The following is a 144,179-nucleotide window of genomic DNA, read 5'->3' as shown; positions in this document are numbered from 1 at the left end:
CACACACACACACACACACACACACACACTTAGTCACACACAGGCATATGACTTAAGTGTTTCGTGTATACATTCTTGCCTTTTCTTGCAAGGATGAAGGTGATCTGCCCACCTACAGCACATTGCCACCTTTGCAAGACTTTTTATTTGCAACAGCTCGACTGGAAGCTGCTCCGTGGGTGCTCGTGACTTTGCATGCGTGCAAACCCTCACATATCCAAAACTACCAGGGCGCAATCCTGCCTTTCCCCCACCTTCTATTGTACCATTTTACAACTAGCAATGTTCACAGAAAATATAAACAACAAACTAGCAATTGCAAATAGTCTAGTCATTGAGTTGCCTGTATTCACTTACTGGCAGCCATGTTCTGTCACCATTCAGTGACGTTGTGAGTGCAAAAGTGAATGGTTGGTTGTCTATACAGTGGAAACCCGGTATTCGTCACTGATCCAGGTCCAGAAGGTCAGACGAAAGCCGAAACATACTAACACTTAATCAATCTTCCCCCTAAGAAATAATGCACAGCCAATTAATCCATTCTAGACACCCAAAAATATTAACACAAAAAGGTTCCTACGGTTTTTTTTAGTAACTTTTATATTTTGTTCCAACTTTCTTGAATTCCAGTGTTTCCCACCATCTTTATCGAAGTTCTGGCACTTTTAACTTTTTTTACAGCCGTACTTAATTTTAAAAAAATCTTATACGCACAGATTTGTCTGAACACTCAAAAATACGCAATGCGCTTGAGCGCCTCTTCAGTGCAGGGCACAATGCTTGAAAGAAAGGAGACAGATTCGTGTTGTTCATTGTTCTCTGTGCATTCTATGAACAAATAAACCACCCACACACATATAATGAACATGATTAAAAAGCCCACCTGGCCGCAATCTGTCTATCGTGTCCCGACTCTAAAAGAACCACGATCCATTCTTCACAGAGACTGAGTGACCAATGCGTGGATGCATTGCTTGGGAACTCAACTAGTTTGTTAGAGTCTCTGTTTAGCCGTAGGATAAGCGAGCCATATTTTTACCAATCCTACGAAAAACAGGGAGTATGAAAACTGAGGTTCCACTACGTGCATTGTCAAAAAAATCCAAATGCCAAAAAAATGACTGGACTAGCATCTGATAAATACATCGAACATACCATGATAGCATGTGATCAGCAGTGGGGATGGCATCAGAGACTAAGTTGAGTATGTACAATCAGGTCTATGATTATCCAGGATACCATGCCCGACTTCACCATGCTCCACTGTTGTACATGGACAAGGTCTTCAGAGAGGCAAAGACTGCAGAGCAATACCCGTGTTCACCTGCATCTGTGTTTGACAGGGTATGAATTTTTGCTCCTGTGCACCTGACAGCCTCAAAAACGTTCAGGTGTCCATTAGTCAAGCCAAAATGAGTTAAAAGTTTCGAAGTGCCAGTGACAGACCCTGCAGGCTTCCTGTGTCCTCCCTATGAGCAATCCATCTTTCTCATTCCCCCATTAGAAGCTATTTTTAATCACTAGCCCTCTGACGCAACAGTGCTGCATCCATCTCATCAGACGCAACCATCAGAAGTTGCACATGAATTGAAATCGATGCACTCGAAATCCTTACTTTGATCTATTATTTCTCACCTTGTGCCTTTGCTGAAATTACTAATGATCATTTGCGGTTCTTCCGTGAGGAAAATCTTAAGTGAGGAGTCGTGGTCAGACAATATGGGCTCAAAGCTAGACAGACATAAGAGACTGGGATGTGTGGGTCCCACTGTTTGGGGTTTCCAAAGATTTGTGCATTAAGTTTGATCACATGATTGCATTTTTTCATGAGAGTAATCCTTCGTTTATCGCAGTCCCCCCGGCCAAGGCTACATTCACTTAAAGTGAATGGAAGAGAAGCATCTTCAGATGTAATTATAATCTAGTGCCAGATTCAGTAATAAGTGAATCTCCGCAAAGTAGGATTTCTTATTCATAAATCCAATATTTTTGTAGTTAAAGCATAGAAGACCTGTTTACGACCTTCTAAATACTTTTTTTACAGCTCTCTAGGAAGTGACGTCAGGGGTTCAGAGTTAGGTTTGAGCTTTGCGTGGGTATCGGCCGCAGCAGTAGCTGTGTTTTTGTTAGGGATTTTTCTGTTATTGCGCCTGTTGTGGGATACTTCAAAGATGTAATAAAAGTCTGTTGTTCCGGTGATTTGGTCCGGCATTTGTGTGTCTCATGGACCATTAAAGTAACATTACTGACACCTAGTGACCAGTGTAGAATACTACATATCATCACACTGTCTTTGAATGCCTTTTGTAGAGTATTTTTGTTCATTTAGCCATTTTTATCCTTAATTTAAAATATGTAGAATTTGCTTCAATATGCATATTTTGTTCTAATAATAGGCCGTATTAAAGCATGAAAAAGCATTATTTATTAATATATTTTTCAAAACCCATGATAGAGTACAGCCGCAAAAATTCTAATCGGTTGGAAGTGGTGCTTTTACTGAAATTTACTCCACCTCCAGCTTTTAAAGCCCAACAGTTGACACCCTGTGGCTTATTTAAAACAAATACACTGTCCCCATTTTACAATACAGTAGATCTTGGCAGTCTGGCATGTTGGCGACTTGGTGATTTCTGTACCTTTTTGACTTGTCTTTTCAAATACAATAACGTGAGGCCTGCTTGTATGTGTGTATTTGTGTTTTACTTTTGCATGTCTCTCCCTCCATCTCTGTGAGCGTGCAATCATAGCAAAACCTAGAAACCGTAGCGCCTCTCAGGCACAGTGGAAGCCATCTGACACGCTCCATTACATTGTGCTTGTTCCAATTAAAGCTGACACCATTTGCTGTCAAGTGCATGATGATAGCCCACAGAAAGGTAACCCACTGCTGTTGCACGCACTGCCCGAAGGGTTTAAGTGTTTCTGGATGCATACTATGTTGTTACAGAAAGATCTATAGTGTCAGATGTCCAGAGGTTGGTGCCCTGGAGTTATGTATGTGAGAAATAATGCACTTGATATTGGAGTAGATGTGGTTCGTTTTCAAAACAGGAGCAGAGAAAATTCAGAGATCAAAGTCGAAATATGCCAGATACCCATCCCTCATAACCAACATTTACCTTCAATAAACCGTGCGGACGGCAGTGGCTCAGAAGGTAGAGCAGGTCGTCCAGAAACTGGAAGATTGGCGGTCTGATCCTTGCTCCCTCCACCCAGTTGCTGTTGTCCCTGAGCAAGACGCTTCACCCACTGTCTATGAATGTGAATGAATGTGTGGTGGTGGCCGTAGAGTCGCGAATTGGCAGCCGCGTTTCCTTTGGTCTGGCGCTTTGGGTGCCTGGTAAAAAAAAGACTCAATATAAAATCAATACATTGTTATTATTATTATTAAAAAGTAACTTCACCATCACGATACTGTTAAAGGTGAATTAGTTCTTCAGTAAATAAACTAGAACGCAGTGAGCTGTAGACTAAGCCAGCAAAAATCCTTATAGATAAGTTCTCTATAATGACTGTTTACATAATTTACTTGAAGTGGACTCACAGAAACTTTCATGAAGGTCTCATCAAGTGGAATAAAATTAATCTTTAGAATCAAGAGGGCAGTTGAGCCCACATGAAAATCATCTTTTGGGCACTCCAACCAATGAGGCTGGCAGAAAGTTAATCCGAAGGACCCTCCTTTTGAGGAGATGACCCAAAGTAAAGTTCTAGAGAAGCTCAATGTGCTTCTTTTTTTCCAGCAGGCTGCTGGTCCACCAACCAACCAGAACCAATCTGAGACTTATGATGGCACAGGGAGAAGATACATCAGGCCTCCCTTCAGTGTGTAATGGATGGAACTAATGGAAATAGGCAAATTGCAGCCATACCACTAATATATGTAGAAAATTACTAGACGCATCCACTCGTGTTTATTCCTGCCCATGTATGTGTGCTGAGTTTTCCTTCTAATAAAATAATTTTGTTAATTAGGAAAGCAGAAATGGGTGTTTGGTCCTTGCAACTTACTACAAATGAAATGACTCTAATTGAGTTGCAATTATCGAGACTGTAAAAGATTGTGTTCACAAGGGAACTGTAATTACTTTGATAACGACCACACCCTCATCTCAGCTTATCCCATGTTGTGATACTATTGGTAATCGGGATTTGAGCACTATGATGGCCGCATTGTACTCCAAGGGACACCCTCATATTTTCTCTGATGCATATGCATATACAGTATGTACGATCAAGATTTGCTTTCTTCTTACAAATACACTGATGGAAACCTGTTAATAAACAAACTAAATAAAACACTCAGGTCTTAAATTTAATGAGAAATTAAGTCTTGTTCACGAGTGAGAGACGGATCGAGCGCAAGATCGACAGGTGGATTTGTACGGTATCTACAGTGATGAAGACTCTGCAAAAAAAGGGCTGAAAATTGTCGGCAAAGTGGCCTTTTATGCCATCCTGGTGTCCTGCCGGGACCCCCGATAAATGTGTGGTAGGTTTCCCCCACCTCCCGGACCAGAAAAGCGTAGTTTCAGCAACTTGAAAAACTGCGATTTCAACAGTCGCAGACCTGAAAAAAGGCAGAAAATTGACCTGTCGGAAAAGTGGTGTTTCTTTTTGTCATTTTTGGGTCCTGCCTGGACTCCCAATGAATGTGTGGTGGGTTTCCCCAACCTCCTGGACCAGAAGAGTGTATTTTTAACAACTTGAAAAAAATGAGATTTCGCGACAGCCTCTGACCTCAAAAAAGGTGGAAAATTGACTTGTCGGAAAAGTGGCGTTTTTTGCCATCTTTGTGTCCTGCCGGGACCTTCAATGAATGTGTGGTAGGTTCTGCCCACCTCCAGAAAAGTGTACTTTTAGCAATTCCACATTTTAAAGTAGACTGTAGATGTATAAAAGGAACAAGGTTGCATCTTATGCAACAATGAAGACTTCCATGAGAAGGTATAAGCCTGAAAAAAAAAACAATATTTTGCTCAAGAAATGTGATTAAATGTTGAACGTATGCCTTGAGCACATGATTGAGCCCCCTCGGATCATGAATAAGGGTCAATGTATGGCCCCAACTCTTGATCTTCCTGTCAGGGGAACATGAGATTGGGGAGTATAAATTACTTTCCCCAAAGTCATCAATAGAGTCTCACATTACGAGGACTTAATGGAGCCCATGGGAGATAACCTGCCCAGAAAAACAAATGGTTCAATCAAATGTGTACCTCTCCATTGTCTTGGAGTTTAAAATTCAGTATCTTGGAAAATGTTTCGATACTCCGAATACAATGAATTACCTGTGTGAAGTTGCCTCACCCTACGCAAGCTCTGGTAAAATAGTCTCAAAGGTTTGTGCTGTTTGTGCGCTGGTTTGTCGTGTTAAACTGGTCGTTTGTGCCTTTTTTGTTTTGGATTGATTAAAGATTATTTTATAGGTCAATCACAGGTCACCCCCATTTTCTCCAGATTCAAACAAAATAATAGTCACAATCGTTTGTGCCATTTAAATGGTGCAGTTTTCATTTTTGAATTAGTAAATATTTAAGTGTCGGCCGATTGCATAAGAGGCCCCTCCCACATGCTCTTTTCTGCATCGTTTGTGCTGTAAAAAATATCAGTCATGATATCAGTTATATAATTGTGTTCTTAATTTTTAGTTTTTAAGCTTATTACAAAAGGTCAGCCTGAGTTCCCGCGGCCCCCCATTTTGTCTGTTGTGTCTTTGCAAGTTAGCACTGTTCCAATGTGAAAGCATAAATTCGAAGACTAATTTGGCATAGCGCTCATTGCTTACATTTAAAGCTTCATTGAAAAAACGAAAACGGCACAAACAACCATTTTAGCTGCACAAACAATTGCGACTATTTTTGTGGAATTAGGAGACAATGGAGCGCTGGTTGACCTATGAAATAATCTTTAATAAGGCAGAAACACAAAAGTTACTGAAGTTACTTTCTAACACTAAAGGGGAATCTTAATAAACAAATGAATGATTTCAACTCGCTTTATTCTACTTGCTTGCTTCTATTTCGAAGTAGCCCAGTTTCTTTGAGAGTTTTATTACTACTACTTTGATTTAGCCATTTGGTTTCATTTGTGTTTGTCTGGGTCAGTTCTATCAATCCTCATTAGCCCTGCCTCATTTGCTCTCACAGCCAATTAGCACCCTGCATCTTCCCCGATGTTCTCCCACCTGTGTCGCTCTGTGTGATTAGTTGTTCTGTGTTATACAATGAGGCCCTTCAGCCTTCTGCAGATCCTTGTTTAGTCTGTGCACATCTGTGAGCAATCTTTGCCTGATCTCGTTCAGTTTTTGTATTTCTGCTACGTAATACATCTCATCCACTCGCTATTGTCTGCTAAGCATGTGTTATTTGAGTCCATTTTAGTTTCGACGTATACATATTGTATGCATTGTGATGACAATAGCCACCCGGTCCCTGCCTGCTGAACGGTTACTAAGCATTCAATCTCGGGTTTCCTTCCTACTCACTTCTATTCTTCTTCAAATAAACAGACTTACTTTCATAAAGTGCCTTTCTACAAAGAAATTTAAGTGACTGCCTCTCGTTTATACATTCACACACGCACTGATATACTTGGGAAACAGTGAGGCACCAAAGACAATGTATTTGATCTTCACATATGGCTAAGATAAGAATTGTACTGATCCCGCACAGCAGTAATTCACATTACATCAGCTACACAGTAGAGCGCAAAGTAGTGACGAAAAATCACACACAGTATATATACACATGTACATATACACATACATATATACACACGCACATATATATAGTAGTTTTAATGCAATACAGTAAGAATATAAAACAGCAACATGAAAGTTATCAATTAAAATAATAATCAATACACTCATGGAGCTTAAACAATACCCCTTTCACTAAAAATAAATGAAATCTTTCCAACAATAATAAATCAAGGCACAAGAAACACAAATGTATTGTTATATAAAAGATGTAATACATGAATGATCTACTCCGAGATGGGTGGAGTAGCCAACAGAACAACTGTACCCATTTAAGAGTACTGTTACTTTACAACAATTTTCCTCAAGAAAAAGATTTCGGCTGATATCGGAATCGGAAATTGAGAGTTGGACAATATCGGCGTATCGGTTATCGCAACCGGTTAGCACTTTAGTCTGAAAGTATTTGTACTAATGCTCAGTACTTGAGTATGTCTTGAATAAACAGTGACCCGCGTTCTGCACATAAAAAAAATCAAGCCACCATACAGCCCATGCATCCTGGTGGGATACAACTACATACATGGCCGTCGTAGCACACCAACGAAGCTGTAATGCAGAATTTTAGCAGAGACAATCACATTTGCTTCCATTTAGAATGACGTCGTTCTTTTTGCTGGCTGGTCTATAAAACTGAAGGCAGTCGGCTGAACTCTCAAAAGAAGAGCTTGTCAGTAAAACACAGATGACAGGCTTAAGGCCATTGTGTGTGTTCTGTATAACACAAGACCATAGTTTCCATCAAACTGCATTTTTCCCTGCTTTCTGCTGGTTCGTACTGGAGTATGTTCACTAAAAATAAAATAACTAAATTCCTTTAGAAGAAAAGTTTTAGGAACTGATTAATTTGGAGGCTTTTTGGCAAATTCCAGTCTGACCTTCCTATTCTTCTTGCTAATGAGTGGTTTGCATCTTCTGGTGTGGCCACTGTACTTTGGTTCATGAAGTCTTCTTGAGTGATGCCTTCACTCCTGCCCTCTGCAGGTTGTTGTCGATGTTTCTTCACAGCTCTCACAATGTTTCTGTCATCAGCTGCTGATGTTTTCCTTGGTTTTCCTTTGTTATCTGTTACTATTTGTACATCCGTGGTTTCTTTGTGCTTCACAACATTGCAAATGGTTATACTGGCTTGGGCCAATGGTTGTGCAATAATTCTGATTCATTTCCTATTTTCTCTCAGATTCACAATTGCTTGTTTTTCACCCCTAGACAGTTCTGCACAGGCAAAACCTAGCCTACCCTCTCGGAAATGAACAGACATTCAGTGCTATTTATAGATTGAACAAGCAGTGCAGTAGAATGTTCCAATACATTTGCTCCCATGAAAAATGGGTGGGCTCAAACAAAAAGGTGCCATCTCCTAAGCTGAATATTGGCTTTCGGCTATTGAATTTTGCAGCAGCAAGGTTTTTTTCACTGAGCTTAGACGCTTCGTCCCTAAGATTTCCAACGTAAGTCTCCACACACCACCCAGCCGGGAGAAAGTGCTCGCAAGCAGCGTCGAGAACGTAAACAAAGGCTAGAAAGTCACAGAGGAATAAGCGCTAACACCAAGCTAGCACACCGCACACACTCTCCTTTATGTTACGACTTAACATCACCCACATTGAGACTTTTAGAGTCATAATTTTCACCGAGACACGACGAAACAGCTGAAACCGGCAAGATCAAAGGCAGAAACCTGTACATCGATGTGAGCAGGTGTGCTACACCTGCCTTGTTTATTTGTTCATCTGAGTTTTTTTAACTTTTCCCTTTGAGGTGGAAAAAGTCGCAACTGAGATCTGTTTATTTGTAGGGATCGTCATTAGCGGTGTTCTTACAAAAAACAACAAAAAAAAACATTCGACCATTCGTCCATTATGGACATAATCTAACGAATCAGATTCGACTATGAAAATCCTTAGTTGATCATGTAAATGGGGCGTAGGTTTTAATTGCACCCATAGGTAGCACACAGCTACAGACTAGCATATTTGTAGGTACACAGGCATAGTTTTATGTGAAATGTTTGTTCTGAAAGGCAGATTTTTTAACTGGAGTAAAGCTGAGTGAGTCAGTGCTTTCATGTTTGTTTATAACAGTGCTTCTCAAATGGTGGGGCCCCACCCCCCCACCCCCGGGGGGGAGCTTGATGAAGGTGAACTGTCAGGGGGAGTGTGAGAGGCAGGGAGGACTTTCAGTATGAGTGCAGACCTGCCAACATGTATGAATATGTTGTACTCGGCATGCAATTTGACTCTTCAATACGCTTTTATGCTGCACTGCTCTCCATTTTGTTGCATTTCGCTGGTTTCAGTTTGGAGTTCAGTCTGTACAGTACTGATAAATAAACAGATGTCATCCGTTTCTCCATAGGATTTCAAATCGGGGGGGACGCAAAAACATTTCTGGGGGCATGACAGAAAATAATTGAGAAGCACTGGTTTATAATAATGTGTGCGCGCTTGTGTTTGTTTTTGCAAACTACCTGTGTGTATGCAAACACGTGTACACACACTTTAAAGGTGTGAGTAAGTACATCTGTTTTCGGAGGTATGTATGATGGTACTGGGCCAATCCATTGGTCTCCGGATAAGAGCTATTTATTCCGTCTTGCTGCTATCTGTCACCAGAGTGAAAGAACAGCTCGCTATCTGACAAAATGCCCCCCAACTACACCCCCCCGCCCTTTTTTTTCCCCCCCATATCAAAAAGCAATGCCACAAAGCAATCCCTCCACACGCTTTCTGCTGACTGGCTAATTCGCAGAGCAGCAATGGATAGAAAATAGAAGTTTTTAAAACAGTCTAAAAAGGGAGAGCGACAGGAAGAGAAATGGGTCATTTAAGAAGTTGGTGGCCTTCCCAGCTGACAAATGATGTTTTCTTCCAAAATTAGGACAACCAAACATTGTGTCTGAAATGCTGGTTTGTGACTATAAACAAACTTGAGAAACATTTTTTTTTATTCATTTGTGACACATAAATGACGCAAACGGAATGATACTAATTCATCATCTGTTTCTATGTCCTTGAAAACATACTTTAGGGTCCTATGATTTCCACGTTAATGGAATTTGCCATCCCCCAAAAAAATTGAAACTACTGGTAAACGCGGAATCTGGCGGAAATTGACATAATGTGAATGAAATGCTGTCATCTTGAGGAGAAGAAACGTTAATGTGGGAAGTGTTTCCCTGGCGGACCGCTCAATCGAGGCGGAATCTCATCACAAACATGAACCCGCCCCGCCGTCAAAATAAACGTCACAACGGAGACCTGAAACATCAGCAAAAGCTGGCGAAAAAACGTCAAAACTGCACTCTTACGGCGCGTGAACGGAAGCTAGCTCAGAGCATGCTAATGCGGCTGTGTGTGCGACTCGGGCTGTATGAGTGTGTTTACGCCGTGTTGTTTTACCGCTTCAATGCAACACAGCGTTTTACGATGACCTTGTGCAAGTTCTGTATGAAACAAGGACGGGAGTAGGCCTGTCACAATAACGAAGTCTGCTGGTCGATAATTGGGCTATAAATTATCGCCGCTAATTGATCATTTCAACCTTTTCGTACACCATATTATCATTAAGTCTATCATTCAGTGATCACTGTGTCATGTCACATTTGAGTGTGTTTAAAAGTGTCATGTACAGCACTTACGAATTGCGGGGCGTCACCACTTCACATACCCTGGGTATCACGAGCTTGTGCCGCCCGATCACTTCGCCGATCAAGCAGCCCAGCAAGCGCCAACCGCCGGGACAAATTCCCCACAGCACATCCACACTGGAGCTGTGGCATTCGGCTTAGAAACTATCGCTTTTGTGCTTTCATAGCTGCTAGCTAGCAGTACCTAGCTAGCCCCCGCCTCCACGTACTGTGACAAAGACGATGAATAGCTGACAGGAGGCTCACTCTTTCCCCTTAATTTGATATACAACCAATGCGCTCAGACACAAGCAGAGTGAACCCTCTTGTCATCCGGTCTGCGTGCTACAGCAAGACCAGGAAATGGAACATGTCGCACATGTCAATTTATCGAGGCGTCAAAATTACCGACCTTTTTTTTTCCTATCGTTTGATGAATCGTTTTATCGATTATCGTGACAGGCCTAGATGGGAGGCACATTTTTTCTTGCATCCAGCTCATCTTAACAGTCGAGACACTCAACACACACAACACACTTCCGGCCTTCAAAATAAGAGCGCTGTTCACCACATCCTGTCTAATTATGCAAACGAAATAAGGGTGCCATAAAAAAAATCTTACATTAATACCACAATTGGAATTGCACACGTCTTCCTTAAGCACAAGCACGGGCATTACAGTTTGTTGAGGATTTTGTAGCACTGTGTGCAGAGGCTGACATCCCATTAGAAAAAAGTTAGCCAAGCTACATCAGCTACTGAAACACTGGGCAAAATTGGCCATCTAAATGTCCTCCCCCAACACCACAAATAAGGAATGAAGGAAAATTTCAGTCCCTGCCGGAAATTAAAAATCTAAGCGAGACTCCCCGTATCTCGGCGTGTCTGTGAAGCCGTCATGTATGTGAATGTGTGAGCGAGCACATAAGAGCAGACGAGCGGCGCTTCTTGGCAGCCATTAGTCAGGCTGCTTCCAAGAAACGTGACTTACAGGAAAAAAAGTGAAATCAGCTACACTTGGCATGATGTGGCAAAAGCAGTCCAGTTACCCAACTAATGATGCAGGGAGGTACTGGATGTGTTTTCCTATTTTGACAAATGCAGGAATGTTTCGTGCCCATTTTACAAGTCAACAGCATGTCGACATTTGACCATAAACTTATCTGCATTTCAGTGTTTCCCATACATTCATTTTCTCATAAACACATTATAATGGGACTCTCTGCGAACGCGGCTTGTTGTTGCAACGCTGTACAGTAGGTGGCGCTTTATCCAAAAAAAAAACAAAAACAAATTTTGCAACTTTTTCTGGTCTTATTGGAGACGGACATGAAAGCACATATCGCTCTTCTCAACGAGCAGTGGGTGCTGCTGTGAGGCCGCTCCCCCATAGGCAGCTCAGTGTCTTTTATGACATTAAAAAACAAAAAAAACAAACAAGAAGCGACAGAAAAAAAGTTCATTTGCATTTCCAAATATCTGTTTTGCTTTTCATGTTTTTTATGCACAATGTTCCTTTCCCACAGCGTCCATTACAATTACATGCACATGCATCACGACCAATTATGCCAATTAGACAATGACTTAATATAGCCTCCCCCACTCCCTCAGCACAACGCCACAAATAGATAGATAGCATCATTAACTCTAACCGAAACATACTCTATCCAAATTAGTTTTTCCTATAAGAAATAATGCAAATCCAATGTATCCGTTTCAGAAAGCCAAAAGACGTTTTTATAGATCTACAAATGTTTGGCATTATAGGCCTGCCAACACCCCCATTTTCCCAGGGTAACTCCCATATTTTTTCCTTCTTTCCCAGAGCCCTTGCATTTCAATAGTTTTCCGCATTTTAACTTTCATGAAAAAAAAAGGAAGACGACAATTTCCCTTATTTTCTGAAAAATGACCCTTATTTTTTAAATGCAAATGTTGACAGGTAAGCGTCGAGGTTCTCTTATATTAAAATTGACCTTCACCCTCAAAGTTATCAGGCATTAATAAAGCCAAAAACACTTAAAAATTGGGGATTTTTTAAGTAAGTGATTTTCATTTTTGCTATGATTTAAAAGGGTTTGTGTTTGCTTGTTCTTTTTGCTTTTAAGACTCTATTCCACCTTTTGCGTCTAAAACCTGCAGCGCCATGTCAATGCAAACCTGATTTCCAATTTCCCTGCCACAATCTTAAGCTTGACTCATGAATTCCTTCAGCATCTGTGGTCAGCAGATAAAACAGTGCAGTTTTGTTTGCTTACATCCCTCCCGCAGGCTGTGTAAAAATCCCCCTGGTGGAAAATGCCTTGGTGTAGTGCCGGCTCTGATTATTCACAGTCACACTCGACTGGTTCCCCCACTACTAACTAAGAGTGATCGTATCAATAATGCATCCTCCAGACTGTCAATATGTTCGCCTTCTATATGATACCCGACGTGAAGATACTCGGACTGGAAAGATGGGGGAGGAATGAGATACTAGCTAAGCATGCACACGTGACATTTAACACATTTTAAATAGGATTAAAATACATCATTTGAGATCACTTGACAAACATTATAGTGTGTCCCAGCCTTCACATTGATGAAGTGCACTTTGCAGTACAGTTTCCTCCAAGACGCACCATCATTTAAGTCGGCAAAGTGACAACTTTTGGAAAGTGATCCCTGGCTGAACTGAGCCCAGTGAGGTACCTATAGCTGCGGATTATCCTCAGCTCCCTTTTCTACACCAGAGGCCCAAGACCCTTTTACTACAAAGATGTAGACCAAAGCGAAGAAAAAGAAGACGAAACCTGGAGGTGACATTACACACAAGGTTAAACGCTGACCTCGTATCTCAACTGCACAGGCAGCCATTGGCGACGTTGACTTTATGATGCTTCTTATCCCAGCGCCTCAAAGAACTCCCCACTGCCGTGGAATATAACACAGAATGTGACAGAGCTTCTTCTTTATAAGCCTTAAATATGAAGGGTCTCTCTACCAAAGTGAATACAAAGTTGGGGAACATTACGAACGAACATGCTTTCAAGGTCAAAACAAAAAAACAACCGCACGGTGCAACCAAAAACAACTTCCTGTTGGTGAAGTGTGTGCATGGGCTTTCCAGCATGGCTTGCGGGTTATAAATGAGTGTAAAATAATGTTTTGCATGTACCATATAGCAGCGTCTAATCATCTATTTCCATACCCGCCCAGTCTGTGTGGCACACTTACATTGTGTGTTACTTGTGCTGTTGTTGGTAGCACCGTCAGTGAGCATTTAGGTCGATATCGACCTGTTGGTGTGGGATTGTCAGGGTGTAAATTTGGGGTGTCCCGATACAGCTATTGCAGCCTTGAATACTGGTTGATATCGATATCCAATATCTGGCTCTTCTCTGTGATAGCTAATGATTTGTTGTCATCCACTGGGAGCTTTTCCGTGTGATACCGCGCGAGTTTGGTCGTATTAAACTTCCCCAGTTTTGAACTTCGCTGCGACGTCTTTTTTTCGGACTTTGATGAAAAATACACGCGGCTGGTATGACTCATACTCCTTGCTAGTCACTCTCTTAACACGTTAGCACACAGTATTGTTGTGATCACATGGGGCGTCAGGCGGCGTCTCTCTAATCGACTGCTTGTATCGGAGCGGCAATACCGCAGACTTTAGATGCAAGCCAATGTAATTTTTTTGCTGATATTGGCCCAATATCAATATCAGATTGGGACACCGCTAGTGTAAATATCAAGCTGATTCATTGTATATAAAGAACACCTCAAACAAGTTGCCTCGGACTACTTCCTGTGCAACTCAAGCTTTACCAAAGTAAAATAAGATCAGTGAGTGTTCTACCACTAAACAGCCCAATTATGGAGATCATAAACACAAAACCATGGATTTTCCCACAAATAAAAAATAATGTTTTCATCAAAAATCTGCAAATATGCAGGGTCGCAAATACAGTCATCCCTCATTTATTGCAGTTAATTGGTTGTAGACTTGACCGCGATAAGTATAATATTAATATAATATTTTCATAGTTAAAGCATAGAAAACCTGTTTATGACTTTCTAAATTCAGGTTTTAACATTATTAGAGTCCTGTAGACATGAAATAACACCCCAGCACCCACTTTTACGCTCCTTTTATTCTGTGTTTACATCACATTGTGCAGGCTACGGTATCATGACTGCAGGGACATAAGAGACGGCCGCCGCTAGCATAGCAAGCTACCGAACTAACTAGCCAGCCTCTCCAATTTACTTTTTCTAATTTCTAAAGTTAAAGTGTTTCAAACGGAGTGGGGAAGAAGGACAAAGAAGCCAAAAATGTACCACTTCCACACGGAATGAGAGGAGAACCTTTTTTCCCCCCCACTCGATCTCAGCCATGGCGTGTCGGCTCGGCTCTCTGCTGGCTCAGTAGCCAGTCTCCGTGCAGTGTGAAAAGTAATGTAACCCGTCATACCGTCATGTCTCATAACATTACTTATGTCTACTGACCAGAATACTACATATAACTTATACAAGTATTTTTTGACTAATAATAGGCCATGGTCAAACCACAAAACAGCGATTATTTTTTTATTTTTTTTTAAACGCAATTTGAGGGAGCGATATTCAAACCGCGATGTAGGGAGGGACGACTATGCTTAATTGCAAATATGCTGGGAGCCACTGTATTAGAGTTACGTCACGTAATCAGTTACGAAAGCTATTTAATGTCATACGACAGTCTTGTTTGCTAACCATTTTAAAAAAAGATATATATTATATCACTGATATTGAAAACATGATTTTTCCAAAAACGACCCTTGTAAAAAAGTGCTTCTGTTATATTCATGGTCGTCTTATACTTGGGTCAATACAGTGCCCCATTCAGGTAAACAGGCTTCTGTCTGGCCTCAGTGTAAACTGTGTGAACAGGCCATTAATTCCCTCTTCTGAAGTGGCAGAACCTCTCTGAGGTGGACCAAATGTGTGTTGACCTCGTTCTAGGCTCGGCTGCAGGTCCTGTTCTGTCAGTAAGGGGCGTCCAACCTGATCTAGTTGGAACCTCTACCTTTCCCAAAAGCTCAGGCGCCTTCCCTGCCAAAGTAGTGACGTTCCATGGCTCAAGAACCTGGTTTGGTATACAAAGATTGAGGAGTCAGATTAACAAACATTAACATGAACCTTACAACGCGTGCCGATTCATTTGATGTGAAATGAAAAATGCCAAATTCGCCAGACAGAATCGATTTAGGTTCCGTGCCTCAAAAATGGTCAGATGTTTGTTCTCTGGCTTCAACTTCAACCCTGCAAAGTGTTGTGGATGATCTCATTAGTGTCACGACAACTTTGTGGGACAAATTGTCCAGATAAGTCGATCCCCTAACGCCGAGGAAGCAGAGGAACCGTGAAGCATCAGCAGACATTTTAAAAGGCTCCTGTCTCATCTGGGTGAGAGCCTCTACAAATAGGGCGGATAGGGACGACAGGGGAAGGAGATGGAGGTGAAGTCAGAGGTGGTTGAGGAGAGATTCAGCCAGGCGGAATGGAAACCCTGTCGAAGGTTAATGAGCAGAAAGATAATGTTTTAGCTCCAAATACGACCCTGTCACTATCTGGAAAAGGGATTACGGCGGGAGTAGGATGTCAAGATAGTGTGTAAATGGTATGTGTGTGAGTGTACATGTGTGAATGTGTGTGTGTGTGTGTGTGTGTGTGTGTGTGCACGCGCATCTGTTGGTGGGATGTGTGACATTTATAGATTCCAGTCTCATACCCCCCCCCCCCCCCCCCCCCACACACACACACACAAGTTAAATTCAAAGATTAAAGAAAATAATCAAATTCGCATTTATAACGATTCTGTCCAGAACGTAATTTCCGATATAGGTCGCAGCTCTTCCCCCAAACTAATGTCAAGTCACATCTTGTGTCATGAATGAACACATTATGCTTTTTACTGTGATGCCACTGGATGCATTTAAACACTTTGTGCAAAATAAGACAAAGTGCCGTATATATTTTTGCCTAAACAAAATAGTCAGAAAAAAAAAAAATCATGAACATTCATCACCTAAAATAACCTGTTTCTCCCAAATAAGAATCCAATTCAATGAGGCTGGCTACTATACAATTTGGAGAGCTGCACATTTCTACGTGGCACAAACATCCGTCTAAGAACGAAATGTAAAGCTTAAAGCTCTGGACTCATACAATCAGTGAAACACAAAATTGGGCTCATTCGGCACTGCTCCGCTGGCTTGCTGCAGAAACGCTGCATGTGACTCAGTGATTCTTCCTGGGGGGTGATACTGTATTAAATTAGAATTATTAAAAGGAAGATGTCTTACTCCCCTCTCACATAACCTGCACTTTACAATCATTGCAAACTGCATATTTACAATCCAAAAGGCAAAACATGGAAATAATTCCAGACCGCGCCCATACTGAGCTAGTAGGCTTGTCGCGCTGTGGAGCATCGCGCAGTTTCGAGCGCTGATATCATCATTGGCAGAAAAAGCGATACTGATTCAAAATTTAAGATCCAAGATTCTTTATAGTAAATTTTCTAAAAAAAATACAGGACACACAGAGAATCCAGATACCGTAACTCCCTCACTCTACTTGGGGCTAATAAAGAAATAATTAACAGGACTAAAAATTAAACATTAAACTGACAAAAAAAATAACTGAAAAACTATGATCCAAAATTAAATTGTTATGCCAATATCGGCCAATAATATTGGTTGACCGATATAATCGTTCATCCCTAGGTAAGATCAATTCAATCATGTTAATTGCATAAATTGTTTAACTTGACCCAGGGATGGAATTTTACATTCATTTACCAGATGGAAAAACTGATCATCTGCTACCTGACAGGCAAACCTTTATTTGTATTCTACAAAATTCTACAAAACCTTGCGAGAATACATCCTTTCAACCAACATGTAAATATCCTCTGATTTCAGCCACTAAAATGTGAATATTTTTTATTTCCATAGTGACCCATCAAAGCAGACCTATTATCTTTGTGTTTTAGGCAAAACAAGATATTCACACACATCAGCTTTGACTTTGAAACCAGTGATCGACATTTTTGGCTCTTTTCTGGTATGTTGCAGACCAAACCAGTGTTTGCGTTTGGTTCATATTGATTTGGTCCGTCTAGGGCTTAACCGATTAATCGAAACAAGAAGCTTCAGATTAATCGACTAAGAAAATAATCATTAGTTGTAGGCGTACTAAAAGTGAAGAATCCTTACAAGAAAAAAAAAGTAGGTAAAATCTTGTCTTGTCTTAAAAGTCAGCAATTATCAACATCCTAGTTTTTGGTAAATAAAAGGTGCAGCAAACTGTGCATTCTGAAATTTCTCCCAATTGGACACATTATGTGTGTGTGTGTGTGTGTGTGTGTGTGTGTGTGTGTGTGTGTGTGTGTGTGTGTGTGTGTGTGTGAGTGTCCGTATGAGTGCACGTGTTATTTCAGAGGCCGGAGAAACAGCAATTTCAAGTTATTTTTGCCAAGCAATTTTGGCCCTCCACAGAGCAAAAAGCTTCCAAGTTCTTCATAAAATACTGATTCTCTGGGGACTCGGGAGGAGCGAGGCGGAAGGCATAGCGCGAGAACCAGAAGGGAGGAGGAGGAATAACAGAGAATTGATCATGTACTCGGGGTAAGCTGGCGCATTGGATGTATAGAAACACAACAGAAAATGAGAGGATGGAAAATTGGACAATCAAACAAACACACAAACAGCGCCCAGACAATTTCAGAGGGTTGTAGAGACGTCCAATCGATTTGCTTTCCTTCATTCTCAGCTTAGGCTGCCTCCACACTCACACTCAAAGTCACACACACACACACACACACACACACAGTGAGCTACATTATGAATACAATCATCCAAGGGAACATCTCAGACGGCGCCAGCATGTTAATATTGAATAATGACGCCCTAGTCTTGCTCACTCGCTTTCGTTCTCTCTGAATATGCAATTTATTGACAGAATGAGAATCAAGGCAGCAAAAACAACAAATTAGAGGTTTGGAGAGGCAACACTTCCCCTTCGAGTGACACAACTTCAATTACAGTGAAGAGCCATGTTTGGCAAACACAACATAAATAATCAGGATCATAATTCAAATGAAACAGGAAAAACTGTCTGGTAAATGTGCCGCGCGCTTCTCTGGGAGAATCAATTGGTAATGTTCATGAAGTTACATGAATGAGAAGCAATCTATTTCCTCCTGAAAGTTTTCCATTTCCCTTGTTGACAAGTCACATGTATGAATCTGATGCAGTATAGTTGGCAAAGACATACAGTGGTGTGAAAACGTGTTTGCCCCATTTCGGAGTTCTTGTGATTTTGCTTGTGTGTCACCATTAAATGTTTCAAAACATCAAACAAATATAAATATTAGTCAATGACAACACAACTGAACACAAAATGCAGTTTTTAAATGAAACTTTTTATCATTAAAAGGGAGAAAAAAAAAATCCAAACTTCCATGGCCACAATTTACACAATTAACACAATTGAATTGAGATTAATTGAGATCTATTAGTCTGGAAAAGGTAATAAAGGCATTTCTAAACTTTGGGACTCCAGCAAACCACAGTGAGAGCCACTATCCACTAATTGCAACAAACCTGGAACAGTGGTAAACCTTCCCAGGAGTGGCCGGCCAACCAAAATGACCCCAAGAGCGCAGCGACGACTCATCCAAGAGGTCACAAAAGACCCCACAACAACATCCAAAGAACTGCAGGTCTCACTTGCCTCAGTTAAGGTCAGTGTTGATGACTCCACCATAAGAAAGACACTGGGTAAACACGGCCTGCATGGCAGAGTTCCAAGACTGAAAGCCACTGCTGAAGAAAAACAACATTAAGGCTTGTCTCCATTTTGTCAGAAACCATTGTGATGATCCAAGACCTTTGGGAAAATAGTCTGGTCTAATGAGACAAAAGTTGAACTTTTTGGAAGTTGTGAGTCCCATTACATCTGGTGTAAAAGTAACGCAGAATTTCAGAAAAAGAACATCGTACCACCAGTAAAATATGGTGGCGGTAGTGTGATGGTCTCGAGATGTTTTGCTGCTTTTTTACCAGGCCTTACAGGTTTAGGTTGACTTCCAGGGATTATTGTTCTTTCCCTCAGGATGTTCCTCTTAACGGTGCAATGGGGCTGGGGTAGATGGAAGAAGGTAGACAGTTTCTCAGTTTCTCTCAAGGTCAGATCTGCTCAACCAGCTAAAAATGTAACGCATGCCTCCAAGTTTCAGGGACAACTGCTCCATAACAGTACGAGGATCCCAAAGATCTTGAGGGATATTTAACTCCAGATGGATGAGATAAAAGTTAAAGGTCATTTTGAGGATATTCAATATGAGTGCTCTGCAGGGAAACTTTCAGACCGTCTTTAAACTTGGACCGATTGTCTTTTTGAGCCAAGGACCATGTGTTTATGAACGATATCCGCCAGAAGGCAGAGGTAGCGGAGGTCAACGCTCAGTGTAACGGACTTACTTTACTGCGGATCAACTCTGAGGGCTATGCAGTGTCAACTGGTTTCCTTGGATTACGGACAGGGTGGATTGATACAGATATCTAGATTATACATAAGCAACCACAGACACTGCAGTTCCTTCTAGCATAGAAAATCTTCTACTGTACATCATTAATGGTTTTGATGCTGATAAGGGTTCTAAATTAATTCTAATCAGTCAAAAAGCCAACAAAAGGCCGCTGGTGGAATGAAAACACACTCAAACACACACACACACACAATCAATTAACTTGGCTGACTTTCTCTGACACTCCCTTCCTAATACTCTACATATTCTTATTCTCCTAAAATCCCTCTCTGTCCAACTGAGGTCAATTAATCATCAAAAACTATTTGCATATTTACAGTGGGGCTAAGCTAAGCTGATTACTGCCAGCCCAATAGTCGCTGCTTCAACAGGGCTTACGCTGTGACATAATGCAATGAGGATTTGAGGGGAAACGGCTTTGGACATGATGGGATCTCATCTCCAAAAGTCAAACAACAACAGATTGAGTAGCATAGTGACCTTTCTAAGAGCCTTCCGTTCTCATTCCCTGTGTTATCCCCTTGCTGATGTTTTTTGCTTGTCATTCTTTCTCGACATGCCCCCTGGGTCATCTGGTGAAGGGGTGTTCTCACCAATGAAGCCCATGACACAACATAATTAAAACTGAATTTACTGGTGGAGCAACTCCCAAAATACGGTGGAGCCTCTCGAGGCGTATGCAGTCTGTTCAGGGATGTCGGTCCATCTGCTCGGGTTTCATCATCTTAACATTCTAGCGTCATACAAGTGTAAAAATAAGGGTGACTATTAGAATGCAAAAACTAACATCCTTTGAACCCACTCGTTAATGAGGAATAACGAAGGCGCAATGCAAAAGTTAAAACTCTGCCTTTCGGTAAGTGGTGATGTGCAGCGGTGCAATTGGGTCCCGCTGGCCTGCGCTCACCCCAAGCATACATGCGCCAGCATTTTTGCCTATACTGTTTTATAACTGCAGTTTCTCTGAATTTGTGGATTATTTCTTGTCTTATTTCAAACGGTTCAGATAAAGTCTTTTGTGTAAGGCGGTTAATAAAAAAAAATCACGGATAATTTGCAGCCTTGGTAATTTATTTATACAGCTCTGGAAAAATCTAATAGAAAACTGTAACTGTAACTGTAACTGGTTTTTTTACTTGACAGTATGTTTGACAAGCAATGAAGTTTTTTTCTACATATAAACTGACAACATCACTCCGAAATTCCCAAAAAAAAGTATTACTTCAAGCATGTACTTGCAGAAAATAAAAAATGGTCAAAACACCACACAAAAAAAATCCAATATTAACGTTCTAACCTGAGTTCACATCGTAGAAACCACATGTACCCTTCATCTTTTCCTTCCTAAGCTCTCCCCTATTGTTTCTCAGCCCCAACACCTCCTCACCCTTTCAAAACCACCTCCTGCTTTTCAAACTTCTCTCAAGCTCCTCCGCTCCCTTTCCCAGCTTTGGAAAACGGGGCTGGAAGAAGACGGTGTATTACGCCGGGATTAGGTCTCAGCCGGCTTTAATTCCGCTTCCTGGAATGAGATCCACCAAAGTTCACATCTCAGAACTCAGACGTCACATCATCCGTGCCTAGAGACCAATTGTTATATAATGTTAATACTTAGTCAACCCATCCAGCAATCAAGAGGCTGAAGTATTAGGAAGGCAGTCATTTTGTCTCATAATATTGTCAACTTTCAATCCATACATCCATTTTCTACATAATGTCGACATTTGCATTATAAAAGAACGGAAATGTTCCCCCAAAAAATAATATAAAATAAAAGGAAATTCTGATCTTCCACAAAAATATACACAACCTGGCGTCCGCCGTCTCCGCAGGCGCAGCATGACACACAGTCGCACAGACACTTCCTTTCAGGTCACATGAAAACTTTAGACAAGACTAGTTTAAATGATGTAAATGAGTCATGAAAGCCAGATTTAATAGCAGTAATCACCAGGATTCTGTAACTGTGTCATCACACTTAATGGTCATTTGCATGCACTTTGATGAATGAAACATGACACCACTTTGCTTTTGCTAGAAGAAAAAAAAATCATTCAATCAAAGCATTTGCAGCCATTTGGTTGCACAAAGATACGCTAACACTACCGCAAGAGACACACATCATTGCCTTTGAAATATAAGAGGGGTTCAATTGACATGTTGACAAGTTTTTAAAAAGTCTCATGAGGTTTTAGGGTAATTTTAGGCCCAATGTATTAATATATTGTCAAAAGGGAAACCTAACTGTACATGTGAAACCAACCGAGGAATGATCTACAGTTTTTAATGGTAAAATATAACAAGGTAAACACAAAAGCATGTAAAACGGCAAACTCCTAGCCCGGCCTCCGGAGGGTTAAAGACAAGTAAGTTAATCTAGGTTCCCATGGTAACAACAGAGACATAATTATTACAGGTCAGTGTACAATGAAAATGATTTTGAACCTGTTTTACTTTATTTTGCAACACAAAGCCTCTGTGTGCATAAAGCCTTGCCATAAACGCTGTGTTGTTCCGCTGAAACACTGTCAAAAGTGCTCATTCCTCAGAACAACCGCTCCACTTCACGGCATCTCAAAATCCGTGCCGAGCAAAGTTGCCGTTTTTGAGTGAGTGGCAAACTGAAAGATGGCAAATTCAACGTGCAATTGCTTTGCATTTCTTACAACAATTCCAAGAAAACAATTTTGAGAGGAAATGCTGAGAGGGTGAGAAGGGGTGAGGGTGTGGAAGCATTGTCACCAGGCAAGTGATGTCATGAATGGACAAGTGGAGTTATACTGCCCCCTAGTGTCGACATGAAAAGCACATGGCAGGTTGGGCATTTACTGTATGAGGTGTTGCAAGGCAACTGACTGCATGACGGCTGAGGGGAAAAGAAACAACACAGATGCAGCAGCGATGCATGAACACTATTCACTTTCTTTACAACACATGTAACATACTACAGTGTATGTATTTTGCTGACAAACAGTCCTTTCAAGTCAACCTACTGCCTTTGGATAATATCTAAACCAAGATTGAGGTACAGTAGCTCGGGGCTAACAGGCTTAGTCAACCCAACACTCACTGGGGTTGTCCTCACAGAAACGGTTTCAGATCAGAACGGAAAAGTATTTGATCATTTCAGCCTTTCATCCACGCGGAAACGGCATTCTGGGTGACCTAAAACGGTATTTTTTGAAAACGGTTTCCAGAGTGGGTAAATCTGAAAACGCTGGCCGGTTGTTTTTGTATAGACGAGCCAAACCACCATTTTAGAAAATGATAACGTCACAGACCCGTCGCCGTCAGGTAAACAGACGTGAGCTTTGACGACAACCCAGCATAATTCCATCCATCCATCCATCCATCCATCCATCCATTCATCCATCCATTTTCTATGCTGCCGCTTCCCCTCATTAGGGTCGCGGGGGCATGCTGGAGCCTATCCCAGCTGACTTCGGGCGACAGGCGGGGTACACCTATTATTATTATTTCGAACGGCATGACTCACCCCAGTCGACATGCTGATATTTTGTTGTCTTTTTCTCCAAAATGAATCATAGTAGCAATTGACTTCGTCGTACGTCTAGATGAGCCTCGGAAACAGGAAGACGACCGACTTCTTTCTTCTTCTATAGTTTGGTTCCGTCTGCGTGTCCGTTTACAGCGCCACACAGTTGTTCCATGTGTACCGTTTTTAACCCACAGTCCGTTCCCGTCTGGATGCAACTATTTACTGATCCGCCACACTTTGGGTGTGATTTTTTTCTCAGCCCGCAAAAAAAAAAAAAAAAGATCCCAAGAACGTTCCTGTGTGGACAGGGCCAGAGTTAGGCACCTCATCATGTGACTGGCAGGAGTGGGGGCTACGTGGCTTCAGGTCAAATGTCTGAATCAGTACAGGACTGCGAAAAGGTTGACAGCCACTTTAGAGTTTTTGCAGTAAGTCCTTAAGGACAGAAGAGCACTCCTGCCAAGAAGCGTATATTTGACCAGTGTTTTTGCAGTAGGTCCTCAGTAAATAAGAGTGCTACTGGCACATAGAGGATCTTTGACTAGCGTTTTTGTCGTGGGTCCTTAAAAACAGCAGCGTGCTCCATGCACATTAAGTCAGTTGCACAATATCACAATCATACTGTATCATGAATTGCTCTGTGATTCTCACTCCTACCTTAAGTACATTAGATGGTGTGTAGGGACGCTGTGGTCTTACAGCTGTAGTTCATGGAGACACCGGAATTAAAGACTTAATAGACAGGGTCAAACTGACGTGTGTTTACTGACATGCGTAAATGGACACTGAGGACTTACAGTCACAGTTTACGGGCGCCACTGTGTACGTAACACACAGTATAAGAGAAATACGTGGGCTCACAACATAGATGTGTAAAGGATCACTGGGGGCTTGCAAAGGATGTCAAAGGACAACGTGTCCATGCAACAGTATACAAAAACCTTTACTAATTAGCGGTAGTACTTTGCATTGCAATTTGGACGTTATTCAGTGAGATCAGCGACCTTGTAGAGTAATGTTTCGACTGTAATTACAGTATGTTGCACATTGTTTTTGTTGTTTAGTTTTGCCTTTCATTCTATTTCTCAGTACAGAGTCCTGACTTGACTTAATAGCTTGCTAAAAAGAAAGCTAGAGTATGAAAATTCTTTTGTTCTTTCCTAAAGCAGGATTTGGAAGGTTTGGGGATGACATTTGCATGAAAGCATCCAAAATCCTGCCCAGTGGGGTGTTAAATAGCACGTTCATTAAAGCAGAAAGGAAGAATAATTAAGGGCATTTTGTTTTTGTTTTTTTTATAAACGTTTATTTAAAAGGTGTGAGGTTCAACGTCAGTGGTCATGTTTTGTCTATAATAATAAAAAATAATGATACAATCAGCAAAATCCTAATTTTAATATCATTACTTGTCATTTGGTAACTTTGACAGCTAAGTTGGTAACTTTGCTCTCTTGACTTACAGTATATCACAATGTTTTGGCCAATCACCAACCTTTAAAAAGCCTGACCTGCCGATTCCGATTTTGGCCGATACCTTTTTTTTTTTTTTTAAATAACTGAAAGCATACAACTTCAACGTTCCAATCTTATTTTGTTTAAAAACACTGAACAATCCCTGTGAAACAAAACAAACTTGCGTACAAACGATGCATGCATGTTTCGTATTGACAGCAGAGTTTGGACACAATTTGCAGAAATCGGGTGTTGAAATTTGCAAATATAAAACATTAAAAGGTTGTATGCTACAGTACGGATGGATGAGCAAAATGTATTCGTCGCAGCACCCACCTCCTAAGATGCCAAAACACAACAAAAATCAACAGCATCGCAGGCAAGCTAAAATAACAAGCTAAAATAAATGCAATGACCATTAAAAAGACCTTAAGCACAAGTCAACAGGTCTCCAAACAATGGCACAAAAGAAATACCAGATGAATACCAAATGAAAAAATACCAAAAATATCACAGATCTCAATGTCTGACTGTGCTTTTTCATCTATGCTGAAATTGAGATTAGATACGTTATGGTTTAGAACTGGCTCGCTGTGTTTTACATTAGCTTTGCATTAGTATTTCATTAAAAAATACTAATTTCCCAAAAATATTTTGCCATCCAAATAAAAAGCACATCACACAAATAGGTGAGTCGTCACTTTAACCACCATTTATTCTGAATTTGTGATACCATCACTGTTGACTCTAATGTGAGGCAGATTTCCTCAGACTTTGCAGCACAGAGTTGAAATGCCATCGAATAAAAGATGCTATAAAAAGACTGTACTGGAAACAACACAACCAAGGGCACCGCGCTTCTTTTGCATGCATTAACATGTTGGCCCTTTAGTGTTGGGTACTGTAAATGTGATTAAAGAAGCCTTGTCTTGCACACAGACATCAACACTTTCACTTCTTGGAGCAGCCTTTGAAGACGACCTGCAATGTCCCCTTCCACAGCTGGGAGGGACGAGCAGCCAATTATATTTTCTCCCCCCTCTCGAGTCCATCATTCACCTCCGCACAAAGGGCCTCCCTTCCCTTAAAGGAAACTTCTGTCCTGCCATCACACTTCATCAGATTAGTACTTAATTAAGAAATATGTCCTAGCTTTTCACTTTTAATTATCTGAATGCCCAGCTCCATTTGTGAAGGAACGTTGTGGCGGCATGCACTGTAGGGAGGGCACGGAACGAAAACAGACTGTGGCCTTTTATGGGAGTAATGAATTTGGCTTTAATGATGATGGAATGGAAGGAAGAGCTTCCAGGCAAGCGTGGCTGAACAGGAAGACACTTACAAAGGTAAGTGTGTGGGACATGTCACCTTACAAGAATAAAGTGTGACAATCTCTTGACACCAAGTACACTTTGATTTTATAAAAAAAAATATTACAATTAAAAATAAAACAAAAAAGCACCACAAATCACAACAGTCCTGCTCCTTGCTTGTACTCACATCATCATGTTTGGAGAAAATAAAACCATGCAAAGTATTTCAATCATTACCTCTGACCAAGCGCGGCACAGAGGTTAGGTTTTTGCCAGCGTTTGTGTTCAAAATAACTTGAAAAGTTATTGGATTTGGATTTGGATGAAATTTTCAGCAATTGTCGGAAATTGGATACACAAGAACTGACAAAATTTTGGGTGTGATCCGGGTCGCCGTCTGGATCCAGGTTTTTTTTTTTTTGTATTCTGTAACATTGCGAGATAGTACCAAACAGTCAGAGCACTTGTTTGGGATATTTAGCCTTCCTGGTACATTCCACTGTCATGCTAGGTGTTAACATACTAACGTTAGCATGTTAGCACTGCTAGCATGCTAAGGTTAACATACTATTATTTTTTGCTATTTTCATGGGTAGAAACATACCTGTAAACACCACCATCATGCTTGCTGTTAGCATGCTAACATTAGCATATTAGCATTTTTAGCCATTTTCATAGGTAGACACTATTATGCTGTTACCATGCTAACGACAGCATGTTAGCATTGCATGATTTTGCTATTTTCATGGGTAGACACATATATAAAACTTACCACTATCATGCTAGGTGTTAGCAAGTTCTAAATGGATTTGGGTGAAATTTTCAGCAATTGTCAGAAATGGGGTATGGAAGAACTGATGATTTTGGGGGTGATCTGGATCACCGTCTGGATCCAGGAAGTTTTTTAAGAATTCTTTAACATTGCGAGATAGGACCATTTTTGGCATTTGTGCATATAACTCCACAAAAAAAACAGTCAGAGCACTTGTTTGGGACATTTAGCCTTCTTGGTAAATTGCACTGTCATGCTAGGTGTTAACATACTAACGTCAGCATGTTAGCATACTACCATTTTTTTATATTTTCATGGGTAGAAGCATACTGTATCTTGCAGGCGTTGCACGTTAAAAAGCTTCAATTTATGACGGAATCTGAAGAACAAACACTTGACGGAGTATGGAGAGTTTTCACCACCACTCGCGCGTATGTGCGTGACAGTCAAAAGGCTAAGCTAATAACCCAAAAAATAGTTTAATTCATCGGCCGAGATGACCAGCCTTTGTCAGGGGTGGACGACACCGAGTTCGCAGAGTTTTGTCTCACGCACCTGGAAGTCCTGCTAGAGCTCCACCAATGTACTCTCACATCCAAAGGTTCCTTAAAGAAGCGTCTCATCCTCTGTGAGTTTCACCAGTGATAAACGTCCTCTTGAAAAGGGAAGTCAAATATGTTTTTTGTCTAAATTAAGGTGATTTTATGGTTCTTGTCTTCATATCACGCAGCCATTAGCAGGGGTGCAGCCAGGAATTCTGGGTCCCATGAAAAAAAAAAAATCACGTTGCCCCCTCCTTTCTTAATGACTAATTTTATTAGTAATTCTGTATTTTTGGGGCAGTGAAGGGAACACAATCATCTAAAAACGGCCGATACGGAAGAGGTTGTCTTCTGAAAACTGGCTGGGATCGAATGAGTTAATCAAGTCATACCTTCTGATCAGACATTCATCTACAGTCCAGTTGCGTTCTCCCGCTTTTGCATCAGCAGCTGTGGTAAGGAACAATTAATTTTGTTGTAAATCACTTCACACTGTAATAAAAAAAAAAAAAGTGAAATCAATAATGAAATCCATATTCTAAATGAATGTCGTAATGATTTATTGATTAACTGTTTCACAAGCCGATGGGGGTAACCTCGGGGTGAGGGTCGGAATTAAGATTTGCCTTCAGCTCCCGGAGACATCTTGATTGGATTGACTTACTGTGGTTGTTGGGAGACTTTTTGCCTGGAGTTCTACCACATATTAGAGTAATAAAGCCGGGTGGCAGCATGCATAAACCTCTCAGAACGCGCTTCAGCTGTGGGTTTGCTTCAAAAACATGCTTGCGAGGAAGGAGTTTGAAATTAAGCAAAAAGAAACAAATATATAACACAGCTCTAAATTGTATTTAGAATCAATTTCTCAATGAATTCATTTTAGAGTCCATCATTAAACCTGTATTAACTGCACAGGCATTGTGACATCCTCAACAAAAAGCGACTGTATGTTGTTGGTGTGGGTGATAATTACCAGAATTCATCTCTCCGGTTTGGATTTATATAACCAAACGTCTTTCACGATAGTCGGTGTCAACGTGAGACATGCGGCCGCAGTCGGCACACTGAAAACAAATCAAAACACATTTAGTATGCACATAGAAAATCGGCATTAGAGAAAAACAAACACACGTTGACAGCATGTATTCATTTCGACACAAATTGAGGATCATTTCCATGCAAATATGTATACATAAAAAACAGCACAGCTATAAGGCGTCTTTCCCACTCCCATCATCTTTCACCACCATGACTAAGCTCTTCTATGGGAACGCCATTTGCATTTGATAGCTGTAATGAATTTTGTGACTGTACGCCTTCAAAGACTGCGGTTCTGCATGCATAACATTTGTATCCAACACCACTGCTTATGCGGTGTAGACTAGTGGTAATATTCAGTATACTGTACAAATACAAAACCTTTCTTCTCTTCTCTGGTTTGCTACAACCATTCTAGTGGCGCTAAACCGTAGAGCTAAAGTATCAGTCAGGGTGATGTGAAGCCGAGCCATCCGTGAATAAGAGACACATTGCCCTCTATTGGTCTTTATATATGTATGCTTTTACTTTTGCTTTGATTCTCCATGACGGGACTGCAAATGCTAAATGATCAATACGCATCCCCGCAGTGCACTCTACTAGAAAATAGCTGTTGCCAATCAAAGATTGACTCACTTGGATGAATTCTGAATTAAAAAAAAAAAAAAAAGATGCTTAACTTTTAGGAGCGATAAACCCTTTGTAGACTGAACCAAGACGAGGCTGAGTCAAAGACCAGACTTGGATCGAGACGCGCTTTAGACCGAGCTAAAACGTTGCTAAAAAGCAAGCCCAGCCGAGGGTTACAACAACACGCGGCAACTTTGTCACCGCGTACTTTTAAAACTGTCGTCAGTCATCTGGGTCCACTGCACCTTAAAGTTCAGGGTAATTCATACAAAATCAGTCATGACTTGGTTTAGGTCAAGTACACGGAATGGGTCACTGGGTGAAAACCATGTGATATATACGGCACACCTGCATGTGGCGCTGTAAACGGACACATCGAAACGATAGAAAAAGAAAGAACACATGCGCATAAGGTCTGTCGCCTTCCGCATGTCCGGCTTGTGGTACCGACGACAAAGTGTAATTATTTCTGGGAGTCACTTTGGAGTACCTCACAGAAAACATCAGGAGAACGTCGACCGGGAGTCACGCGAGTCGAAATATTCCGATATGTTGGCTTTTCGGCAGCAGTGCACAACCGCTCACTTCTGGTCGCATAGGGGAGGGGGCCGACGTCATCGTTCTAAGGAAGGAGTGGTTTGCTTGTCCACATGGCAACAACAACAACACGGTGTTGCCAGATGTTCGCCACTCTGGAAGCAGTTTTCAACCACGAACTAGTTTAGACCAGGCTAAACATTTTGTATTATGAAACAGACAACATTTTGGCTAACTCAGGAATTTGTTTAAACCAACGCATGACTTGGTTTACGACCAAGATATCTACAGTACATTTGACTAGACAGACTTTTAAACTTAAACCAACCACTGAGTTTAAACTGAGATGAGCTGATGTGTAGATTAAACTAAAACCTTTTAGATCAAGTCGTGACTTGGTTTAGACCAACGTGAGTCTGGACCAAGTTTAGATCAACCAAGGGCTGCGTTTGGACCAGTCTGTCAGTGCCTTATTTCCTTGCCCTGGTCTTTCCTTGTACACTTTGTTCATCCCAAAGTACCCTAGAAACCATTGGGGTGTAACAGTTGGTTTAAATCAACTGAAATATGTGCTTTGAATAAGCCTTTACTGGACTTAGACCAAATCATGCCTTGGTTTAAAGCCAGATCTCGATTAGGTTTATATCCGCCAAGGACAATATTTAGACCAAGTGAAGGCGGACATCTCGATTGCAACCGCCGACTCTGAGAACCAATGGTTTAAAAGTGGTTAAACCGGGCTACAACTTTGGTACAACCAAGCCCAAGTAAAATTTTGTTTCAAACAAGCCACGACTACGTTTACACATCCAACTGCTTGGACCCATCCAAAACTAACAAAAGCTTGGTTTTAGGCTTAGGCACAGCCAAGACTTGGATCAGAACCAACCTAACTGGTGTCTGTATCTGTAGATACAGTACATAACTTTCTTTCTACTACCTTCATCGACAAACTTCATTGGCAGCTACAGAGGAGGTGCGGTACATTTCTGTTGCATCTCCCCTATGAAAGCAGACCTTCTGTGAATTTGAGTTGGATAAAGATAAATACAGATAAATATATAACTACATGAATAAATGCCACAGTCATGGCCAATCTAATAGTACTGAGCTTTCCTCTTAAAGCCTTCCTTCTAATGTAATTTTTTTTTTTTAACTTTTGGCAAAGGAATGAATAAAAGGCCCCCCCACAGCATTGATAACCCTGGCATAGCAACAAGCAAAGAGTTTAAGTCTCCTAATGGGCTTGCTAAAAGCCCCTTTAATTTGTTTTCTCGTATAAATGATCAAAACTCCTTTTCAGCGACCTCAATAATGATCGTTATCAGAGAACGGAAAAATGCTCACTAAAGGATGAAAGGGAGGGTGGGAGCACCGCAGGCGACGGCTCTCGGATGGGCTAAAGGCTAATTGTGTCTGAAATGAGATTTGAAGCGGCTGAGTTAGCAAACAGAAGGAACGGACTGGAGGGAAAACAGACTGGAAATAAGTGCAGGTCACATACACGTACGAATGAGTTGACTCACGGACATTATTAAACTCACTATTCATTATTTTGGCAACAATAGTGTGAAAATACAGGTGTGTAAAGTGCGTCAAAGTGCACATTGGGAGGGTGATCCAATATTGATGTTGTGATACATTGTAGCAGTATCTGGTATGATACAGTATGCCTAAACTAATGACCAACACTTAGACTGCCGAAAAATTCCCAATCCACATTTCTTTAACAGTCTTGCCTATCCGATCCAATCCCAATCCTTTTTTTTGAGGTATTAAATATGGTCATGAAAATAGTTCTTCAAAGCATTCAAAATAATGCAACCAAAGTATTGCTGAATTTACTTTTTTATTACACAGCATGACCAACAATATTTTTTGGCTTTTGTAATAAACCTCTGAGAGTCAGGTCCCTAATCCAATAAAAGTCCATCCAATAAAAGATAACATTGGGAAAAAATGGGACATGGTTATAGATCAATTTGTGATGTGATTTAGAAGATGACTTTTTTTGTTTTGTTTTTTTTTAAACAAACTCTTTTCAAACGGTCCCTAGTATAAACAACCAGCGGCTACAGCGGCCTTGGCTCATTGGGGTGGCCAAGGTGAGACCATTACTCACATACGGGTGGCAATAAATTGATACCTGAAATGTCTAGCAGGCCAGCCGGGTGGCCAGAGAGTAACCAAGGGTGGCCACGGCCACCACTGGCCACCACAGTGGGGGGAACTACCCCTTAGCTACAGAACCGAATATCCAACGTCCAACTGAAACTAACTTCACCACAGTACACCGTGGACATGTCTGCATGGTGGTGTGGCGTTTTCTTCTTCTTGCGCGTGACAGGAGGGGAGTGGCAACCACCTTTGAGGCTCATTTGAGACCACCTACCATGTTGGAGCGTGGTCCAGAGTTACAAACGTTACGTTACGATCAGCCCGATCTCGTGGCAAAAGCCGATATTATCTGATCTTCAAAATACAGCGGATCGGCAGCCGATCCCTATCCCGAAGATCGGATCTGGACATCCTTAGAACAAAGTAATAATTACAAGAAGAAAGTTGAAATAGTTTAAAAAATTCTTAAAAACCCAGCAAAAATGGAAAAAACAACTGTAATTTTAGAATAAAGTCAAAATATTTAAGAAAAAAATGCGTATTATAAACACACAAAAAATACGAGAGTAAAATCTTACTATTTTGAGGAAAAATGTCAATTTAGTAGCATATAGTTAAAATATTAAAGAAATAAAAATATTTTTTTATAAAAAAAAAATATTTAATACTTTTTTTACAAATTTTAATTTTTGGAAAATTAGGTTGGGGGAAATTATATGACGGGAATAAAGTCCAAATATTATGGGAATAAAGTCGTGTTATTACAAGAAGAGAATTAACGAAGATTAAGAAAGTTGACATTTTTGGAAAATTAAAAAAAAAAAAACATAAAAAAGGAGCAAAGACCGAAGTTCATACTAATAATGCGCTTTTTCAATATACAATTTAACATATGTGTGTTGCTTTCCGAAATATGAAAGTGGTTCTTGCATCCTTTCATTTTTCAGTCTGTCGCCGTCGGTGCGAAACGTTTGGACACCCTTTGTCTACAGCAAAAATAAAGACATTGGGATCGTACCTTCCAATACATTGGCATCATTGCTGCATTGTGATATCATCGCTATCACTGACAAAAAAATCAAGATAAGGCGATTCTGACTGCCGACCAGCGACAAAACTGACACTCGATGTTGGTGTTTTAGTAGAAATGCGCTTAATTTCATCATTGTTCCAACGAAACATTTGTGTTACATTCGTATGGGTGTTTGTGATACAGGGCGATGATGAGAGAATAAAGGAGCCAAAAGGAGTGATTATGATGTAGCATTTCTGGCTGTGCTGTCAGCAGGTGTGGTCACCATGCAAAAACAAAGTGATGGATGAATGTGGATGGTTTCAGAGAAGGGAGATTTTTTTTTAAAGAAAAGAAAAAGACTGTACTGGCTCAAAGACTAATGGGCTGATTAAGAGCTTCAAGGGGGCGGCCGTTTATTCGTCATGTGTGACTTAATGGAGATTCACTTCATTAATAAGGTCTGGCACTTTCCATCTTTGTTTTTTCCCTTCCTCCTGCTCTCCGCTAAGCCTCCTCTCTCTCTGATTAATTAATGACGAGAGGAAAGTGATGGAGGGGAACAGCACTCATGAAAACGCTGTGTCACCAAATCTAGATGCTCCATTGTGACTGAGAGCTATAAAATGAAGGAAAGTTAAGGGATCAACTGCCATTTTGGAAAACGCACTTTCATATTTAGAGACTGCTAGCCTGGTAAACTTCGATTTCATTCTGTGACCTTACAGCATTTCTCTCATGCAGTTGTTTTGTGTTGTTGTGGCATTTGCAGCAGTTTTTTTTTTATCTTAAGTAGCAGAAGTTCTTTGTTAGATATACAGTCAAACTTGTCTATAGCGGCCACTAGAGGGAGACTGCAAACGTGGCCGCTATAGACAGGTGGCCTCTATGGACAGGTTGGCGTTCAGTTTGAATGTTGACCAGTAGAGGAAAAAAAAAGGAAAAAAAAGGGAAAAAAATAATAATAATGTTGACCAGTAGAGGGCACTGTGGGACTGCGGATAAAAGTTGTACAGCACTACTAGGCTTGTTATTATCCACGACCCACAGAACAAAGCTGTGCTAGTCATGTCTTACGTTTGTTTTTAATATTTTACTCTTTATACGGCAGAGTGTCATTACAGCTTTAGTTCATCAGGAAGTGACGGGAAGTGACGGTGGGCGTCCCGAGCAGGAGAGCTCGGCTCAGTGCTAGCTGTGAGTTTGGAGAGAGTTGGGAAGTGTGTTTATGTTGGCGTGGATGTAAAGTCCTGCAGTGTTCTCCGCTGTTAATAAAGCCATTAAAGTGCATCGGCCACGTGAGTCTCTCCTTCCCCACAGCAAGCGGCATTACAGTATTGACCAGTGCACATTGTCTCACAGCAGGAAATAAACGGTGTCACTTGTTACAGGCATTGGCTGGACAGCTATGTAGTGGGGCTTGTTTAACCTTTGCCTTGTGGGCAAGCAGGAAGGAGAGACGATGCTGAGAGATGTGTGTGTGTTCTGAGCTGCTGTCTGGTGGCCGCGTTCAAGAAATAAAGTTGGCAGAAGCAACAGGAGAAGTTTCCTTCTTTGCTTCGGAGCTGAATAACACTGACAAGTTAACAGACTAGTAGCGAACGGAAAAGAAGACGGCTTTGTTTGTGTCGAATACAGAAGATGAGGACTTTGATGGATTTGTGGATGAGGATTGATGAAAAATAACGTGAGTACATTCTAAATACTTCAATTAAGTACAACCAAACTCAGTTTTGCTCCCGCTGCCGCATGCATGCTAGCGTATGTTTTTTTTTATTGTAGCGTCGCTGGGAGCACGTCCTGTTCCCAGCCTACTTTGCGGTAATGTTTTGGTGCAAATGCTCTTAAAGTTACATGTTTGACCAGGAAATAGCAAGCTCAAAAGAAGACGGCTTTTTTATGTGGAACAACTGACAGTTTGTGTGGATCTTGTGAATGATTGTGACTGAGCTAGGACTCAGTAATTAAAGTCTACACACGACGGCTTCATTGATTGAAAAACAAAACTTTTTCGTGCATGAAACTTCTACTTGAGTCGGTAATTTGGCCGCTATATGCGGTCAGATATTGACCAAGGGAGACAAAATGGGTGGCCGCTGGCCGGGTTGGACAGGTGACTGCTATACACAGGGTCTATAACATGTAAATTTGCTGTGCAGTATTTTTTAGTGGCCGCTATAGGCAGGTGGCCGTTCTATAAAGGTGGCCGCTAAGACAGGTTTGACTGTATTTTATGTTGTTTTTGGATCATTTCTGTGTTTGGAGTGATTTTGCTGTGCGTTCGCCCCTGTCGGCCAACGTAGTCTGGACACGTGCAACGTTACGACCACATAACGGCAGAACACCGTACTGTTGTAGTTTTTCTTTCTAACAGCTTCAGTGTACATGTACTTTACAGCTACTGGAGTCACATTACTTACCAAATTCTTCATTCACATGTACGTCCGGGAGGCACGTAGGGGACGCCAATCCAACACAGCCAAACAAATCAGAGGCTACCTAACTAAAAACAGGCTAACTCAGAAACAAGAAGGAGAACAAGTCAAACACTACGTGCCAAATGCTAATCATTTTTGAGGCGGAAGTAACAGGTGAAAGGGCGTGGCTAACTGACAGCGATGGGAGGGGTAGGAAGAAGAACAGAGGCAGGAAACTGCCAAAATAAAACTGATAACAAAACTGCAGTTCGCTACAAAACACAGAGAATAAAGAAAAACAGCGACATCTGCTGGATTTAGTGTCAAACTCACCCATCGGGTTGCTCACAATATGACTATTTTTTTTCCTAGAAAACAGTCTAGAGGTTTATCCATGCAAAGCAACAGGCCTGAATCAAGAGACAGCACTTTTGACGCATTTTGTCTTTTATATTTGTCATAACACAATAGCAAACAATAGCACAATATAAAAATAAGCAACATATTAAACCCAGCGTACGGCACATTGTTTTGGAACATTCGAGTTTGTAACGTAATACACAGCGATACATTCGTGATTCAGCATTCACGGCCCACAAATTAATCAATTTTTGGTCACAAAATTGTTTTTTCTCAGAAAGTAGGCAGTTTTTTTCTGCAGAAAACACATCTCATTCATCTAATTCATGAATAATACGTGATAATACTGGTAAAAGGTACAGTGTACATGTACCGCTGTTAGAAAGCCCAGAATTTCTACCCATTTATGTTTTCATGCTTCACAGATTGTGCTTTTTCATCAAGTGCTGAGATGTTGCACTTCGGCTGCGCTTGAACGCACCATAGTAGTGTGCTGTGACTGGCTCCACCATCTGCTCATGGATCATCTGACGTCATCCTTCCTCAGTGGTGAGTACCTGTGCCACGGGTGTCCAATGTGCAGACCGGGGGACATTTGTGGCCCGCAGCTGTCTTTTTATTGGCCTGTGAGACATTCTAAAAATAGAATTTAACAAGAAAACTAATCAGCAGTCATGTTACAAGAATAAAGTCCAAATATTAAGAGAAAAAAAGTTGTAATCTAACAAGAAAAATGTGTAATTTTACAGGAATAACGTCCTAATATTTTGAGGAAAAATAACGTCATTTTAGTAGCATAAAGTTGAAATATCAAAGATAAAGACGTAATTTTTATTACATTATGAGAAACAAAAAAATAGAATTGGAATTTTTGGAAAATTTGGTTGCGGGAATAGTTCAAACCATCATCCAAATAAAGTCCTAATTATGAGAAGAATATTTACACAAAAAAAGCTGAAATAGTTGGAAAATTAAAAAAAAAAAAAAAAAGCAGAAATGGAAAAAAAACAGCTGTAATTTTACAAGAATATAGTCAAAATATTAAGAGGAAAAAGTCACAATTTAATGAGAACTCGCTCTTAATATGAGGAAAAATGTCATTTTACTAGCATAGAGCTGAAATATTATATATAAAAATATTAAACTTTTTTTTTTTAAGTCATAATATTATGACCAACAACATTTTTGGAAAATTAGGCTGAGGAAAACGTTATAATATTGTGCAAATACATTTTTTGTACATTTAAATTTACTAAGATTATCTAACAAGAATGTTGAAATGTTTGGAAAATGACAAAAAAATAAAATAAAAAACGTGGGAAAAAAGAGCGAAACACTTTTTCACTCATATCAAAAAGCTGAGATGCAGGGGGGGGGTTTGTAAGTACAGTATATATAATTTCTTAGCATATCTACATGTGTTGCTTTACAAAATATCAACGTAGCCCTTGCATCCTTTCATTTTTCAGTATGTGGCCCTCACTGGAAAAAAAAGTCTGGACACGACTGAACGACACGTGCCCTGCGATTGGCTGGCGACCAGTCCAGGGTGCACCATGCCTCTCGCCCAAAGTCAACTGGGATAGGCTCCAGCATAAAGCGGGATAAGCGGCACAGAAGACGGATGGATGGATGAACTATATATTTTAGACTTTAAATGTGTTTAACAAGCGTGTGAGGAAAATGTAGAGCTTAAACCTGGATCGTGCCTAGAGCGAAGAAAGGCAATCGAAGAGAGAAGGGGAGGTTTCTGGAGCTGAATCGACTCCAATAATGACAACAATCGCTTTGATTGCAAATGTTGATGCAAAATCAGAGGAGACTGTCGCTGCCAAGCCAGCAGGGAGGTTTGTTTCCTTTGCTTCCTGTTGTGTCAATTAAAAAGCGTCCTTCCTCCTTTCACACACAAAGACACGTGCATTACTCGTGAAAGGCAGACTAATGCATTTCTAAGCTAATGTTAACATACATCAAAGGCATGAATAATTCAGTCCAGCAACAGCAAGCAAATTAACCTGTTGAATTCACACATGCACGGTTGCCAGTATGGCCACGGGAGCTCTTTTGTTACTTGACATTTCAATGAAACGTTCAACAGGTGCGTCATTTCAGTGTCCAGTCCTCTTCATACAGGAGGGACATTGTTGACAGATTGACTCAGCCATCGGTAATACTGCTTTAGTAATGTGATTTACAAGGCAGAGATGTAATAAGGGCTTAAGGCTATAATGGAGTCTGTCATATCAAGCAGCTTGTCAACATAATTGCCACTTCCAACTGTAATTAAATCCCGCAGCATTTCTCTGTGAGCCATTCAGTGCTTTCCGTGCTCTCCTCAAGGACAAACCTGTGGCGGACCACACAGGTGTATTTGTCTCAACAGCTGCAGACAATGGGGTGGCCTCATTGCTTCCCGTGACTGCAAATGTGGCGCCCCCTGTGGGCTGTGCTCAAAATGCTGGGGGACATACGAGCGTGCATGTGACTACGACGGAGTATTACGGCCACATTGAGGGGATTTCCAGAATAAAGTTGTAAATTGACAAGAAAAGAAATCGTACATTTACGAGAAAAGTCGTAAATTAACAAGCATATATTCGGATATTTATTACTTTTTTCCTCGTAAATGCATGACTATATTCTCGTAAATTTACGACTTTTTTCTTGTAAATTTTACGATTTATATTCTTGTAAATCTACAACTTTATTCTCGAAATCTCACATTATTTTGAATAAATAATAAAAAGGCCACATAAATCCCTCCTTTATGTGTAATAAAGTGGTACATTTCCAAGAATAAAGTCAGAAATTTACGAGAAAAAAAAGGCGTAAATTTAGGAGAATAAAGTCATAAATTTCCGAGAAGTCGTAAATTTACAAGAACAAACCTTTTCTCTTAAATTTACGACTTTATTCTCGTAAATGTACGACTTTGTTGTCGTACATTTACGGGAATAAAGTCGTTTGTCCTTTGGAGCCCGCTTTATCATATGCATTTGTCGCGTGTTGCCCTCCCCCCCCCGGCCTGGTTCAGCTGAATGGAGAACTCAAACTGTGGGCGTTGTTAAAGTAATTGCCGAGCTGGCACATCCCCGGTTCCTCTGCAAAGACACTGCAGGCACCTCAGAATGTTAATGACAACCCTGAGCCAGCGAGGGCAAAGCCGCCTTGGCATACGCACAGCCACAAGCACAGCAAGCGTGTGCGTGCGTGCTGTCATCCTCTCTCTCTCCATTTCCATGGTGTCCTAGTTGGGTTCCTTACAAGTGCTCTTAACGCCAAAGCGTCCAAATTAACCCTGTTAGAGCAACCAGACATTAGGCGAGACAACACTGATGTTCTTCATGAATGAGAACATTCATGCGGGGCAACAAATCATAAAAAAATGTGATGTGAGCTGTAATGTCTTCCTCAGAAAGAAGCAGCAACCTAACTTATTATTACACTACGGCTTCCTCTCAAAGGTCAGTGACATCCTGCCGGGTATGGTAATAAACAGTCCGTGCAACACAAGAGCAGAACTCTTGGGCAGTTTGATGGTCACTTACTACCCTCTGGTGGCCGTGTAGTGACACTACGTCAACGGATCACATTTTCTGTTACAGCCTTAATCCAAAATATAATAAATTCCACACACAACACCCTACAATGACAACATGAAAAACGTTTTTTTTAATTGTTTGAAAATCCATGAAAAATGCCCCCCCCCCCCAAAAAAAAAAACCTCAGCTATACCTAAGTATTCACAGCCTTTGCTCAATATGGTCGTCCCTCGCCACTTTGCACTTCGAATTTTGCGGCTTCACTCCATCACGGTTTGTCAAAAATATATTAATGAATCATGCTGTTTTTTTGCCTGAATATGGCCTATTATTAAGTTTCAAAAATATGTATCTTTCCGAAAATGTTACATATTTTTGCCTCAATTAAGCATTTCCAAGCATCACTAAAATACAAATATAAGGCATTCAAGGACGTTTACGTGGTATCCTACACTAGTCACTAGGTGTTGCTGTAATGTTCGGTGAGACAAACAAGCACCAGACTTGATCGCAGACTTTTATTGCAGGTTTGAATGACCTCATAGCAGGCACAAAAATCCCTAACAATAATAATAATAATTCGTAAACTACTATTGCCGCCGTTACCCATGCAAAGCTGAAACTCAACTCTGAATCCCTGACGTCACTCACCTCCCCTAGGGAACACACACCAGCACGAGCCTTATTTGTCTTAAATGGCTTATTCTCTGGTTATGTCTACTATATTGGATAATACGAGTGTAAAAGTGACAATAGGGTGTCCAGAAGGCTCTAATCATGTTAAAAAAAACATATTTAGAAGGTTGTAAACAGGTTTTTTATGCTCTAACTACGAAAATATTTAACAAATAAGGAATCGTACTGCACGGAAATTGACTTATCAAGGTTGGGTCTGGAGTTGATGTACCTTTGGCAGCACTGACAGCCTCAAGTCGTTTTGAATGATGTCACAAGCTCGGCGCACTTATCTAAGTAAAGTTTCACCCATTCTTCTTTGGAGCACAAGCTCAAGCTCCGCCAGGTTGTATGGGAAGCGTCTGTGTACAACTGTTTACACACATCACTAGAGTTGTTCAATCGGGTTCAAGTCTGGGCTCTGGCTGGGGAGGACATTCGCAGAGTCGTGATGACGCCACTCGTTCGATATCGCTGCTGTGTGCTCAGGTTCGTTGTCCTGCTGAAAGCATGAAGTCAAAAACTGGAGAATGACCATCCTGACTAGTCTCTCTTCTTTTAGACAAGCGTCTGCCTACGTGGACTTCAGTTTAGATGTAAAAGAATCAGTGGAAACACGATGCCCCTGAGCTCAATTTTAGGAGAATAAAGCCGTACATTTACGAGTATTTTCGAGTATAAAGTCGCAATATTACATCGCAATATTACGTGTCAGAGGAAAAATAGAGCATAGCTCTTCGGGAACGAAGGAAGCTTTCCTCTTGCTTCAGCCAAGCTTTTATTTATAACGTGGCGCCAAACAGAGCATTTAGCATTTAGATTAGCATTGTCACGACGCAACAGGTACCCGGAACGCAATCGGTGCCACGCATGCGCGAGGACTACGTCACGTTCTCCTTCGGCAATTTTTTTTTACGACAGCGCTTCTGCGACGTCACGTGCTGTCGTAGTAATATGTTGGGAGGTTATTTTATAAGTCATCCTTGTTAAAATACTTGGTTAGCAATGGGGATGTTTCTATCGTCTTTTGCCATCCACCAAGACTTAGCTACGTAAAACTTACGCAACGCACGTAGCGAAGACGTAAACGTCATATCCGGTTTCGTGTAACATACAAAACATGTACAATGCCGTTATACAGGTATTTCAATGTAAACGACCATGAGTAGAGTGCAATGATGGATTAGTCTAGAGGTTTTTTTCTAAATGGGGAAATACCATCCATCCAAACCCAAAACCTAGCAATTGCTTTTGTGTGTATTTAAAAAAAACAAAAAAAAACAAAATAATTTATGGAAAAGAGGGCTAATAAATTGTCCACTTGCACCATGAATATGATATAAAAAAAGATCATGTTATTTCTCAAATGTCTATCTATCTTAACGTTTTTGGGAGTGGAGGGGGGACCTACATTGCTTGCTTCCATAAAACAGACGGATGGCGTAGATTACACATGCCAAACATGTGACTGCCGAAAAATAGGCTGACCGGATGTAGAAGCGTTCTAAACATGCGTGGAACCCAGTTGAACCGATTGCGTTCCGGGTATGTATGCGCAGTGACGCTCACTTCAGCCTTCCTTACCCCGCTTCCTCCACATGCTCGAGACAAAAGGTCAAGCAAGTCCCTCCGTTTCATAGCTGTCTCAGGTCATCCCTGTAACATAAAGTGATGAGTTGTTTTTCTCGTAAATGTAGGACTTTATTCTCGTAATTTAGGAGTTTTTTCCTGATACATTTACCACTCTAACTTTGTAAATTGACAACTTTATTCTCGAAATTGAGATTCTTTTAATACTTCTTCGTAACTGGCATTGCTTGAGACAGCTATATTATGACTTTCTTTCTCGAAAATTTAATGACTTTATTCTCAATCTCCAGATTTTTTTTTTGTCATGTGGCCCTAATACCCCGTTGTAATTTTTTATAAATTTGGGGAAAAAAATAAAATAATCACGAAAAAAACAAAACGTTTTACTGTTGTCTTTATAGGGTCTTATGGTGTAGAATTTTGAGGGGAAAAGTATGTAATCTATTTCGGAATAAAACTTACATCAAATGTCACATTATTGAATTGACACGAGACAAAATCTGGCAACTAGCAAGCCACTTTAATTCCTATGAAATAATTTTTTTATGGTTATTATTTGGACACAAAACCACTTTTTTCCAACATCTCAGTTGTGATGAAGGGGGAGGAGGAAAGAAGTGAAGGTTTCATGTTTGACATTTACATATTCAAATCACAATACACAACACCTGTGCTATGTACAAGGTGACAAGGAGAAGGTGAGTCCATCAGTAGTTTAAGATCTCTGTAGCACAAAATGGCCATAGAAAACAAATGTATAATCAATACAAACGGCACGATCAGCCGAGGTAAACCTGTAAAAAATTATTACTTTTTGAAATGGCCAAGTTTGTGGACTGATGAACTAGAAAAAGGATACATACAACATAGATTTATACATTGCATTTTCAACAATATCCCATACTTTCGGGTTCCTATCTTTATATGAAAGTACAATATCTTCATTCAGAATTGTAATCATTTTGAGCTAACAGGAGAAATACGTTGCATCACCGGAGGACAAACAATTCCTGCTCCAATTAGGACTCAAGCAATCCTTAGCAGTACAAAGCCCTCAAAGTTCCAACTACTGTATAGTGATTTTGGGGATGTAGGAACCCTGAGACAAGTTTTGCAAGTGGGAGTCGCCCGATGACCATTGTCAATACATAAGAGGCCTTTTTTATCAACTACTGTCATACATCTGCGATGCACTGTGCGCACTGACTACATGTTTGCATTGGATATGCTTCTTCTATTACAATTCTTTAAATATCTAAGACATTTAAATACTGAGTGTACCCACAATACAATTTAACCCCCCTCTTGCAACAACAACAACAACAACAACAACAAAAATCACATGACAGAAAATGCTCCGATAGACGGACAGTGTGTGACTTAAGCCACACTCGGCGAGACTAAAAAATAGTTATTTGTTGCTGGTTGCTTGATTTTTGGAAGAAAAAAAAAAAGTCCTGTACACCAGGACAGTAAGAGACAAGAATAACAATTAGCTTCCTTTTACCCTCCCCAAAAACGTGCCGTTATAGAATAAATGCGACGAGGTACAGAGTTGATACCACCCAGAGATACTTATATTAAGATGGGAAAGAAAAGCACAGCAGCTGACCAAAATAAAACAAAATGCAACTGCTGAGAAATACCAAACGACAACTAACAATAATAATAGCAAAACCAATTTAAAAAGCTCTGTGCTGAAGTTACACTGCAATCTCATCAACTCAAAAAAGTAACATGCATTAAGAGAGTGCTTTCGTGTCTTTTTTGGAGCACTGTAGCTTTCCGAGCTGGTGCAACATGTTTGTGTCCATTAATGCAGCACTCACCGCAATTCCCCTCCATTTGCGTCCATCCCATTGATGCTGGGTAAAAAGGTTGTGGAGCACTAAAACAGGGTTCCGGGGCCCTCGTCCTGGGGGAAATGTGAATGCAGGAGGGTCTCCATGTAGGAGACGTAGCCGCTGCTCGGAGTGTAGCTGTCAGACATGTGCCGCGGGGGTTGCGGTGGGGGTGCGGGTGGGGACACCGCCGACAGAAGGGGATCGGAGTTCAACTGGCAATGAAAAGGGTTGGGCTGTGGGGTTAACGTGGGGTCCGAGGCCAACTTGGAGTCTGTCAGGGGGTTAGGCAGGGCCCGGCTTGTGTCCATTGGAGCATCGGGGCGCATCGGAATCGTACTGGTGGGGACGCTGAGTGCAGATGCGGTCACACTGAGGTGGCTTAGAAGTTGTGAGGCTGGCAGTTTGCTGATACTGTTAAGTGGTGCTGGTGTTGCTACTGGGGTGGTCTTCTGTGGGGCGGGCGTCGTCTCCATGGGGGCCTCGGCGCGTGGGGTAGAGGTGGAGGGCAGGCAGCGACGTTTGGCCGCTCCAGCTCCATCTGCTGAGGAAGTATCCTCCTGGGACATAGGGATGGCCTAAAACCAAAACAGGTACACATTATGGAATACTCAAAGTACAGCCTTCCCTCCCCACTTTGTGGTTCGAATTTCACGGCTTCATAAATAATGCTGTTTTGTGGTTCAATACGCCCTATTAGTAGTAAAAAAATATGCATATTGAAGCAAACGTTACAAATTTTTTGCCTAAATTAAGCATTTCAAGCATTAAAAATGTCCAAAGGTACACTAGTACCGACTTGCTCGCCCCCCCCTTTAGAGGTACCTAAAGTGCAGCCCAGGGGCCCTGCGGCCCGTGGCTCATTTGTCATTGCACCACTGCAGAAACAAAACAAAACAGCAAAAGGCACAATATGTATATTAATAACTATATTTATATATACATATGTCTGTGTGTGCGCGCATGTGTATATCCCACTTGTTTCAGTGCCCTTCCCCTCCCGGAGAGTGACCAACAGGCAAGCATTTTGACAACTGAACATGCCCATACACCACGCCGCCCTCCAGGCACGCAACCCGCAAGAGCCAGCCAGGAGCCCGGTCCCCAAAACCCGGCCGGAGATACCAGTGCACATACACCGGCTCTCCTCGCCCGCAGCAACAAGTGTTCAGCGACAAGCAAAAGAGAAAGAGAGAGAGTGACAGAGCGCAGCGATGTGCCTGAGAACACAGCATGTTAATATGGTTCAAAATCTGCCTTTGCTACCTCAAAATTGCTACACAAATAAAACTCCATCGAACCTCCTAAAAAAAAAAAAATGTTCGGGCTGCGGCTCGTTAGGGCTGACTATTGTAAAGCATTGACCAGTCTCTCTCTCCTCAACCACGACACTGAGCCAACAAGAAGAGCTGCAGTAGAGGTGGCCAAAGTGCGGCTCGAGGGACATCCACGTCCCGTGGCTCATTTGTCACTGCATCACTGCAGAAACAAAATTCTAAAAAACAGCAAAAATGGTAAAAATACAGCAAAGGGCACAATGAGAAAAGGCTGAAATGTTGACAGCAAAAACCAGTAACACAAAGCTTTGTACTTCAAGACAAAGCTTTAAATGTTGATCACTTTTTATGATGTTGATCATGCATGTTTGCAGAATGCGGCAGGAAGCTGGACAGATCCAACACAAAACTCTTTCAGACCACGGATGCACATTTCATTTTTAAACCAAGTTCACATGTGAACGTCTGCTGTGTGGAAAAGCAACGGGCGCAGACTTCAAGTGGAATACTCACAAGGCGAGTCCGGACCCTCTTGGGCAGTTCCTGGTCCAGCAGATGAATCTCTGAATGCTTTAACAACTGCTGACTCTTGTCCTGAAACTCAACCTGGGCAGATCAGATTGAACATTGGATTATTGTCACCACAACACAGTTTCAACAACACACTTGTGTATCTTATGATCACTGAAGGACAATGATGAAGCTAATGTGGACGTTCTTATTCACCTGGTAGACTTTGTGGATGTGCTGTTTGACAAAGTAAGCATTTTGGTCCTGACCGTCCTGAGTTCGGACCACAATCAACTCCCCCGTGTCAGGAGGACCGGTGCGCAAGCAGTCGTGACTCTGAGGGGGAAAAGATGAGGGGTCAGGTAATTGAGATCTGCTGAACACATGCCTCTAGATATAAGGTTACAAGGTCTTCTCCCTGAGGTGGTCGTATTCACTTTTATTTGGTATTCTTTCCCAGGTTACGGTCAATGCCCTAATTAACTGCAGAGAGGACGGGGCGTTAATGGGAATCAGGCGATAACTGGAGCGAGACTGTTATGTTAAAATTTGATGTATTCAATAAAAATATTGAATTGATAATCATTTAGAGTGCATGAAAAAACACAGCTCTCTTTTCACCACGGTCATTTACGAACAAGCAAGCAAGAGACACAAAGAGCACGCTGCTCAGTTAGCATTGATACCGCAGATGACGTCACTGTAAACATGGCACGTGTAACACGCAGAGCTGAGTAGCGCAGCCAACATTTTAACAGAGGTAAATCTAAAGTACAGCTCGTGGATTTAATAGAAACTATATCAAGAGGCTGCCTACAGCCACAGCTGTTAATGCCCATGTTTTTTTTGCTGGCGCTAATTAGCAATCCCTTCCTTAGCGGTTAAGTCGTACCTCGGTGTTCATTATTAACCCGTCCCAAAGGGTCTGTCGCAAACCGAATTAATTTTTCCCATAAGAAACAAAAAAATCATCTAATTAAATAATTTGACCAAAAATATTTAGCATTTTGAAGTAAATAAATATAGTTGTACACGCAGAAAACAATGCAAAACTATTATAAATGAATAAAATGGATACATTAAAACTTAACACCACTTTTACCCTTATTGCAGACTCTTTATTGAAGGGAGAGCCACACAGACACCGTCTTTGTGTTGTGGTCCGACTTCTTTCTTGAATTTAAGAGTGTTTCTCACCTTCCTTATCAAAGTGCTGGTTCTTTGGCCCCATGGTGGGTTGTTTTGCCATTTTAAAAAAAAGTGGTGTAGCTACGTTAGTTAGCAAAGAACTACAGAGTCGACCAGTGATGGCATTGAGAGAATCACATGATCACAGAGTACTTCCTGTGGTGGCTGCCGTCTCATCAATGGAACATTACTGACACCTAGTGACCAGTGTAGAGCACTGCATATTCCATACCCCTAACATATACTCTTTATTTGAGACGCGTATACAGTAATCATACTTACATACTTGTACATTATAATTACACACACAACCATTAAACCGTGAAAACACTGCAATTTGATGATGATGCAACATAGATATGCATACCCGGGCCCTTTGCCTTTGAATGCCTTATATTTGCATTTTAGTGACTTTAACCATGCTTGCTTAATTTATGCCCAAAATACACAACATTTGCTTAAATAAGCATTCTTTAAAAACGAATAATAGGCCGTATTCAACCCGTATTCAACAGCATGATTTATTAATTAATATATTCTTTCAAAACCGTGAAAGGCTGAATCCGCTAAAATTAGAGTGGCGAGGGACGACCGTACCAGTGTATTTGCTTTTGAAGACGCAACCGTTGACAATCGGAGACTCGGCAGTTATTTGGAGCATTTATGGTACAATGACGTGTCCACGCGCTCCAACGTTTAAGATCATTACCAAGCCAGTGAAGGCACTCACAATTATGTTTTCCGGATGTAGGTTGTCACAGTATGAGCCATCGTAGAAGTTGACCTCGTAGAAGGTTTGTGTTGCCATGCCGATGATGTTACAATGGTAAAACCAGCCATCGGTGTTGCGGCCAATCACCCTCTGACCCAGAGTCGGACCATGGGGAGTTTTGACAGGCATCCGAGACTGAAAACGACAAAAAAACAAGACAAGGCGAGCTTGAGGTTAAGATCAATAATCAATGATATCCTCATCACACCTGGCTTCCTGCCTACTTTACAAACATTGCTAACGGCAAACTGATTCCTGATTCCTTACCTTTGGAATGACCTTTTTATGCCTGTGGCAGATGACCGACACCACGTAGGGCCAGTCGGCCGGTGTCATGACAACGCCAGCAATTTGGGCGCAGGTAACGTGGAAAGATGTGGCGCAGTTCTCGTTGGAGCACTGGATGCACGCACCACGGTTCTGGTTGACATTTTTGCCGTGGCAGAACACACACACCTACGCCACAAGAACAAAAATTAAAAACCAGCGTCACATGTTTTCCCCCTCTTGGCATCCTCCTTTCATTTCTCAATTCTACTCCCATATTGGGAGTATTAAACCCCCCATAAGTCTGCAGCAACTTGAGTCTAGCTGTGAATGAATCCCTAACTAAACTTTTCCAAACCATCAGAAATCCTTCAGCACCTCCAATACGCTCACATCTGCCTTGGGATTTATGATAACCAGAAAACAAGAGGAACGTACAACGAGGAGGGTAAAACAAGTACCGGAGAGGAAATTTGCCATGTCATACTGAGTTATGTTTTCAATACAACCAAGTGTCCTCAGGTGTGCTTCACAATCATTATCTCACTACGTATATTGTCTTGCTTCACAATAACAAATGAACTTGTTCTATTCTTCTTACAAGTCACTGGAAGCTGGTGATCGGGCGACGGAGAAGGGCAGAAATGTAGTCGCGCCGTAGGACAGATCGTTCATTCATTCAGATTATCACTTTTTTAAATATTATGTAACAAGACGTTTGAGACGACGGCTGCAGTTTCGGTTTTAGTTGCCGATTCAACATTTCCGGTAACATTCTATATATTTTACACTGACTCATGAGGTGAAATAATGATAATTGCTTCTAAAATTGCGTGCTCACACATGATCAGACCCGTCTTCTGAATCATTAGAACCGAGAGAGTTCTCTCTTGATCTTTTAAGACGCGCTGGGGGAAAACCTGCTTTGACAGCACTCGGCTGTAAATGTCACCCAGTGTGTCTTTGATAGATTATTCAGAGAATAGAGACGGGAGAGAGGTGACATTATTTGTGGATATGTGATTATGCACCAGAAAGCAATACTGTCGTCTATGAAGTGGGATTGAATGAGCCAAGGGGGAGCAGATTCCAGGAAGATGAGATTTAAAGGAGATGGAGGGAGCGACAGGGAGACAAAAGGAAGGAGACGAGTTGCGTTCAGTGGCAACAGCAATCAGGAAATTTGTCTCCACCTTAAGAATCGATGCAGTTTATTTGGTGCTGGTTTATGACATTGCAAGTTTCAGTGTTTGGTGGCCATGTACGCACTGCCATAAATTATTGATACTGTAAAAAAAGAAAACTTGTTACATGTGCACGCCGCAATAATACGTGTGCGGATTAATACATTGGCGGACTGGCGGCGTACCGTGATTTCCGTTGTATAGGTCACTATGATTTTCTCACGCTTTGAACCCTGCGGCTTGTACAGTGATGCAGCTAATTAATGAATAAAACTACAGATCCCATGATGCTTAGAGTGCAGTTTTAGGAAATAGTGTAGTGGGCGCTAATGTAACGTTTTTAATTGTTATGAGAGTTTTGATCTGACAAATCTTAAGCAAGTTAGATCAAGAGTAGGAATACTGCAGCGTCTGTTTTGACTGCTTAGACAGCCAATCATCAGCATTCTAACAGTTTGCTTTAGCGTAGGTTGACTGGTCATGCCTGGAAAGTGGGGTGCATGGATGTTGTCATATAAAAGGTGACTGCTGTTGTCACATGTGTTGACTAAACCGAGCCAGAGCGTCAACTCCAAAAGAGTACAAGTTTGTAAGTTTTTGGCTTGTCATAGAGTGACTTTAAACGCCAGCTCGCTATCACCAAGGGGTTTCGAAAGGCTGGACTACTGCGTGATGAAGAGCACAACGCAAGCCAAGTGGCTAATTTGCCTCGAGGCAAAAGACGCCGAGAGCGGCAACAAAAGGGAGAGACTGACAAAGTGTGTGACAAAGGAATTATGAGGCTGTTCAATTGTGGAGAAGAGGACAACTTGAGTGGTTTTAGTTCCCAGGAGGAGGAGGACAGCAATGATGTTTAACTAGCCATCTTACAAGCACTGTTCGGCGTGGTTTGAAAAGAGCATTTATTTAATCAAAAGTTTTAAAAACATTTTCTGTGTAACGTGTACTGTGTACTAAATATCCCATGTTATGATGTGGACACCTGTGACTTATAGACAGGTGCGGCCTATATATGTTCAAATCTTTTGTCCTCTTTAATGGGTGCGGCTAGCATCGCTACTCTAAGAGGAACTACATTGTCACGTTTGTTCTCTTCAATTAAATTTTTTCACTTTAACCTCCATGATGTCTCCTAAGGCAGCACGTAAAACAAAGTGAAAATGAAATTAAACGTCATTAGACTGTCGGTGGAGAAATCGACATTGGCGGCATGCCCGGTCCAAGCTGCTGAAACGTGACGACAACCATGAAGGATAAAGATGGTATCTATGAACATGTGAATGGATCTGCTCCTATGACATGAACAATAGTAACAGTAGCGCATCATCTCATTATTGAGAGACCACCCCTTGCCATGCCCCTTCCAGTGTGCAAGATAAGGGAGAAAAGTAAGGAGTTCGGTCATCCTGTATTTATTAGTTTTTATTACTGTACTATTTGGTATATTGTATATGTCCTTCGTGTGTTCTGTGTACAGTTTGAGTGACTTGGAAGCTCATTTAGGTATAAGATCCGATTTTACACCAAAGCTCGACTTGCATCACAGTCTCCCCACATCTCTACCTCAGATTGAAAAACACTGCCTGCCCATCCGTAAGAGTAAGTGATGGGAGTGATGGATACAGAGTCAATGAACAAGAAATATACGACACGGCGTGGTACGCGTACATTCTCCTGAATAAGAGAGCAGATCACGGAACAGTGACTAAAGCTACAGACAGGAAATCAGACAGCTGCAGTGAGCAACGAGTGAAGACAAGCTGTTCACTTTCTACTGCCTATTTCATACCACCTTGCTTTGTTTCTGCATGAACTTACCAGATTTCTGCGCGTTTCTGGAACAGCACTGACATCCACTGGCTCCCTCGCAATAGCGTTGATGAAGCGAACTTCAGCCACGGCAATGGCGCAGATAATATGGGCCCACCTAGTTTCCAGAACAAACATACCACCTCTGGTCATACAATGCAGATGACCTCTGACAACTACTGTACTTGTACTATTATTTCTATTCTCCCAGAGGTCAGTTTTGCACAACATACCTGTGGTCCACCGTAATCTTCAAAGCTCCTCCCCGCAAGTTGCAGAGACAACACTCCTGAAAAAGGGCGGGAAATGTAAAGTTATGTAGCTCACATGACTTTGTTGTATACACTAGCTTTGTCAAGACAATACATTGGGTTTGGGGTATCGCTTACCACCGTCCAGGCACCTGCCACACATCTGGAGCATGTCCATGGTACTTTGACTGAGTCCGGATTGACACCATAGCAACCTGTCAAACAGAGGAGTAATGTGACTCAGAATTCAATCATGAAGTTGTCTCTGTAGTCATTAAATAAATACTGTTTTGTTTATCAAGTAGCTAGGCCATTTATTCTTGCTACCACAGTGTTATGGCATCACATGTACAACTGTTCCAACTGCCTACTACAGTAATTTGGCCATGATGACTGATGCCCTTTGACATTGTGTCTTTTAGCCAGTACAATTGACATCTGTGTTGCTCTTTAGAGGAGGTGTTGTGCAAACGAACAATCCCAAGACAAGTTGTCACAGCTAATCTGAAAATCCACTGTGGTAAAAACTACCAATCTGTCTTTTCTTCAGGTTTTAATACTTACTTGCATGAACTTGCATGTTGCACGAGGAGCAACATATCAACACACTGGTTCCATCCTCTCCAATGTAATGGCTCGTGGGAGGAGGCTCAGTGCTGCCGGCCCTAACGCTAAAGCACATCTCTGGGACGATTGGACGAGTTCGATTTCCGTGACGGGGGACAAACGTCCGCTGGCAATCATTTGCATTGAGGGGTTCGTGGGTTGGCTGAAAAGGCAGCAGGAGAGAAGACAAATGTGATGTACCACACTGATTGGTTTGCAATATTAGGTCTTTTTTTGGGGGGGGGGGGGGGGGGGGGGTTATCAAAATATTGTCTCTAAAGGTCAAATGGGACAGGTAACTTATTTTAGCAATGAAATGTTTTACTCCAAATGAGATTAAATAAGTCCATTTACGATACAGTCGTCCCTCGCCACATTGCGCTTCACTTTATCACGGTTCTTGCAAATATATTCATTAAAAATGTGTGTTTTACAGTTGACTGTGGCCTAATTTTAGTCAAAAACATGCATATTCAAGCAAATTGTGAATATTAAATTAAGGCATTTTCAAGCATAAAAATTGCTAAATGAACCAAAATACAAATGTTAGGCATTCAGAAGACGGGACACAAGACTGGACTTATTAACTTGTTATGTATTATTATTTATTATGTATCAATAATACATAATAATAATAACACAGATCACTTCAATTTCAATAACTGCACTTATTAACTTCTTATGTATTATTTATTATGTATCAATAACACATAATAAATACTAATAATACATAAGAAGTTAATTAGTCCAGTTATTGAAATTGAAGTGATCTGTTACGTATTTATTCTTGTTGTATGTTCTTATTTTTCTTAATTCTCCTATTTTTCTTTGTTTGTTTTTATTTTTAAGTGATTACATTTATTAGGACACTTTTGCAGAGCTGCTGCAAATGTGAGTTTCTCTTGGAGTACCTATCTATTTATCTATCTCAAGGGGTGTTATTTCATGTCTTCGTATAAAGTTTAAATGTATTTAGAAGGTCAACAGGTTTTCTAGGCTCCAAGTACAAAAATATTACATTTTACAAAAACTGTAAAAGCTAAGAGCAGTGTTACTTCATATATGGACTCCTGCAGGGTGTGCTAGTACCTTTGTGTAGGGACAAAAGAGGGAGCAGACTGCACAGTATGGCTTGAGTACTGCCACGGCAGCATTGAAGGCCTTCTCAGCCAGGAAGTTGGGAGAGCGATTCTGCCACAGGTGCTCCTGTTTCTTCATGCTGCTTTCCAGTGCCACGGGTGAGGTAAGCTCTGCGGGTGATAAATAATACATTTAATTTAAACATTCAGAATATGAAGTTATTAGTTATGAAAATATACATGTAAATACATGTAGTGTATTTTTTATTTGATTTTTTTTTAATAGTAGAGGGTCAAAAATCTTGTCACCCATCTCTCTTCAGCAAGAGAACCATTTTGTTGGCGAGTATGGGACAGCCCTTGAAATATAATTGGCTGACGGACACAAATAGCACAGGGTTCTCAAAGGGCTCTCAAAGGTTGAGAATCAATTTTGCAGTGAATCCCCCCAAAGCAAGTGATCCGGACAATTTGTTAAACCCGAACAGGACACAGGAAGATATCACCAGGCTTCCATTTAACTCTCCTTTTTCCTTGCACCATCATCCTCACGTTCACCTCGTCCTGCATCCACCCTTTCTAAAGGACAAGCCTCCAAGAGACTTTAAAAGCAGGTAATTGGAAGTCATGATCCCAAGATCAATAATTGCCAGTCAGGAGATCAAAAAAAAAAACACATAGAATTCATTTTCCCCACATGGAGCTTTAGCCTAGTTTGTCTTTTTCTCTGGATCAATAATGAAAACATTTTCTCTTCAGTTCAAATCGGTAGTGGCTGGAACAACGAGCAGAAGAAAAATTACAGAAGCAAAAAAGATAAAAAAAAATAACACGAAAGAACGAAATGTATGTGGATTAGTAGGAATTAGTGACACATAATCGTTACTCCCTTTAACAATAACAGTGAGCTAATGAATGAGAAAAAGGACAAGATACCTGTACCACCCATTGGATCCTGCTTGACCACAGACAAAGGAGACCGAATGGGTGGCTTGGTGAGGGGGTGACGTCGACTCTTCTTAACTTCTGTCGGCATCTTCAGCTTGGTGTAGCTAGCCTGACACACAAACAGTTGTTCCCAATGTGACAAACAATACTGTTACATCGTAATATACTACAATGTACATATAGACAAGGACCTGTGATGAACCTAACCACTGCATTCATTAGGTTGTAAAACACCAAGGTGCAACTTACTTCCAGTTTGTTGTCTGCTGGGATGTCTACTGCTTTTTGGACTGCAGGACTCTCCTCAGTGGGATTTGACGAGGCGGACTTTGAATTCTTAATGGCAGATGCAGCAAATTGTTCAAATACTTCTTGAAATCCCATGATGGGAATGTCATGTTTTGTCTGCATCTCAGTTTCTGGATCCTCTGACATGTTGTCATTCAGGTTTTGTGGATGAGTCTCAAGTTCTGGCAAAGATAAAAAAAAAAACAAAAAAAAACAGTTCAGTTGAATTAGTTTGTTAAAATCTACATAAAAAAAGGTTCAAACTGTAAACAATGCTTACGCTGTGGCGCTGAAGTCGCAGCTGCTCTTGAAGCAGCTTCTGCATCCTGCATTTCTTTAAGCTGCATGGCCTCAAGGGTCATCATGGCCTCTCTGGCGAGACGCTCCTCTCGTTCTTGCCTGCGCTGGGCTTCTCGCTCCTCCACTTGACGTTGGTATTCAACAGCATTCAACTCAATGCCCTCCTCCGCCAGTACCTTCACCTCCTCCAACTTCAGACGGCGGAACTGTTTCATTTTCTGCATGGCCCTTTGACAGTGATTAAAAGAAAGCCATGTAAATAACATTTATTCCCTGCGCAAAAATAAATGAATAAATAAAAATAACAATTTTTAAATTAAGACATATGGCTCACTTCCGCAAGAGGTTGGCTCTGAATGTGACACGATGCTGTCTCCAGCGCTCCAGTTCCGGGCTGCTAAGCTCGGTGATCTTACAGTGGTCCAGCATGATGATGTCTTTTCCCTGTTTCCACATGTCATAGCGATCCGGCTGGAGGCAGCGCACAAAAACATCCATAGAAATCTTCACCATATCCTTACGGCAGGTACACTAGAGGGGGGGAAAAAACACAATACATATGAAAAAGGACCGTAGGTTTAGACAGTGGAACTCGCTTCACAAGTGCTGCCCGTCATGGTTGGGTATTGCAATGGGGGCGCTTGTGTTCAAACGTACTATATCCCACCTTCTTCCTGCTCAGCGCATGCAAGTCACACCCCATCTCACACGCAGGAAAAAGTGATGTGAGCTTCCCTGCGACTGCGTGTACATGTATGTGCGCACACACAAAGGTGTGCCAATGTGCCTGTGCTCGAGCCGTGAATGAGCGACAGCGCCACTTCCCCTTTTCGGACAATAAATCTCATTCAGTTTAACTCAAAATTGTGAAGGACATAGACTTTTTTTTTTCATCACTGTACACAAAGAACAGTACAGGTAGTGAGCTAAATCCAAGTGTTGAATAACAATAGCTACAAGATGTAAGAAAAGCAGTCAAATGACAGAGAAGTGAATGGGAGAGAAAAAGGAGAGAGATTAAACCCAGATGGGGGATGAGAGCTGAGTGAAAATATTTTGTTTCCTGGCTTGCTGAATTCAATTCAAGTTGTATCATTCCCTGACCTGCATGGATGGCCATGTGTTCAATTACTGAAAACACAGAAGCCTACTCTCCCCCAGCAAAACAATATTCAACCTACATTGCATTTGGACACCACTTGACTGACAAGCATTAAAATAAGGTGTCTGGTAGATGCTGATAGAACAGTATGTGGTGAGGCAGTGAGAGGCAAATAAACATATGCTTCCTTCATTTAGTAAAAAAATAGGAACATTCAAATTCAAAAGCTTTCTGATCCCCTACATAAACATGTCAGTCTCACACATTGCCATTTATCACAGCCTCTAGGCAACTTTTTTTGATATTTTGGTTTAACAAAATCATAACACGCACTGGAAATCCTCTGCAAGAGAAGACAATTACTGGACATTATAGAATATCCTTGGTGTGTGCATGTGAACGTAATTACAATATGTCACAAAAGTGACAACAGTGAAGAAACAACAATGTACAGCTTGTATAATGGTGTGAATTTGCTGTCACCGCAAAATACATCAACACATAACCATTAATGTGTCAACCGCTGGCAACAAAAGTGAATATACCCCATGTTAAACTGCACAAATTGGGCCCCATTAGCCATTTTTTCCATCCCTGGGGTCATGTGACTTGTGAGTCTTACAAGGTCTTTGGGGAGGTGGTGTGTTTAATTTAGGATTATTGCTCTCACACTTGCCGCAAGGTGGCCTAGTGGTTAGCATGTTGGCCACACAGTCAGGAGATCTGGAAGATTGGGTTCGTATCTCCATTTGGGGAGTTTGTATGTTCTCCCCGTGCATGGGTTTTCTCCAGGTACTCCCTCCCACATTCCAAAATAGGGAGGTTAGGTTAATTGGGTAGACTCTAGGTATGAATATGAGTGTGAATGGTTAATTGTCTATATGTGCCCTGTGATTGGCTGCCGACCAGTCCAGGGTGTACCCCACCTCTCGCCATAGTTAGCTGGGATAGGCTCCAGCATACCCTCGTGACCCTGATGAGGACAAGCGGCATAGAAAATGAATGTTCTCACACTCCCTCATACTGGTCACAGGAAGTTCAACATGGCACCTCACGATAAAGAACTCTTTGGCTACATTCAAACTGCAGGGCATGATGCCCAATTTTTTATGTAGTTGTTCACATTACTAAATAAAATGCGGCTCGTTAATACGCAACAGTACAACGTCACACAAATTTCCTGTGTTTCCAGAAGTTTATGGATTGCTGCCAGTGTGTGCTCTCGCTAACACTGCAATTCCCTGAATTTTGTGCAACAGGTGTCAATATTTTCTTAACCAAATGATTCCGCATAGCAGATTAAGAAGAAAGAGGGCAAGAAATTTGGCTATGGCAGTTACTTCGTTACACGTTCCGAGGAGCGTGTGGGTGGCATGAGTGGTGGACAATACCAAGAACCACTTCACTGACACTGGTTTAATATAAAAATATAATAAAAAATAATTTTCGGATGACAAGAACTTTTGCCTACATTGATGAGTGCCTTTATCCTAGTCTCGCACAGTAAACCTCACCTTTTGATGATGGCTATTTGTGACCTGACGGTCCAGACTGCAGTAAATCACATCGAATTTATATTTACATATAAGGCCTAAGTTGCATTTGAAGAAAAAAATCATCTGAATTGTGCTGTTAACACTGACATGGAAGAAAGTCGGATAAAATTGACGTGCAGTGTGAACGTAGCCTTTGAGGATGTGAGAGAGAAAAAAAAAAGAGACTACATAAGGATGTTCTAGACTATAAGAAGATAGCTTTTGTGAGATACTGCAGTTCTTTGTTTTCACAGCGTGTGAACCAGACAAAGCAGTTTGTTAAAAGATAAACAGCAAAGATACCAAATGGATACAAATGAGAAGCAGACAGACAGTAACATTTCCAGGGAGTGAAATGAAAAAGAAAAAAAAAAAGTTTTCCACAAGACAATATGGTTCACTGGAGATGGTTTCAATGAAAGTTTGAATTCAGAAACTGCAAATGAAAATAGCTTGGAGTCACATTTGTAATGTTCAGAATTCTATGTGGCAAAGGCAGCCTTTGGCCTGTAACGTGGTTTATGAGCCTCCGCAGTGTGATTTTGATGATGACTATTACGCATTTCACCTTTCCCATAATGAGAGAATGAGAAGCAAAGTCACAAGTTCCTGATGTGACGGTGAAAGTCTATGTATCGGAGCGCTTAGGTGACAACCAATGCATTTGGCTAATCATCTGACAGATTAAACATTCTCTGTTAACTTTATTTCAAAGTCGGTGTTGCTTTTCTGTTTTCTCACTGCCTGATGCGGTGTTATTTTGTCACGACAATCAATGTGTCCAAATGACATCTATTGGGAAGGAAGATAGTGAAGTGATGCAATCTGGAAAAAGTGGATTATGACAGCAGCTCGTTAATTTCATCACCAATGCGTGTAAGAGGCAAACAAAGTTCAGAAACTGCTAAAAAGTAATGCTGCTTTGCGGGCAGGGTTATGGTGTGGCTTTTACTGGAAAATGCAAACATGTCATTCCAATCACACTTGCGGACAATTTTGAGTTTCTAATGAACCAAATATACATGTTTTTGGAATGTGGATGAAGCCGGAGGAAACCCACACGCAGGGAGAACATGCACCAGAACACTCCGTCTTCTGACTGTGAGGCCAACATGCTAACCACCGGGACACCATGTGGCCCTACAACAGGGGCGTCAAACTCGTTTTCACCGTGGGCCACATCGCAGTTATGGTTATCCTCAGGAGGGCCACTTTTTATGATTATATTTTAGAAATTCGTTAATTATTTATTATTGTATTAATTTATTTATTTTATAATCATGATATGTGTTTGATTAATATTAATGACAACAAACATCAGGGTGTCAAATAATTCTAAGGTTTAAGATTCTTGACAGAGCTAATATGTCCTTAGTGCTCCTTTTCTCTCTTTTTTGCACATTTTACATAAATAAAAAAGGCAACTTTTTGTTGCATATGTCAAGTATGGCATCAATAACATTTATTTACCATGCACAGCCTCTATTTTTGTGGACAGTGTCAGGACCGTGTGCGTAAGCTTTGGCTTTCATTTTCCACAAATGATGGGTTTTTCTTTTGTTGTGCTTTGAAATAACAGACTCAGTTCCTCATAAAATAATAATGCACCCAATATTTTGATGGTGTTAATGCCATCATTACGTGAAATATTTTTAAACTATCCGTCTGGAATTACAGCAATTCATTTTCGACATAACTTCATCCCCGTTTTGAGTATTTGTGTCCTTTAAATTAAACAGATTTTGCTAAGCTTATACTGTATTCACCTAAAATGTGGTATCAAATGGGGAAAAATGTAGACATATGCTCACTAACAATGATATCCACAAAAATGATACTTGATATCCAACTACTTTTTTTTTTTTTACGTTCCGCCACATTGCGGCCCGTTCCACTGTCGCTGTTGATAGCGGACGGTACTTGTTGCCAATTGCTCATCTTCCTTCTGTTCATCATGACACTGCTGTGTCCTCCAAATATTTTTACAGGCCTCCAGCTCTCCAACTAAGATCTCCACCTCAGCTTCGGTGAAGTTACACTTCTTTGTCTTTGGCTTCTCAGCAGCCAAGATTCAGAAGAACCGAGAAAAATGCAATCAAGGATCATCAAATATGGACGCCGCATTCATGAGCCACTTTGCATTGAAATTGAAGGCGTGGAGAGGGCGTGATGTGGGGTGGAGTTGCGTACGCATGTTTGGACAGCAGGTGAAGCACAAATTCCGTGAAACTGTGCTTACGGCACATTTTTAGGTCTGAATATTTTTGTCCCTACGCACATTTTGGGTTTCTGGCATACGCAGACCTTCAATCAGATTTCCACGCGCAGTTTTTTAAGTGAGGCCCCAGGTCAGCTTTTTTTCCTCCACATACAGGTAACATTTTGGGAAAAATATCCCGATTCACAGTGAAGACTGAATGTGACACAATTATTGGAATGATAGCAGATTAAAAAAAAAAAACATGTTCTCTTTGAGACACATCTGCATTTGTCAACTTAATTAGATAGTTTACAAGTTTGCAACAAGTGTGGCAAAGATGTTCCTCTTGGAAGAGGGCATTGTACTGCAGTCAATTCTTAAAAGTGGCCATATAGGTAAAGTAGAAAGGTCAAAAAATGGGGGAAGAGTGACTCCTGCAAAATGGCACCTCATAAATCTGATATGCAGCCGAGAAGAGGGAAAGATGGGGAAGTGTGAACGTGAGCATTGTTCAATTCCATGCCCAACCGCAAACAGAAAATCAATGGAAGGCTGCAAGGTTATGATTAGTGTAGGGAACAGATGGTGTGTGGCAGGGTACTTCACACTGATTTGAAATTATTGTGAGATTCAATTCATTCATCCCGTCAGAGAAGCAAAAGTAAGGTGATGTTCTCAAGTTATTGCAATGCAGTTGAATCAAACATGCACAAATAACTGGGATAACAGAATACTTGTCGGTTGGTGCAGTTGCCATGCAAAACTTTCCATTAAGATACAAAACTGTATTCATCACACCAGCCATCAATAGAAGCAGCAAAGGCACAGCTGTACAATATCTACAAGTATGTTAACTAGACGACTACATTCAGAAGACCATCTTACCTGAGTAGCCATTTTGCCGTAGTCCACCCAGCGCAGCGTGGCAAAGTTTGTGGATTCTGCACAGTTGAAGCCATGATTGAAGCCGGCGTGGTAGCCATAAGGAAAGGTTATCATGAATTCCCCTTCATTCTGAGTTACCTGTTGAAATAAGAGCAATGCATTAAATTCAATCAGTTGCCATTTACTAGTACCAGGGGTGTCACGATACATTATACTTTTAAGAAAGCGACAATGACAAAATATAGGACTGAACAAAGACTTTTATTCAACCAAGTCCCAAAACAATGCAGGTGCAGTTTGAAATATTTTATAACCTTTCATGCCTGACCTAAGCATGATGCTTTTAACTAGTGAACTTCTTTGCACAAATTGAAACTAAAACTAAACTAACAAAACTAGACAAGTTAAAATAATGACAGCAGTTGTAGCTACTACTGCTAATCATTTATGTTGACAAGTAGTTATGTAAAGACACAGACACAGATTGCAGTAGATTTACTTAATGTTTACTCAAAAAGAACTGGTTCCCATGATGCTTAGAGTACGGAACCAGGAACTAGTGAATTTTCAAAATAGACAACATCAGGTTTTGATAGAAGTCATATGCAACCATCATGTTTTGATCTGGCAAATATGAAATAACTTTGATCAAATGCAATTACTGCAGGTTCTGCTTGAACATTAACGCCGCAGCAGATGCTGAACTTTGATGAAAAAAAGCAGCCACACGTTGCGAGCAAACGAGTGATGCTGGGACCACGAGTGCAGGTTGGATTGCAAGGTTTATAGTGTGCGCAAAGCACTTAATGTGCAGTTCCGATCCTGCCTGGCACACTGCCATTTCCATATTACGTGTATTATCATTTACAGTAGCGATGCCATGACTCAGTCTGATAGACTTCTGGCCGCTGTCTTCCCGCAAGACAGCTGTTCTCTTAAACAAGAAATATTGTCATGTTTTAATCTCTCGAGATCTTGTGACACCCCTACCATTCAGTCAGGTACAATTTTGAAAAACATTAATTAGCATGATAAAAGAAAGCAGTGTCTGCTTGTAAACAAGTACATTTGGCGCTATGGATTTGGCCATCGCTCATGAACACATTATAACGGGACTGTGAATGTAGCTTGTCGTTACAACTCCGTACAGTAGATGGCATCGTAACGCTGCTTTTTAAAACCATAGCAGGAGGGATCAGTGTTGCCAACTCGGAGACTTTTGTCACAATATTCTGCGAATCTGTTTTTCCAAAGCGGATAGTGACAAATCTTGCACATTTTTCTTGCCTTATTGGACACTTTTGGAGACTAACATGTTTTGCTCTTCTCAACGAGCAGCTGGTGGTCCAAGCAGTCCCATCTAAAAGCACTCAAACCGTTTGCATGTGACTTAAAAACGTAAAATGAAGTTCAGTTGTGTTTCTAAACATATTTGGTCTGCTTTTCATGTTTTTTCTGACTTTTTATCTCGCACAGCGTCCATAAAAATGACATGCACACGTCATGGCCAATTATGCAAATTCGATGGCAAACTAAACCGTAAAAACTTTCCCCACATTTCTAGTATGACCTGAAGTAACTCTGCCTCGCATGGCCGGAGATGTCTTCCCATGAGTAAAATGTTCAGATTACTTTCCGTTATGCTTGAAGACATACTTTTTCTAATACCTTGCCCCAAAACACAGGTCGTATAAAAGTGATCATCATCTCTGTGATGTCTGGATATAGGCAATCAAGAGACGCATCAAGCTAGACAAGGTGACAGGTATGAGAGGTGAAACCACGGTAGAGGATGAAAATTTGAAATAACTTTCCAAACTAGAGACAATGATTCCCCATATCAAAACACACCTTCCTGCATTTGCCAGATAGCAAGAAAGTTCTATTTTGAAGCACTGATGCAACATACTGTAGGCGCATCACCAGTGACATCTTCAATGCTGTAATGATGCCCTAAGAGGGCAAGTGTGAGAACATCGGAAGACACACCATCTGAAAAAGCGGAACTTTCTTTTCTACTCACTGCGAGTGTGCGTATGTGTGCGTAGGTCAATATCCTGTGATATGATGGTAATTTAAGACAAAGCATTGAACTAGGAGTCGGAGGAAGTGTACCAAGAACCTGGGGATGGGTGTAAACTTATGGACTGCCGTCTGACAGGAGAAATTGCTCAGAAAACTCCAACAAAGAACGTGATAAATATGATGAACGTCGGTATTAAGTTTTGGATGTTGCTGCTCACCCTGTCAAAGGGAATGCCGTATTTCTTCAGGATGGATGGTGATATCAAAGTCATCTTGTGGCGAAGGAAAGCATCACACCCTTGGGAACTACCTGGGAAGAAGCCTGCAAGGGGAACACAAATAATCTGATGAAGCCATAATAACAAGATTCCCAGCAGCCATATTTAACAATTTTACAATGGAGGGTCATATTTCAAAGTGCTTATGGAAATTAAAGTGAGATATTGTGTCGCTTGCTATCCCATGCCCCTACCCAGTAAAACTTTGACCCGACAGTGACCAACAAATAATGAATCTGTTGTTGTTTTTTCTTTGTTATAACATACAAAATAAGATCAGGAAAAAAGCCTTGAATACTTCTTGGAGATGGTGAAGGTGAATAACAAGCTGACCGCCCGACTATTGAACCCAATTAAAATACCACCAGTTCTCTGTTGGGCAATGTTAACCTCAACCATTGTGTCGATTTAAGCTTGGAAATGAAGTTCATACATCTATCCCTGCACACATGCTCCCCATTTCCACCGACTGCATCCAAAAACGACACCATAAGCGAACAAGCAATAACTGAATGCAGGCACGAGGGAAGGAGGAGGAGATAAGACCAACGACTGCCATTCATTGTGGCAAAAGTCGAAAGAAGGGTTTGCAAGTAACGAGACCATTGTCACGGCCCCATTAGGCATTCCTACGACACTCATAACTGTCTTTTTAGGGCCTCGTAAACAGTTTGACAGCCAGCACTGACGATGGCTTTTAATAGGTCAGTGGGTGCTTGTTAAATAATGTTAGTGCTCCTTTCCTCCCACTTTGCACACTCACTGCCAGCTGCTGAGAAAGCGGAAGGCAGCAATTGGCCTCTGCCTGAAGGCTCACTGCCAATATCAAGACAGCTAAAGTCACTATGTGTACAGTCGTGCCTCCTGCAGTACTTCCCGATTTATAAATTAATATATTTTGGAAAAACCGTGATGGAGTGAAGCAGCGAAATTTGAAGCGCAAAGTGGCGAGCGATGACTGTAGTGCATTCCCTGTTGCCTCATTTCAGCAGGTAACAATTAAACTTACTACATTATTATGCCCATCCCTAATAATAATCCATGAAATTCACAAGGAAGATTGAAGAGGCCGACTTGCTAGAACAGGTGGTGGAAAAGTTAACCCATTCATGTGAATGAGACACGTTTTGATATGCACCACCTGCATTGTTTGCGCACAGCTTGCGGTGCGCTCACGGAAATTATGCGTGCCACATATTTTGAACATTTCTCTTGTACTGGCACGCAGCCCTGCACATACATCCACACATACTTCACACCTGTTCAGGCCCAGTTTAGTCACTGGCACACAAAAATTGCGTTCCACTGCGGGCACAAAATGCGTGCAAGTGTAAACAAGGCTACGGGCTTCTTCTGCGACTGAACCATCACCACAGTGATGACGTGCTGCTCTGCTTTTATCTTTATACACGGGACTGCACACACTAAATCAGGGGTGTCAAACTCGTGCCATGGAGGGCCGAGACACTGCAGGTTTTCTTTCCAGCCAGTCACTAAAGCAGGTGATTTTAATGATCAACACCTTCAGTTTGAGGGAAGGAGCTCATCAATTAAATCACCTGCTGAAGAAACTGGTTGGAGAGAAAACCTGCAGCGTCTCGGCCCCTGCAGGGCACAAGTTTGACACATGTGCACTAAATGCTTCAAGCTGCTTTGCTGCCACAAACTGTTTCAGCACAGCCCTATAACTACGTAGTATAAAATGGAGGAATCTAACTTATTCCTCTACCCAAATAATTTTTTTTGTCTTACATCTAAAAAACAATGGCTCACATTGCCGTGACAGTGACACATTAGCGATAGCCATGTATTTTTTAACATGTTAAGTGTTTTAGTACCTTGAAAATGAGCTACACAGTTGAAAGGCACACGCTCCTTTACTTGACATGCATTTCTGAATGAAGTTAATGACAATGAAGTTCTAAAAATCAAGCATCATTGGTGTCTCACCTTGTGCCAGTCTCTCAAGCCTCTTGCCATGCTCTGGCGGGACAGCATACCTGCAGAGAAAGGAGACAAAAATCAGCACTGGCTGCTCAAGGACTGCACTGGACTTTCATATATGTGAAGTAAGTTTGTTACACAAGTTACAGAAATATTGTCTATTTGTCTTTCAACGCTTCAGAAAATGCAATTTGAGAACCAAAAGCAATCTAAAGTCTAAACATCCAAACACGATGGTTGTTTGGCATGGGGTGGAAAGTAAAGTGTAAAATAAGACAGAGAGAACAAAGATGAAAGTGAGTGGCAACAACACTGACAGAAGGATAATGAGGCATCGGGAGGGGGATCAAAATTATTTGAAAAGCTTATTTCAGTCAGAGGTGGTGAGACACGGCGGCACACTGCCATCTGTAGGCCGACGTGTAGAGCGACAGATAGGTTTCCTACCCTTCACTGGTTTATTGACATATGCATTTGAGACTAAATCCGATGACAAAAAGGCCTTTGTGGTCATTTTCTACATGATGATGTCATTTTTGGACACCATATCAAATACAATGACACTTATCACTCAGTGTGACGATGAAAAAGAAATCTTGAGCTGTTTCAATCAAATCCTGCACTGGTCCATTTGCGTCAGTCAGCATATATGCTGCAAAACATATATGCTTCTATATTACTGGGAACCATATCGGGATCACTATGTACTAGCAAGATGCGCAAGGAGGTCTGAAACAGAGTCTGCTTTGATTGCAGTGTAACTTCATTCAAACTTGCCCTGTAGAAATAAAGGATAACAAAGCCTCCATCTCAAACATCATACAGATTAATTTTCCTTGTGTGCCCCACCCCACACCAAAAGCACTGCTGCCATGGCAACTGTGACCCTGAGGCAAAGACAGAAACCAGAGTACGACGACGCACCGTACACGGCTTGAACTTTTACACCTCTCCGAGGAAAGCTTGTTCCTCTGTGTGACTGTGGCTGTTTTAGAGAGTGAAGTTAGGGGTCGTGACAGAATGAAATGTGGCACAGTATATTGATTGTGTGCGCTTTACTTCCCCAGTGGAGATGCATTCGAACATATGTGCTCCCAATTTAGTGATCTTCACCTCAGGAGAATGTTGCACTCAACACACTGGAGAAAATTGTTTCATTTATGAAAAATGCTGGACTGGCTTGGGTATCTCTCACAGCAAACAGAAAGGTCAGACACTGGAGGATGGTGAGAAAATTACTTGTCTAGCAACTACTGTACTATCTGTGCCAACAACACTAATCAGAATTGGAAAAAAATACAACTGCACTACTGAGACTATTGTGAGATGTCAATAAATTAGGAAGCATGTTTTAAAATTAGGTAAGCATGTTCAGATGCTTCAGAACACACCACACATCCTTTTATATAAACAGAATATTTTCAGAGTTACAGCATAGAAAACCTGTTTAGAACCTTCTAAATACAGGTTTTAATATTCTTACAGCCCTCTGGACATGAAATAACATCCATATAGTCACCTCTACACTTTGCCGACAAAGTAGATATAATCAGAGAAAATAAGCCATTTAAGACAAATAAAACTCATGCTCGTGTTCCAAATGTGTGGAGGACAGTAGTCAGTTTTAGGCCCATGCTATTATTACGATTGTTATGTTATTACTATTGTTATTATTATTGTGTTTGTTGTTGAATGCCAAAGAAAGATTCTGATTATTATGTTATTATGTTATCAGCCTCACCTAGAAAATGAGTGAATGTTATTGTGCCTGTCGTGAGATAATTCAAACCAGCAATGAAGTCTAGCGCTGGCAGGTTTCACCAAACATTAAAGTAACATTGCCCAGTGACGAGTGCAGAATATTACATATCAATTTTAGTTCATTTAGCCATCTTAAATATTCGCTTTTTTTTTTTTTTTTTTTACTAATAAGCTGTATTTAACCACGAAACAGCATAATTTATTAATACGGTAAATATATTTTTGAAAAACTGTGACAGAGTTAAGACGGCAAAATGTAACCATGATGTGGTGACAAACAATACTACCTTATTACTGTGGCAATCCACATGTATTCCAAGAGTCATTTGCCGCGTTTTAACGCCTCTATATAATATGCTATCCAACACTTTGAAGGCTTAATTGTCACATTTTTGTGACCAAATAATATACAATAACTTGGCATTTATTAAATGTTCTAAAGCAAAAAGGGCAGACTAAAAATAAAAAAAAACAATAACCCACACAGTATCTAAACATATTCAGTAAATATTTTCAGGCAAACAAAGCTTCGAGCTCAAGCATGAACAGTTTTGGCCATCAAGGCACTGAGCTCAAGTTTAACATAACTGATTATCCAGCCATCCGTTTTCTATGCCGCTAATCCTAATTAGGGTCGCGGGGGCATGCTGGTGCCTATCCCAGGTGACTTCGGGCGAGAGGCGGGGTACACCCTGGGCTGGTCACAACTGATTATCATTTATTAAATAAAGACAGAGACTGACCAAGACTTGGACTGCCCGAAATGCAGGTAGTTAATGCTGTAGAGATCCATGTCCTCAGTGTGCCAGGCAAAGGTGGTCTTCCACATGCCGAAATACAGATAGGGAGTGTTGACACCCTCGATGACGATTCCACACTCCTGCTCCACCATATCGAGCAGTGTGTTCAGATGGCCAATGTTCCACTCTTGAATGTTCTGAAACGGGACAGAACGTATGTTTCACAGTTTCAAAGAAAGAGACTGAACATGCTTTTAATTGTCTTCCAAGTCTATTAGCAGTTCCGCCACCGGATGGTGCTAAAACCTTTACTCTACCACACCATTTATAGGAGAACACTTGTCAATAATGTCATCCTGTCATTTCCATTTTCTTAACTGAAAAATTTAGATAAAAAATTGATTATTACCGGCCCCTTTGGGAGTGTAAATGTCATGCAGGTGAGCAAAGTATTGAGCTACATCATTACCAATTATAAGTCTGTGATAAAAAACAATTTTTAAGAAGTGTTCAATGTGATATTTGGTTTACTTACTTGTGTTCTTACTCAATTACTCAACATAAACTAATATAACATAATAGATTTGGAATATTGTTTAGATTAGGGATGTACCTTCCGATGCAATCCCAACACCTGAATGTAGAGACAGAACTGTTAACATCATACATAACTACCAGGTCGCTACATTATCATTATCATAAGAGGTTGTAATAATCTCTTTTCTACAGGCAAGTGTGATATTTCAGCGTCCCGGGAGTTTTGTGTGGTGTGACTGTTTTGTGTGGCCGTGAACGTGGTCACAGAGGCAGTTATGTTTGCTGACACTCTTTTGACTGAGTTTGCTGACAACACTAAAGCACAGACATGGCTCATGGATCGGAAATCTCCACAAGTGGTATCCGAAATTTCCGACATGAATTACACTGGCATCTGATCCTAGTTAGATGTCCAATCATTCATGATAGTATCATTGTACTTAACTTTGAATGGTAATAATATTAACTCTGCAAATGATACACTTACAAGCCGTTTGCCGGGGAAAAAAAAAAAACATTACATTGAACACTCCGAGCAACACCTATATACAAAAACCCAGATAAGCAGGTATTGAGATTCTACTTCAGGAACTGAGCCCGCACATTATGTGTGCCAGAATCACACACCCTACACTCACCTCATCATAGATAGATCCACTAACATCTGCGCCATAAATGGGCGACACAAAAGTCAGGTTCTTCCAGTACTTCCTCTCTAGGTCATCAAAGTCTTTGTGGCGAGGTGTGCAGTACCTGAAATGGGACAAAAGCATTATAAGACAGTGGGTCGACAAGTAACCCTCAAACTAATCACGTCAACCACAAATTTAAGTGTGCATTTTAAATGTTCATCTGCTCTGTTCACCCTTCCATTGCCTTGGGGGAGTATGGAACGCAACTCATTTAGCATACAAAGTAAACAGGATCCACATGAGACACAATTATGGTAATTACATGTTGCAATTTACTTCACTTACTTCAGAAGCAACATACTGCTTACAAACACAAATAAATAAAAGCAACAGAAGAAATATATATAAAGCATATGACTGCACGATATCAATGATATGCAATAAAAACACTTTCAGTCTAAATATTGACAATGACGAGCTGCAGTGTGTCGCCATTGTAATGTAGCATCCCGACATCGACAGAGTCTGATGCTCGTTTTAAATTTTATTGCCAACCTTAATGCCGCAACAGCAGTGCTCAGTTGCAACACGGTATTCTTAAATTGGCACACACGTTCCTCTGTTGCTCTCCAAAGTTCACACCGGCAACAACCTCAATGACGGCGAGGTGCATTCACCAACACCAGTATTCGGAACAGCAACATACAGCACAATCCGGTTGCTACAGTAATAAGTAAACATGGCTGAAAGCGACCACATTTGCTGCCTTCTGCACTGTTGTGCGCTTTGTACTGGCTATGACATTGACATGGCGTTACATTACATTGTTGGAAAGAAACTTTTAAAGTTTAAATATTTGAAGTATTTAAGAGTGAGTCTTATACTGGAATCATCTTTATTCCAAGAATGAATTGCTTTAATTGAAAATATGTTTAAAAATATGTGTAAAAATTGTTTTTTAAAAGACAAAATGTGTACACCACCAAATGTTGCAGGATATTTGGTGCAGTATGTTTCTATTTGAAGTATCCGTACAATACACTTGGAGAATTGTCTTTATTTAAAATAGCTATGCCTAATACTTAATATTTCCCTAGCATGTGTTCCTATGTTAAAAAGACACTTGTTTTTCCTGTTCTCTGCATCTTGGGTGTCTTTTTAGAACCAAGGACTCAAACTAGCTGGTTGTAGTGCCTTTTTTGGAAGTTTGGCTTTCCTTAAGGTTATATTATATATGTTATATTATCTTTATGATAGTTAACACAAGAGGCTGCAATGTGTATCACAGTATAGATTTTAGATCATATTGCCCATCCCTAATACAGTATTTATATAATTATTCTCTTGCAAGAAGCATAATGTGCATCATCTGTGATTGCAGTTGAACTTGTGTGTCACAGGTGTTGCTCTTTGTTGGTGTCACAATGGCTTACATGACCCCCTGTAAGTAAGACTGTAACATGTCATCTCTAGAGAAAGAAATTTTTCTAGGCCGGGAGCCATTTGCGGGCTGTAACTAAGTCATTCTAAAAGTACAATTATTTAAAAAAAAACAACAAAAAAGCACCAAAAGATGGGGAAAAAAGGGTAAGGTCATGACAAAAGTTGAAACATTAATGCTAATAACACAAAGCTGACATGCAGGCTGTTTTTGTCTTAAAATATACATAACTTCTTAGCATATTGGATTGATTTGACCCTTTTACGAAATGGAAAATATCGAAATGTCCCCCTGCTTCCCTTGATTTTTCACGATGTAGCCCTCGGTGGAAAATGTTATTGAAATTTAAATTGATATCTACCCAATCCCCTTTCTAACATGGTAGTAAATGTCATTCACACCCAACAATATTACAAGTTGGTTTCGAGGTCATATGGACAGGGAGCAGACTTACTTTTTACTGTTGGCCAGCTTGCGGTACTCGCTCACAGTCATGGACTTCTTCTGGATGTTGTACTGCGTAAAAAGGCCTGACTGACCAGTCACCACTTGCATGATGGGAGCTGGGATCACCATGTCCTCGATGGTGTCGTAGCATTTTCGTGGCTTCCACCCCTCCGGTGGAATCACCTAGGCAGGGGACACTCGTATTTAATATTTTACATTCTCATACTGTCAGAGAAACTCTTTCACAAAGAAGTAAAATTAAAAAAACACACATACACAATCAAGATCATCATAAATGATCACAATGTATATAAACAGCAATGGTGTGCCACAAATATGATGATCTAATGTTTTGCAATGACCGTCTTGATGACAGAGATGGTTACAAGGTATACTGTACAGAGATTAAAAGCAGCGTAATGATGACTGGCTGTTGTATTAAAATCATGGGCTTTGGTATTCATGCAAACCAAGTCATTCCATCAGAAATGGTACGCAATCTTGGCTGCCAGTTACTTACCACTGCATATGGCTCATGCCCACTCAGCTGTTACTATTAATTACTGTTGTCAACACAGAAAGTGATCATACATACATACTGTACATACATCCTACGCCTTCACCGCTTCATCACCCCAGTGTGGACAGGCGGGGTCCGCAGCACGTGCCAAAAAATGCCTGCAATTACTGTGGCTGGCTGCTGGCCTGTGCTGGATCACCACCACCCCCCTTTTCCTCTCCCCCGGTGCAAGTCTTTCAGTTCTTATGTTGTAAAGTGTGCTTATCTGTGCCTATGTTGCTGGGGTTTTTTGCCAGTCCCATGCTGTGCTCCCCCGTAGGACCATAGTTTGAAGGGGTTTTTTTCTCCTCCCCTCTCCTCTTCTTCTTCCCTTTCCTCTCCCCCTTTTGTCGCCCACTCATCCTGTCCTATCTACCCGCAGTCATATTGTATGGCATGTTGTATATGTACCGACGGGTGATTGCACAATTTCACTTGTACCTCTGTATAAGTGACGAATATAGGCCATTCTGATTCTGATACTCTAAATAAAACCTAATGTGTACCAATGGGAAAACCCTGTGTGCAAAATATACAAAAGACCACAACAAGCTTATGTGCACGTGTTATCCTCACCTTGGCCAGGCCAGCACGATGAGCTCCTTGACTCTCCATGTAGACAACATATTTGGCAAAGTCTTTAAATTCCTCCATGGTGGGACGAAAGGTCATGATCTTGCAGTTGGGGTTCTTCGTGCAGGACAGTGACGGTGGTGGCGGAAGAGCGGCCTGGGGCAGCTCGGAACCGGGAACAAGGCCATTGGCCACATCCGGGCCTGGAGGCGGAACCAGTGTGGCGATCGGCACGGGACCGGGATCCGAGGTCATTGCTGTGTCAGGTTTTGTTACCAACACGGGGACCTGAGTGGGAATCGGATCTTGGGAAGCAGGGGGTGAGGGTAGAACAGGCTGAGAAGGCCGCATCATGTCCATGAGTATGTCAGTCGCCATTGGGGAGACTTCAGGGTTGCAGGTATACCTGCGGAGGAAAAAGGGGACACGCAATACTCAGATGTCAGCATCTCTAAGTAGATGCGTGCGTTACTTAGTCTTTCAGTCTTTCAATATGTTTTGACTAATAGACCATAGTATACCATGAAACAGTGATAATTTATTTATCAGTTTCTGAAAAACAGTGATATAGTGAGGGAGCGATAATCGGACAGCAATATTGAGAGGGATGACTGTATATGGCGCACGCATGCACATCTTCACTGCACGAAATGAAACCCACACCCGTCAATAACTTCAAGTTCTGTTGTTAAATGATCTTTAAAAACATGAGATAGGCCGAATGTAAATTTCCAAAAACCAAAAAGCTCAGTTTTACCCATCCACACACGATCATGGAGTTTGGGGCCATGTCCACGCAAATACGGATATTTTCGCAAATCTGCCCATCTCCGGTGTCAGGTGCGTCTTTTTTTTTTTTTTTTGGCCCCAGGGCACATTATAAAAATATAATATAACAAAAAAAACTTAAAAAAAAAACAAAACAGCAAAAATTGAAAAATCTGCAGTAATTTTGCAAGAACCTAAAAAAGAAAGAACCTAAGAAACCTAACCTAACCTAACCTGAGAAAAGGCTAGAATTTTACAAGAATAACACCATAATAGTAGGAGGAAAACATTTAAAAAATGTTTTGAAGTTGCAATATTAGAAACAAACAAAACAATAGATGTTGTAATTTTTTTTAAATTACGTCACGTTATGTTACCAGAATCGTGTCAACATAACAGGGGAATAAAGCCAAAATTACAAGAACAAAGTTGAAATAGAAAATTGAAATAAAACAGCAGAAAAAAAGAGCTTTAATTTTACTGGAATGAAGTCAAAATATTTCAAGAAAAATGTCATATACTCTTCAATCTTGAATATACCAACAAGAAACAACGTGGCAATTTTACGAGAACATGATATTTAAAAAATAAAACCTTTTTAAAAAAAATTAATTAAAAAAAGTCTGAATATTATCATAAATAAACAACAAAATAAGGTTGTAATTTCTGGAGAATTAGGTTGGGGAAAGAAAGTTATATTGTGGGATCTGTGCAATATTTGAAAGATCGGGGGTACATTCAATGTTCTCGTGCGGGCTGTCTTTAATGTTATCTGTGGACGATGCCGCAGAACCAATAAAAACCGAGCTGCGGGCCGCACTTTGGACACCTCTGTAAAGGGGCATTCTGGTGAAGTTTTAAAAAATGTGAGCAGCGCAACAGTGCTGCAGCCATTTGTTACAGCCAAACTAGGAAAAGGAACATCTCTCAAAGAACAAAACACAAGACATTGGAGACGGACTACAACAGATACTTCCCTTAGCTACGAAAATAATGTCTAGAACGTCACTTATTAGCACCTATCGTTTGCGGGGATTCCCTTACTAATCAAATCAAATTATCCGTATACAACAAATATAACAACAGGCATGCAATAAGCAAATTATATACATTGGTTGACAGCAAATATAGCGTTGAGTGTGCCTCCAGTTTCTGGGCGTGTGTGACAAATGACAGGTGAACTACATATGAATACTTAAGTGCAATATTACTTGTTTTCAGTACCATACGTTACTTTCAAACACAAACGTATCATGAAACTTCCTTGCAAAGGAGCGATGACTTATTCAAAAGGAGCTCAATGTCTGTTTGTTTTTTAACCAAAACAAATAGGGGCCTGTAACGAACCCTTTAAATTGTAACAGGGCCTGAAAGTGATTACGTTACCGTAGCAAGTTACCTCCTTTTGCGGAGTGGTGCGATGCTTACACGTTGGTGCTGCAAAAGTCATCTACTATTTAATTCACATTTTGATTACACTGCTATTAGATGTTACTTATGTCAGCTGCTAACCGCGACGTTAGCCGTGGAGAACTGACATTAAGTAGTGCTAGCATGTTATCCAAGACAAGAGCGAACGATTAACCCAAGCGTCTCTTATTTTTTTCAACGTTTACTTCAAACGCACAATTTATGTCGATAAGGATTGTTGCCTTGCATGTGCGCAAAGATAGCAATGATATTAAATGACATTTGACCGTACCCTTAGCTTACACAGGCTAGCGTCTGTTTAGCTATGCCGTAACTGCAGTTAAAGGAAAAAAACAAAACACCCCGACTATTACATACGGATTACTTGAGATTGAAGTGTTTGTAAATAAATATGATGGCTCCATTTATGGAAAGTTTACCTCCTGCGGCGTCTTGTGGTCTATTTCCGTATTTCTCAGTCGATTTGATGTCGTTTTCTTGCAAATTCGGTGGATCGATCTTCCTCTAGCTTTAGCAAGCTAAGGCTATTTGGTGTCACGCCCACCCCGGAATCCACGTTTTAGGATTGGCTCGATGACGTTCGTGACGGTGCGCTTCTCACAAAGCCAACGATATGATTGGGTCATTGTTTTAATAGACAGATAATCCAACCAATAAAATCAGGCAATGATTTACTACACTTAACGTGCACGTACTCAACCAATGATTATGCCACGCACGTACACGTCGTGCATATTGTTTTGTGAGCTGTGATCTTGAAAGTCCACACAAATGTAAAGAAAAACACTGATTCAATTCAATACTACCTAACATATTTACAAATATGATTTTCAATTAGATATTGGCTATAACAAAGCAAAACAAACTACACAAAACAGTATTTTATTATTTTATTGAATAACAACGTATTGACACAATTGCAACATGTGCAGTTTCTAAAACCATATATAAAAAAAAAGGACATTATACAATTTCAGAAAAATATACATTTCCCCATTCTGCAAAACTGCCAAGACCACAGATGTGGTGGGTGTTCAAACTGCTGTTGAAATGAATTGGCAAATGATCATAGAAGACAAGCAAGCCATAGCAGTTACACCAATATACGGTAGTTCCATTGAAGAATCAATTCAGAGAGAACAGAGTGGAATTTTCTTTGTTTTTAAATTTCAACATCTTCAATGCAATTATTTTATAGTTCTAAAAAGATGTCGGGTCTCTAAAAGGAGACACGAGTGGATAGCAATACATCAATAAAAAAGGCGAAAAAAAAATACATGTGAGATTTCTAGACTCGGTTAAAGAGCTAGCTAGACGGGGAATTCTACATTACACGCTTTAAACACACTCGTTTCTTTGGAAGTCAACCTTTTCTACGGATCCAAATACATAGATATACTTAAATATCTGACTTGCAATGCTATTGTGCATTGAAAACTTAAAAAAAGAAAGGGGGGCGGGTGGTGGAGCACGAAACAGATCTTCGTATACATGAACATATTTCCTATTCGTGCAGCTTCAGTCATCTGATTACATAGGAGACAAGCGGCATATTTATGTTTATCATTTGACAGGATAGCTGGCCAATGTATCCACCATTTTTTTCTTGTTTTTTTTTTTTTTTTTTGGGGGGGGGGGGGGGGGGAGGGTGAAAGAGATGGCTAACGGATTTTGACAAATAAATTGCACCAAAATTGATCTGCCTCTCAAATATGTACATTGGGCAGATAGCTTAACCACTTCTGACGACTCGGTTTTGAAACGGATTAATCTGGCTGACTCCTTTTACTCGGTGGCCATCTTGTATGAGTTAAAGGGAACAGTAAAAAGATTTTTTCTTTTTTTTTTTTTTAAATCACATTTCAGGGTAGCAACGGCATAATGGTACAGGCAGTAACAAAATGAATTTTCAATTTACCATTAACTACACATCAATGAAGAACCATCATGGAAGAAGGTTGCACTGGAGTCCACAAAAAACGGTCAATTTATAAATCATAAAAATATATTAAGAAAAACGGATTCTTTATTGCCTCTGACTGGAAATTGCCCTACACTTTGCATTGCTGAGACGGAGGAGGCCATGATCATCGGCCATTGCTGTAACCTGGGAAAAACTGATTTAGGATCTCCTGCAGCGGCTTGTTGACAGCCATGGAGTAGTTTTTGCCCAAATCGTTCCTGCAAGCCGGGCAGGTGTACACCTCTGCTTTGAAGGACCGCTGAAGGCATTCCTGCATTGCAAAAAAAAAATTAAATGAATAATAATAATAATAATAATAATAATAATAAGGCGTATACATGTGTATTCCTTAAGTAGTTAATTTTTTTTTTTTTTTTAAATGTAATCAATGACCATTTCTTACCTTGCAGACGTTGTGTTGGCACTCAGTGGTGATGGGCTGATAGACCACTTCTTGGCAGCAAATGCAGAGGAATACTTCTTCAACCTTGTTCAGGAATTTCTGCAGGCGCAAAACATTGGATGTGTGACAAATTTGCCCCACAATGATGTCAGCAAGCAGCAATCTTTGTGTTTTATTTTAAATTACATGTAACACCTCACCAGGGCTGCACAAAAATAAAAAGGAAATAAAAAAAGGTCAAGTCACACTAACATGATCTAATTTATCATTTAAAAAAACACTTAAGCTGCATCACAAACAAACACTGCCATTTTACACAAGGACTAACACTGCACTGTGGTTAGCATGATTGCTGACACTTCCTCCTCGCTCTCCCCATGCACCAGCCTGACCTGGGGGGTATACTGTGAAAGTGGCTCAACAAACCCGGGCGTTGTGCTCAAGATGCAGCTCCACGAAACCCAAGTTCCCCATACAAATTGAAACAATACTGCAACGGTCGTTATCAACGTACTTTGTTTCAGTCCGGTTCTCGGCTTTGCGTTCAGTGCGCATTCACATAAAAAGGGGGCGATCCCAGCCAGTGTGTTTTACACAAGATGAGCAAGTAATTATGGAGCGTTGGGAGGAGTTGAAAAACATTACTATTCCAAAAAAGCAACACTGTCGCTGCCAACAGAGCGAGCGAGGAGCGCTGGCAGAATAATGCGGAGTGTATAAATGCGCAAGTTAACACTGATTATTATACCATCTATAGCACTTTTCATTTATCAACGCTCAACATTGCACAACGTTGACATATTTACACTCATTTATGAATAAATGAATTGGAACAACAACTGTCTTTTTCCATTTCTGAAATGTCTATATTGTTGTCATTTTACTGCTATAAATTATAAAATGATGTACTTCATTGTGACCACCACGTGGCAGTGTTGACATGTTTGTGGCAACCTTTTTTCTTTATGATAAATGAAGAAGTGTTTTGTTGCAGTTGATTGATGCCCCACAGTGCTTATTCCTCCAGCTAATTTTGTAATGGAAGAGGACTAAACGGGCTGCTGTGACACATATGTCTGCAAACACTGGCTGAGTTGATATTTCATTTTGCATTTTATTCCTGATGCACAGCTCAAAAAGTGAGCAAATGTGTGCTCCTTGGGCTGAAAAAGTACACCTCTTATAGAGAATTCCATCAGGGAACGTTGGCGGATCAGTGTGTTCTCAAAGAAGCCACTACCGTCGTAGTGCTGCTCAAATTATTCTTGCTCCCACGTCCAGAGTTCTCAATAAATGGTGACGGCATTGCCGAATGAGTTACACAGTCCATACATAGCTGCTTTTAAGATGAAAGTCTGGACATAACCTGGTCGGCACCAGGTAATGAGTTTAGCCTAAGTTACCATGGTGATATAGCTGCTTTAAAAGAGCACATCTCGCTAACCCACTAGACTCGCTTCGCAGTCCACCCCCATGGCCAGTATCCCTCAGCTCGCGGGAGAAGCAATGTCTTGAATTATTTTGTCTATTCATTACTTTGGGGCGGTGGTGGGCGGAATGGCAGAAAGACCACTGGAAGAGTCTAATGTTTAAAAAGTTTGATTTCTATAAAATCATCCAGAATCGTGCAGCCCTACCCCTTACTTCCCTTTATTTCAAAGAAGAAGAAAAAAAACCTAAATTCCAGCTAATTTTAACCATCCAAACTCATTTAGTTGAACGTTATTCTCAGGAATTGCATCATCTCCTGGATGCGTTACACTTGTCTTTTTCCTGAAATATCAGCCTTAGAAAAAAACTGAAGCTCACCGGGCCAAGCGACAGAGACTCCATGGCTTCATCCCACAGTTTTTTGTTTTGCGTATCATTCTTGATGAGTGCCTTCTGTTCTCCAGAAAGCTTGTAAACCTCCACCTTCACTTTCTTGGGACTCTTTGCGGGTGAGCTCTTGCCATATTCTGAAAGAAGAGAACAGGCGTTTTCGCATCATTTTTTCATCCAAGATGTCACATTGTATAAAAAGGGTTTTTAGAATGTTAATGATAGCAATGTTTATGAAACACATTCTACAGGTGATATGAATGTACACTTTCCAGTCAACATTTTTTCGCCACCAGTACCTCAATTTGGATATCTGCCAATACAATTCCGCTTTAATATGCAATCACACCAAATGAATATCAGCTAATGTAGCTAGAAGAATGTCAGCGAAAGTAGCTGTCTCAACACATGCAACGAAACATGTTCACAGCTTCACAGACAATTAGAAAACACTGAACTCTTAACAACGCATAGTTACTGCATTATTATTTATTTTATATGAGGCTGTAATGAACTCCTCTACAGGCAGGTATAATATTGTAGTGACCCGGACATTTTGTCTTGTGTAGATGTCAGACTTTTGCATGGCCATGAACAAGTTAGGTGGAGCGCTTGTGTGTGTGTGCGTACGTACGTGTGCGAGCGAGTGAGGCGAGAATGAGGACGACAGCTGTAGCGCATGTGTAGCAACAGCTTTGTTCGCTGATAATCTTTTGGCTTCGTTTGCTGATATTGTTCTAACTACATTTGTGGACACAAGAAGCTGACATGAAAGCACAGATGTAGCTCATGAATTGGACATCTCTGCAGGTGATTTAGACAATTTCTGATAAGTTAATTACGCTGGTATCGGAACCAGATACTGGACCAAATCCGCCCAATCCCGACTATGCATTTGATCTTGGTCACCCATTAATACTCCATGCAGCCACAATGCCACTTCCACCATTCCCCTAGCAATATAATTTTAGAAAGGTAATACAATTTCACCGTGTACCGTGATTGCAGTCAATGCGATCTTTCATGAAAGTGCATTAAGACACGCTGCAGGTTGGCCTAGTGGTTAGCATGTTGGCCACACGGGAGACTGGGTAGATCTGGGTTTGAATTTGGGCATCTGTGTGGAGTTTGCATGTTCTCGCCATGCATGCGTGGGTTTTCTACGAGTAGTCCAGTCCCCCCCCCCACGTTACACAAATATGCACGTTAATCGGAGACTCTGAATTGTCCATGGGTATGAATGTGAGTGTGAATGGTGGTGGTTTGTCTATATGTGCCCTGCAACTGGCTGGTGACCAGTTGAGGGTATACTCCAAAGTCAGCTGGGATAGGCTCCAGCATACCCACGACCCAAGTGAGTATAAGCGGCATAGAAGATAGATGGATGGCATTTAAGACACCTAAAGTGAACTTACCGCTGCTTTCAGACTTTCTCTTCCTCTTTGCCTTGCTGGGTGTCTCCTCCTCTTCCACTTCACTTTTGTTCTCTTTCTCTTTCTGATAGCCCGCGGGATACTGTGAAACGAGTAAATTGAGTATATCCACATAATCAACCTCCAATTGTCAGACGCTTACGTGCCATTTATTCCACTCAATGTAAAGTCAGAGTTGTGAATGAGGGGAATATTACCTGCATGACAAGACCAAGCTTCTTGATGCGTTCTTTGCCATCTCTGGTCCATGGGGCTGGCTCGTCATCATCACGCTTAAGGAGATAGCGCCAAACCAGAAAGCCAGATTTGCCTTTGTCTGGCCAGTACTTGACCACCTACAGCCAAAAAAAAAAATTTAAAAAAAAAAAAAAAAATCGGTGCACCAGATCAGTCTGGGAGTTGCATGCAAGTTGCAGGCAATGTTATAAATAGTGGAAATACCTCTTACCTTGTAAATCCCATCATATCTGTTTCCCTCTTCAGGCGAGTATTTACTGTGTTTGCGACCCTTGCAGCTGCGAACCACCCTGACTGGCTTGCCATCCTTCCAGTTCTTTGCCTGTGCACCATTCTTGTCATTGACCGGAACATTGCAGTTGAGAGCAAGGGCACTGCAGAGGACAAGAGCAACAGTTGCAAAATGAATGGAGGCATGATACTTTGCTAAATTAAGGCTGATAAAAGGGTCCTTATCATAAGCATCCTACCGGTTCATGTGAGTCAGTGTCTGGTCACATGATTGCTCAGCAGTCCTCTTGTTCCCAGACAGATCTCGCCCTCCAGAACCGGTGTAAGTGAACTCATTTCCATCATCCTACAACGAAACAAAAACATCTTGAGTAAGTCTGCATGCGTTTAGTTTAGTGGTTCTCAACTATTTTCTGTCAAGCACCCACTGGGGGACAGAAATGGTTTTGCTCCCCAACAATTAAAACACTATTGAGAAACTGATAATATCCATTTATCTGTACTGTACAGATTGAACTCCAAACTGGAACCAGCAAAATGCAACAAAATGCAGAGCAGTGAAGCATACTAGCGTATTCAAGAGTCAAATTGCATGATGAGTACGACAAATTCATACATGTTGACAGGTCTGCACTAATATTGAATGTCCTCCCTGCCCTTCATGTGCCCGCCTGACAGTTCACCCCCCCCCCCACTATTTGAGAAGCACTGGTTTAGTTGCATGCAAAATTAGAGTATCCAAGGACCATATTGAAATAACCATACCACATCATCTTCATAGCCTCCTGCCAAGACCAGAGAATAGGCACCGTCGTTGCTCCTGCCATGTATCCCAGCTACATGCGGCCTGTGGACACCAGACTCACTGACCTAGAATTAACAAAATATTTCATTTATAGCTACTGGAACAAATGACCACACAAACCTGTGGGATAAAAGGAACATTTAACTATCACCATAAGGACTGACTTTAATGAGAACTGTACTGCTTATTCACAGCATTCTAACTGCAAATATTTGGACTAACCTGCACTCTGAACTTCCATAGGGAGCCAACAGGGACACCGGGGATTGGACCGTAATGGTTTGATGGGACAATGGTGCACTGCTTTGTTCGACCCACACAAGCCATTCCCTGAGGAGAGGATAAAGTCATAAACCCTGCGTCTAAAGACAGCATTCTAGCAATTCATTCAACGTCTGCAGGACTAGGAAAGATATTTACAGAAAAACTTATACTCTATACTTGGAAACATGGACTGCTATCCTGCACTCACCTTGCCCCAGTCCCTCTGGCTTGAAGAGCTGGCAGAAGCCATCTTGGCTTTCTTCTTACTCTCTTTCAGCTTCTCTCCAGCGAGCACCACCTCATTTGTATCAATGCGGCAATTTGGGCAATACCTAGGGTCAAGTTTTACACCATGTTTGAGACGGATTTTGGCACACAATACTTCACAGTACAGTCGTCCTTCGCCACTCTGCCCTTTGAATTTTGCTGCTCCGCTCACACGGTTTTGCAAAGATATATCAAGAAATAAATCGTGCTGATTCGTGGTTAAATACAGCATATTATTAGTCAAAGAATGTTTTGCCTAAATTAAGCATTTCCAAGCATTAAATAGCTAAATGAACTAAAATACAAATCAGGTATTCAGAAGACGCATTCAAAGACGTTGTGATGATACGTGGTATTCTACACTGGTCACTAGGTGTCAGTAATGTTCGGTGAGACACATGCACCAGGCTTGATCGCTGGAACCACAGTCTATTATTGCAGGTTTAAATGATCTCACAACAGGCACAATAACCTCCAACTCTGAACCCCCGACGTAACATCCTGTTTCCTAGCCCCGGAACATATTTACAGAAACAAATACGAGCACGAGCCGTATTTATGTTTTAAATGGCTTATCGTCCCTTATTAGGTTTACTATATTGGTTAATAGGAGTATAAAGGTGACTATAGAGGAGTTATTTCATGTCTAGAGGGCTCTCGTAATGTAAAAAAAACATTTAGAAGGTCACGAAGCGTTTTTTTTTATGTTTTAACTATGAAAATATTCTATTTGTACATGAGGAATCCTACTTCGCAAAAATTCACTTAATCACAGTCGGGTCTAGAACCAATTAACCGAGATAAATGAGAAATGACTGGACAAGCCTGAGCTGATGTTTTTGCAAGGTTATGTGAATGGAGATTTGTCATAGACTAGACACACAACAGCTTATACCGACCAGTCCTCATCCTCTGGGATGGTGGTGAGCGGTGGGTTCAGGCAGTATGTGTGATAGGCCATGTCGCATTCGTCACACAGAAGTTGCTTGTCTGGATCCTGCTTAATTCCACAAATGTTACAGTTGCACCAGCGGCAGTTTTTATCGGGATCATCCTTGCAACGCTTGCACTCGGGTCCATTTGATCCTGGAAGATACATGTATATATTTCTTTTTACAATACAATAAATGTCTAAACGGCCGTTTCATAAAAATAAACAATGCTGAAAAGAAAGCATGTGACTTGAAGAAGCAGGAGAAAATTCAAGGCACTTGAAACACTGACTCTAAAATCAACATCAAATGAAATGGCGGACTGGAGACGCCAAGGTACTTGGTGCCAAATACATCAAGGACGAGGTCAAAAATTGAAGATGGCATCATCAAGTACAAGGAAAATCAAAGACAAAACACAAAGACTTGATGCATCTGAAGTCATGAACAAAACAAGTCTACAATAATAAGTTAACCATTTCATTCATTGAATGTGACCAATAAGTTATTGCTTGCCAATAAGTTGGCAGGTCTGTTAGTGTTTGAACAATGCTGGTGCCAGCAACTCATACGGTGGTTTGTACAGTAATTCAAATTGAGGGGGCGTGAAAGAATGTTTGTCCTCTGGCAGGGCAGGACAGAAAAAAACCTGAGAACCACTGACTTAATCTATATCAAGAAATTAGTCGTAAATAGGGCCGCACGGTGGCCGAGTGGTTAGCATGTTGGCCACACGGTCAGGAGATCAGTAAGACCTGGGTTTGAATCTCTGTTTGCATGTTCTCCGCATGCGTGCGTGGGCTTTCTCCAGGTACTCTTTCCTCCCACATCCAAAAACATGCACGTTAGGTTAATCGGAGACTCTAAATTGTCCATAGATATGAATGTGAGTGTGAATGGTGCCATGCGACTGGCTGGCGACCAGTCCAGGTGTCTTGCCCCAAGTCAGCTGGGATAGACGTAAAAAAGTTACAATCTTCGAATTGCAACAGAAGTGAGCCTTACTTTTCAGAGGGCTCTCGGATCCGGCAGGAGTGTCATTTGTACAACCAGGCTCCTCAATTTTGTAGATTTCAGTCACAAACATGATGCGGCAGTCATTGAGGGAATCGCCTGCATCTCTGCAAACAAGGAAGCTAATTAAATTGTAATCATAAACTGCTAATATACCTTTTGTACTAATGAAGCTTAATAATGTGATCCATAATAGTCCTAATGACAATAATATAGTACAGTATATGAATCTGCCAATCAATTCAGAGAGAGCTTATCACACTTTATTAAACCTACCCTAGAAGAATCTTGGCATAAATCTCTCGGACGGTGCGTGTCTCCCTTTTCCTCTGGATCTCAGCATCATACCAGTAGCCCCGCTCCTTGGGATCGTCTGGGTTGTAGTTGAGCATCACGATCATACCAGGCTCCAACTGGTGCCACTGGAACACGGTGCGGGCCCTTGGACGAACATCCTTGGCCAGGAGCTGAATCACTCCGTTCTCTGGGTAGCTGCAATGGCAAATGTGACTTCTCTTTAGGTATTGTACTGTTTGTTTGTCATCCATGTTTGAATAATGGGGCCCAATTAAGCGTGCTACAATGTCACACTAAAACACTTGCAGGTGACAGGTTGTGGGATTTGTCACACACAATTTGAAAACGGCTTACTCTTCATATTTAACGTGGTACAGTATCTCCTCCTCGGCTGGCTCCCCTTCGGCCCCATCTCCTTTGGGGGTCTTGGTGGACTTTGTGACATTCACAATCTGGGCCTCAAACCACGCCCCCATGTTCAAGTCTCTTGCGTCCACCATTTCATTGACCTTAGTGAAAAGAGAAAATAGGTAAGAGAAAAGTTTTAAGCAACAAACATCATCCCGATGTCTTGTTGGGATTAGTGATGGGAAAGATTAGCGTCTGGAAGCACTGAAAGCAAAACAGAGCATCAGAGAACAGGTAAGCGATAGCTAGGCATGTTCGATTCTACGTTTGTCCTGTTAACGACAAATAATAAAAATCTACGAAAACAACTTGCAAGTGAGCTCATTCTTGTGAATCACCTGATCAGTCCTCTGCATTTCTGTCATCGTAAATGCACCTTTGCCCAACGACTGCACAGCCGTTGCACAAGATGTACAACATGTCGGCGTTGATCAAACTCAGTCTTTCCCATACATTCAGCAAGCTGCCACAAATCAATTTTGCGCTACCTGTTCGCCCTCGCTGAAACACATAACGGACCTGGTCACTGTCGCAGACTTAAGTGACTGTCGTTATATTTAGCGAGTAATCAGACCCCTTTGCAGTAGATACCTTTTACAAAAAAAGCAACTAGTGACAAGTTTAGTGAAGAGATTTTTGGCGACTGACATGAAAGCACATATTGTGCTGCTGGGGCCTCCCCCCCTCATCTTGTTTATGCTTATGTTTGTTTTTTTACTCACTTTTTGCAAATGCATCGTAGCCAATTATGCAAATCCAATGATGACTTCATTACATAAAATATTTCTTCTACAGTAGTTCCTTGCCACAACGCGTTTCAAATTTCACTGCTTCGCTCTGACTGTTTTTGAAACATTAAAAATCATGCTATTTCGTGGTTGAATATGGCCTATTTAAAAAAATATGCATATTGAAGCAAATGTTGCGTTTTCTGCCTAAATTAAGCCTTGCCAAGCATAAAAATGGCTAAATGAATTACAATACAAATACAAAGAATTAAGAAGCCGTATTAACATTGTGAATGTCGTGTTCTACATTGGTCACTAGGTGTCAGTGATTGTCCAGTGAGACAAGCAACAGGACTTGCCAGAATAGGCTTTTTTTTTGCAGGTTTAAATTAATTCACAACAGGCACGATAATAATGCTAGCATAATAATAATAAAAACACGGGCTGCTGTTGTAGCCGTAATCCTGCTAAAACTCAACTCTGAATCCCCGACGTCACTTCCTGTACACAACATTTATTGCAACACACACGAACACCAGTCTTATGTCTTAAATGGCTTATTTTTTGTGATTATTGGTTGGTTGAATTTTATTATGAACCTGCGTGAAGGTTACAATGGAATACATCTCATGAACCATCATTTCGCAGTTTCACATGTCCAAAAGGAGTAGGAGGAAGCAATTATTTAATCCTACCCCCCATACATTCTCCATCTTGTACAGTACATATTATTCACTTCCTGCAGTCCATGTAATATTTTTGATATAACAATCAGTGTAATAATAAATAATAAAAACAAGCATGACAGAACAATCAGAACAATCAATGATCAAGACTCTTCTGCCTTGTACTTAACAAACATCAACTGCTTGTATTGTTTTTTGAATTTGCTCATCTCGGTACATTGTTTGAGTTCCTTACTCAATCCATTCCATAGTTTGATTCCGCATACTGAAATGCTGTGGGTTTTCAGCGTTCTCCCATTTTAGTGTTTTAAGTTTAATTTTCCTCTAAGATCATATTTCTCCTCTCTTATCGAGAAATACTGTATGACGTTTTTGGGTAACAAGTTATTGTTAACTTTACGGTATATGTAATACATTGGGTAATAATGTAAAAGGTGACGATATCGATGTTCTTTCCCTAATAAACGTTAAACACATTTAGAACATTGTAAACAGGTTTTCTATGCCATAATCCTACTTTGCAGTAATTCACTTATCACAGTCGGTCTGGAACAAATGAACCGTCATGAGCAAAGAATTACTGTATTATGTCTAGTCACTGCAAAACAGCATACCATTCATAGAATAGATTGCAACTGCAAGCTTTAAAATATACCTTGTAGGATCCGAAGCCAGGATCAGTGAGCTCTGGGGTGTTTGTCTGAGCAGAGGTGCCGGCGGTCTGAACCTCCATCTCACCATGAGTTGAGCTCTTGTCAGACTCGCTCTGTGTTGAGCCGCAGCCAGAATCGGAGTCCGAGAGCTCAGCTTCTTTGTCCTTGTTTTTGGCAACTTCAGCAGGGGGCGCGTTCTGTCTAATAAGCAACTGCACTATGTCATTAAGGCCCACGTTATAGTCAAAGATGGTGTGCCCGTCCTCCATCTGATGAAAAGATGAAATAAGAACATGGCAATACTATGTTCACAACAAACAGACTCTCAAAGCCTTTATCATCAAAAATCTAAATGAACGTAATTAAAATGCCTTACCTGCTTGCCACGGTAGAACAGCCTCTGCTTCTCGGGCTCCACCTTGAAGAGCTCCGAGATCTTCAGACGAAGCTCGTCCACCTTGGTGAGTTTGGATAACGCGTCCACCCGATGGGTTTCTTTCCCATCCATTGTCCGCACTTGAATCCACATTGCAGCTGCCCTGTGTGTGACATTAACTACACATTATCTCAAAAAGATGTTGCTTCGTACTGTATGTGTACAACCTTGAGTTTGACACACGTAACGTTATCATTAAATATGTTCGTTACCTTCAATGTGTAATGTGGCCGATTTGTATGAGGCAAAAGCACAGCAACATCCAAACAAACCAAAAACTCGCAAAAGAATTCTGCACATGCCGAAAACACACACAAACCCGCAAACCAACTGCATAGGAGAAATGCTGCAAGTTTATGGAGTAAAAGAAAAGCTTGCCAGGCTACCAGGTGAGCCAAAGCTGTCCATTTTTAAAGACATGAGCGGGATAACCTGAAGAAAGTTGCAGTGGAAAGGTGCATTTATAGAGCAACTCGTTTATGTGGCTGTTAACGCAGCACAGGTCTGGCTCCCCTGGCAGACTGGCAAACTTCTGTTTTGTTCTGTGAACTTGCAGCATTTCTCTCATGCAGTTATTTGTGAGGTTTGCGCGTGTTTTTTGGTATTTTCAGTATTTTTCTTTAAGCATTTGATCTTGCAGGGTTTGTGGTTGCAGCATTTCCCCGTTGCATTTGTTTAATGGCGCTCGTGTGTTTTTGGTTTTGGATCATTTGTCAGCCACCGAATATTTGTGTGCTGCATGACAAAATGGAAAATTCTGCACTGTCCTATTAATGACTGTGTATTCACTGAATTTAGATGACATTTTCGAGGATTGTTGATGCCTTTCGTCAGACTCAAAGACATCTCGCTGCTCGTACACTGACTGGACTTTGTATGGTGATGCTATGAGGAAAAAGGGCTGTCATTTGTGAACAACATCGGTTAGGGAGGGAAGAAGCTCATTTAAATACAGTGCGGGAAACTGCCACAAGCCACGCCCAGTTCTTTTAAAACCAAGCACATCCGGACGCGAGGGAGCGCTAGCAAACAATGTGACAATGAAACATTTAAGTGCTCCCTTCCAAGCTGGTTAAAGCAATAATAAAGTGATCGACGGTGTATGTGAGAGCACCCTGGGGGGTCAAGTAGCCTGCAGAGTGTGTGGCGTGCACTTTGGCACTCAGTCGTGCTTGGATCGAAAAACACCCAACACAAGAGGACAAAATATAGGCAACTAGTAACAATACAATAATAGAATAATTCTTTCAAGTTATCGTGGACTTGAAAGAAATTTTCGAAATCGTTGCGGAAATGAGACGCAAGAACAAAGATGTCGATTTGTTTCACTTTAAAGCGGTGAAGCCTGCAGAAGGTAATGTATGGTATTTTCAACAGCACAGGCGAGCGAAGCAACGTTCACCCCCATTCATCACAAGGCTTTACCTCCAATAACGTAAATGGTAAAGTTTAAGTAGGTTCGCTACACAGTGGATACCAGTTCAAAGGGTGGAATTTGTCCCATCTGAAGACGGGAAACTTTTGAGTTTGCCCGCATCGGTAAGCCTTTGTGGTAAGCACGCTAGTAACGAGGCATGACAAGTTAGCTAATCTCACTGTGCTGGGCACTGGCTGTAAACATTAAGAAGTAAATAACACAAAATAAAAAGACTGTACCTGTTTGTTCGTTCAAGTGGGGGGAAAAAACGGAATTTGACGGACTAGTTCGTTTAACCCCACTAACTTCTCAGCAGCTCCCGTGAACCCAACTCGGATGCCTGTTGGCTTCTTTTCAATGAGTAATTCTTCAAGACTTTTGATATCCCACCCGATTTTACCATGTCGCTTCGCCATTGGTTGCCTTTCTCCCAGTAGCTACACTTCATTGGCTGCCAGCGCCGTCAATCCGCAGTGTAAATGGCGCTCAGTTTCAGCGCGCGAAACGACATTCTCGTGGGCGCAGCTCACTTCCGACGATTCATCGCGAGATTATGAAGTGCCCTAAATCTCGAGCCTTGACAGATGGTTGCCCTACTGAACATTTTGGGGTCGATGTGGTGGTACCGTGGTACATTATCTTTTCATCAAAAGTTTATTTACACAACTGAACGCAAACAAACCGTTGGACCCCCTAAACCATGTCATTTGTATAATTATATATATATATATATATATATATATATACACACACACATACATACATATATACACATATATATCGTAGACTACTCATTCGCATTCCAGTAAGCACATGAACTGCAAAAATGTTCTGAGCCTTTAATTGGTCTCTTAGTCTGAATTAAACCACTGCATATAGCTTTTACTACAGCCAAATAATGGCAACACAGCCTATACATAAAAATATACATCAAAAGAATAACCAAACAACTCCTTTCAAATGTCATGGAAATGACCACAATCACAACCATGATTTCACAAAGCACGAGCTTATTGAGCATTGAAACAATTTTTGTTTATTACATATTTATAATAGTGTTAGGTGTAAATCCTCAAAATAAAAAAAAATACAAATCTCTGCCCATTTGACTTGTTTTTTTGTTTTTATTTACGGCAACAGGGCATTTTGAGTGGAGGAAATGAAGGAATAATGAGCTGCCCTTCCTGTTATCCTGACTTCCCTTAAATATTATACTGCTCTCTATTCATGCAAGTGAACCTGGAAAGCACAAAATGTACATACTGCATAATAGTTCCCAAAATGAAAAGTTAGTTTAGGTCAAAAAGGTCAAACAAATCAGCCGTACGGCGTATGTGATGAGGTGGGGCCTGCAGGACAGAGCGGCTTAGGGGGAACAGAGCAGCACTCTGAGCTGAGGGAGGACGACAGGAAGTGGACACGACAGGCCAAGTCATCTAGGAAGTCTTTTTGTATCTTGGTTATTGCTTGAGAGAGCACGTCAGGCAGCGAGTGCATGTTGAGAAGCATGAAGTCCAGTTTGTTCTCCAGGGCCACAATCCTCCTGTCCAGGTCCTCGCTTCGATGCTGCAGATCCGACACCAGATCGTACATCATGTTCTGAGTCTGCAGAGCAACACGCGGAGAAACATGTGACCTCACTGGGCAAGGAACCACATTGGGGAACTTACAGCAGGCGTGTCCAAACTTTTTCCACTGAGAGACGCATACTGGAAGCGAGGGCCGCTTTCTTACATTTTGTGCATTAAAGATGCTACAAGCAATACAGCGTAGGTCAATATGTGCTAAGCTATCTGAGAAAAACCCACACATCATAGCTTTGTGTTATAGGTGAGAAATCCAGTTAGCGTCATGTCTAATAATATACTGGATCACATTAAGAATTAATTCATTTTATTTTGACAACATGTCAGGAGCCAATAAAAAAACAAGCCGAGGACCGAAATGGCCCCTGGGTCGCACTTTGGACACCCCTGACTTGCAGTATTTGGGAAATCTTAAAGGATTTTGCACAATGTCAGTCAGAAGAACTAAACAGAATAGAATGGAATAGGCCTTTACTGCTACTGTGGCGCCAGCAGGCTAACTCAGTTGGTCGCACCGCAGATTATGGTGCAGGGAATCGGGGTTCAAATCCCAGTCAGGGTCGCCTAACATGTGATAGGGAGTTGCTTTCCCAGTTGGCGATCAATGTGGCACAATGTAGGTAGGGACACCCCCCTCAACATTATTTATGGGCCGCACGGTGGTCTAGTGGTTAACACGTTGGCCAACACAGTAACAGCCTGGAGATCGGTTCGATTCTCCGTTGGGCATTTCTGTGTGGAGTTTGCATGTTCTCCCCATGCGTGCGTGGGTGGGTTTTCTCCGGGTACTCCGGTTTCCTCCCACATTCCAAAAACATGCATGTTAGGTTAATTGGCGACTCTAAATTGTCCATAGGTATGAATGTGAGTGTGAATGGTTGTTTGTCTATATGTGCCCTGCGATTGGCTGGCGACCAGTCCAGGGTGTACCCCGCCTGTCGCCCGAAGTCAGCTGGGATAGGCTCCAGCATGCCTCCGCGACCCTAAGAGGAGAAGCGGTATTGAAAATGGATGGATGGACGGATGCTACTGTTGCAGGAACAATGAAAAGCAATTTAGCATATTATGTAAAAAGTACAGCACACCAAGCTATACCTGTATGCAATAATGGAAAAACGACAGCTATATACCAAACATCAAACCTATACATACCAGGATGTCCAAAAACTGAAAAATCAAAGCATGCCAGGGGCCACTTTGATATTTCTATATATTCATATTTTTAATTAAGTAAATGCTCAAAAAATACACATTTTTTCCTCTTGATATTGTCTTTTTGCTCTATTTTTCCTTTTTTTGGTTTAATTTTATTTTATTTCTACAATGTGCCATGAGCCAATAAAAAATAGCAAACCACGAGCCAGAAATGGCCCCCGTTCCGCACTTTGGACACCACTATATAAAATGACGATGCATGGAGTCAGAGGTGATGTCAGAGAGATGTTTTAGGCATGTAGTATTGCCCTTACATTTTTATGTAAAGTGGTATAAAATATATGGGTTGGAGTGCAGTGATGGTTGATGAAAAGTCTTTTTCTTCAGCACCTTGTTTTTTTCTTGACTCTCAGCATATTTTAAGAATAAAAAATAACTAACGAATAATAAACTATATTATTAGATACCGTGTCATTAATTTGTGGCGGCCAGCCTCAAATCCATTTGGATTTGATCAAGGCAATCCCAATGACACTATTATTCCTTCATTAAATCATTAAATACTTCACAAGGGATTTTTTAAAATGTGCGTTATGGCAACTTCACAGAGGAGAAACAAGCTTACATTTGAAATGTCGGTACCCTTTTCAGCTTGAAAAACATTATTTGGATATTTTAATAGAGTTTTTTATGTTCATAGTGACTAAATAAACAGGTTTCACGATTAATAGAACAGTAATGAGCTTAGCATCTTTTATTACAGCTTTTATCTTATACTACATTTGCAATTCAGCTTTCACAGCCCTGCAAATTTGCATATTTTTGGTACCCCCCCCCAAAAAAACGCATTTTGTCCATGTTAACTCATAATTAATTGCACTTAATCGCAGCTAGAAATAAGTTTTTATCTATAACAAGTAGGGATGTAAATCTCTTTGTGGTAAGTGTGTGAGGCATATTGACGGCTTAAGCTTGGGTTGAGAGAAGCGGAGGGTTCTGGAGCTGAATCTAATCTAATAATTCCAACTTTTACTGCAAATGTTGATCCGAAATCTCTAGCAGGAGGGTTTGGAGACTGACGGGGGAGCAAGCTATAAGTCAAAAATAGACATTTTCTGTGGCGTGCAAATCACTCGCGTTTTTTTTCGCCATTCTCCGGTGGTTCCAGAACATAACCGCTGCAGAATGCAGGGATCTACTACATACATACCTTTGCAAGATCAGCAATGGTGTTGGCCTGGTCAGTTAGTTTCCTTTGATCCATTTTAACTTTCCGCAGTCTTAAAGATAAAACAATAATGCATTGTTGGCTTTTATCCTTTTCATAACTTAAGACATACCGTACAGTAACTTGTTTGCATTTTAGCTCAAATGGCATACTCATATTGAAGAGCTATTCAATACCAGCGAGGTTATTAAAAATCAATTTAGAATCTGTTACATGACAAATGCATACGCACTGGTGGATGGCTTGCAGGAATTTACGCTGGTGGTGGCGCACTCTTGCACCATCAACTTTCTTCACCAGCTTGGTGTGCTTGTAGATCAGCCATGTCTCCCTCAACACATTGGCTGCTGTGTTTTTTATCTGAGGGTGACAATTCATTCTTTTAAGATCAGCACAGAGAAGGGGCGTCACAAGAGCTCTCGTTGTGAAAAAAAACTGTCTTGTGGACACAAGGCCTGGCACGATAGTAAATACATCATCACACAATAAATGAAAATGAACTGATAATTTTCCCGGCTTCAATATATTGCCATGTGCATGCGTGTCTGTTTTCCTTGTCTCCCGCCTCCACACAGGCTGGAAGAGAGTTCACTCTGGGCATTGGTTTCAGCACCTTGCCGCGTTTGTTCCATACAACAACGGCATGAACAAAGCGAGCCCTGTTGTCAGTCGTACAGTCTCTTTGTCTCAGTGGGTGGAGGCGGGGCCGGCAGCGTACACACAGGGTGCAGAAGGGTGTAACATAGTAGGAATTACAGTAGCAGACTGCAATTTATTGTCATATAGTTTTTATCATTTTTCATTGTACCATTCTTAAAAGTAAAGTTCAAATCTCATGTATCGTCTCGTGACCCCCCCTAAGACAGAGGATCTTTTCTGTCATGTATTTGGGGATTAAAAACAAAAAAAATCCACAGCAGACCTTTTTATAGAGCTGAGTATCCATCATGAAGTTATGGACGTGCTTCTCAGCTCTGGTGAGTTCGGACTTCCTTGCAACCACAGCGACCACCAGTGCTGTACAGCCTGCTCCCTGAGGACAAGAGCGGTAAATACAGTAATTACACCAGGCTCTGTGACAACGTGGGTACGAGTATACTATTATAGCTGCTAACTATAATCCACCATTTATTGTTTATTGTACCAATGCTTCATTTTATTTGCCTCCCAATAATAGGGGAGCAGTGCATTTTGTATAATTCACATCCCTGCAGTATTTATTAGGGTTATGTACTGTATAAGAGCAGGCGTGTCCAAACTTTTTCCACTGAGGGCCACATAGTGAATAATGAAAGCATGCAAGGGCTACTTTGATATTTTGTAAACCAACACATGTAGATATGCTAAAAATTATATATATTTCAAGAAAAAAAATGCATCTCAGCTTTGTCAAACAGGTGAAAAGGCCTATTATTAGTATAAACTTCAGTCTTTGCTCTTTTCCCCATTTTTACTGTTGCTTTTTGCCCAAATATTTCAACTTTCTTCTTAAACCAACCCCTGTCACGCATCCAAAGCAGCGCCACAAAAAAAACCCAGCATGAGCATCCTCGCAAAACAAACCTCAGCTCCTCCGCAATACAAACCTCCGTTTCTCCCAAATCAACCAAAGCTGTCCGTAAAATCAGCAATGTCTGAACATCTTGGATCGGACTGGCATCCTGGATCGGTATCTGCGGGTACTTAAGACTGCAATATCGGTGTTGTATCAGAAGTGAAAAAGTTGCATTACCACACCCCTAAGGGACACATTATGAATGTTTTTTCTTTTTTTAATCGCCTGTGCAACCAAAATAAGACATATAGATGTCAGTCCTGTGAGGCAGCATTTTTCCCTCAACAAAAAGTCTGAAAAAGATTAATTACCTTATATTTGGGGTCTAAAAATGAACGCACGCAAACCAACAGGTGGTGCCAAACAATATCTCATGTAAGTCAGAGCTTTTCTTCCCGTCACTCACATACAGCAGCTAAGAAAGCAGCTGTCAAGCAGGTAAGAAATATTAACCTTTTTTAAAACTGTCATCTACCAGCTGTTCTTTCATTCAAAACATGATTTTAAAACAAAATATCTAGAGTGCTAACAATCATATGATGAATGCATGAATGAAGAGTGAAAGGTAAACAGGCAGTTGATAAGATGCTGTACAATATTGCAGTGGCAGTATCGTGGTAGAACGTTATCAAGTCCGTGACTGCATCGTTTTTCTACCAGGTTTATCATCTATGAATGTCTTTTTCTGGAAGAATAAATCTTACCATGATTCCTGTTAGCAGGCAAACTCCCTTTCCACAATACGTGTGAGGCACCATGTCGCCATAGCCGATGGACAGGAAGGTGATGGAGATCAGCCACATGGCTCCTAGGAAGGTGCTGCTCACCTCCTGTGCATCGTGATACCTTTCGGAACACAACACCTCCTTGTCAGTAGTGCAGCACTGAAGAAGACATGTACAATGTGGAAGGCGGTGGGTGGATTGATCCAAATATTGATAGTATCAAGGGTAGTGTTAATATTAGATCGATACTAGTGTGATGATATCGATATTTTTCAGCTCTATGTTTATTTTCACAAATATTCTTTTGTTGATATTGTTACATTGTTATGTTGTTTACAAACTCAGGAAATAATTTCTTGGACACAGGAGGGCTTTGGGAGCAAAAAAGAATAGGATTTGAATGACAGCCTCAGTTTGTTATTCATTTGTTCCAAAAGGTTAGATGAAAACCGAAACGTACGAAAACCGAGAGGCAAATTTTTCCATAGGAAAGAATGTAAATCCAATGAATCCGTTCCAGACACCCAAAAATAGAGTACATGACCTGTATATAGAGAATAATTGTAGTCTTACAGGCAGAAAACAATGCAAAGTAATTCTAAATGATGAATGGATGGAACTTATTGTTGATGCGGACTGTTTCTCACCTTCTTTAAAAAATGCTGGCACTCGCAGACTGCTTTGGCCCCATGGTACGTTGCTTAGCAGACGCACTGAATAAAAAAAATGCACGGACGGCGAGCTAGCAATGCGTGGGGTGATTAGGTCGGGCACTTGATTTTGTGGAAACAACACAGTACAGGCAAACGGACTGGTTTGTTACGTGCAATATTGCATGGAAACCACAACTGTGCAAAATTTGGGCAAACATTTTCGACGAAAACTGAATAATAAAATAACAAGGCTTGACTGTAGTAGTTTTATTTATCTGTATATGTTTATTATTTTATATTATTAGTGTGTATTATTATTTGAATTATTACTATATTATAGTATTTTGCACTATTTACTTTATTTTGCTCAAACAACTGTATGTAATAAAAAGGGAATATTTGTATTAATTTATTGATGTTGTTACATTGCCCTATATTGTTGTATTAAATCACGAGTGTCAAATTCAAGATTCGGACCGCCATAAGCCTGGAAATAATGCACGTCAAAAAGACCATTTTTTAAATTATTTTACTATTGTTTTTAGTATTATAATGTATTTTTATTTTATTACAATTGATTTAATTATCATTATAACTTATTAATTATATTTTTAAATATATCATGTTAGGTAAGTAAAAAAATAAATTTAAAAATATCAAAAAGACAATCTTTCTTGCTAAATGGATTTGTTCTGTCAATTTTGACAGAAAATTTGTACTGCATGCTACTGGACTTTTTTGTTATTGTTGTTTTTGTCAAACCCCATTTACAATTAATACCACAAATAGTTGTATACTGAAATTACTGCTTGGGACCTTGACCTTTTTATTTCAATGTAAATTGGTTGGTAAAATAATACAAAATGAAAATCCTAATGAAATGTGCAATAACATCATGAGGTGATGATAAATTTATATGGTTTCACAGTTACAGGCGGCCCTCAGAGGGTCGCAAAATCATGCAGTGAATTTGAAAATGTTCAAGTAAAACGTATCAATAGGCCTATCAGTATTGGTATCGTATTACTTGACCCGCCCCGAATGTGTGTCGTGTGATACTGTGTGTAGTGCTGATACCTCTCACATATGCGCACAGTCCATGCCGCGATGATCCAACAGGACACACTGAACACCAGCAGCACGGTGCCAGGGCAGATGGTCATCAGAGTCTTCATGACAAAACGGGTGTCGAAACTAATCTTGTTGAGCGCCCCGATGCTGCGAGACGAAGCATCCGTAAAGAGCTTGCTGTGGAGCAGCATGACCCGGCCAATCAGATAGAGGCGCAAGAACATGGGGATGGACAGGATGATGTCCACGTCGGCGTCCGCTACCGATGTGGTGTAGCTGAAGGCCAGTCGAGCAGTCCAGCTGAAGACATACTGGCCCGGGATGGGATGGATGGCACACACAAGGAGCTCCAACGCAACGAAGAGAACTCGCTCAAAGGTCACGGCGATCCTCCAATCATCTGCACCGTTGTCCACCATGAACAGCTGAAGAAACAATAAACAGTTTGAATCTTTTAGTGCTTCACTGTACACGGAAATCATATTTCCTTCATCGTGTTTTATGAATCAGATTTCTTGTGGCTCTCGCGACATCGCCCCTCCCCGTGCTTGTGTGTGACAGAAGGAAAGGCGCTGACTTCCTCGGGGAGAAATTGTGTGTCTCTATTTGTGGTGTGTTGATCGCTAACGAAAAGGCGTTTTGAGCCAGCTCTTTGAAGTGAATCATTTCTTATTATTGTCTTTTTTCCCCCTGTTAAAGACGCACGTGATTGGTGAAAATGTGTGGTGCATGTATGTCGACACTAAGAAGGGGGAGGGAGAGCAAGATGGAAAGGTGAGGAAAATGAGCAGCCGGAACCAAAAGCTGAGGCACTTTGTGTTTCTGAATGCCAATCTTCACGAAAGCCCCGACAAAACTGTTTCCTGGATGCTGCTTTTTTTTTTTGTTTTGAAATGCTTAATTTATATTTGCTTGTGTAATGTTTTGTTGATATTGTGTTTTCTTTTTTTTTTTTTTTTACTACCGTTGGTAGCTTTTAGATTGTGAGTGCGCTGTGCGACTCATGCGTGCTAAGTGCTCTTCATGTCAGGCTGTCGTACCCTTCACTCACTGGGGACGTACGTGTTTGGGCATCATATGAGGGTCGTGCAGCCCACTCACTTCGATTGCAAGATGGGCCTATTGGCTTCCTGCTGCGCCTAAGTCTATCGTGACCAGGGGAACCAGAGCGTACAGCGGGAAGAGCAGACCGCCGTGGCCGGTTAAGGTGCATTAATGTCAGATACGCGATGTGAGCAGCCGGGAGAACCAGACTGTACAGCTGGAGGAGGCGCCCGTCACGGGAGGAGCCGCTGCCGTTGCCGGGCAATGTACACAATGTACTTTTAAACTTGCGACACACGCACTCCTCCTCTGCCTTGCCCTTGCGACCTGGATGGCTTGCATGCAATGTTTTCCTGCGTGCACGCTGACAATAATTGCATCCCAGTTTTCTTCCTACGGGCTGACTGCGGGTTTGAAAATCCGTTCGGGCCACGTGCTTCTCTTGTGATTTTCCCCATTTTTGCAGAGCACGTACGTCAGGATGTAAGGCCACCTTTAACTATAACATGTATGGGGGAAAAAACGAAAAACAGCGCCACCTGGCAGATCACCTGTGTGTGTGTTTTTAGGTGACCATACACAAAATATTGATGAAACCTTTACTGCAAGATTATCTTACTGTTTACTAGATTAAATGTTTGTCGGGACAGTAAATGTGTCCAACCACTTACCTGTATTTCCCTGGCATGGTACATTACAATGAGAGACAGGAGAATGGCAGTAGAAACACTAATGAGGCCTTTCAGCACATAAGAATAAATGGAGTCCTGCAAAAGAGGACAGAAGCATGAAAGAAGTGAGTGTAGGAATCCAGCATGTTCCATAGGTGACTGAATACCTTGCTGTAAAATCCTCTGGACAGCTCCGTCTCAATCACCATGACAACGATGCCGAACATCCCACACACTAAGGCGTAGTCACTCAGCTGTTTACGTTTGCCAAAAAGAGCTCTGCGTTGACCCAGTCTGAAGCTGATGTCCTTCTTCTGTGGTACATTATCTTCCTCCCTGGCGGCGTTGTCACTATTTGCCTTACTTGAATCTTCCCTGATGACTTTGGAGAAGGCGTCCTCCAGGAGGGCGCTGTGAAGAAGCTGCTGGCCCGACTGGAGTTCCGTCAAACTGGATCCTAATGTGTCATGGCTGGCCACCGATCTCACAGCATCCCCGTTGCCGAGGACACCGCTTCCTGTGACTTCAGAGGGCGTGATGTGTTTAGGAGAACAGCGTCTGAATCCGCTGAGATGCTGAGTGTTCGTCTGCAAAAGAAAAGTCAGTCGGAACAGGACACTCTTGCAATACTGGAGGGGTTTGGAAGAAACGGACGCTAACTGCGGTTCCACTGTAAATTTAAAAACTTACATGCGTATTATAACTTCCTGTACCTGACTTTGCCGCGGTCTCGTTGCCTCCCCCGCTAAGCCGTGGTGGTCAAGTGAACTACAGTGACTGGTGGAGAATGACTGGACCACGTTCTTGACGTGTACTGGCCTGGTCGGATGGTTGGATGAGAGATGGCGGCACTTGAAGATGAAGGCGGGGTCTCCGTGCGACCTCCAGGTTTCGTCACCGCTGACAGAGTAACGCGTGTGTTGCTTTTCACGATGCTGAGTCATTTCGCTCGAGTTGGGCGGCCCAATGATGGCAGGCTGTGAGTGTTGGAGAAGCTTCCCAGGACATTGGCTGGTGGACAGGGGGATGTTGAACAAGTTGGGTTTGGTGTCTTTGAGATGATTGAAAGGTTGTGAAAGTGCCCTCTGACCTTCTTGAGGCATAAAAGTACCGTGCACATGCTTTTGGCCAGCACTGCTTGCAGAATTGGGCGGAAATGACAGATTCTTTTTCTGCACGCGACAATCTTGGACTGAAGTGTGATTTGACTGTGGTAGAGAGATGGATGCCCTCGAGTGTTGTTGCTGTGCGTCAGGACAGGAACAAGCACATGTGTCATTGTGGTTTCGACGTCCCATCGTGCTGCTGGATGAATCACCTCCTTCGTTGCTAACCTGGCCACAAAGCAGCAGCCAGTCCTGATTGCTCAGCTGTGATACACTCGCGTTTTCAGTCCGCAGCTGTGACATCATCTCACCACAAACCTTTGAGGATGGAATGACTCCATTGGACGTTTCATGGGGTGCTGAAGGAGCACAGCACAGACTTGTCTCCTGTGTTGGTGAAGTTGCTTCCAAGAGGCTTCCTGAGTATCGTTCATGCATCCCCTCCGGACTTCTGGTCCGGGGTGACTGACCCCTTGAAGAGCAACGCTCATGGTCACCATCACGGAACACCTGACCCGTGCTGTCCAGGCGGCGGGTGGCATTGGTGGGTTTAACCAAAATCAACCTCATGGCATCCCTGCTCAGCTGAAACACAAAAACACTTGTTTTTCTTATTTTACTATTACTCTTAACCCATCACAGCATGCTAGAACACGAAGTTGTGTGACATGCTGCACCATCATAACCTCCAGCACTCAAGGAGTTAGGGCAAGCAAATTTTCCAAAAATTACAACTTTGTTTTGTTTTTTTTTCAAGAAAGTTGCAAAGGACTGAGAGATTTCAATGATTTTTTTAATGATTATTTGAAGAATTTGGAAATGTGACTCTGGAGGCCATCTGCGGCCTTTAGCTCTTTTTTTTGGCCAGTGCCATAAATCTATATTATTAAACACAACCCACCTATGAACACCAATCAAAGATGTTAAAACCCACGATTTAAGTCATTCCCAAAAGCTTTGGGCCCAACTACAGTATACAATATTTCAAAAGGGTTGTCAATCATTTTGGGCCTAAAACGTTTTGTCAAAATGTTTTTGATACTTTCCTGAAAAAGACCCCATTCACCAAATAAAAATAGACTTTTACAAAAAAATTTACAGCTAATTTACAGTGGATCCCCACATGTTCACAGATTTTGGATCAAAGCATTATGCTTTGTTTATGGGAAAACCCACAATTTGGTGCATACAATCTCCACAATTAGGTCAGCTGTAATTTTGCAAGAATAAAGTTGAAAGAGAAAGAAAAAAGTTGTATTCTAAGTTGCAATTTTCCGAGAATAAACTTGTAATATGAGGGGAAACATTACCGAAGAGAGTTAATAGAGTTGAAATAGTAAACAAAAAATAAGTTACTTTTTAAAGGTCAGAAATATTATGAGAACCAAAACAAAAGAGAGTTGTAATTTTTGGCAAATTCGGTTGAGGAAGAAGTTACAATATTATGGGAATAAAGTAAAAATGTTAAAGGAATAAATTCATAATATTACGAGAAGATAATAGAAATTTTCAAAGATTATTAAAGAGAAAAGTTGAAATATTTGGAAAATTAAAAAAATACATAATAAAATATAGGCAAGAGAAAACCAATTAATGTATCTGTAAAAACACACAGTGTCAAAAACAGAGGCGCCCCTCTTTGACTGTGTTTGCATGCTAAACACGGAAATCAGAGGTGTGTCATAATAATTATACACACCAGTCTAACATTCAGACATATTTTCATGTAATTTGTCTGATACCAAAGTAAAAGAAAACAAATAAAATGATGATATACAGTACCTGGACTTATGGTTCAGTGTTCAAAGATCACAACCCGTTTAGTCCAACAACCCTCCAAAATCAAATCCACAGGTGATCCTTACCTTCTATTTGTTCTTTTTCTCCAGAGTTGTGGAAGGTTCCCGCTTGGAGGTGCTCCAGAAGAAGAGTGTCAAGAAGAGGCGAGGGAGTGGGTGCTTCCTCCTCTTGTGCGCACACTTGATAAAAGGTACTTTGGAGACGCTCTCCTTTGAAAGTAATGATTAGAATTCAGCCTGAAGAAAAGGATAAGCAGGCAGCTGGCCTGCTAAAGGGCTGCCATGCAAATAGGTGGCAGTGGGGAGGGAGCAGGGGACAAGTTAAGATGCAAACAACCGCGTGTAACATCAGACAGGACAGACTGTGCAAGTGCAAGATCACAGGTATCAGTCGGGACCGGATCCACTGATCACCACAGAGGATCTGCTTGCCTTCAATGCAAAATGGCAAATAAAAGATCAGTTGCACTTGTCATTGATGCTCCATGGTTCAAAGGCCTTTGCCGTCTCTTATCTGCTCCGACACAAGAGCACGGCTGGACAAAAGTGTCCAATATTAAATCAGCTTGTGAATGAATCGGCGCCGTGAGAACAAGGCCTCTTCAGATTTGTCTTAAAAGAGCTACAAAAAAAAAAAGGAGCAATATTTAAGCACAGACAAATCCCAAAATACAACTGTGATGCCTATCTCTGATAAACTGCATTTAAATCTACCCTGGATACATTAAAATCTACGCAACATTACAGTAAGGGTTTGGTTTATTTTGCACATGCGAAACAACATACAGTGGTGTCAAAACGTGTTTGCACCCTTCCTGATTTCTCATTTTTTTGCACTTAAATGTTTCAGATCAAATACTGTAAATGGAAATATTAATCAATGACAACACAACAGAACACAAAATGCAGTTTTAAAATGACAATTTTTATTATTAAGGTAGAAAGGAAATCTAAACCTACATGGCCCTGTGTGGAAAAATGGATAGCCCCCTTAACCTAATAACTGGTTGGGCCACCTGTTGTTCGTTGTTTGGGCCACCCTTAGCAGCAACAACAACAACTCAAGCGATAACTTGCATTGAGTCTCTTACAGCACTGTGGACGAATTTTGGCCCACTCATCTTTGCAGAATTGTTGTCATTCAGCCACATTGGAGGTTTTCTAAGGTCATGCCACAGCATCTCAATAGGATTCAGGTCAGGACTTTGACTAGGCCACTCCAAAGTCTTCATTTTGCTTTTCTTCAGCCATTCAGAGGTGGACTTGCTGGTGTGTTTTGGATCATTGTCCTGCTGCAGAACCCAAGTTGGTTTCTGCTTGAAGTCACGAACAGATGGCCGGACATTTTCCTTCAGGATGTTTTGGTAGACAGCAGAATTCATGCTTCCATTTATCACCGCAAGTCTTCCAGGTCCTAAAGCAGCATAACAGCCCCAGAACATCACACTACCACCACCATATTTTACTGTTGGTATGATGTTCTTTTACTGAAATGCAGCGTTACTTTTAGGCCAGATGTAATGGGACACACACCTTCCAAAAAGTTAAACTTTCATCTCATCAAACCACAGAGTATTTTCCCAAAGGTCTTGGGGATCATCAAGATGTTTTCTGGCAAAATTGAGACGAGCCTTAATGTTATTTTTGTTCAGCAGTGGTTTTCATCTTGGAACTCTGCCATGAAGGCCGTTTTTGCCCAGTGTCTTTCTTCTGGTGGAGTCATGAGCACTGACCTTAACTGAGGCAAGTGAGGCCCTGCAGTTCTTTTTCCATGTTTTCACCATTTGTGAATAATGGCTCTCACTGTGGTTTGCTGGAGTCCCAAAGCTTTAGAAATGGCTTTGTAACATTTTCCAAACCGATAAGATCTCAATTAATCTCAGTTATTTATCAGGGGGCCATGTAGGGTTGGATTTTTTTTTCCTCCATTAATAAGTTCCATTTACTTTGTAAAAACTGCATTTTGTGTTCAGTTGTGTTATCATTGATTAATATTTAAATTAGTTTGATGATCTGCATGCAAAAAAATATGAACTCACGAAGGGGGCAAACACTTTTTCCAGAGCACTGTATATTAGCAAATTGGTTGAACATACAAAAAACATGTTACTCAAAAATGTTGAAGTGTGCAAGTGTAAATTTGATGTATTTCAATGCAACTTTATGAAGCATCCTCATAGTAAATTAAAACCATTACCAAAAATAAGTATTTTCTTTGTCACCATTGTCTTTAGTCAGTCTAGCACAGGAGCGCAGGTGCCCAGAGTGTGGCCTGGGGGCCATTTCCAGCTCGCGGCAAATTCTAAAAATATAATTAAACAAGAAAAAAGCAGCAGCAAAAATGGAAAAAAGGGCAGGAATTTTCCTGCGTCCAACATCAGTAGCAATGGCGTGCTGCGAGAGGCCTTCATATGCAGCTCAACTATCCCACCACGTTCAAAGAGCGAAAGTTGTTTTGCCTTTGCCATCAACAGACCATGACAGAATGAATACCTGACAGAAAATGACATTGAATCCACATTTTTGCCAAGATTTTGGCTTTTAAAGGCTGTGGTCTTAAACTTTTGATCAGCTGATCAACAGTCATTTTTCATTTTAATGCTTGTTTGCATTAAACTGCTTAGTCAAAAATTTTTGTCTCACTCCCATTTTGTTCCTTTTACATTTTGAAGCTCTACTTGGAACATCTAAGATCCAACAGTGCAAAATGTAAATTCTTGCAATTTTTCAACTGGTCTTAAAATTTTGATCAGAAGTGAGTATAACTTCTTATCATTTCTACACGCGTTGCTTTCCCAAATATCAAAGCGGCCCTTGCATCCTTTCATTTTTCAGTATGTGGACTTCGGTGAAAAATGTTCGGACACTCCTGGTGTAGCAGTACTCACTGTCAAGCACGAATGAAGCATGAAGCAAAGCAACAAAGCCTGCAAGTCTGCTGCCTCAGCAGCTTAGAGTGAATGTTGCTGTGCTGTAAAAAACAAAAAAACTTTGTGAGCAGCAACCACTGTAGTGAAACAAATTATATAAAACACATTGAGAAACAAAACATGAGATTTATATATATATGTATACATATATATATTTTTAAGATTGGCTGCATAGGACACATCATTTTCAGGCAAATTAGATGATGGCACGTCCACATGAGTTATTACATTTTGCATTTAATGAGAAAGGAAATCATCGGTAGCTCAGCCAGTGTGTCCACACTTTGAATGGGTTTACCTCAGATGTCCCCATCCACTTGTCTCCTAATTTGTGAGGGCAATACGAATAAAAAAAAATAAAAAATCACAGCAAACTAATGGCCACACAGTCTGGTGGAGGAGATAAGGGAAGCTGAATTCAGCCACTCCGACACATGGTCACATTAAACTGTAAGGCGGGGTGGGAGGGAAACATAACGGTACGCGAGAATGGTGAGGTGTCTGATATATGCAATGCACAATTAGACCTCACCTGTAAATTGAATGATGAACTTAGAAGATTTTAATATGTTTGTCACTGGATGATTAACTTTAATAAATTAGTATGGAAACATTTGAACTCCAATCTGTCCAAGTAAGCTTGAGAAAATGATGCCATGATGTCATTTCATGTATAAGATGCCCTGTTAGGAAACCGAGTCCTCTAGCAGGAGATACTGTATCAGGAGTAACAATTAATTTTGGATGAATTAAATATCCAATATATGTTGTTTGCAAGTACTAATGTGGGGGGGTGCCTTCACTTTGCGTTGTACACAGCAAACTTTTGATTCAGGGGGTTTTCGGGGGCCTTTGTCCACTCTTTCTTCAGCTGCTGCTTCAGCTGAGACAATCTCATGTTGGGGTTTTCCATCTTTAAGCGAGGCATGTTGGCTTCCTCGAAGGAAGCGAAAGCGGCTTTCAGCCTGCGCTCAGGATGGCGATCCAGGTCCTCAGGCACCACGCTGGAAGACAGGAGAGTTTGCAACATCAAACATGCTTTGGGGAACTGTGAGTCTAAAGGGCGTGCTTATACTGTGCAAGACTTGAGTCTTCTTTCCTCCCGTGGTGGCCTGCACTCATACTACGCTACAGTCCATTTCAAGCCGACGTCAACATAAAATTTGAGGGCCAAACGGGGGCATTTCTGAGGAAAATCAGTCCTTTTATGGCGACATGTGTTGTAGTACTGTGAACTTGAAAGCAGCATGAAATGACAACAGCAATGACTGTCTCGATACACGGCAAAATAAAAGAATGGCAGTATTAACCTGGATTCTACCACAGCACCTAACAAAATGCACCCAAAAAGAGATTTGCGCATGTACAAAGCTTTATTGTCAGTATTGTCAACGTCACTCACCCAGCCTGAGGGGTGTCGACTTAGACAGGTTCTGCTGTACCATACTTGCTGTATTACAGTCATCCCTCATTTATCATGGTCAATTGGTTCCAGACCCGAGTATGATAAGAAAATGTCCACAAAATAGCATTCATTATCTATAAATGGAATATTCCCGTAGTTAGAGCATTGAAAACCTGTTTACGACCTTCTAAATAGGGTTTTTAACATTATTAGAGCCCTCTAGACAGGAACACCCCTATAGTTGCCTTTACACTCGTATTACTTGATATAGTAGGCACACTAAGAATAAATAAGACTCAAATCTTGTATGTGTTCCCCAGGGAAGGAGAGTGAGTGTCGGACAGGACCACATTCAACCACGGAACAGCATTATTTATTAATAAATATTTTTTTGAAAAACTGTGAAAGAGTGAAGCCACGAAATTTGAACTGCGAAGTGGCGATTGACGACTGTACTGCAATTTTCCTGAATTTGTGGATTATTTCTAGTTGTAAGAGTTTATTTCTATGTGCAACGGTGGTGGTGATCATTAATAACGGGTAAGTGACTGCATAATTACATCACAACTACGTTACAATTGTGTAGGGCGGCAACTAACAATTATTTTCTAAGTCGATTAATCTGAAGCTCGTTGTTTCGATTAATCAAGTAACTGGTTAGGCCCTAGACGAACCAAATCAATATGAACCAAACACAAACAGTTAGTGTTTGGCCCTCAACATATCAGAAAATAGGCAAAAATGTCCATCACTGTTTCCCAAAGTCAAAGCTGATGTGTGTCTTGTTTTGCCTAAAACAAAAAGGTAACAGGTCTGCTTTCATAGACGACTACATTAAAAAAATATTTACATTTGAGAAACCGATGTAAGAGAATATTTACATTTTTAAATAAAATAAATCTAACACCAAAATAGTTGTCAATGAATTGGATAATTGATTAATTGTTGCTCGTGCATGTCACAACACACGAGCAAGCGTAACGTGGATTTAGTTTGTTTTTGTGCGTTTTGACACTTGATTTTCATTTTGAAGCACACCTGTTTTTTCCTGTTCATGTCTTTGTGTGCGCCTCTGACCAATAAGAGAAGAGAACGTGGCTTCAAACCAGAGTAGGGTGCCTACCCCTGACCGCATGAGAAGGAATGATGGGTACCTGAGCACAGCAATGGCATCTTCTATTGTTCTTGCTTCCACCGATCCTTCCTCTATGAGAATTCTGTTCACGTTTTCTTCCAGTGGAGCCTCCAGATGACTCTTCTCTGGAATTCATCATTTCAAAGTGTTAGGCTGATGAAGCCTGTGCCGCCTAGAATTTTAACAACATCATCGTCTTGATGCTTACGTTTTGGCTTGAACTCCTGAGGCTGCTGCACGTTCTGAATGGCCTCCTCAATCTGTGCCCGAGTCACTTTTCCACCGCTTCCGCCATCCTTCTGGGACTTGCCTTTCAGTTTGGCGTTCTCCTCATCCAGAAGTCGCTGGGTCTCCTTTTTCCTTTCCAACATCTCCATCCTTCTCTTCTCCTTGTCGTCCTACAAAAGGTAGAAAAGGGTCTTCATACTTACAGAAAATATGCATATTGAAGCAAATCGGATCTATTCTTGGCCTAAATTAAGCATTTCCAAGCATAGGAAATGGCCAAATGAATGAAAACAGAAATATAAGGCATTCAGATGACACATTCAAAGACGTGAGATGTAGCATTCTTCACAGGACACTAGGTGTCAGTAATGTTACATTTATAAGACACTAAAAACCAGGAAGTACACTGTCCACAAAAAACAAGGAACTCTCCCAATGCAAATGTGTCAGTCTATGTTGTGTCTTTTTTATGTCTAATGCCTTATTTTCTATCATAAAGGTATACGATCTATATTGGGTAATACAAGTGTAAAGTTGACTATAGGGGTGTTATTTAAAGTCCAGAGGGCTCTAATAATGTTAAAAACGTTATTTAGAAGGTTGTAAACAGGCTTTCCATGCTCTAACTACAAATATAAAAATGTAACATAAAATACAGTAGGTCCCCAACTTACGAACACAATTGGTTCCAGACGACCGTTCTTATGTCGAATTGTTCTTAAGTCTGGGAAAAGGTAATATTAGCAATTATATAGGTACTACATGTACGTATATACATATACAGTATATGTGTATGACAATAATAAACAATAATAAAAGTGATATAATAATACGTAATGATAAATGTTATTTACCTTTGAAGAGGAGTGGCCGAGCATACGTCGTTGTGGTGGAGGAGGAGGAGGAGATATTGAAAAAAAGGACAAATCGTCGTCGTCGTTAGACTCTTCTAAAAAGAGGTAGTGTTCTGTGGGTGGTGTAGAATTAAGCAGGCCTATTAACGCTTCATAAACTTTAATCACACGCTCTGTCCAGGTTGTATAATTTAGCTTTCCATTTAGCTTTATCTCCCCAGCGTCTAACTCTTCCTCTGTTGGTCCCATTAGCTCTAACGCTGCCTCTGTTGGTCCCATTAGCCGTGTCACAGTGCCCTCGACTGGTCAAGCATGTACAGTAGCAGTATAAATACTGATTGAGCAACTACAAGGCAAAATAAAATAAAATATAGACTAGTTGGCTTGTGTTCGTATCCGCGGATGTTCGCTAGTCGGGTGTTCGTAAGTTGGGGACCTAGTGTAATGAAAATTCATTTAACTTTGGACACCCTTGTCTTAGTCCATACCAGTTGTATACGATCATAGAGTTCAATATCAAGTACAGCTGATCCATGGAACTGCAACGACTTGAAGCCAAACTGAAGTACGGATTGGGGATTTTAAACATGAGTTTGGAGACGGCGCCTACCTTTCTCTGCTCTTTTTTGAGTACATGTTTGTCAGTTTCCTGCCACAGAGCATCGTCCTCCTCCTGCTTCTTGCGGGCGTCAGCTACTGCCTTGGCCTCCGCCTTGCGGGCTCTGGCCGTGGCCGCCTTGGAGTTCTCACCCTGGAACTTCTTCGGCATCCCAACAGCCGCTGTTCCGCTGACAAGAAAGAGGAAATAACTTCATCATGAGAGACTGTGACTTTTTTTCCCCCCAGATTAATGTAATCACTTTCAAATTGTGTCTTTAAAACTATCGCATTGTATATGATCTCACATATACACGAATCTCACGAAAAGTTAGGGATATTCTTTTTGCACAACTTCCTAATCTCTACGTCGGAGCATAACGGCAAAATTCACAACAGGTGTGTGACCAATGAATCGACCTTAAATGTCTTAACAAGTGATCAACGGTACCTCATTATTGCATGCTGTCAACAGGATGTTTCTCAGAGGGAAGTAGCCACTGAGCTTCGTGTGCCACAGTGACAGCGCTGAACATTCCTAGCTTTTGTGGGTAGTTGAATATATCTACACAACAACAAATACTATTTCTAACATTTTACAGTAGTTAAATGTTCAAAAGGGGTTGGAGGGGGACTACCAGGTACAATAACTGCGTCGTTTCAGAATAGAACCAGCACATTTACAAGCTAACAAAAAGATGCGAAAAGAATAATTCAATATAAAAATATAAATACATGATTTCTCTCCAAATTAGCGACAGCAGCTCTGCTTGCTTAGGGGGACCCACGGCTAGCCGATGTTAGCCAAATAAACATGGCTCGTTGTTTATTGACCAAACCGCCCATCCATCTCCCATTAGTTCCGTCGGAACACCAAAAATGAATACAATTTAAGAAGATTCATACCAGTATCAGACGAAATTCAGGTCGTAACTAGACGACTGTAGGTTGTTGTTACGAAGAGGCATCCGCCGCCACCTCCAGTCCTTTCACTTAGCGCCGCACTCTGATGACGTAATCAAATAACTTGCGCTCCTGTCATTCTGAACGCAGTACACACATTTTGATAGTCATTTATATTAATAATAGCTCTTGGAAACCATGTGTAGTAGCTTTTCTACTTATAAATATATTCAGTACATGGCAATTTGGTGGTTTACGGCAATCTTGCCAAGTGAGAATAAAAGAGCAGCCTTGTCAAAAAGAATAGTACACCTTCAATTTTGGAAGAAACAGCGGACCTTTCCCAACCATTTTGGTGATTCCTTTCATGGTAATGAAGTATCTGGCACAGCCAGTATAAATCATTTTAACAACGTCGACGCTGAGAACACACGTCACAGAGAGCGAAGACGTTTGGGCGGTGGATAATATCATGATCACGGTTTGAGGCACTAATGCTAGAAGTTTCACATCTCCTCAGATCTTTCCCACTGCTGGCAACAAATCAAGGTAGTTGGTTATTTAATTTTATGTATCTATCAATCTATTTCCGTATCTGGGCTGTAATGCTGATGCATCATAGCATATCATAGAAATCTCCAAATTAGAAACACACTTGGGGGACAGAAACACTCAAAGATTATATACTAGATTACGTTTTAACACAACCTGTTTGACACGGAAATGTGTGTGTACATATTTATACTTGTAGCAATATCCATACATAAGTTAATTACATTTGGCTAGTTGGCTAGGAGTTGGGCTTTGATCTATTGTTCAAGTATAACGAGGTGTCATTGCTTTTCAATAAAGAGCTTTAGATTAGATGATGGTACACAGACGACTAAACTGAAATTTTATTTGGAAAATTCGCGATATAAACTACTGTATATGGATGCTCTGTAATTTTACAACAGAATAGATATCATGGGCTAGAATATGATGAAGTTGATGTCAAGTGTGTGTGAAAGTTTGTAAATCAAAAGTCACTGGAGCTCTCGTGTCAAACGGGAGTGGGGGGCGTCGAGTCTTGTGAGTGCCCAGGAGGAGCGACTCGCTCTCGACACAAGGTCTTGATACTTTGCTGTCGTCCTCACCTCTCACCTTGTTCGTCAGACAATAAGGGGCAGAAAAACCATCACAAAATCAGAAAGCACGACTAATCTATGCAGGAAAGAGGGCGTTACACCATATGGCAGGTTAAAATCCATCCAAAACAGTCGACCAGCAATAGCAACACTGTACTTTTCATCCATCCATCCATTTTCTATACCGCTTCTCCTCATTAGGGTCGTGTGGGCATGCTGGAGCCTATCCCAGCTGGCTTCGGGTACTTTTCAATCTCCCGATATATGGTATGTCACAAGTGAGTACACCCCTCAAATTTCAGCAGGCATTTTCATTCCAGTATCTTCTCAAAGGACAATACAGTGCACCACTGCACATTTGCAATTAAGCAGCAATATATAGATTTTGGTATGAATTACCCATCAGTTACTGTTAAGATGCTGGATGTGGAGGTCCTGGGGCTGGTGTGGTTACCGGTGGTCTGTGGTTGTGGGGCCGGTTGCATGTACTTTACTGCCAAATTCTCTGGAGGTGGCTTATGGTAAAGAACCGAACAATTCAGTTCACGGGCAACAGCTCAGGTGGACTTGACACACCTTGTTTGGCATAGAAATTGGTGTGTACATACGCATGGTTATATTCCTTCAGCAAAAAAAAAAAAAAAAAAAAATATATATATATATATATATATATATATATATATATATATATGCGCTCACTTCCGTACTTGGTGTGCAAGGGCACAAACTTAAATATACATTTTATTTAGGCTTTGATCAAGTAGACACAGCATAAATACTATACTACTCCACTGATGCCGTGCCATGACTTTTCAGTAAAGAGCTTTAGACAAGAAGATGGTAGAGAGAGGACTTTACTTCAAAATTCACATGATGTAAGCTCTCCTGTATATGGATGCTCTGTGCTCCTGCGATGGATTATTACTATATTCACTGCTATACAATTTTACAATAGAATAGATATGACGGGCTACAAAATGAAAAAGTTCATGTAAAATGTGCGTGAAAGTTTATAAAAATCAGAAATCGTTGTCGCTCTCCTCAGACAGGGGCGGTCTCACGCGTCCCCTGGAGGAGCGGGTCGCCCTCGACACAGGATCTTCCAAACTGTCATCATCCAATGCTTTGCTCTCGTCCTCGCCTTCTTCGTCGTCATCTTCGTCCACCTCAATCTCACTGTCTTCGGACTAACGGGGGCAGAAAAAAATATCACACAAATTCACAATTGTATATTTACAATAGAAGTAATATAATACAGAAAGTACTAGTAATCTATGTATTGCTAGGAAGAGGGTGGTGCACTATATGGCAGGGAACAATCCATCCAAAACAAACAATTTTATTATATACATTAAAAATGAAGCTTACGGCTTGTATAGCAGTATAGATCTACTATCCACTGAAAATCGCTCAACACAGAGTTTTTGTCGAAGCAGGTGGCAACACAAGTTGTTTGCAGTTCCACATGGTGGTACTGTCATGGTCTGGGCCTGCATGAGTGCTGCCAGCACTGGGGAGTTGCGGTTTATTGAGGGGAAACATGGTTTCCGGCGTGTACAATGACATTCTGAAGCAGCCCACCCACCATTGGGAAACTGGGTCACATGGCAGTTTGCCAGCACAATAACAAGCCCAAACACCTCCCAGATGAAATACCGTATGCCCCAACACCTGAACTCTATGGAGCACCTGTGGGGCATCCTCAAGTGGAAGGCGGGGTATGCAAGATGCCAATTGCGCTCACACTAAATATTGACACTTTGGGCAAAGTTTGGACATGTTCGCTGTGATGTGTATGCACTTGTGTTGCCAAGTAGTGTGACAATAATGGCTGTGTTGACTTATTTTCAGAGGACAGTAATCTATACAGTAATCCCTCGCCACTTCACGCTTCGGATTACTCTTGTCACGGTTTTTCAAAAATATATTGAGTAATAAATCATGCTGTTTTGTGGTTGAATACGGCCTATTAATAGTCAAAAAATACACACATTTAAGCAAATTGTATGTATTTTTGCCTACATTAAGCATTTAAGCATAAAAATGTCTGAACAAACTAAAATACAAATATAAGGTATTAAGAAGACACATTCAAAGACGTTGTCATGATAGGTAGCATTCTACCCTGATCGGTGTAACACAAATGCGCCAGAACAACAGGCTTTTATTGCAGGTTTGAATGATCTCACAACAGACACAATCCCTAATAAAAACACGGGCTACTGTTATGGCCATAAACCATGCCAAGATGAAACAACACTGAACACACACTGTCCGCTTGTCAGTCAACTCCCCTTGCATCGGAACACATTTACAGCAACACACACGAGTACAAGTCTTATTTATGTCTTGTATGCCTTATTTACTCGTATTATGTCTACTAATACGACCGTAATGGTGACTATAGGGGTGTTATTACATGTCTAGAGGGCTCTAATACTGCTAAAACCGTATTTAGAAGTTCACACACAGGTTTTCTATGCTATAACTATGAAAATATTCCATTTATAAATACCACTTCGCTAAAATTCACTTATCGCGGTCGGGTCTGGAACCAATCAACCGCTATGAACGAGGGATTGCTATATCGCAGGGAAGTACTTGAAGTCTTCCAGTAAAAATAGAATGTCAGGATGGATTATTATTCTAATTTGAATACACAAAAACACAGTTAACTAGACGATAACCCTTCACAAACCTTTCCCCTCTGTTTTGGCCTTCTGGGAATGGCCAATGTTGGCTTTAAATAAACAGGTGAGTGCAAAGAGATTGATGAGATAGTCTTTCTGTGTACAGATTGTTTTTGGATTCCATAAAAGCAGCCTTTACCTCACCACTGTCGCCACCTTGCATGTTCCCGATGAATCTTGTTCCTCCTCTTCCTGGAGGGAAAATGTTATATATTAATGGTAATACTGGTTGAAATGAATGCATTATTGTATGTATCAAAGATGCTTAGTTTTTCCTAAAATTCTGTGCATTTTATGTGAAAAATGTTGTTCTACCACAATGCAAACTACAGTCACAATTAGTAATACTTTTCATTTTAGGGACACTACAAATCGAGACCTGCAGAATACTGTAAATTTCGTACTATTAAGCCACACCCACCAAAAATTAAAAATAAAAAAAAAATAGTTGCATCAATAGAGGCCGCACTTGTGTATAAGCCGCAGGTGTCCGTGTTGTAACATGGGATATTTTTACAGAAAGACACACTATAAACCTTGCAATTTTACCTACACTCGGTGATCCCAGTGTCACTCGTTAGCGCCGATGAGTGAGACGTGAGATGCCTTTCCCCCCCGCTCCCTCATTGCAGTTTGGTCCAAACAGAAGCTGTAGTAATTTTACACTTGATCAAACTTAAGATTTGTCATATCAAAACACGATTGCTGCATAAGACTTCAAAACGGGATATTAGCTCCACTTCTAGCCAATGTGCTACTTCCTGAATCTACACTGTAAGCATCATGGGAACTGTAGTTCATCATTGTTTAAGTCGCAGGGTTTAAAGCGCGTGAAAAAAGTAGCGGCTTTAGAGTCCGAAATTTACGGTCATCAGCACTGAAATCAAAGAGACATACTGAACAAATCGTTCGTGTGTTTAGCAGCCATCAAGCCATTTCGAGTAGGCCGTGGATTCGAGGGCCGAGATTCTTCCAAGTCACTGTCCAAGTCCGCTTCGTCCTCAAGAACATCCATGTCAGAGTCCACATTTTTCACTGCAAGAAAAACATTTCATAACATAAATATAAGCAACATGTTAGTCGCCGTCCTCTTTGCTATTGCAGTGGTGTCAGAAAGTGTTTGCCTCCTTCCTGATTTCTTTTTTTGCAAGTCTGTCACACTTAAATGTTTCAGATCAAACAAGTGTAAATATTAGTCAATGACAACACAACTGAACCCAAAATGCAGTTTTTAGATGAAACCATTTTATTAAGGGAGAAAAAAATCCAAACCTACATGGCCCTGTATAAAAATGAAAAAAACAGACTAATTGAGATCTATCAGTCTAGAAAAGGTTATAAAGCCATTTCTAAAGCTTTGGGACGCCAGCGAACCACAGTGAGAGCCATTATCCATAAATGGGCCAAACATGGAACAGCGGTGAACCTTCCCAGGAGTGACCAGCCAACTAAAATTATCCCAACAGTACAGCGACGACTCATCCAAGAGGTCACAAAAGACCCCACAATAACATCCAAAGACCTGCAGGCCTCAATTCTCTCAGTTAAGGTCAGTGTTCATGACTCCACCATAAGAAAGACACTGGGCAAAAACGGCCTGCATGGCAGAGTTCCAAGGCTGCTGAACAAAAACACGGCAAAAACATTAAAGGCTTGTCTCAATTTTGCCAGAAAACATCTTGATGATGCCCAAGACCTTTGGGGAAATACTTGTTGAACTTTTTGGAAGGTGTGTGTCCCATTACATCTGGCGTAAAAGTAATGCTGCATTTCAGTAAAAGAACATCATACCAACAGTAAAATATGATGGTGGTAGTGTGACGGTCTGGGGCGGTTTTGCTGCTTCAGGACCTGGAAGACTTGCTCTGATAAATGGAACCATGAATTCTGCTGGCTACCAAAAAATCCTGGAGGAAAATGCCCGGCCATCTGTTGGTGACCTTAAGCTGAAACCAACTTGGGTTCTGCAGCAGGACAATGATCCAAAACACACCAGCAAGTCCACCTCTGAATGGCTGAAGAAAAACAAAGTGAAGACTTTGGAGTGGCCTAGTCAAAGTCCTGACCTGAATCCTATTGAGATGCTGTGGCATGACCTTACAAAGGCGCTTCATGCTGGAAAACCCTCCAGTGTAGCTGAATTACAACAATTCTGCAAAGATGAGAGGGCCAAAATTCCTCCAGAGCGTTGTAAGAGACTCATTGCAAGTTATTGGTATCGCTCAATTGCAGTTGTTGCTGTTAATGGTGGCCCAACCAGTTATTAGGTTTAGGAGGCAATCACTTTTTTAACATAAGGCCATGTAGGTTTGGATTTTTATTGTCCCTTAATAATAAAAAGTTTCTTTTAAAAACAGCATTTTGTGTTCAGCTGTGTTGTCACTGACTAATATTTACATTTCTTTGATGATCTCAAATGTGTGACAAACACACCACACCACTGTATATATTGTATGTGTGAAAATATAGACATAAGATTTGAGGTCTTCTTGTTGGTCTCACATGAGCTCCTCATGAGATCTCTGTCCTCTTCCTTCAGATTTTGCTGCATCAGCCTTAGAGTGTTCTCCGTCTCCTGCATGGAAAACAAATGGACAACATAGAGAAGACGAGTGAGAGGTAAAGCAGACAGGAGAATCTTTACTTAGCCGGCATATTAAATAAGGTATATGACATACTGTAACATAACATGTTTCAGATGGTAATACATTTCACAACATACAGCTGTTTTAATACTTATACTAACTAGCCGTGCCATGCCAAAGTCCCACTAGCAGACCTTTATATTCTGTTTTGAGTTCTTTGAGGGTTTTTTTTTGGGTCATCGCCGTCACTATTTTTGATGCCAGTTAAAAATCACATCCTTTTAAACCTACCTCAAACCTCTCTTGCTCCAGCTGATGATAATCTTCCAGCTGAGACTCTAGGAAACAAAGGTTCTTAAACTTTGCCACATAGACCTCATATTGCTTTTGAAGTTCTTCTTCGATCTTCTCATATTCATCCATGAACGCTGGTCTAACACAAGTGAGAAGACAAAAGAGACATTAGTGGATGACCTCGTCAACTAATTTGCATAATTGGCTACGACGCATGTGTCCTTTTTATGGAAAACAATGAAAAGCAAAAGAAATATGTTTAGAAATACATGTGAACTTTCTTTTGTCACATCTTTTTGTGTTTTTTTATGTTTAGAAATACATGTGAACTTTCTTTTGTCACATCTTTTTGTATTTTTTTTTTTATGTCACAAGCAAGACAGAGCGGTCTAGTTAGTCTCCAAAAAAAGTGTCCAATAAGACCAGAAAAAAGGTCTAGATTTATCGCAAGTTGTTTTTTTGAAAACAGAATGTAGAGGGGTCTGAGTCCTCGTTGATTGGCAACACCGATCCCTCCTGCTACATCTTTTTATTCTCGGGCAGACTAGGGGCCTCATTTACCAACGTTGCCGTACACAAAAAAGGGGTTAAATGTGCAGACTTTATGGAAAACATTAGTCCATCCATCCATCCATTTTCTAAATCGCTTCTCCTCTTTAGGGTTGCACGGGCATGCTGGAGTCTATCCCAGCTGACTTCGGGCGACAGGCGGGGTACACCCTGGAGTGGTCGCCAGCCAATCGCAGGGAAAACGTTAGTATTTATGGAAAGATTATACATGGACAAAAGTGTGCATTCCTACGCATACTTTCACCCATGCGTGGAGCTCATGCCATGATTTTCAGACACGGTAATCAGCGACGCCCGATTGTGACACAGCGAATTAAAGCTCATACTAACGTGAAACACCCAGATGACCGATAAAATACACATGCACCACATATATTTGACAATGTATAAACCTTCCTCTAATTGTGGCTATGTGGTACGGTATATTTATTTGTTAGTGCCTAGGCCTGTCACAATAATCGATAAAACGATTAATCGAAGGATAGAAAAAAAACGAGGTCGACAATTTGACATGTACGTATGCCTGTTCCATTTACTCGTTTTGCTGTAGCACACAGGCTGGATGACAAGATGGTTCACTCTGCTTGTGTCCGAGCGCATTGGTTGTATAGCCAAATTAAGAGGAAGCGTGAGCCTCCTGTCAGCTATTCAGCGTCTTTGTCGCAGTACGTGGAGGCGGGGGTTAGCTACGTAGCAATTGAATACATTGAGTGCTAGCTAGCAGTTAGCAAGCAAACGCTAATGTGAATGAAAGCACAAAAGCGATAGTTTCTAACCCAAATGCCGCAGTTCCAGTGTGGATGTGCTGTGGGGCATTCGTTCCAGCGTTTGGCGCTTGCCTGGGCGTTTGATCGGGCGAAGTGAATGTATAGTGCCGGGTGGGTGGCGCGAGCTCCCGATACCAAGGGTATGTGAAGTGGTGACGCCCTGCGATTCCTACATGCTATAGTAGGCAGCTTGTGTGCCTCACACAGATACACTACACTCGAGTACCATCTAGTGGCTGAAATGTGACATGACACATTATTGATTATCTTTGATAATTTATAGCACAATTATCGACCAGCAAAATTGTTTTTATCGTGACAGGCCTATTAGCGCCTAAATATCGAAAGATGTTTCGTTGTTTGCATGATGACCATGAATGTCCTGCAACCCTCAGCAAAGTTGCTTAGACAGCAGACGTAGACTTTGTTGTTGTTTGCAAGCAGTTATAATGTAATGTGGGTATTTCAAGTACAGTACAAAGCTGCAACTTAATCATTATTCTGTATTACATTTAGACAATTCAGATCCATCTACTCTGAATTCATTATTTGTGTGGTAACACCATCAACTCACCGCACACTTTGCAGCGTCTGAAGCCTCTTCCGACTTCTCTCCAGTTCCTGTTGTTTCTTTTCTATCTTGACATCCAGACTGGCCTCGTCAGAAACAATATTATTCAACATTTCTTTGGTCTTCTCCACCGTTTCCTTAATAAGAAGAAATGTATGGCGGTATTAATATAACTTAAAACAAAACACGTAAAGGTATCAAGAGGAATATTTACCAAAGCCTCTTTAATGGCAGCTCTGAGGGCCCTTTCAGTGCCATCAATCTCCAGGGGTCTTGCAATGGCCGCAGTTCTCTTTTCCTAAACATGTACGTACAAGCTTGCACTCTAAAAGACAATAAGGACTCATTCAAAGCACCTGGACTTCCACTCACCCTAAGTTCCACCTCCTTGCCCAGTAAATCATACAGAGATGCTCCTTTAGACGTGACCTCAGATGCCAGCTGTCGAGCTTCTTTAAGGTCTGAAATCTGCAGCAAGGACGGTAGACTGAAAACTTTAAAAAATGACCTTTTTCATCTTAAATATAGGGAAACAGGCATCATACCCGTGAGCTAATGTCGAACTTGAACTTGCTGCTGTCCTCCTCCACTCTGTCCTCCAGGCCCATCTGCTTGGTCTTCATGGCGCTGTACAGCACCGAGGTGATCTTCAACATCTCCTTCACTGCATAGCCATCAGCCTGGTAGAGGCGCTTGGTGTTCAGCTTGATGTGAGCTTTAGTCGCCTTGGGAGAAGGACATGCAGACATGCAAGATGACGAGCAGGTACCTCATGGGTGTAAAGCAACAATATTGGCACACACTATACCATAAACTGAGCCACAGCCTTTATGAAGAATACTCTGTCTGACTCTGTGTCCACATCTGCGGGAATATCCATTTGAGGCTCATATCTATGACATAAAACAAAACCCAATTATTTCTGATGGGTGGCTGGGTAGACGGATCGAGTACCTTTTAACAAGCCATATCATGATTTCTGCCACCAGGTTGAAGTTAGGTGTTCTGAAGTTCTCCATCGATATCAAGCGGGGATAGCCCAACGCCCTCATCATTTCTGTAAAATCTGTAAAAAGATGAGCAAATTGCACAAACGCACACGTGTATCCAGTTCAAGTGTGTTGTCAACATGGTGCTTATGGTGTTGTGATGACCGCTTACTTCTCAAATCTCTGAAGGACATTGTCAGTACTGCCGAGTCCTCACACCTGAGTGTCAAAAGCACATTTTACAACAATGAATGTTTTATGATGTAAGTAAAGCAGAGCTATGGATGCGTGGTAGCTCAGAAAGTGATAATATGGTGAAATGGCTTCAATTAATGGTTTAAGTTGGAGCGTGCCAATCTACTTTGTGGTTAGTGTGACGAGTAGTAAGCTAGCTAGACGCGTAGCGCGCCGCTACTGTACTTGATTTTGATTCATAAAATACATTCTCGGTGTTAGCTAATCTTAGTAAAATCGATAATATGTCATGTTTACAGGAGTCGCCAATGGTTACCTGTTGACCAGCCAGTCGAGCGGTCGCCCTCAGAGTAGTTCAGCTAGGAAGGAAAAGCGAACGATTCCTGTCCAATGGTGTACAGTTATGCTCAAATGTCAACCAATAGAAGACGAAGATATTGACAGAGGCGCCATTTGCAGTGCCTGAGCGTAATAATATTTGTAAACCAACGTGTTGCTTACGTTCCATATATAATCGTTATTTCATTGGTTGGGTGCGTGAAAAAGATATGATAGTAGGAAATTCACTTCTAATGTATTTATGAATTGCAGACAATATAAGTCACAAACGTACCGTTCCAATATGGCTGCCTTACACACGCATCCACCTCAAGGCTGTGCGTGTAAAACTACAACCAAGAAAAAACACAGCAGGCCAAACATTTCAGACCCATTTTAATCAGCGTCTGAAGGATATCTGTAAAAAAAAAAAAAAGCAAAAGTACAAAAAGTAATGGAAAATACTGAGTTTAAGTACATTTTTGAGCATCCCAAAAATAAAATGTTAACCTTAATTTGCAGTTGTAGTAGTGATGTGACATGTATTGAAGAAAATGAAACCTACTTTTGATTTTACTATTTGCCCACTGACTCTGGCTCACATCTAGTATTGCCTTTCACAGGCTTATTTTGAATGCAAAACACAAGATTACAAAACAAAATTAAAAGCCTACTGTCCTGTGGAGAGGACATCTTGGGCTTTCCAGTGATGTGTTTGTTGGGGTCTGTCCAATCAAATAGAAGATCTGTCTTTCCAGAATAGATGGCATCGATGGCATACCACCCAGCATGTGGGTTATGTTTTAATTTATCCCGTTATTGTGCTTTTAGGTGGGAGTTGAGTCTTTGATCAAAATTAGAATCAGCTTTATTGACCAAGTATGCTGTCACAAACAACCAATTTGACTTCGGGTTAAATTGGCTCTCACTATACATATACACACACACGCATAAGAAATAAATACATAATTATAAAGTAAGATTAAAATGTTAACGAATAGTTTGAGGTGGTTTCGGTAACATTTTATCCTTTTTTAAGATACTGAAAACAACACAATGTGCGCCAAGCACCAAATGCATCAAGATACAGAAATGTGTGTTTAACCAACAAGAAAAACGTTTTTTTACAGTATCCTTATGAAAAACAAAGGAAATGAAAATGAAAGTGTGGCCAAAATGCCAAAAGCAACAGTTTCAATGTTTTTCTTTTATGTCCAATTTTTATATGACTTAAAAAAATTAATCTATTAAGTACAGCTATACACGTGTTTATATTGTAAAAAAAATCGTGTAAAAGGTGAAAAATATTTAGTTGGAACGAAATCATTTTCTGACTAAAACTGCACTTTTTCTTTTCCTGGGTCTTAGGGATATATACAATTTTGCAGTATTGCCAATCGGCCACATGGGGGCGACACCGTCCAGTCGTCACCGAAGTAATGTTTTATATTTCTTCGTTCCGCATTCTTGACTCTCAGCACCATGGAGCAGAGCGGAGAGCCTCCTCACAACAACTACCCGGCAGGAAATGACTCTCCTCTCCGCGGCCTCGACAGTAAACGCCTGAAAGAACTGGAAAATGTCGCCCTGCAGACAACTTTAATATCACGAATGGAGGCCGAATCCAGCACGGACGCCGGGATCCTGACCGAGCGCGCGCCCGCGGAGGAAGAGCAGCTTAACGGCTTGTCCTTGACCCACCATCGCGCGGCCCCCTCGCAGCTCGACTCGGACGCCAGCGCGGAACAAATGGAGGTGGCGAAGGTGCGTGTCGAGGAAGAGAGGACCCTGACGGACCATTTAAACAAACGATTGCTCTCCTCTTTCCTGGAGAAGCTCAACGAAAGGGACCTGGCTCTTCCAGGAGTTGAGCGTCTCGACTGCGCTGTAGCGGACGAGGACTCCAACAGGGCCGCTGATGAGTGGTGACTCACTCGGGCACGAGCCACGCGGAAGTGGCTCCATCAGGAAGAATGCATGGACAGACACCGCACCACATTCAACTACACTTGCAACGGTGTCTTTTGTAAAAATGGCAACGGTTAAATATAAAATAATGCATTGTGCTCTTCAAAGTTGTTTTCTTTGTTTGTTGTAGCATTTTTCTAAAAGTCTGTAGTGCTCCAGATAGGACATGGGGGGGACAATAATAAAACATTGGTTTATTAACATGACAGTATGACAAGCGCTTTTCATTTCACCCACAGTATTTCTAAACATGGGTTGTTGAAGAGACCAAAATGATGAATAAAAACTTAACTGAAAAAAGACTCATGTAGCAGACGGCAAATCTTTTCGGCTTAATACACTTGGAGAAGGGAATGTGATATACTGAGCATTATTCGATTTTTGTGCGTGACTTTCATCATGTTTGTGCGGCTCTTTCAAGCACTCAAGCTGTTGTCTTTCGAGACACGGCTTAACCTGGGGGGAAAAAACATGACAAAACAAGTTAAAAAAATTGTATAAATGCATAAGACAGTAGAACCTACTTATCTCAACGCCCTGTGGACTGGATCAACATAACCAAAGCAAGCCATTGCATGCACATTTACTTGTGACTTGGCCAGAGACGTGACTGTGATCATAAAGGGGTTTTGAACCTACGGCATTTTGTTGACATGATCTTCCTCCATTGTGCATGTTTTTATTTCTTTTTAAGTCTTTTCCGCGGTTTTTGTACAATACGGTCGTCCCTCACCACATCGCGCTTCGAATTTTGCAGCTTCACTCGCACAGTTTTTCAAAAATATACTCATTAAATCAGGCTGTTTTGTGGTTGAATACAGCCTATTAGTAAAAATGCAAATTTTTGCAAATTGTACTTATTGTTTGTGCAAATTAAGCATTTTCAAGCATAAAAATGGTTAAAATAGAAAAATAGGCATTCAGGAAAGATGCTGTGAATAATATGTAGTATTCTCCTCTGGACACTAGGTGTTAGTAATGTTGCTGTAATGTTTGGTGAGAGACACAAGCACCAGACTTGATCGCCAAAACAACAGGCTTTTATTGCAAGTTAAAATGGTCTCACATCAGGCACAATAATCCCAAATAAAAACACGGGCTGTTGTGGCTGTAATCCACCCCAAACTCAACCCTGAACCACTGAAGTCACTTCCTGACCGCCTGACACTCTGCTCCCCTAGGGAACAAATTTCTAGTAACACCCTCGGGTCTGAAGCCAATTAACTGCGATAATCAAGGGACTACCCTGTTGGACGTAACAAACGTTCCACAAAATCAAGTCCCCAAATAAAGCACCCTACGTGCTGCTGACTCACTGTCGGTGCAACTTTTATGGAGTGCGACAATTAAATAACACGCCACGGGGCCAAAGAATGTTGTAAGTGCCAACAATTTGATAAAAGAACGTGAGAAACGTTGTTGAATTTGATCTCTCCAGAATGTACCAGAAATTCACAGCGATAAGTTAGTTTATAAATTAAGGAAACAAAGTCAGCTGGATTAGGCTCTTTTGGAATGAATTAACGAAAATCGAGGTACCACTGTAACTAAATGGAGGCACTGAGCTATGACTAAAAGTACATGCAAATACTGGGATAGTGAAGGAATGACAGTGAATACTTTGGGGCAGTTACCTCGCATTCTGCTAGGATGACCACCTGCTTTTTCCTCAGGTCCCACCATAACAATCCCGGTTTAATATCAGCTCTCTTCGTTGGTCCTGCATGTTGAGAGAAATGCTCAAATTTGCTCCGTTGGACTAAAATGTGATGCCATTCACTTGCAAAAGGGCCAAGACCCGGATAACCACTTTAATAAATTAACACTACTGAAAAAGCTTTCTCAACGAGGCTTCTTGCTGCCTTTTTTTTGCTGAAGGACACGAGAGAAGAAGACGTTTGTGCCAAGAATTGGCATAATTCATTCACTGATGTGCTCTCAAGTCTCTTCGTCTACTTACCTGAAACAGAGCTTACAAGCATCCCAACCAGGACAGCCAAGATTATTGCTATGCCACCAAGATAGAGGTAGGATATGGCGTAGAGATCATGCAGGCCCCTAGATTTAGCAAAAATAATAAATAAATGTCGTCATATCTTTGATATCATCGATATAATAAAAAGTTGCATGAGCAGCATCCACAAAATGATCTTAATTCTTAATTTGGGATTATTCCATAAAGCACAATTAGAACACTTTAGGGTGTCACTGACCCGGTACTGTCAGGGAGAAGTGGTGTTGAAATGAAGTGCTGCTGTTGAGTGTCGTTCAGGATTCCAGGCTCACACCCGCCTATGTAAGTCGGCAGCACGCCCATGGTCGTCTCGCTGGGCGGGTGAAGAGTGGAACCAACAGCCAGCCACAAAGACACACACAGACCCACGGACACGCCTGAGAACGCCCCCTGGAACAAACATGCGGCGTTGGAGCCATTTGTACCTGCCAACCCCCTGACCACACGGTACTACCCGTCACAGGGCAGCCGAGCACTCGCGAGTCAGTCTTTTATAAGATTTTTTTTTACATTTTATTGAAATATGTCACTTTTAAAAAAACTAAGCCATAAATGTTAAGAACCTTGCAAAAAATGGCTCATTCCACCAGAGTGTTTTCTGTCCAATCACTGTGTCCCGTGTCCATATTGCCATACTATCCATTATATTAAATTATATTATGTGTATGGAAAGATGTCGAATTACAGTACAGGGCAATATCATCCTGGAGGAATAAAACAACTCACCAATTTGTTTGTGCCTGGAACAAACATCCCCAAAATGAACACACCCAGTAACGGACCACTGATGGCAGCCATGACTGTGAAGGACGCCTGAGGAGAGAGCACAGTCACCGTGTGGGCATTGCTCCTAAGTTGTTCCAGAGTTCACTCAGTTGAGCACAGACGTCTGCCAAGGTTTAACTGTTCACAAAAGTGCACATATTTGGGGGTGCTGCATATATATGTTAGTTAGTGTGCTGAATTGAAAACTATTAAGAGGGAAAACAAGTTATTCTTACAAGAAAAAGACAACTTTCTGTAACAGAGTTGTTTTTTAAAGTTATAATTAGGGATGTCCCGATCCGATCTTCAGGATTGGGATCGGCTGCCGATGCGATGTATTTGTGAAGAGCGGATAATATCGGCCCCCGCCACGAGATTGGCATCGATCCGGTTGCCGTATCACATTCGTAACTCTGAGCCACACTCCAACATGGTAGGTGCAGTAAAGCGCCTCAAAGCTGGTTGCCACTCGAATGCCGGCACCCGCAAGACACCACCATGCAGACATGTCCGTGGTGTACCGTGGTGAAGTTATGTTCACGTTGGACGTCGGATGTTGACTTCCGTACGTACAGCGGTAGTTCCCTCTCACTCTGCCCGGACTGCTGTGACATGGTGTCGGGAGCTCGCACGGGAAGTGCCGCTCTGGTCGCTTATAATAGGAACCGCACAAACACTACTAAACAAGTCGAAACGGCGGCGGAAAACCTTGGAAACTCCTCTGTAACAGCGCGAATGGAAGCTAGCGGGGTTTGCTTAGTTTAGCTAGTGCAGCTGTGTGTGTGCAAATCAGGCGGGATGAGTTATTTGAACTCTGTTGTGTTTTACTGCTTTGATGCAAGGACCACTTTACAACGCCCACTGACGACCTGCAGGTTCTGAGTGGGAAAAGACGAGGCACGTTTATTCTCGCACCCAGCGTGTATCAAACGTCAGTTGCCATTCTCAGCACACACAACACATTCCGGCCTTCAAAATAAGAGTTATAATATTGTGGGAATAAAGTCAAAATATAAGAGCAAAATATGTAAAGATTATTTAAGAAAGTCGAAACATTTGGAATATTTAAAAAACATCAAAAATGGGGGGGGAAAAAAAGAGTTCATCAAAATAGTGCATATTAATAATACGCTTTTTCACCTATATCACAAAGCTGAGACACAGTCATTTTCTTCAAATATATAAAATGTGTTAGCATAAGTACATCTGTTTGTGTACAAAATGTCAATGTGGCCCTTGAATCCTTTCATTTTTCAGCATGCGGCCCTCCGTGGAAAAAGTGTGGTCACCCCTGACGTAACAGGTACTGTAAGTGAGCACACATAGGGCAACTACTACTGCTATGGGGGAAAATGAACAACAATTACGTGAACTGTAAACATAACTTGAGCAACATGTTTTCAGAACAAGTGCCGCAAGGCATGCTGGGAAGCCGGAAGCACTCCCAGCGATGCTCTGAAGAGCAAGTGCAGCCAGGTCCCAGGCAACAGGGAGTAGGCAAGAGAACATTAATAAAGATGGAGAAGATTGGATCGGTTGTACTTTTTTTTTTTTTTTTTGAATACTTGAAACCTCATCCAGACTCTACCTCCAGCGTCCCCCTGGTAAGTTAAATTTGAGCCCCTGTTTTAGACATGATAAACAGAGGGTATATGAGTTTGTTTTGTGAAACTGTCTGGAGGGGAGACATGGGCTGGGTTCCAAATCATACACTTCCACACTTAGGCTGTACGTGCACTGTGTACTTGGTCCCTGAGGGCACATACTTTCAGTATAATTCTTACTGGAAACGGCATCCTGTTCTTCTTCTCTTCTTTTTAATTGCGAATTGCAACCACAAGGGGAGTTGATCGCCGCGGATGCGAAGGTCACTTGGATATTTTGTGAAGCAACACATGTAGATATGCTAACTAGTTCGATGTAGTTCAAGAAAAAAGCTGCAACTCAGCTTTGTGATACAGATGAAAAAGTGTATTAGTATCAACTTCGCTCTTTTTCGCCCCATTTTTGCATTTTTTTTTAATGTTCCAAATATTTCAACTTTCTTTTTAAATAATCTTGATCAATTTTCCTTCACATAATATGACTTTATTCCCACAATAGTTAGACTTTATTTCAATCATGCTATAACTTTTTTCTCGACCGAATTTTCTAAAAATTACAACTTTGTTGTTCTGTTTCTCATATTATTAAGACATTTTAAAAAATTATATTTAATAAATAAATATTTAAACTATGATATTAGAATGACATTATTTTTTTCTCATAATACTTTTAGTTTATTCTCGTAAAATTGTGACTTTTTTTCTCCTAATGTTTTGACTTTATTCTTGTATAATTACAGCTGATTTTTTCATTTCTGCTGCGATTTTTTTTTTAGCTTTTTTTTCCCACTAAATGACTAAAGTCATTCCACTAAAATTACTTTTTTTTCTAATATTTTGACTTTATTCAACATAACGTCTTTTTTCTTTAATATTTAAACTTTATGCTCCTAAAATGTTATCAAAAAATGATCAAAATGACAACTTTTTCTAGTTAGATTACCATTTTTTCTCGTAATAGTTTGACCGTATCCTTGTGTAGTCACTGCTGACTTTTCCTTTTTTTTGCGGGCCAATAAAAAAGCAGACGCGGGCCGCGCTCGGACGCCCCTGTCCTAAAATGTCAGCTAAAGGCCGTCTCTACTGTAGTTCATAGGACACATATCACGTAATGCTGCTGTTTACAATGGATGATAAAAATGGATGCGTGATGATAAAAAGTCGGTGCACCACATTGATTGTGTACCTGAAGAACTCCCCAGTCAAGGAGGGAGGATAGAGCAGCTACAATTATACAAGCAGTTCCATAGACGAAGGCTTGAAGGAGAAAAAGAAACAGCATCAATAGGTTATTCAGTGTCCTGGAATCATCTCCATCATGCGTCCGTTCTGCATCTCATCCAAGGCTTTGCGCTTTTCAAACTAAAGCGGGAGTGCGATGAAGAGGAACAGGAACCAAAGTGCTCAACCTACACAGTCCTTTGGAAAGAAGGATTTGTTTCTTCTGGTTCATGCGGCGCAGGTGAGGTCGTAGGAGGTCCTTCATTGTTACTGCAGCCATCGCGTTGATACTCGTGGAAACCGTGCTGTCAACGATGAACAAGGGAAAATCAAATTCCAGTGGAACCTCGGCTTGCGTGTTTTCCGGTTAACGTGAAAAATGTATGGCAAAATTTTGACCCGGTTTGCATACATTTTTCAGTTAGTGTACAATATTCTAAGCACATGTTATGTATTTTGAAATTTTGAAGTAGTTTTTTTTTCAAGCATAAAAATGGCCCATTGAACTAAAATACAGATATAAGGCATTCAGAAGACGCATTCAAAGACGTAATGTTCGGTGAGACGCACAAGCGCCAGACTTGGTCGCCCGAACAACAGGCCTTTATTGCAGGTTTGAAGTATTTCACAACAGAGAGACTATTCCTTATTAAAAATCCCTAATAAGAACGTGGGCTACTGTAACCCACGTCTAGCTGAAACTCAACTCTTAAACCTCCGACGTCACTTCCTGTCCACCTTTCAATTAGCTTCCTGAAGGAATATATTTATAGCAACACACATGAGCACAAGTCTTATTTATGTCTCAAATTGCTTATTTCCTATTGTTATGTCTACTATATTGGGTAATATGAGTGTGAATGTAACTATAGGGGTGTTAGTTCATGTCTAGAGGGCTCTAATAATGTTAAAAATCATATTTAGAGGGTCTAAACAGTTTTGTATGCTACAATCATATAATAAATGCACTTATCAAGGTCGGGTCTGGAACGAATTAACCGTGATAAACGAGGGATTATTATGATTTGATATACATTATTTCTCCTGGGAAAATTGTTTCAGTTAGAGTACATTTCGGTTGGAGTCGGACCTTCAAGATTGGGTTAATGCTGCTAACCAGGTTTCCATTGTGTAGTGCTTAATGGAAAACTGCACATTTTTTGGAATTTTGCCCCATCATCCACGATCCGAGAGCTACAGATCAAAGTCTTATTCATCTTGTGTGTGAATTTCTGACTTGTAGGCAATGTATTTCTGTCCCAGTAGGGGACAACAGTTCTCTTTTCCTCCAACCGGCAGCGACAGATTGTCTATGAAGACGACGGATCGTGGGTTGAGAGAGGAAAATGGCAAAACACGTGCAGAAATCGAGCGGAGACAAAAAATACAATTAGCTAACACTGTCACAGAGCTTGTCTGCCTTTAGTAGCGACGCGATCGCATGGGTGATGTAGGTGATGTAGACGCAAATGCAGTTGACGATGGCAGTCGAAGCAACAAGCTAGTGGTTAGCGTTGCTAAACCGTGTGGCGGGATACCGGAGCCCGACACCGGAAGCAGTTCAGAGTCGGGTGACTCAGAACCCGACCCTGATTCTTCTGACGAGTGGCTGCCGTCTGGATCGGTCAGCAGCACGGATTCATCCCCACATCCAGCAGACCCCACCGTCACTCTGCTTGATTTTGCTTCTCTGCAGAAAAAGCTCGTTTTCTCTGTTTTTTGGTCAAAGTCAGGTGTTTTTGCTGAAACTACCCTATGTTTTACCGCCAGTATCTAAACACCCAAAAAGGTGAGAAACAACCTTTTTTTCTGATGAAAGAAGAGAGTCTAAAGTTTCTTAGATGGTTTCAATATTTATGTAGTCCTAAAACTCAATATTCTGTGGGTCTCGAAAGTTCAGCAAAAATGCCCAAAACTCTGGCAGTATTGAGCTCTCTGCTCTGAACATGGCTGGCAGTCAATGGGTTAATATGCATGTGACTTTATATGTACTGTAAATGGAGCGCTGTTGGCGTTTGGAGTGTTTTTCAGAAGGCTTTAGAGGCGTAATAAGTGTTTCCCATTACGTGCATTCTTAGCAAGTCTTTTTAGCTGTTTTTATATCTTTACAACGCACAGAGAAGAGAAAGACATTCTGTATGTGTTAATTTCTCACATAAGGATTGTGGATGATGGGCAAAATTCCCAACAAAGATACAGTTTTCCTTTAACTCTATGTTGGGTATTCAATAAACTAGTTGTGGAAATGTCTCTGTAGAAGATCATAGACCAAAATAAAGTGGGAGTGACAGCATTCATTCATTTATTTGATGGATTATCAAGAAAGACAGGAGTCAAATACCTCAGAGTGCCGCTGTATGCGCAGGCCAGGAACAGACCCGGAAATCCAGGATAGTTTTTGAATATGTCCAGCACAAAGTATGGCATATACTGCCGAAAAAGAGAGAGCACAGTCACTGCGGGGGCATTGCTCCTAAGTTGTTCCAGAGTTAAAGACAAACAGTAAGTTCAAAAGAGGAGAATAACAGTTGAGCACAGACGGCTGCCAAGGTTGAACTGTTCACCAAAGTGGACATATTTGGGGGTGTTGCATACGAGGTGTGTCTGAAAAGTAACGGGACGGGGTGTGGTGTGTGAGCTGTGGGCAAAAGAGGGATTAGCAAATTGTGTTATCATCTAACATGATATCTTGGGAGTGTGTAACTGTAATTTCAGCTTTCTGCAACCTCTACTTTTTTTTTTTTTTTACATGCTTTTGTGTACAACTCATCTCAAAGCAAGACAGTCAAAGTCATGTTGATGACATTCTTCGATGCGAGAGGCACAGTCCACAACTTGTGGCTGCTTCACCCCGACAGTGCCCTGAGCATCCGGCAGTTCTGGGCTGTAACAACCTCCCTATTCACCTGACCTTGCTCCGTGTGACTTTTTTCTTTTCCCCAAGCTTAAGGGGTTCGTCAAGTGGACCCGTTTTGAAGACGAGGAGGCCACCATGAGGGCTGTAACGACGGAGCTAAGGAACATTCCGGAAGAATCCTTCCAGCAGTGCATAGAAGCGTGGCAGAGAAGGATGGAAAAGTGCTTTAAACTTGAGGGGGATGACTTTGAAGGTGAAACCATGGAAACTGGTGTTTGGACTTGAAATGAATTGTTGGTGACACCAGTCCCGTCACTTTTCAGACACACCTCGTATATATGTTGATGTCGCAAACTATACTTACGAGGAAAAAAGTCACAATTTTCTGTAACATAGAGTTGAAATATTTCAGAAAAATGTGTTTTTTTTTAAGTTGTAATATCATGAGAAACAAACAAAACAAAAGAACGTTATAATTCCTGGAAATTTTAGTTGTGGAAGCAGTTATAATATTATGGGAATAAAGTCAAAATAATACGGGAATAAAGTCAAAATATTACAAGGACAACATTTCTGAAGATTATTGAAGAAAGTTGAAATATTTGGAAAATAAAAAAAAACAGCAAAAATGGGCAAAAGAGAAATTCATCAAAAAAGTTCAGACTAATATTTTTGAATATGTCCAGCACAAAGTATGGCATCTACTGCAGAAAAATACTAGTTTCATCCTTTTTACAGTGAAAAAAGAGAAACTTCAGTTTTCATGAGTATTAGTGCCTCATACGATTTATCAGACGAGCTCAAGCGCAGGTAACATCTAAAGTCAACCGCTTTAAACCGAGAGAAGCAAGGTGAAATAGTGTGACTGGTTCTTCGGTAGCAGCGCTCAACAACACGACACCATGTAGAGCTCGACTTACTAGATCAGGCGAAGAAAATCTCCCAGACCTCAGTGGATCACAGTTGACATAATAAGCAAACATGACGATGCCGCAGGTTGCCGCACTTCCCACAATGAGGAATAAGCCCAACTGGTTGATAAGTAATGCCCTGTGGGGGAAAAAGTCACATGTTTAAATTATTATTATTCTTTAAAAATATTATATTAATATTATATTATTAAAAATATTATTTACTGAGCAAAAGGTGACGGAAGGTTCGTGAAATACAATGAAAAATATTAAGCTTTTTTAAAGGGGAAAGAAGTTATTCAGATAACCTCTAATAAAAACAAATGACTAACAAATGTAATCTTACTTATTTTTTATATCAGTCTAATTTTGCCATTGCTACACTACGGTTACGCATACTGTACCTACACATGCTACTTACTAATTCAGTTAGTAACAGAGTTACATCATTTTCAAAGTAACTAATTACCAGGGCTTCCTTAGATGACATATACCACACACACGACATCTAAGGAAAGCCCAAACTATCCTCAGGGATCCATCACACGCAGGACATGAACTGTTTCAACAGCAACCATCCGGTCGTAGATATTGGACTTGTAAGAGCCGGAACAAACAAGTTTAAAACATTTTTTTTACCACAGAGCAATAGTTGTTGGACCAATTCTCACATTTCCACTACAGTCGGCCCTCGTTACATCGCTCCCTCACTCTATCATGTTTTTTCAAATATTAATTAATAAATAATTGCTCTTTCGCGGTTGAATACGGCCTATTATTAGTGAAAAAAAGCATATTTAAGCTAATTGCACTTACCGATAATCTTAGCCTAAATTCAGCATTTGCAAGCATAAAAATGGCTAAATGAACTAACTAAATGAACTAAAATACAAGGCAGAAGAAGCCTTCTAATTGTGAATGTTGTACAGTACCATATTCTACATTGGCCACTAGGTGTCAGGAACACGTTTACTGTGACACTGCTCGAGCAGGAGTTTTATTTACGTCTTTTAAATGGCTTATTTACTCTTATTTTCTCTACTATATTGGTTAATACGAGTGTAAAGCCATTTAAAGTCGCTCTTACAGTACATTGATGTATTGCAATGGCGGAAGTACGCTGGAAGTATGCTGTCCAGAAAAAAACAACAAGGAACTGCTCTCACGTGGTCCTATTTTGGGTAATACAAATATAAAGGTGACTATATGGGTGTTGTTTTATGTCTTGAGGGCTCTAATAATGTTAAAATCACATTTTGAAGATCGTAAACAGGTTTTCTATGCCATAACCACCAAAACATTCCACTTATTAATATTGAATCCTACTTTGTGCAAATGCACTTATTGCGGCCGGGTCTAGAACCAGTTAACCACGATAATAAACGAGAGACGACGAAATCTTTTTTGCACGTCGGGTACCATGTGTGGTCATATTTGCACGACTTCATGTTGTTTGCACTTCATGCATCATGTAAAATCTATTTGCACGACTCAACATTGTTTACACCTCATGCATCACGTATGATCATATTTTTAATGGGTGAAGGATAGCGACCTTAAATTGTGATCTGATATTATAACCTCAAGTAATATTTACTGATTTCAAAATCTTGAAGATAAACTGGATAAGGAAAATTGTAATATCGTAAATGTGGTCCCTTCAGGTATAAAAGCACCGTGTGTTCAAAGTAAAAGAAAAAAACTGATGAGTAATCTGTGTCATATGTTTATCACTGTTAACAGGAATGAGGATTTATAAAAAGATATATACAAGTTGGACGAAAGATTTAAAAGATTTTGATGCCCAAGCAAAACTGAAAGCAAGTTTGCTTGTTTGGGACTGTGAAAAAGTACAAAAAACTTGGAAGGACGTTGAAAGGTGGCTTTGAAGTATCTGTAATGAGATTTGTCTTCTTCAAGATACGTGCAAAATTTGAAATCCCTTAATACAGCAAATAAGATTTTCATCATCGGTATATAAAAAAGATCAAAAATGTATAAAACAGACTTAAAACAAGTTTTAAGACAGGTAGAAACAGAATTCACATTTCTTACAAACAACCATTAAACTGAAATCGGCTGTTCATCAGCTGATCAAAAGTTTAAGACCATAGCGAAAAAAAACAAACAACCCCCCCCCCCCCTTGTGCCATTGTTGTTCATCACCTGAAAAAATGGTTTGGGCATGCTTGATGCCAGCGCTTCCAGCAGGCTACTGCGAATGTTGCTTCATGGCTTCATGGACGGCATCCACCGTCTGGAACTGATGTCAATTTTTGTAAACCTCCCTTGCCATCCATCCCCCAAATGTTGGCAATTGGATTTAGATCAGGGGAACACGCATGATGGTCCAAAAGAGTGAGGTTATTCCTCTGGAAGAAGTCCTTTTTCAGGCGGGTATTGTGATCTGCAGCGTTGTCCTGCTGAAAAAGCCTGTCATTACCACACAGACGAGGGCCTTCAGTCACAAGGGATGCCCCCCGCAACATCTCCACATAGCCAGCTGCCGTTTGACGCCCCTGCACAACCTGAAGCTCCATTGTTCCATTGAAGGAAAAAGCACCGAAGATCATGATGGCGCCCCCTCCACTTTGCCGTGTGGAAAACATCTCAGGTGGGATCATGCTAGTAACGTTGGAAGCCATCAGGACCATCAAGGTTCCATTTTTTTGTACCAGTAACAACATTCATTTGGGCCGAGGATCGCCCCGTGTCTTGGGAAGGACAGCCAATCGGATCCACCGGCTCAGGGCTGGTGACATTTTTTTGGACCTACCACTTGACTTTTTTGTTCCATAACCCACAGGGTGTTTGAAGAAGTTTCAAATGGCTGTCTTACTGCGTCCAACTTCAGCAGCAGAGGCGCGCTGTGAGAGGCCTTGCTTATGCAGCTCAATAATCCGACCGCGTTCAAAGAGAGAAAGCTTTTTGGCCTTTGCCATCAAGAGTTCATGACAGTGTGAATACCTGACAAAAAATGACACTGAATCCACAGTTTTAGCAAGATTTTGTGTGGTCTTAAACTTTTGATCAGCTGATGTGGAGGACAAATTACCAGGACAAGCCACTATATGGAGGCTGGCATTTTCATTTATCGCATGATTGACTTATTTAGTTTTTTTTCTGAACGAGAAATCTCATCATGTTTTAATCCCACGAGATCTCGTGACACCCCTTCGTGTCTAGTCTACTCACCACCGGGCATCTCTTTCTGTTTTGCAGGAGACATAACGCTGGACTTGAGCTTGGTTTGCGCCGTACATGGACAGCCAGACAAGCGCACCCCCCACGGACAAGCTCCAGAAAGTGTAACGCCGACGTGGGTCAAAGTCAAAACTGTTCAAATAGTTCAGATATAACAACTTTTTAGTACAATAACCTCATTATAAACTTTGAGTAAAATACCTGCCTATAACTTCCACATACTCATTGAAATTAATCCGTGATCCATTGTAGGCAATTTCCAGTACCATTGCAGGACCACCAACAACAACTGTACCATGGATGAAAATGGCCACAAAGCCTGAAAGCATAATAATGATCTGGAAAACATCCGTCCAGATCACAGCTTTTATTCCCCCCTACCACGGACACATAAGTGAGGAAACATTTAGACAGTGAGGCATAAAGGGACATCTCGGGGAGTGCTGACATCAGCGGACATGCTTGATGACTTTACCAGTGTTGTGTACAGGGTGCAGATGATTCCAGTCGAGAAGAGAGACAGCCACATATTGAGTCCAGTTGCTGGAAGTGAACATGCAGCAAAGCTGACTAGCGTGCTTGTACTGTAAGCAATACTTCTTGTAGGTAATGGAACTTACTGTACCTTGGTTAAGGATGAGTGCAGGCGCATAGATGACAATGCCTGTGTAGAGCATCTGGGGAACGGAACCAGACGTGCAAGACATACAAGCAACAAAGACTTTGAGACATCGAACACACTGGCAATGCTATTAATATGTGTTGAATGCGACCTCGAAAGAAAATGATCTTATCATGCAATAACGACTGTGTATCTACCAGTCTGCTGTTGAAAGTTGAATCAATAGTTATTACTTAACTCTGAAATAGAAGAGAATAGCTCGTTCTCATAGTAATTTAGTAGGTCAGAGTACAATAGAACGTAATTAATCCTAATTACAAACAAATTCACAGTTTTTTACTAGGTAAACGTGATTTTCTTTTAATCACTGAAGATTTTCAGTAAATATATCAAATTAATATTGACATTTCTTAATATGCATTCATATAGTTCATTTATTTTCAATGCCAAGAAGTGTACTTCTGTCAAGAAATGAAATGATGTGCAATTATCGCACAGTTGAAAGCAAAAAAACAAAACAACCAAGAGGTGCACGATAAATACTGACGAATGCATTTTAAAAAATCGTGGGTTGGTGTGAGCGAATGAAGCACTCTTTTTGTTTTGATGTGCCGTAACTTCCCCTGAGCTCACTTGTACACAAACATGGCGCCGATCATGTGGGACTTCTCACTGTTTCAAAGGAAGACATTTCACCAAATATTTCAAAAAGTTGGCATATTAAAGAAAACCAGTTAAAAAAAAAAAGTCATAATATTATGAGAAACAAACCAAACAACATCGTAATTTTTGGAAAATTAGTTGGGAAAAAAGTTATAATATTATAGGAATAAATTAAAAATATTTTGTGAATAAGTTGTAATATGAGAAATAAAACAACAATAAAATTGTAATTTTTCGAAAATTAGGTTGCGGAAAAAGTTAATAATGTTACGAGAATTATTATGGGAATAAAGTCATAATTACGAGAACAAAATTTACAAGAACAAAGTTGAAATAGCTGGAAAATGAAAAAAAACCAACAAATAAAATGTTATTTTATGAAAATAATGTCAAAATATTAAGACAAAAAAGTGATATTCTGACGAGAAAAAATGTACAGGAATAAAGTCGTAATATGAGGAATGATTATGCTCCAAATGCTCTCCAAACATTATGCCATGAGGGGAAAAAACATCGACCTTCAAACCTTATCAGCCACCAGAAACGCAAGCATCGCTACGATGCCCGGGGCTTGTTCCTATCACTTGTTTGAAAAGTGCAAAAAAAAAAAAGTTTGCCAGAGCCGACCTGAGGGCTAAAGCGATCTATGAAGAAAATGATGGTCCTGGATAACCAGCCCTTTTCCATTGTTGAAGATACCGGCTTTTGTCAGCTAGTAAGCCTCTCGGAGTCACGGTTTGTACTATTTATTTGTTTTCTTGTTAGCGGTGATGTCGTGATAGTATAATCTATAGGTACCGTTTGTCAAATCCAACTTTGTTTGCGTCATTCTTAGCTCCAGGTGTGCACAAACTACAGTTAAATCTTAATTTAAAAAAAAAGTACATATAAAAAGTTATTGGTTATCAGTATCGGGCTTGAGAAGCAGGAAGTTATCGCTATCAGCTTGAAAAAAAAAATCATGCATCCCTAAAAAACGCAATTTTCAACAGTGCTTACTGTATTGTATATCAAAGAATAAGACAACGTGTGCGCTTGTCTTACTGTGGCCACAAGAAACTGGACACTCCCCAGCAGCTGCATCCCTCTGCCGAACCTCATCTTCAGATACTGGAACAAGCACACACCTGCACTTATAACATGGCACAAAGTCTACACACACATTCCTTATCATTCCTCACCTCTTATATTCATTTTTTTTCTATTCATTTCATTTTTTACTGCATTTTATGAACAGAAAGATAAATGACAGGACAGGATTTTATATATTTGTATGCCTTAACAGCTCCGAATGAACTGAAAATTTAAATCAAGCTACAAGATACTATACATGTCTGAAAATGTATCTACCTCTCACTAGCCTCTTTAATAGTAGCAGAACATTTGAATCACGCTTTAACGACATTATGAGCCATGATGGGCTGCTTTCAAGACACCAGCTAATTTAAGTTGATTTCACATGTTTTGAGTGTAGACGTATTTCCTGGGATTTCTGAGCATGCTTCCAGTAAATGCATCAAACTGTACTTCCGCAGCAAGAGTTTCGTTAGTGAGAGATAAGAATATTCGCTTGCTGTTTCTCTTTGTCTTTCGGTTTATTTAGACCACACATACATGCATAATAAAGACGTTGTGATGTTCGGAGTGTCTGTGAATGCCCCCCGCTGTTGTCTAGTGTGAGGAAGTGTCGGACAACAGACGTGTTTGCGAGTTGGAGATACGTGTTCAGGTCAGAATAAACGTTATAAGAGAGAGTCAGGCTCGTTGTGACTGTGTGGGGACGCTATGGTGCCTGAGTCTGCCGTCATAACAAAGAAGTGTGGCTTGCACATGCGTTAATTACGCTAAAAATGTTAGCATAATTAATGAAATGAATTAGCTACTGCTGTTAACGCGCTATTTTCGACAGCCCTAATAATTACACAATGTGCACCATAATCTGCAGAGAAACAGCGACTGTAATAAGTTCACTGATAATGAGTGGGACTAATAAAGCCTTCATAAAAATGCTTACTTTTTAATTTGTTTTCAAATTACACTGATACTGTACATCATTATAATAATGTGGATTTGTTTCATCCATATCCTTTCAATGCTACAGTGGAACCCCCTGACCTTGATGCACTTTGGACTGGCCGACATAAGCGGTTGTCAACATAGCCGAAATTGAAACCGAAATGAACTGCTTGCACATTTACGTGTGACTTTCACCAGGGACACAAGGATAATGGGCCATCATAAATGATTTTTCAACCAATGGCAGTTTGTTGACATGGCTTTCCTCCGTTTGTGCATATTTTTATTTGGATTCTTCTGTTTTGTGTATGGTTCTGAGCTGTGATTCAGGGGTTGGGCTATAGGGGGCGGTGGCGATTGGCTGCAAGTTAGAGCCAGACCAAGAGAGAAGAAGAGTTGCAGAGCCGTTGGCTGCATTGAAGTGTGTATGGCGTGTCTCTTGCTGTCAAGTATACAGTGCTGTTTTGGAGATGGCAATAAAAGATTGATATGTGCACAGTCATCCTGTCTCTTTATTACCCATTACCATATTTTATACTCTTATCTAACAGATGCTGCGGTAATTTCCTTGCATGTCTTGACTGCAATGATTAAAAAGGCTTTTGTACATGCGCAAATCTTTCTTCCTGTGGCGAAAAAATAAAAAAAATAAAATGGGTGCGTTTTGTTGCTGTGTTAGAATCCAGACAAATACTGCCGTAATTTGAAGCTTATTTTGCACTTAACAGGAAGTCACTGAGTTAAACTGAGTTAATATGGTCACTACAGTGACTGGTATTATATTCATACCGCATTTGTGTTCAGTTCAGACGTACAGTAGTTTAATTCTTACCTCATTGGTGCTTGTGATACCGAGGCGGAAGAAAACGGGCAGGAACAGGTAGGCTGTCAGCAGAGTGTTAATGCTTTGGCCGAGGCACATGTAGATGAATTTGAAGCCATAGCGAGAAGCCTCGGATGGAACTCCCAAAACCTGGACGGCTGACATAAAGCTGGCGCAGAGGGAGAGTCCAACGGGCACCGCTGGCAAACTGCGACGGCCGGTGAAGAAGTCATCCGTGTTTGCGTCCCGCGGCTTTTTCCTCAAGGCCTGAAAGACTCCTATGGCCATGGAGATCACAAGCATTGCAGAAAAGACTACATAGTCTTCCACGACAAAGCTCTGTGTGGATAGCTTGCTGGTTGTCTGCGCCTCCATCATTCTATGCAGTGGAAAGAAAACGCATCAGAGAGGATAACCATGCATTCACGGCCTTGCAAATTTGTGGATATTTGGTAAAAATTTTTTTTTAATGAATATATATAAATATATATATATATAAATATAAATAAATAAATATCTGCAAAATGTGTTCAGTATCGGTTGATTTCACTCATGTATAATCGGAATTGGCAGCATAAAACCCGTCACTGATAATGCTTTTCCAGCAATCTCTGAGATTTCGCACTTTGTTCGGTGGTTCTTGAATGCACCATAATTGTGGGCTGTGAAGGCTACACCGTGACTCCGATTCCATCTGTTCATTAATCATCATTATCATCCATTCGTGGTGAGTACGTACAGTACACATTTGATACTTTAAATGTGTTTATTAAGCGTGTGAGGCATTTTTAGAGCTTAAACCTGAATTGTGCATTTCGCGTTTAACTCAGCTTCTGTCACCAGTGAACAATGACAATTGAAGAGAAAAGGGGAGTCACTTTTATTGCAAATGTTGAGAAGGAGAACATCAACGTCATGCCAGCAGGAGCGTTTGGAGGGGTAAAAATAGACATTTTTACTATTCGCTGGCGGTCCTGGGAAGCAACTCCCACGAGAAGATAGATACAGTAAGTTATTGATCCCCAAGAGAAATTCACAAAATCATCAATCACAAATTCATCACTTTGAACAGTATAGCCACATCCGTGATGTCTTTGGGCAGAACATCACAAACATGTCATCCGTATTTCTGTATTGTTACGCTCAGTACTTTTAAAAGCATTACTCATTAGCAATTGGATGAGATCGTGTCTTACTGTGTGCATGTAACTTGTAACTTGTAACATGTAACATGCACCTTGCCTTGTCTAAAGCTTACATCACATCACAGATATGCATGATGCAAGGTGAGCAATCAGTTGTAAAACTATCTGAAGGTCAACATCTGATCGATGCAAGACCTTTCAATAATTTTCTTTACCCTTTCGTCTCTCGGGATTTATTTTGTTGCATTTCAGCCACAAAGAGATTACTTTTCATTCCTAAATATGTAGAATGAACCACATGAGCTTCAGTCGTAGTACTGTGTTGCGCTTATTAATGATTTCGGTTAGGAAAACTGATGAACTATTCCTCAATTCTGGAAAGCATGATTGATATCTTGTAGCTTACTGGCTTCCGTTGCGGTGCATAACCGTTGAGAGTCGAATGAAATTAATTCAAAAGACTCACCACTCTTTTGCTGGTCCTGTTTGACTTCCTTGGCAGGAGTGTGCTGATAGTTTGAATAGCAGCCCTGCTGCAGCATTGCAGCCACCAACCACCGATACACTCCCACAGGTAGGTGGTGCAGTCAAAGGTTTATAGCTTGTGCAACACAGGGATACTGTATACACTATAAAACATAGGTTTATACCTATGAACCGGGACCGCATACTTAAAAATGAAAGGATATATATACTGTATATATAGATATATATAAATATATATACTGCATATCACAACTGTTACAACTATCACAACAATCACCACATGTTTTCTTTAATATTTAAATTCTATGCTAGTAAAATGACATTATTTTTCCTCAAAATATTACAAAGTTATTTTTGTAAAATTGCAACATTTTTTTCTTAATATTGTGACTCTATTCAGGTAAAATTACAGCTGTTTTTTTTTCCATTTTCTGCTGTCGTTTTTTTTTTTTTTTTACATTTTCCAACTATTTCAACTTTCTTCTTGTAATGTTATGACTTTATTCCCACAATATTATAACTTTTTCCCCAACCTAATTTTCCAAAAATTACATCTTTATTTTGTTTTGTGGTTTCCTCATAATATTTACGACTTAAAGTCATTTTTCTGTAATATTATTTTTTTTATTAATTTATTTTCCTCTTCCTCTTATTTTTCCTCACAATATTACATTATTCTCATAAAATTATGACTTTTAAAATTATAACTCGCCACTTTGTTATCATTCACGCTTTGTTTACTTAATCATATGCTAAAACCAATGCAACATAGCTCAAGATAAGATATGGAGTTAAATATATTTTAGGAATAAACCGCCTACATTGCATTGTAAGTTAAAATGTAAAGTATAGCTTGTACTGTCATTGTTTTGATGTGAGGCCGTGCTTATATTTAGAATGTAAGCAGGGGCGATAAAAAACAAGCCACTTTGGAAACGACTGCCCATACAGAGTTATTTTCACCTAAAGTACGACATTTAACTGTCATGCACAATGCCCCCAAGCCAAAGCAAACCAATTAATTACAAAGGACACTAATTTTAATTTTAAGGACAACTTTCCTTGGAACTTTTAGACTGTTGTTTTTCTGTTGAACCATGAATTTAAATAAATTAAATGTATTCATGCTTTGAAACCTCTCCTGTGTCTCTTTTGTGCTCAGTGTTAGCTACTGTATGTCCCAGTTTAGGAGCTTCATTTGAATGCTGATGATGTATTTTGTATTGATTCCAAGGCTTCAAATGCAGCACACAAAAGTGGCCTTCTGGACACATTTTGTTTTAGGGTGCATCACGATTATCCTTTGCGACCACCGTTATTCTGAGATACGTGAAAATGTTTTAAATATGAACAAAATATAGGCAAATGCCAAAAAGCTGAGAAAAAATTAACCTTCAATATAATGATATTGAAAGTAGTTATTACTAAAAAAAACGGAACAGACTGATTCAAAATTCTACATTGCTTTGCTAAAAGTAAAATGAGAGGTTACTGTTGTCTAGACCATTAGTTTGCAACTGGTTTGGCTGCGGGACCCACCACCACACCCCAATGACAAACTTTAACTTAACTTAACTTCTTAAATATCTTATACAGGCATGGAAAAAATATTAGCCCACCATTGTTTCTTCAGGTTATTGATCCACTATAATGCCTGGTACATATAAAGGTACATATAAAGGTACAAATATAATGATGATAACAAATGTAGCTCATAAGAGTTTAATTTAAGAGCTGATATCTAGCAACTTCCATGGTTTTCTTGATAATAACCATTCCATTCCATTTTCCTCCGCTTATCCAGGTCCGGGTCGCGGAGGCAGCAGTCTCAGTAGGGAAGCCCAGACTTCCCGTTCCCCGGCCACCTCCTCCAGCTCCACCGGGAGGACACCAAGGCGTTCCCAGGCCAGCTGTGAGACATAATCCCTCCAGCATGTCCTAGGTCTGCCCCGGGGCCTTCTCCCGGCTGGGCATGCCCGGAACACCTCACCAGGGAGGCGTCCAGGAGGCATCTGGACTAGATGCCCGAGCCTCTCGATATGAAGGAACAGCGGCTCTATTCTGAGCTCCTCCCGAATGACCGAGCTCCTCACCCTATCTCTTAGGGTGAGTCCAGCCACCCTATGGAGGAAACTAATTTCAGCCGCTTGTATCCGCGATCTCGTTCTTTCGGTCACGACCCAAAGCTCATGACCATAGGTGAGGGTGGGAACATGGATCGATCGGTAAATTGAGAGCTTTGCCTTCCGGCTCAGCTCTCTCTTTACCACGACGGCCCGGTACAGCGACCGCATTACTGCAGACGCTGCGCCGATTCACTTGTCAACCTCCCACTCCAACCTTCCCTCACTCCTGAACAAGACCCTGAGATACTTGAACTCCTCCATCTGGGGCAGGACCTCACTCCAAACCCGGAGGGAGCAATCCACCCTTTTCCAACTGAGAACCATGGCCTCAGATTTGGAGGTGCTGAGTCTCATCCCAGAAGCTTCACACTCAGATGCAAACCGTCCCAGTAAACGCTGCAGGCAAATAGCCGAAACGAGATCCTAAGGCCCCCGAACTGGACTCCCTCGCGCCTAGAAATTCTGTCCATGAAAATTCTGAACAGAATCGGTGACAAAGGGCAGCCTTGGCGGAGGCCAACGTTCACCGGAAACAGGCTCAACTTACTGCTGGCAATGTGAACCAGGCTCCTGCTCCGGTTGTACAAGGACTGAATGGCACGTAATAGCGTGCCACCAATCCCATACTCCCGGAGCCCCCCCACAGGACACCGTGATGGACGTGGTCGAATGCCTTTTCCAAGTCCACAAAGCACATGTAGACTGGTTGCAAGTAGCCTTGCAAGGGTGTAGAGCTAGTCCAGTGTTTCGGGACCAGAACGAAAACCACATTGCACCTCCTGTAGCCGAGGTTCGATTAACAGTCGTACCCTTGTCTCCAGCACCCTGGAATAGACTTTCCAGGGTGCTGGTCCATAATAACCAAAATCACTTAAATTCTTACATGAATAGCTATAGCATTGTACTGCCAAAAAATGTAACCCTTATGAGCTATTTTTGTTGTCATCGTTATATTTGTCCAAACAAAGGTACCTTTAGTTGTATCAGGCATTAACATGAACAAGAAACCGAAGAAACAAGGGTGGTCTAATGATTTTTTCCATGACTGTATGTTTTACCCGATCGTATGTTTAGCTTTCTGGTCAATTCTGCCTGCATTGTGAGTATGCGTTCTCCCTGCCTGGCTACCTCCAGCAGTGGCGCATTAGTACTTTTGCTAAAATGACCTGCCTGCTTGGTTTCCAGCACCGCCTTTAATTGTTCATCTCCTGCTTGGTTCTCAGCAGCGCCTTTTGTTAGCTGTTAGGTTTTTGCTGCTACTGCTTTTTCTAGCAGCGCCTTTTTTTATCCTTTTTCTGTGGAGTGGCCCGGTATTTTTGTGTTGGACTCATTGCCTTTTGATATTTTTGTATTTTTACTCCTTATTTGTTATCACAGATTGTCTCCTTTCTCTGCATCACGGGATTCAAAACACTGCTTGAGCCAATCGTGACAGTAATCATAAAACAGAAATCTAGAAATCATGAGGTGACCTCGAGGTCAAAAGTCATATTTCATATGTCAGTGTGAATGTTGTTTGTCTGTATGTGCCCTGCGATTGGCTGGTGAGCAGTCCAGGGTGTACCCCGCCTGTCGCCCGAAGTCAGCTGGGATAGGCTCCAGCATACCCCCGCGACCCTCATGAGGAGAAGCGGCATAGAAAATGGATGGATATTTCATAAATCGCGACTGTGTGTTCGACCCTTCCATTTCTCTGGGTGCGTGCGTGTGCGACTGTGTCAAGGTCCCTCCCTTTTCCCCTTCTCTGTCATTATTAATACATTACAATCAATATTATACATTTATTGAGAAGTGTTATGTTCAACCTCTGTAGCTTTTTACCGCTTCCCTGTAGTTTAGCAGGACCAATTTCTTACATACTTTTAAAAAACAATTACATTCAATATTATATATTTATTGACAACTACTAGGTTCAGTCTCTGTAGCTTTTTTTTACCACTTCCTTGTATTTAGTAAATCCAATTTCTTATGTACTTTTAAAAAAATCTACTCCACGAATGGTGAAAACAAGGAACAGTGGTGAACATTCCCAGGAGTGGCCAGTCAACTAAAATGACCCCAAGGGTGCAGCGACCACTCATCCAAGAGATCACAAAAGACCCCACAACAACATCCAAAGAACTGTAGGCCTCACTTGTCTCAGTTAAGGTCAGTGTTCATGACTCCACCAGAAGAAAGACACTGGGTAAAAACGGCCTGCATGGCAGAGTTCCAAGACGACAACCACTACTGAACAAAATGAACATTAAGGCTTGTCTCAATTTTGCCAGCAAACATCTTGACAATCCCCAAGACCTTTGGGAAAATACTGTGACGAGACAAAAGTTGAACTTTTTGGAAGGTGTGTGTCCCATTACATTTGGTGTGAAAGTAACGCCACATTTCAGAAAAAGAACATCATACCTACACTAAAATATGGTGGTGGTAGTGTGATGGTTTGGGGCTGTTTTTCTGCTTCAGGACCTGGAAGACTTGCTGTGATAAATGGAACCATGAATTCTGCTGTCTACCAAAAAATCCTGAAGGACAATTTCGGGCCATCTGTTCTTGACCTCAAGCTGAAACCGACTTGGGTTCTGCAGCAGGACAATGATCCAAAACACACCAGCAAGTCCACCTCTGAATGGCTGAAGAAAAACAAAATGAAGACTTTGGAGTGGCCTAGTCCAAGTCCTGACCTGAATCCTATTGAGATGCTGACCTTAAAATGACTGGATGCTGGAAAACCCTCCAATGCGGCTGAAATACAACAATTCTGCAAAGATGAGTGGGCCAAAATTCCTCCACGGCGCTCTAAGAGAGTCATTGTAAGTTATCACAAACGCTTGATTGCAGTTGTTGCTGCTAAGGGTGGCCCAACCAGTTATTAGGTTTAAGGGGAAATCAGTTTTTCACACAGGCCAATGTGGGTTTGGATTTTTTTTCTCCCTCAATAATAAAAAGTTTGATTTCGAAACTGCATTTTGTGTTCAGTTGAGTTGTCACTGACTAATATTTAAATTTGTTTGATCTGAAACAACAAGTGTGACAAACATGCAAAAAAAGAAGTTTTTCCACACCACTGTATTTCATGTCTCACTCATAGGTGCCCTGATCGTCATGATGACATAAGCGTCACTTGTGTCACATGCAGCCTCTCAAGATTGAAAAACCCTGCAATGTTTTATGATTTTGAAACCTACGTTGATCAAAACAATAAGCATGTCCCATTTCTAGTGTGTACAAAAACACTAGATGGAGATGAGCAGAGCTTGTACTGTGAGGATTGCGTTGAAAAATGTATCGTCCATTTCAAGAGAAATAAGTTTCGGGGGTCGACTTAATACCTCAAAATGTGAGAGGATTTGAGCGTTATTTGATCCTCAGTGAAATGGTGATGAAGCTCCCGCCCCCCATTATCATGACGGGGTGTCAAGTTCTCTCTTTTACGGACGAGAATTAGAAATTAAGGTACATTGACTCACTGTCATTCCTTACCATGCGACTCAGGGTAATGTCCAAAGCCTTAGGGTTTGACGACCAAATTAAAGGTTATTTTCCACACAAATTCAGCTCCAAAAAGCATCTAAAGTACTGTATGTAGGCCCCTATCCACCCCCCAGCGCTTACGGCATAGAGCATATGGCTCCAACTGAGAAGGTGTTTCTTGCTCGGTACGTAAAGAGTGTAAGGTTACATTTCATTTTGAGGAGGTCTTGCTGTATTGCAAAAATGATGTTGACATTTTGGCCCAGGGTTGCGCTACATTCAGAGCTGAATTTCTTAACGGGACGGATGTAGCTCCACCCGTCCAATTTTTTTTTTTTTTTATGAAAAGGTGCCGACAAATTCAACAAACATATTTTCAACATATTTCGCCCTTCCCTCATCCACACCTTCATCACCAACAGATTCGACCAGTGCAACAGCATCTTTTACAGCCTCCCATGCAAAACCCTCAATAAACTTCAGTGTATTCAGAACTCAACTGCCTGCCGACTCACATGTCCTTTAAAACCTCCACTGGCTCCCAATTCCATACCGCATTCAGGATAAAATCCTTCGTCTCACTTTTAAAGCTTGACATAACCTGACCCCCCCCACTTACCTCTCAGACCTTCTCACTGAACAGTTACTGATGTCTAGTGACCTAAGTGGAATACGACATTCACAAGCTTGAATGGTGGTCTTAATGGCTAAACCTGTATTTGTATTTTAGCTCGCTGAGACATTTTTATCCTTGAAAACGCTTAATTTGGGCGAAAACCTATATACTATGTGCTTAAATATGCATGTTTTTTGAGTAATAATAGGCCATAGTCAACCACGAAACAGCAATCATTTATGAATTAATACTTTTTTGTATTAAAAAAAAACTTTTTTAAA

The 144,179-nt window shown here is 41.0% G+C and overlaps 6 protein-coding genes and 1 long non-coding RNA gene across 10 annotated transcripts; 1 reads left to right on the top strand and 6 right to left on the bottom strand.

Annotated features, from left to right (window-relative positions):
* Positions 1–41,824: 41,824 nt before the first annotated feature.
* Positions 41,825–73,194, bottom strand: kdm4b (lysine (K)-specific demethylase 4B). The gene is made up of 22 exons (XM_054789846.1): positions 73,063–73,194; positions 70,448–70,850; positions 69,320–69,495; positions 67,431–67,545; positions 66,259–66,452; positions 63,761–63,810; positions 61,751–61,854; positions 59,508–59,645; positions 54,120–54,316; positions 53,766–54,013; positions 53,447–53,667; positions 53,186–53,306; positions 52,260–52,420; positions 51,129–51,333; positions 50,703–50,779; positions 50,547–50,602; positions 50,323–50,431; positions 47,321–47,509; positions 47,012–47,188; positions 45,310–45,429; positions 45,097–45,189; positions 41,825–43,884 (listed from the first exon to the last, which is right to left on the bottom strand). Exons 2-22 carry the CDS (start codon positions 70,820–70,822, stop codon positions 43,354–43,356), a joined length of 3,657 nt encoding a protein of 1,218 aa, XP_054645821.1. The 5' UTR covers positions 70,823–70,850; positions 73,063–73,194; the 3' UTR covers positions 41,825–43,353.
* Positions 73,195–73,556: 362 nt separating this feature from the next.
* uhrf1 (ubiquitin-like with PHD and ring finger domains 1) lies at positions 73,557–86,992 on the bottom strand. Its single transcript, XM_054789847.1, has 17 exons — positions 86,878–86,992; positions 85,162–85,324; positions 84,788–85,054; positions 82,665–82,819; positions 82,290–82,505; positions 82,005–82,120; positions 80,967–81,153; positions 80,009–80,132; positions 79,759–79,866; positions 79,497–79,601; positions 78,971–79,077; positions 78,712–78,874; positions 78,461–78,598; positions 78,246–78,345; positions 76,819–76,967; positions 75,010–75,108; positions 73,557–74,877 (listed from the first exon to the last, which is right to left on the bottom strand). Exons 2-17 carry the CDS (start codon positions 85,312–85,314, stop codon positions 74,731–74,733), a joined length of 2,334 nt encoding a protein of 777 aa, XP_054645822.1. The 5' UTR covers positions 85,315–85,324; positions 86,878–86,992; the 3' UTR covers positions 73,557–74,730.
* Positions 86,993–87,529: 537 nt separating this feature from the next.
* Positions 87,530–102,232, bottom strand: kcnn1b (potassium intermediate/small conductance calcium-activated channel, subfamily N, member 1b). 3 transcript variants are annotated; one of them, XM_054790540.1, is made up of 10 exons: positions 102,120–102,232; positions 97,040–99,441; positions 96,494–96,913; positions 96,327–96,422; positions 94,618–95,036; positions 92,867–93,008; positions 91,530–91,640; positions 90,840–90,967; positions 90,590–90,659; positions 87,531–88,243 (listed from the first exon to the last, which is right to left on the bottom strand). In XM_054790540.1, the coding sequence occupies exons 2-10, from the start codon at positions 98,000–98,002 to the stop codon at positions 87,956–87,958; spliced, it is 2,637 nt and encodes an 878-aa protein (XP_054646515.1). In that variant the 5' UTR covers positions 98,003–99,441; positions 102,120–102,232; the 3' UTR covers positions 87,531–87,955. The 3 variants fall into 3 exon arrangements, with proteins under 3 accessions (XP_054646516.1, XP_054646515.1, XP_054646514.1); XM_054790539.1 differs by lacking the exon at positions 102,120–102,232 and having other exon boundaries at positions 97,040–98,017; positions 99,298–102,115; XM_054790541.1 differs by lacking the exons at positions 96,327–96,422; positions 102,120–102,232 and having other exon boundaries at positions 87,530–88,243; positions 97,040–102,115.
* A 35-nt stretch (positions 102,233–102,267) lies between these two features.
* ccdc124 (coiled-coil domain containing 124) lies at positions 102,268–107,394 on the bottom strand. The gene is made up of 5 exons (XM_054790542.1): positions 107,287–107,394; positions 106,394–106,571; positions 104,910–105,099; positions 104,721–104,826; positions 102,268–103,165 (listed from the first exon to the last, which is right to left on the bottom strand). The coding sequence occupies exons 2-5, from the start codon at positions 106,550–106,552 to the stop codon at positions 102,961–102,963; spliced, it is 660 nt and encodes a 219-aa protein (XP_054646517.1). The 5' UTR covers positions 106,553–106,571; positions 107,287–107,394; the 3' UTR covers positions 102,268–102,960.
* Positions 107,395–109,256: 1,862 nt separating this feature from the next.
* On the bottom strand, positions 109,257–117,465 carry cluap1 (clusterin associated protein 1). Of its 2 annotated transcripts, XM_054790607.1 has the most exons (14): positions 117,388–117,465; positions 117,049–117,095; positions 116,842–116,953; positions 116,696–116,780; positions 116,433–116,612; positions 116,260–116,355; positions 116,102–116,185; positions 115,891–116,024; positions 113,977–114,118; positions 113,603–113,675; positions 111,998–112,135; positions 111,240–111,292; positions 111,109–111,150; positions 109,257–109,597 (listed from the first exon to the last, which is right to left on the bottom strand). In XM_054790607.1, exons 2-14 carry the CDS (start codon positions 117,068–117,070, stop codon positions 109,430–109,432), a joined length of 1,329 nt encoding a protein of 442 aa, XP_054646582.1. In that variant the 5' UTR covers positions 117,071–117,095; positions 117,388–117,465; the 3' UTR covers positions 109,257–109,429. The 2 variants fall into 2 exon arrangements, with proteins under 2 accessions (XP_054646582.1, XP_054646584.1); XM_054790609.1 differs by lacking the exon at positions 111,109–111,150.
* Positions 114,638–116,613, top strand: LOC129189189 (uncharacterized). The gene is made up of 2 exons (XR_008572752.1): positions 114,638–114,732; positions 116,490–116,613. It is a non-coding gene; the product is annotated as an uncharacterized LOC129189189 (long non-coding RNA).
* A 1,995-nt stretch (positions 117,466–119,460) lies between the features above and the next one.
* Positions 119,461–137,699, bottom strand: slc5a5 (solute carrier family 5 member 5). The gene is made up of 16 exons (XM_054790606.1): positions 137,669–137,699; positions 136,067–136,436; positions 134,263–134,328; positions 132,559–132,610; positions 132,409–132,476; positions 132,156–132,310; positions 131,925–132,065; positions 128,739–128,868; positions 127,303–127,391; positions 125,154–125,266; positions 124,927–124,997; positions 122,098–122,184; positions 121,571–121,761; positions 121,318–121,415; positions 120,992–121,077; positions 119,461–119,813 (listed from the first exon to the last, which is right to left on the bottom strand). The coding sequence occupies exons 2-16, from the start codon at positions 136,433–136,435 to the stop codon at positions 119,661–119,663; spliced, it is 1,869 nt and encodes a 622-aa protein (XP_054646581.1). The 5' UTR covers position 136,436; positions 137,669–137,699; the 3' UTR covers positions 119,461–119,660.
* Positions 137,700–144,179: the final 6,480 nt, after the last annotated feature.

This window comes from Dunckerocampus dactyliophorus, chromosome 10, assembly GCF_027744805.1.
Source record: "Dunckerocampus dactyliophorus isolate RoL2022-P2 chromosome 10, RoL_Ddac_1.1, whole genome shotgun sequence".
Lineage (NCBI taxonomy): Eukaryota > Metazoa > Chordata > Actinopteri > Syngnathiformes > Syngnathidae > Dunckerocampus > Dunckerocampus dactyliophorus.
The sequence above is the reverse complement of the archived record's forward strand: the minus strand, read 5'-3'. Positions and strand labels throughout refer to the sequence as shown.

Excerpts from the sequence above, each read along its gene's own strand:
- kdm4b (XM_054789846.1), bottom strand. The coding sequence starts at position 70,822 with ATGGCGACTGACATACTCATGGACATGATGCGGCCTTCTCAGCCTGTT. Across the intron at positions 53,307-53,446 it reads CAGCAGACAACAAACTGGAA|GCTAGCTACACCAAGCTGAA; the intron begins GTAAGTTGCACC and ends TTTGTGTGTCAG. Across the intron at positions 50,432-50,546 it reads AAGATTACGGTGGACCACAG|GTGGGCCCATATTATCTGCG; the intron begins GTATGTTGTGCA and ends TCTGGAAACTAG.
- uhrf1 (XM_054789847.1), bottom strand. The coding sequence starts at position 85,314 with ATGTGGATTCAAGTGCGGACAATGGATGGGAAAGAAACCCATCGGGTG. Across the intron at positions 85,055-85,161 it reads TGTTCTACCGTGGCAAGCAG|ATGGAGGACGGGCACACCAT; the intron begins GTAAGGCATTTT and ends TCTTTTCATCAG. Across the intron at positions 79,078-79,496 it reads GAGGCTATGAAGATGATGTG|GATGATGGAAATGAGTTCAC; the intron begins GTATGGTTATTT and ends GTTTCGTTGTAG.
- kcnn1b (XM_054790540.1), bottom strand. The coding sequence starts at position 98,002 with ATGAGGTTGATTTTGGTTAAACCCACCAATGCCACCCGCCGCCTGGAC. Across the intron at positions 96,914-97,039 it reads CGAGACCGCGGCAAAGTCAG|ACGAACACTCAGCATCTCAG; the intron begins GTACAGGAAGTT and ends TTTCTTTTGCAG. Across the intron at positions 90,968-91,529 it reads ATACTCAGCTCTATAAAAAG|ATAAAAAACACAGCAGCCAA; the intron begins GTCTGCTGTGGA and ends TGTCACCCTCAG.
- ccdc124 (XM_054790542.1), bottom strand. The coding sequence starts at position 106,552 with ATGCCGAAGAAGTTCCAGGGTGAGAACTCCAAGGCGGCCACGGCCAGA. Across the intron at positions 104,827-104,909 it reads TCAGGAGTTCAAGCCAAAAC|AGAAGAGTCATCTGGAGGCT; the intron begins GTAAGCATCAAG and ends GATGAATTCCAG. Across the intron at positions 103,166-104,720 it reads GATGCCATTGCTGTGCTCAG|CGTGGTGCCTGAGGACCTGG; the intron begins GTACCCATCATT and ends CCTGTCTTCCAG.
- cluap1 (XM_054790607.1), bottom strand. The coding sequence starts at position 117,070 with ATGTCCTTCAGAGATTTGAGAA. Across the intron at positions 113,676-113,976 it reads TGGAGCAAGAGAGGTTTGAG|GAGACGGAGAACACTCTAAG; the intron begins GTAGGTTTAAAA and ends TTTTCCATGCAG. Across the intron at positions 111,151-111,239 it reads AAGGTGGCGACAGTGGTGAG|CCAACATTGGCCATTCCCAG; the intron begins GTAAAGGCTGCT and ends GTTTATTTAAAG.
- slc5a5 (XM_054790606.1), bottom strand. The coding sequence starts at position 136,435 with ATGATGGAGGCGCAGACAACCAGCAAGCTATCCACACAGAGCTTTGTC. Across the intron at positions 134,329-136,066 it reads GTATCACAAGCACCAATGAG|TATCTGAAGATGAGGTTCGG; the intron begins GTAAGAATTAAA and ends TGCTTGTTCCAG. Across the intron at positions 132,311-132,408 it reads GCACCCTGTACACAACACTG|GGGGGAATAAAAGCTGTGAT; the intron begins GTAAAGTCATCA and ends TGTCCGTGGTAG.